Genomic DNA, 105,373 nt, shown 5'->3' with positions numbered 1-105,373 from the left:
CGTCGCCACTGTCACTCGCCTCGTCACAGCGGGCTTTCACTAAACCATCTTTTTCCCTTCTGAGAAAACAGTCAAACATCTACAAATCTCTGTGGTCGTCTCACGGCGAATTTTCACTGACTTTACTCCATCGGACAGTGGAATCAGGAGTTTATTCTTTTGTTTCTTCAAATGCTTTTCGACCGGTCGTCGTTTGCTCTTGGCACCACACGGACATGTCCCGCTCTCTGACGTCAAACTCTGTTGACGTCACAATAACCATTCAAAACCTCAATTTGACGTCATGCACACACATTTGTTCCAATACAGTTGCTGCTATAAATAGTAGTGTACATCTGCACATATGTGCGTGGAGTTTATGTGTAAACACTTTAAACCTCGTGAGCTCCTTCATCAGGAGAAATTATGTGAGTATTAAAATTAATATTCAAAATAATGATGATTACAACCGGCTAATCAACTGTAGTTGTTATGCCATGCAGATGTTTGACCAGCGGTGTCACATGTCGGCCTCATACCAGGTATTGCCTGAACTACTTTACCAGGGTAGTGTGCCACGGGTATCTGAACATGTTGAACCAGTTTATCGTGCTCAAGGCTTTGTGCTACTCGAGACCTCAGTTCCTTTACCACCTTAGCCAGCTATGGCGACCTGCCAGCAGGATCAAGCTTTGCGTGCAGATTTTTCGACCATAAATCCTATTGCCTGTTGTTACAATATCTCAGATAGAACCGTATCATATGCACGGGTACCTGTGTGTGTATATATATTGCCCGACTGAAAGTACAAAAAAACCAGTGTTAGGCAAATCAACAAAGTCATACAAACGATACAGCGCCATTGTATACAAATGGGTGGATACGTCTTATACCTGGGTTCACGAGGTCATTCACCAAACGCCTGAGGGACTCTTACATCATACACGTCAGCAGCCAGTCCCTGCCCTGCATATAGAATACCCCGAACTTGCGTGTCACCCGGGACCTGACTGCACACCTTGTCTGGTGCAGCGTGGATTTTTACCTGGCTGACTACGAGTACAGCAACGATTTGTGCGACGAATTTCGCGTGCATACGCGTGCGTCTGTGTGAGCAAGTACGTTTGTCTCTTTGTTTGTACATTTGTGAGTGCGGTGTGTCTATGTGATACATGGTAGGGGGAGGAGGTAGACGGGCTCAAGAAGTTTGGAGAGAGAATGTGGGTATGTATGTGGGTATGTATGTGGGTATGTATGTGGGTATGTATGTGGGTATGATTGCCTGAGCGGACGCGCGTATGTGCGTGTCAGGTCAAATTGACTTCACCCACCTGTGACAGCTCCCTTGAAATATTATCATGTGGCGTTTTTCTGTCCTGACTCTGCAGACTGGAAACACACTACTGTTATGATCTGTCAGTCTACACACCTTTCGACAATGGAGAGAGAGTGACAGTGAGAGATCATAAAAGTTCACCCGCATAGCTGGTAACAGGTAATTTATCATGTTCCCTGTGTTCCTAGGCGCCCTTTGGGCTGCATGATAGTCATAAAGACATTTCTCTTCCCTTATGTATCCTCCACACACACACAACACACACGCACACAACAAACCCCTGGGTTAACTGTGAAGGGAAGAGTAGGGGAAAGCAGTGAGGTGAGGACATGTCCGACATGAGCACTTCGTGCCACAGTCTAATGCTGGCTGTCTGACAACACACCTATAGACATGAACACGCGATCACATGAACATGAACACGCGATCCTTACATCTGCCACGAGGATATGAACACCCATGTTGTATAACCGTCCTGAAATCTTACCCTTACCATGTACAACAATCCAAACACAGCCAGAGTGTGTGTGTGTGTGTGAGCCATAGGCGATATTTTAAAGTACTCGTCATAAGATCGTATCGTGCTGTTCGCAAGCAATAATTGTGGCTGTCTTCTGCAGGCTACACGAAGTCGACACGTCTACACTACCGTAGTCTGTAGTCGCCGTTAGATGCGGTTGAACGAAGTGGGCCGACAGGTCTCGTTCCCCTGAAACTGAATACCGAGCAACTAAAACAAACGTCAGAGGTAAGTGAACGACTCGTCTGGTAGTGGTGGCCTTCCACCTGTACTATTACCGTCCGCCTCAATACGACCCACGCATCGCAGCTGATAATCATAGGACTTGTTTATAGAACATCTCACTGTCTCCTCGTCCCTTGCCTTTTCTTCTGTATTTCTCTTGCCCCCTGACTTTTATTGCTGATTTTATGGCTGTTCCTCTCTCTGCTGGTGAAATAGCAATGTCTAACGAGGTGACTGTGTGATTGGTATTTTGCTTTACTGCCAGTCGAGCTAGTTTATCAGCCTCTTCATTCCTTTCATTCCAATATGGGAGGGAACCCAGAGAAATCTAATGTTTCCTATTTTTAAATTTTATTTATGAGACAGTATCTAGTGCAGACCTGGGCAAACGCCGGTCCGCGGGCCGGATCCGGCCCGCCTCCTGTCTCTGACCGGCCCGCCCGCGGCCGCCCACAATAAATATACTATATATACAGTATTGGGTAAACTGAGTTAACTACATTAGTCCGGCCCTCTAGAACCATCCCAGTTTCTCATCCGGCCCTCTAGAACATCCAGTTTCTCATCCGGCCCTCTAGAACCATCCCAGTTTCTCATCCGGCCCCTTGGGAAAATTAATTTCCAACCCCTGATCTAGTGTATACTTTGTCTATTCTATTGGATGATTTGGGTTTTTTTAAGCGCCTGGAGTGCTGGCAGTGAGTCTGAAATTCCAGGTATTGTCCTTGTGTTATATTCTTCATTTTAGTTTGTACTGTATTAAGGGTTGTGTACATGGCAGTCAGCTCGGCTGTAAAGATTGAGGTTGTCAGGAGTCTGATGGAGATTATGAGATCCGTCAATATATATTTATATATGAGTATAGTCTTTGTACATGTTTGAGCCTTGTTTCTGAAGTGGCTTAGCTTCTGTGTTCTTCTTTTACTGTATTTAGTAAGGTCAAAGTCTGTGGCTGTGGAAGTGTCCAGGGTGGTGTTGGCTTGTTGGTGTTGGATCATGCCGCCTACTGTCAGAAATCTCTCTGTATCGCAGCAAACAGGAGAGTTTGATATCGCCCACACAGCACGTGCACGTGTTAAACATAGCATAACTGTCATTTTATAAGTACTTTCTCAGTTTGACATTTTGTTGTTGTCTTGCCATCACCTGTTTATGATTTTGCGAGACAGCTTCAAAAGGCGCATACGTGCGATTTTCTCTTTAATCATTTCAAAAAGCCTTTCCTTCCATTTTTAGCTTGAAGGTTTGTATTAAATGTGCATACAGCCGCTCCGTTGACATCAAGCAGATGTCGCTGCTCGGGTATTCATTCACGCGTGACTGGCACACTAATCACACGCACTCGAGCAGCGAGATACCCATCTGTGTGCACAGATCTCTGACTCAGCGCAACAGTGGATCAGTAAGTAATTACAGAGCAAAAAACGACCAAGAAAAGCACGGTGATGGGGTTTAAAGAGCTTCATTTCCAAGGTTTTAAAAAACTCGAATTTACGGGTGTTTCAAGTCATGGTTCCTGGTCTCCTGGGACAAAAACAGACTGGTCAGTTACCTTCGTTACGACCTGATTTTGATGGACCTTAGCAAATGTTTCGTTAGAAAAGAACCACCCTGGGTCGGAGATCTAATGTTAAATAGCATCCTGTTCTTGATAAGAATGTTTATGACAGCACCAGTAGCACCACATAATACTGTGTCTTACCATGGTCAAAAGGGTCTTGCTAGTTTTATCCTCAACAATTGCAATCATTCTCTTCCTCGGATGGTTCTTTCTCTTAAGGGCCGAGAGGTTTATCTTGTAACATTTCTGTAAACCTGCAAACCCAGTGATGGTATTCCTTTCTTTTTGATGAAAATTATCTTTGTTCAGGAAGGGCCTGTACGAAGATAATACACCCGGTGCGGGGCTGACTTTGTTGATATTAAACTAACGAGCATTTTAAACACACTTTATTTTTTTTTTTTTGGAATGTCGTAGAACACTATTTATTAAAAAAAACTTTTGGCAGACAAATTTACTGACTTGATTTTTGACAATGATGACATTTGTTGTTTCTGCTGTTTGTTAAGCAGGTTGGTTCACCGGCGTTCTGGGTGGGCAAGCAGACTGAACCATTCCCCAATTGTTCAGGATTTGTGATCGTTGTATTGACGAGAGTTGCAGTGAAAGAATGTCCAACGCTTCCGGTGAGTCGTACGATGACCACACCAGGCCCCATCGCCACATCACCCCCGGGCAGTTGACCTTCTTTCTGGGGTGGGCTTTCTCTCTCTTCTGCTGGCTACTGTCGCTGGCGGCCAGACGAAGGGCAGTGCAGGCAGATGAAGGAGAAGATCAAGAAGGACGTACTATCATCGACATTGCTGACTCGAACTGTAACCACAACGCTGACGACGAACTCAAGGACAAGCGTCCCAACGAAGAAATCAGTGATGATGGCGCGGTCAAGACAGTCCAGAAAATGGCGTCCTCTGCTGGCGTTCCCGCCATCCCCAGCGTGGACCAAATATTGAAGAGCTGCGTGGTGTTTGGTGCCATCATGTTTTATTTCTTCTTGTGTGATTACATAAAGGTATGTTTACTTTACAGCAGCCAGAGAAATCTCCTAACACCTTTGTGAGGCTAGTCGCATACACTCATCATTGCTCTACTTGAAATATGCTTACCTGGTACCCTGGTCTGGGGCATCACTGTTTGCTGTATCTATACTGTCTGGTCTTACAGTTGCAGGAAGTGATCCGTACATAAATAGTTTATTTCTAGTCTTAAATAATATTTAATGTTTTTACCTAACGCTGTGTTATTTCAATAGTTTGTCATATTTTAAATGACCACCCTGAATAAAGAGAAAGTAAAAACATATTTACAGAAAGAAAGATATTTTAAAATGGCAATTACTTTTACAGAAATAATATTTCATCTGTTTTTAGATTTTTCCCATCCAGGAGCGACAATACAGTCGAGATGTCCTTCTCTTCCTGCTGTTCCTACTGTTTCTGACCGCCTCTGTCTTCACCTTGTCGTCCTCCTCCGACAAAATTCTCAACAGGTATTATCATTACATTTCTGGTGGTGGTCTCTCACACAGTCAGGTGACTCAATAATTATTGAACACTTTTATGAAACACGTTGTCCTTAATAAGAAAGATTTGTTGTGAAGATGTAGTGTAAACCGATGTAGAAGGAAACAAACATCCAACATGATTTATTTCATTCTAGAATATATTCTTCTATTTGTGGATGATATCGCACTCATTATCAAGATTAATAGAAGTTGTATAAATAAAATATTCAAGGGTAAGCTACAGTAACATAGACATATATGGTAAACATATTGTCACCATAGTAAGCTGCTTGTGAGAGGCATGGGAGACGTATGACAAGATTCCTAACTTTAAAAATGCGTTTTCTTCGGCTAAGCTTTACCTTCAAGGTTGAACAGAAAACAAATTTCTCTGATGTTCTCTAACCTTCTTTGCAGTTAAAGTACGGTTAACTGGTTATACACATATGGTCCAGGTATCAAACAGTTTCACAGAATTTTGCTTGTCCAGAGATCAGACAGAAGAGTGGAAAGGCTGGATGCAGGTGATGTTTGTGTGGTACCACTACTTCGCTGCCAAGGAGTGGTACAACTGGATCAGGGTCTACATTGCCTGCTATGTTTGGATGACGGGCTTTGGTGAGACAAGACTTATGTCAACTGTTTTTGTTTTGTTTTGTTTTTTCGTGTCACAAAATTACCTTGCTGTAAGAACAGGGAATTGAACGTAATACAAATGTGCTTTTTAAAGTTATACAGACAGTATTGCATTAGTAGATGTGTTGTTGCCATTTTTGTTGACTATGCCTTGTTTAATAATTTCGGTTCTTGTTTCTTTGTGCAGGAAACTTCTCATTCTTCTGGGTCAGAGGAGACTATTCTTTGTGGCGCATTCTGAAGATGTTGTTTCGTATGAATTTCCTGGTCATTTCCGTGGTCATAGTGACATCAAATGAATACATGTTGTATTACATTTGTGCCATGCACACTTACTGGTTCCTCAGTGTCTATATATTCATGAGGACCCTCAAAGGATGGAACACCCACAGATGGAAGATGGCCATAAAATTTTTTGCTTATTTTATATGCAATGCCCTGATTTTTGAAATTCCAGGTAACTGTTCTTCCCTGTTTCGCCCCCTTAAGATTGTGTTTCAGTTCCATGACAAAAGTCCCGATATAATGCATGAATGGGAATTTCGAGCCGGGCTAGACCGTTGGGCATGTTTCTTGGGGATGCTTTGTGCTTATAACTATCCACATTTTGAGGCATTAATGAAGTATTTAGAAAACGACTCTGGGGGGTCAGTAAGTGAAAACAGAAAAAAGTTCTGCTTAAGAGTGTTTTGATTGGTGCTGCTGTGTCAGCAGGTATCCTATGGTACCTGTTGGCGATGAGAAAAGAAAAGTATGACTACAACAAAACCCACTGCTACTCATCTCTTGTCGCTATACTTGTATACATTGTGCTCAGAAACTGTCTTCCTGTTTTGCGTCGCAACCATCTCGCGTTATTTGGACACCTGGGAAGGATAACGCTTGAAACATACCTGTCTCAGCTGCATGTCTACCTGCAGTCAAATGCAAAGCATCTAATTCAATATATTCCAGGGTACCCGTTGCTAAATTTTGCATTAGCAACTATTATATACCTGATCATTTCACAAACACTCTTCCAGTTGACTCTTGCTTTTAGTGCTTTCTTCATACGCAAGGACTGGAAAACTGGAGCCAAAATGGCCGGTGTGGCAGGGGCTGTATTCAGTGTGTCAGCTGGCCTGACTTTTGCTTTTCAGTTGATAGGGAGCATCATCAATTCTTAACATATATATATATATATATATTATTAAAGTTTATATAGAACTTTGCACCACCATCAAAGGACAGGCTTAAAGAGCTTTACACAAAAGAAAGAAAGAAAAATACACAGACATTAATAATGAACTTTGCTCTAAAACAATAAGCAATGTGGCCACTCATGTTAAATAACGCCATCAATACATATGCGGTCTGTATCCTTTCCATTGCATGAAATCTTCAGTAAGTCAATAAAGTTCTGCTTTTAAAATGTAGCTGATAATTAGTACGTTTTTTTTTAATCGAAGATCAACTGTCAATCTTTGGTGGAGTAGCTTACCTTTTACAGACAGAAATATGGTTCCATAATGACAACTCTTGTTAGAACATCACACTAACGGTCACAAACTAGTTTCAGCGAGAAGCACAAAGTAAATATAAAACTCATGCATGCTATCTCAACTGTTTGCTCATTTTTATTTTTATTAGCTAAGAGTGCGTCTGCTTGCATACAGTTTGAACAGATAGCTTGTTGTTACTCTCAATTGACAGAATATTTGAAATTGGTTGTTGAGAGATAAGGCGTATTAAGACCTATAGGCTATATACTTCTCTAGATTTAAACAAACTCTATCAGGCCTAACAAGGAGGGAGCGGTGCTGTCTATTGGAATGTGTTTGGGCAACATTTGAACACCAGGATTTACAATTTTACAACTTTGTATTGTTAGTGTCCCCAAGAGTCTCGCTCGTACCGCCCACCACGTGACGGAGACCAAATTCTCTCAAATGTTTAATTTTAATAAGCTATTCTTTGACACTTCTGGTCGTAAATTTGTAATGAGTTCTAGTGGGGCTTTTCTGCAATTTTCAGCAGCAACATGCAGTCAGTGCGGTTTTAGATCCACCACTAGCTGGTGTAACTTACCTTGTAGTGGTGAGGTGGCTTGCGCGCTTGTCGATCCACAGAGCTATGTCGGCGGGAGCCTTGTGCTCCTAGCAGGTCTAACCAAGCCGAACAGGTCTGTCAGCGGAGAGACCAGACTAAAGATGTTGCACCCTGGCCCTCCAGGTTGGGAGTTTTGCTTTGGGCTAACAACCCACTCATGTAAAAACAAAAGGTGTTACAGAAACCGCAACAGTACCACAACAAGGGCCTGGTCGGGAAGATTCCGCTCTAGAAGAGCTTATGACGCATGCTGGTGAAAGCCTTAGGGAAGCCAGCTTGCTGACTCATCTTTTGACGATCAATGCAAGAACCAGGATAGGGAACATCAGAACCCTTTATGAAAGAACAGTAGATAGGGAGGCAAAGGACGTCGGAACCACATGGGCCCAACTGAAGGGGTCTGCCGAAAACCGGGTACGCTGGCTAGGTGTTGTTGCGGCCCTGTGCTCTTCGAGGAGTAACAAAGACTAGTGCAATAGTAAACAATTACGTCAATCACTTAATAAAATAAAAACTTATAGCAATTCGTCTTGTAAATGTCTATATTCTATTTGTGATGTGCTCTGCACTTTGAAAAATGAAGATGACAATGACAGTAAGGGTGTACTATTGTCTAGTGATGGTGTGTGTGTATGATTTAGTTACCCTTTTCTCCTCCACCAACCCATCAATAAGCCAAATTCAGAGAAAAATGAATTCTTTATTTGAGCTCTACAGTCATCATATATGGCTGCTATGGCGCTTGAAAACGTGATGAAGGCTGATCACTTGTCCGCTGCAGACTTTGATGTGCTGGCCGTACTTCAACAATGCTGTCATTCATAACACCTGCTCTCTCAAGACTTGCATCATCGGGGATGAAGTTATTACGATGATACCACTGCTGCTGAGAAACTGGAATCTGCAGCTGTAGCACACAATGTATACCACTGTATATAGCAATGAAGTCCACAATCTTATTTTTCATTAAACTTACAACACATACTGCATGCACTATATTTCCTTTTAGTGATGGTTGTATATTATTTATCAACATTACAACTGTACTCCATCAGCAATTTCATGAGGTGCTAGCAACAATATTAATCTTCCACAGATTTAAGCACCTGTCTGACGAGTTCCTCCTTCAGCACACGAACTGGGACTGTTGGGTTTAAGTCCATGTCAAAGTGTGTCACCATCAGCCTTTTTGCCAGAACCAAGTGTATTGTGATAAAAACATTGTCCAATGCTGCCATATCAATGTACACATGTCTGTTGTTTAATGCTGTTGTCGTCAGATATGCTTGATTCCTGAAATACTTTAGAATCACAATTAATGATTGTGCTTACATTCATAAATAACAAGATGAAAAAAATATTATCTACCAAGATAGTATGCTCTCATATATTATCATAAATCCTTTACTTTTTAAAATAATAACAAAAAGACTATAAAAAGTTAAACCTTAATATAGCACATGTCAGTGTGCTCTATGGCGGAGGATGGCTCTGTTACATTACCGAGAAGAATAGGCCAGTAAACAACGTTAAGTATATATAGCCAGTCACTATACATCGATTGAAAAATAACTAAAACACATGTCAGACAAGCAGAACAACGGAATTAAGACTAAGTCTTTACCAGGTATGTAACAATGGCTGTTTCCCCGAAAAGAGCATTTTTAATTCTTCCTGCTCAGACGGCAGACCTATTACTTTACCATTACAAATCTCTTCCATTTGGTTCAGCTATCAACCGAACTACCAAGATGGGCTTAAATAATAAATTTTGTTTTGAATCATGTCCGATTTAAATTTAAGGGTTACAAAGGAATCGTCTACTTACAATCTGTCTAAAACACTGCTTTGGGTCAAGTCATTAATGCCGCCATGTTTGCGAACTCTTTAGTCAAAAAAACCCAAAACACAAATGCGTGATATATGCGGCCTCACTGGAGAAGGAAGATATTGAGTAATACTAGTGTAGAGGGAGTGCTTATTTGGGACAGCATGTCCCAAATGATATTGCTTGCAATATTTATTAAAACTGCTTATTCGTGCAACAAACTGCCGTATGAGGAGTGTTCTTGACGAGCAGACGACAACCCAGCACAAGGCGATGTTTGCAAATCTACATGGGTTCGAGATTAAGTCACGTGAGCCAGATGGCCAATCTGAAGGGTAAGGTCTTCAGGAATAACCATGAATTATACACGCTCGTGGTATAATAAACCTCCATCATTACTTCCAATACGTTGGCAACACAAAGTACAGTTTCTTCACTGAGTCTACCTTAAAATGGATTGCTTGGTAAAAAGAAATAACCACTACATATTTAAATTCTGATTAGAAACTCGAATTAAAAAGATTCAGGAAACCCTCAAGGATTCAAGCAATGGCCACTAAACTATATGCTGTATATACGCTCACCCGTGACACAAATATCCTTTCAATAACATCAAAATGACTTTTTAGCTGTCCAGGTCATGAAATATTCCTGGAAAGACGATTGGACAGAACAACATGAAACACGCTCTACTATGAGTATTCAACTTTCGTTTGCGTTCACAAAAACACAGTAGGGAAACGAACTTGTAACTGAACTGCTTGTAGACGGATTTTTTTCCAATTAATTACTAAAACGTGTGTAAGTCGTTGCTGTGGGGCAACGTAAAGAACTCAAGCGGTGTTCAGACAGATGAAGACTTGCCCCTGGAGACGTCGCTATGATGAGGTGGCCTGGGGTCAAGAAGCATGAAGTAGCGTCCGCAGGATTTCGACACTGTTTATTATAACTTCGGAAACAAGATGTTTTTCCTTGAGGTACTCATTTTGCCCCAAGGCAGCTACTTTTTTCTCACTTTAAAAAGGAGACCCCAGGCGGAAGGACGCAGGGTTCAGTGAATTCCCATTGTTAGCTAATATTTAAACTTTTACGAAGGGCGAACGAACAAATAATTACCCAAAGTTTTCTCACAAAAGCCACACAGTCACGATTAATTCTTATTTGTACATCTCTAGATAATATAGAAATACATAATCATGATTCTCATTCATCCATTTTTTACCTATAATACAAAAGGGTTGGCCTCGATCAGACGAAAATATCTCTGCTAGCCAGTCCTGAAATTTTCCCCGTTCCCACACATGGTGCCGAAACCACTTTAATTTGCTTTTATCCACACTGTCTTGATATAGCCTATTTATCTGGATGTGTTTGGTAATTATTAATGAAGTCTTGGTACGGAACACAAAGGATCCTTATTCTCTTTACCACCTGCATTTTCAAGTCCCTTGCATGTATAGGCAGTTAAGGACAGCATATAGCCTGATCTCAAACTTGTCTGTGGTCTGATTGTTGTGTAAAGAGAAATGTTATTGTCATTCCAAACAGTTTTCAGTTTCAGTTGTGAAGAATACCTCTGGTTTAGAGGCATAGGTTTTAGACAATCAGTTTCAAGTATCTGAAGGTACAAACTACTGTTGCTGGCCATGAGCTCTGACATGATCTGCATATAAAACTGATGCTCTGTATAGGCATTCAACAGTCAGCAAGCTAATTTGACGGTCATTGGCAAAGTGCAAGCTGCTGATTATCCTTCTCCTAGTGTATCTGCCAAGATTCTTTCCAAATGGCTACACATATACTAGGACACAAGACACAACACAGAGCCCAAACATTCTCATTTAAGGAGGAAGTGAAGAGAGGAAATGTTAAAAAATACCCTCCCCCTCACTAAACATGAGTAGTCTTGTCACAATAAAATGACTACCCCTAAACATAAACAGTCTTTGTCATGATAAAACAAAAACTCACTCACACCACTAAATATGAATAGTATTGTTACAATAAAAATGATATGACAAGAACCAAGTGATGAAAGGCTTTGTTAAAGTTTATTTTCTTGATCATATGGGTGATGAACAGAAATCTTATGTTAGTAACTAAAGACAAAATGCTGCAAAACAAATTCTTGCATGAAATAGTATTTTCAAACACATGCACACAAAGACAAAAAAATAACACTCCAAAACCAACAGCAGGCAATAGGGATCAAGAAGTATCAGTATCAGAACAAGCAAAGCAAAAGAAGGATTGAAAAAGATACTCAAAATATGCAGAAGAGAAAAAGATGCTAAGAGGAAAGCACAAGCAAACACAAGAATAACCTGTCAGGAAATGAGAGAAAAGTATTAAGACGGTAGTTAAAAATAAGAAAACTGCAAAACGATGCTTAGGCAAAAGCTGTCACACTTAAACCATTGCATAAAAAAATCAGATCCCTGTTACACCAATGTGATGCAGCTCATGTCAACAAGCACAACATTAAGAACATTCATAAACAAGTGCCTGTCTAAAGGAACCAAATGGCATTTCTGTCTGATTATTAGCCAGTTAACCCGATATTTCATGCAATGTGATCTCAGAAAATCAACCTAATCAAAAGAAAAAGAAAATGGTGACAAGAAGATTTACATGCCTCAAAGCTCAAATGCTAAGCATCAGCATACCAGATAAGACCCAGTGGTACATGCTGACAGTGATGTTAAGCAAGCTAATTTAGAGATATTTATGATGGTAACCAGTCAAACTTCACTAGTCACTTTCAAGTACTGGCCAATTTAATACAAGGAAAATGCAAAATCAATTACTAAATGTGAAACCCATTACAGACATGAAAGCAACTACAAATCCCCCTCCCCCACAAAAAAAAATCCCCGAACAACATGCAATGGACCTTTCCTTATTTTTGCTTGTCCACCCTGCATTGACGTTTGCAAAAAATATCCAAAACAAAATGAAAAGTTTATAGAGGCGAATGTTGTGAAAAAAAATTAAAGACAGAAAACTAACCTCTCCTTACAACCCCATGATTAAACAAACAAAACCAGAAAAAAATGTCACCAAGAAAAGCAAAACAAATCCAAACAACAATTAAGTCATCTACATGAGGTACTGTGGTCATTCCATCTTTTCCTTGCATTGTTCTGAGGCAATATTATGTACCTTACAAAATTATTTACCTTACTAAATCATACAAAGCCTTCGCATATTTCAAAAATCAAAATTTGAAAATGCTATCAGAAACATCTTAATGCAACACACTAGCTTTGACTGTGAGCACAAGACTAGTAAAACAAACATGCATAAGCCTCCTGAAACGTGTACAAAAGACCCCAACGCCCACCCATGTGATTTATTTGCAGCTCTTTCTATTTACAAATAGAAAATATAAAAATTGGTTAGAAAATCCTTTTAAGGGATGTAGCAGTTTATCACATCATATATCATTCATCTGTAGTAAAAAATTTGCAAAATTCATCAAAAGAATGTGTATGACCTCTGTTTCATCAAAAAGCATGTACAGTCGCCCAACACCCTCAACATCTGAAAAGCCAATAATTCAATCACAATACTTTAAGGAATAATGAGATGCACTATGAATCAGTGGAGCTTCACAAAGTATAAGATTGCAATTTATGACGAAAAACTCTTCTTTGCTAAGAGTATAAATTGCATGTATGCAGTAAGAATACAATAGTCATCCCTATCAGTTCATAATAAAGATAAAAAGTCTTTATTAAACACTCTCCCAAATACTTCTATAAAAACATGTTGTCAATGCATCTATTTTTAGCTATTTTCTTTCATCTATGTAAACGTCTACAGGAGAGTAATTTCATATTATAATGTCATGGCAAACTCAAGCTGTTCAAAAAATAAAATCATCATAAAAACTCTATTCAAAATGTTTTCTGCCAATGGTAATCGCAGCCTGATAGAAAATTCCAGCCAATATAGCAGTTCTCTTTCCTTCTGTACACCTGGAATTTAATATAACAGGCCATTTGAACTGCTTTCATTATCACAAGTTCCATATGAGTGCACATCTTTACACTGTCTTTTTAACCCTCTACATTTCCCAGTTTCTCTTCTCCATTTAACAGTTTCTCTTTTCCATTCAGTCAATGCAGCAGTGAACATTTACAGTGTTAAAGGCATCATAAAAGGAAACCTCCCCTTTTAATGGCTCTGGAACCAAACGTTTCTTCTGGACTGAAGCATGTGTAAAAATGAGACATGATCAAATTTAAGAGGCATGAGAGCTTTTCACAACAGTTTTTAAAAGGTTGCAACAAGACACAGCACAGCATATCCTTCACAAAAGATTTAATAAGCTCATGAGATCAGTGCTATAACAAACTCCTAACCTCTATGGCATCTTACCAGAAGTTAGGTGGTATCTATAACACACACACTATCATGCGCAGTCTCACAGTTCTACTGAAAAAATAACCTCTGATGCTTGTGTCAATAAACTTGGTTGATTTAACAATGGATGACAGTTTATGGGAAAATTGGGAAACCAGTGGAAACATGACGGCACTTATAAGTACATAATGAGTATTTAAGGGATTTTAGGCTTTTGCCAGAGTCTATGAATTTATTGGATACTGAATTATTGAAGTCACTTAAAATATGTGAAAAGAACGAAGATAGATGTCCACAGGACATAATTTAACATACCCTCTTATGCTGACTGTAAGATGGATTCTGTTTGACAGTGAGTTTGACTCGACACCCCTTCTTTATCTCAGTGCTATCAAACTCATAAATTGCAGAGCCAATAGACCATTTGATGTCAAATGTTTAAATGAAGATGTGTTAGTAAGTGAACAGTACACATGGTTGTGATGAAGATGTGCTGGCATGCATGATAATGAAATAAACAGTGGTCTATCACCAGACCAAGCTAATGCTAGGAGTAGGTGGCACCTGAGTTCAACCATTTGGTTGTTTATCCCATTATTGAACTCTGTGAAGGAGGAGTTGGGTTCAATGTCGTCAACAAAGCTGTCAATTATTTTGCTGGCTTCTCGTATGCCACTGATGTATGCTCCAGCCACAGACTGTGGAAACTGCCGACAGGTTGCCTGAAACGTCCACAAACATCCTCAATAAAAATAAAATTGACTGACATTAATGGAAAGGGTCATTAGATGGATACTGTATGTTGCAGTGATGTCCAAGGACATCTAGTTCGGTGCTATACAGGGATGTTTTGAAAAGACTGCAAATATAATGTTCCACAGGGTAGGTAGAATAATGAACACTTGACTAGTGAAAGCTCTATTTTCATCTCCTTTGTGGAGAAGTTCTTATGGCATTTGTAGACATGTATAAATGATCGAGTGATCATTCCAAATACTTGAGTTTGATCAACAAATTCTTATGCATTTTATATCTACTAATGTGTATTAATAATCTCAGCTTAATTTAAAATAAAGTATCATGTATCCAACAAATATAAAATCTGAAATAAAATTTAAAAATGGGTACAAGTTGGCAAAACAACATCTCTCCATTTCCAATGGTGTGCTGATAGTCACACACTTGGTGATAATGGTGATAAGTTCTAGGATAAAATGTTCAAGAATAAATTGATTTGGGAAAAAGAGTACACTGTCAACATTTTTGGTTCTTCACTCTCTGCAGCCAAAGCAGCATTCAACTTGCTGCTACTGTAATTTAAGACTCTTCCAGACAGAAACATACCTCTCCTGCAAAAAATAGTTTGTCTGCAACAGCCTCTGCCATTGTGTCTAGTGCTTGTCCATCAACTCCCACAGGGAGAAAAGTCTGGGCCATTTTAATGTCAGGATCCCTATGCCATGATGTTACTGCCCAGCTGACAGGGTTTGGCACCTGGAACATCAAAATGCATATGAAAATAAGATGCTTAAAACTGCACAGTCTCTCCACAACATTCTTGTCCTCTGTGGATCCTGGCCCAAGCGTCTTTTTTTGCAAATGAGTTAGCCTTCCTTTGACCAAAATGTTGATGTATTCTCAGCACATTAATTTCTTAGTTTGTGGTGGTCTACAACAGCGGTCAATTGTTTTGAAAATGTTGACAACTTGACAGTTATTTCAAAATGTGCTTATTGGCATTTTATAGTTTAAACACACAGTCAAGTCAGTTTGTTAATTATAGATTTATGTAATGTCAGCAACTATGGCTATCTCACAGCAAGTAAGTAAACATACAGTTGAATATGCTGTAAATTTGTATATTTGTGTCTGCATGGCTGTACATGAAATGCTAAATATATATATAAATATGAGCTGACCTTTCTGCGAAAAATTCTACAGAGTGTTTCAAGGCACATATCCTTGATCTCATCCTCAGATTTGCCACATATGACACCGAGTGCCTCACCAACAATGTGAGTGACAAGGATATGCACGTTTCTGGCACCTGACTGAAATAATAAAAAAGAAACATTCAGACATGTATTTCTGACAAGAGAATGTGAATGGACGAAATGAGTTAGCAGTTCTTTATACACTGATCTATTTTCAGTTCTTTATACAGTGTACATAGCTTCTACAATGCGATCTATATGTTCTATGTTCTTGTTTAGGCACAACAAGCTGTCATAATAATAACCCATTATCTTCTCAAACACCATGAGGATTCCAAATGCAAGAGATTCTTTAACAACTTTACAATACTGAAAAAGAAAACCATGTAGAAACACCCTGCTAAGTGATCAATGCTGTAATCATTAGGATATCATTACTAGGACTTTAACAGCGATCAAAGGGTCCCTTCAAATTTCAGCCCAAATTGAAGAAGGGGTCCCTATTCCAAAGAATTTACCTTCAGAACTTTACCTTTTTGGCAGGCACAGTGTAAAAGAGATTGAAGAGTCCTCGCTGAGATGCATCTTGAGGGACACGACCAAAAAAATCATCCCCTTTAACTTTACCCTGCCAGAAGTTCTCAGAAAACTGAAGAATGACCTGTAAACATAAATAAGTTTTTAAAAAATGCAGCATGTTAGTGATGCAGAACATACTTCACTACATGTTGAGTCCAAGATATACCATTCAGTGTTATCTAACAAACAAAAATTTTTATTTTAATTCTGCATTTAACTGTTGTTATTACCAGTGGTTCCAAATGAAAATCAAGACAGAAATGTGTTGGTAAAATTTTGACTTCGCAGACACCAAATTATTTTTTCATATAAATGATGTCATCAATGTCATTTCATAAAGCACACCATGTGTAAAAAGAGAATTTCGTGATCTGAGGTTGTTGGGGTACGTTTTCTTAAAAAGCAACCAGATAGCAACAGTACATCAAGCAAAGACACGCTGAATCAGAGTGATCATGCTAAGTAGGCTAAAACAGCAGAAGAAAGCCACAGGACTGGAACTGAACTTAAAAGACTATTCAAAATACTACACCTGCTCTCAACTTATCTAACCCACCCCACCTCTCACCACACTTTGTTACAAGCAGATTTCCCCCAAGGTTCCTCTTAAGGATCATATACCCTCTTGATATTGTTACCCTCCCTCACCCAACATTGGATGGATAGTAGCAAGATAATAAAGGAAGGGGGGAAGGGGAGAAGGGGAGAGAAAACTAAAACTATGGCTAAAAAACATGGCAGAGCGTCCTTGCTAGACAGGAAACATTTGCAAAATAGTGAACATGTCTTCTTCCCCAATGATGTCAGAGGACGGTCCAGTAGGGCAACAGTTAGACCCTGTCACCAAGACTAAGGGTTGACAGTACTAATCTCGTCAGGCAAGCTGTTCTTTCTCTGCATGTAGCATCTGTTTACAGGGCTGGTTGCCTTGCTGTGATATAGCCTTAGTTATGAAGGAAACATGGTGGCTGCAAAACCACTCAATAAAGACTGAGTACGACAGCAACTGCCCGCAGTCTATAAAAGTCTTGTTCCGTCACATGCCTTCAGTTCCTCTCAGGGTGGTGCTGACCGAACACAACAATTGCTTAGCTTTAGTTCCTGAAGATGGCATAAACATGGCGAAAGCTCTAGTGACAGCTACTTTGTATTTTAAGCGTAAAGGTTTAGTTTTCCCTCTACCATACTAGGAAAGAAGCTGTTCTTAAGACATATTACACAATGAATATTTATTCCTACCTTTTCTACTTTTCCCACTCCAAGCATGGCGATGGCCTTTTTTTTACTGTCAGGTAGTTGAGGTGTGAAAGTAATTCCCCCTGACTTCAAAACTGCCAATGGGACTGTAATAATTACCTAGTCACAGAGCAGTAATAAGACATTTTATCTCTCCATTAATTAACCAGAAAAGGAAATGCATTAAATAGGACCTCATCAATGCAAACTTTTTTTTTAATATTTCAAATAAGTTATTTTTGGTATAGATACTTAACAGATGATCTAACGAAAAGATCAGCTGGCCGACCTTGTCAGCAGTATGTGACTCTCCAGAGTCTGTTTTGACCATAATCTTATTCTTGCTGTAGTCCACAGTGCACACCTGAAATGACAAGGAAATTGTTTCTATAGCCTGTTTTTCTAAGGATATGGACTGAAAAAGTGTTTACAATTTTCCTTAACAGAACTGAGATGCAGATAACATCTGCCATTGAAACAGTCATTCACAAGCCATTAAATGTGACTTTATATCAATCATATCATATTTATAACTCTATTAAGTAAAGCACTTCAAGAAGATTCCATTGGAACAACTGCTTCTGTTATTGTAAGGTATTAAATGCCATAAAAGTAGTCTTTTGCAGACGAAAACAAACATAAATGAAAATGGCTTAAGCTATGCTGTGTGAGTGGGCATGTCAACAACTTTTTTTGAGGAACTAGAACTGATGAAGGGTCTAAACCAGTGGTTCTCAAAGAAGCAAGAAACCCCAACAGAAAAAGTTAATGCAAATAGAATATCTCCGAAATATTATTTGAAACTTACACGGGTGTTGAAAGAAATATCAATGTTGTTTGCCAAGCTATGTAGAAGGGGACTGAAACCTCCTGGCAGCAGCAGATGGGGTCACCGAACTGGGGCATGGCCTCATTCTGGTCCCAACTTCGGGCTGATAGTTTGTGAAGAGGGCAGCCCCCAGATATTCCAGTGATGCCAGGTGAAACTGAAGTATCTGCTGCTCCTCCTGGATAACAAGTGATGGGGGTCAAGAAAATGCCACAGGTCACATGTTCACATCCATTTACACAGAAGTGCTTTTTCTTGGTAAATGTTTTGACTTTGTGAAGACAGTTTTCACTTGTCAACAATTTGCACATATTAACAATTTAGTTTGCTAAGACAACTACGTTTACCTCTGTAAAGACCAATTGTGTTTCTTCCACAAATTCTTGATGGAGTTCAGTAAACATTCTGCAGTGGAGAAAGAACCCCTTTTAAAGTTAAGAGTCCTTCTTAATGTCATTAAGCACAAAAGTTATGTTGTGGTCAGAGACGAGATAAGTTTAAGTCAAACATCAATTGTATTGTCACACACTGCAAATTCTTTAAATGAGTAACTCTGAACATCTATGGTTCTGTTCAATTCTGCCAAATAATCCTGGTGAACAAACGATTCACTTGCTTGCGATACTTACCAAATGCAAGCTTTTCCAATTGTGTGTTTCAGCACCACTGCTTACATAAAAATACTTTAAATATCTGTTAACATGCAGATATCACCTTTTTCAGCATTTTTTTAAAAGATAGACATGCATCATAGTTGTTTCAAACTCTTTATTTGTAAACAATGCTAACAAGGTGACTGCATTCGGGCTTATTTTGTATACCACTTTGCCCAGTACCTTAAAACTACTTTTAGCACAACATCCTTTAAATCTGACAATACACAAGTGACTATACTTCGATATCTAATTACTAAATACAAGGAAATATTCTATCCTTTTTTCTGGGCATTATTTTTTTCTTCTCATTTGCTGGCAAGTGATGGGTAAAGAAACCATATTTTTACTTTACTGTCAATAATTGTTTTTCTGCAATAACCATGGATCCTTTTGGCATGCTTTCTTCTCTAAAACTTTTTGTTTTTTTCTTTCCAACCATATACACGACACACCATGCATTAACCAATAGAAAAGCAGGATAACACAACTGAAGTCAAGAATCACACTGAAGCAGTGTGCTGTTCTGGTTTTCCTCAAGTAGAACCAGCATTTACTCATGCTAAATAACCAGTCTAGCAGTCCTCATCCAGTTACAATAAATATTTTCCTGATATTATTGTGATTACATTAGTATTTGAGGTTGCAAAAGAATATAAAATATCATAAATGGATAGGGTAAAATGTTTAACATCAACTAAACTAGTCCTTGGTCAGCAGACAGTAGTCATATTTCAAACAAGCAGCAAGTGAATATTCAATAATAAGAATGTCCTGCCTTACCCAACAAACTCCTGTCTGGCTTGCCAAGCTCTCGCCACTGTGCTACAGCATCCAACATAGCATTGAAATGGAATTCCAGGCGCTTTTCTCTTACAGGATCAACTAGTCTTCCAGAGTCCAAAACAAGATGACATCGGTCAGTGACCTTATGGACTGGCTGGTCACTCTGATGATGCAAAATGAGATGAAAAGCACACCCCCCCAAAAAAATAAAGAAATACAGAAGAGAAAATAAACATATGCAGGACTCAATGATGTAACATATTTCTGCAAAACTCAGCAGCTAAGAATTATGGAACACACTGAGAGATCTTTTTTTAGTGTTTTAAGTTTTTTTCTAACTTTTGCATAATCTCTCTCACACAACTGTAAGAAATAGAAGAATGCCTTAGTGCTGACTGATCAACTATCAATGGTAGCAGTCAAAGCTTATAAAGATTTTGGGTGATGGATGGTCACTACATGACAACATACTAAGCTCTCAAAAGATTAGAGGGTAAAAAAAAAATTGTGGGCCTCTTTATGTAGCTTGGGACTATATTTTTGCACAATATCTTGGTCTCAGGTTTTAACAATTTATGAAAGTGTGCCACAGGTTTCATCTATTACATCTTGCAAATAAAAGGAGAACTGATATAAGCTCTTTCAAATTTTTATGGTAAGACTGGTACACAATTTTATAAGATACAGTTAACACGGACATATATTCAGAGCTTTAAGGGACATGGAAGTGAAGAGGAGAATTAGGGGTAATCGAAGAAAGCTTTTTCACCTGATATGCAATAAGAGCCATTGGGTTATTGACAGATCCTGCCAGCAGAGTGGCCCCATGGGCAAATGGGACTCCATTATGATCTTCATCCCACACACGACCTCCAATTCTACTTTTGCTTTCTAAAACTTTGACCTGCACAATGATGACAACAAACTACATCTACTACTTTCTTGTCAGTTCCTCAGCTTTCACATCAGCACATGTCCACACACTGAGCAAGAAGGAAAATGGAGAAATGGAGGATGTCAGCAAATTGCAGTGAGACAGTCTGAGACAATAAGACACAGAGACAGCCTGAGATATGGAACTTTCAATACCCTCAAAGACATCTCCAAAAATACTTAGCAGACCGACCAATGTTCAGCATTAAGAATTGTAGGTTAAACATTTGATCCAGAGCTGTACTCAAGCTTAATACTGCATCTGGGGTCAAAGGAAGTCATCACTCAATTTTCATTGAACTTAAAATTACTCCAAAAATGACAGAACATATCAGTAGTGCAGGGGTCAGATAGTTTCATGTTTTTAGTCATTCATTCAAACAACAAACAGATGAAATTTAATTGCATTTTGATGAGTGTGTGTGAGGTCGTAGGTGTGTCGTATCTTAACAATGGTTTTAGATGTAATATTGTAACTAGAACTTTTGTTCCATAACTAAGCACATTTCCCAAGCTATAAATGTTCTCTGTGATTATTAAGTTGTTCATTTGTCATTTCTTATATAAGACGCTGAGCCTAAGTTAATGCTGGGTTTAGCCATTTTACAGTAATGCTAGAGAATAATAGCAAGAACATTAAAACTATACTGCATCAAAGCTGGCATTTGAAACAGGATATCAAATTATTAAATTTATCTACTTGTGAGTCAAGCATGTTTAGCTCAGCATGGACCATTACTGTTCATAAGCTATACAGACTACCTTACCTTAAACCCAAAGTGAGAGAGTCTCTGTGCTGCTGCCAGCCCGCTAGCTCCTGCTCCAATGACCAGCACTTTGCACTGTTGAAAAGATGTACACACAAATGTGTTCACAAATTTCTAGAATTCACCAAAAGACCAATGCACAATTCTATGCCAATGCAAACAACACACAAAAAAAAAAACCTCTCGCACGCAAAACTACCATTCCCTTTTTTCTCTCCAGATTTCAAGGTGTTAATCCCTCATTAGAAGACATGTCATTGTAAAGTTGTTTGACATGTAGAGTTTTGCTGCAAGTGGAGGCAAGAAGGGTGAAGAAGTGGGGGTGGGGGATGTACAAGACTGGTTACTGTTTTATGCTGTGTCAGCAACTATATCACAGCAAGTGAAAAGGGCAAAATGCAAGCAGTAAAAAGTGTGCAGCCTCCTAGTGTCCACATTCTTGACAACTGAATGACACAACTATACCAGCATGCAAGTCAGCTAACACATATCTCATACACATTTAAAATAAATGTTTCTGCCAAATATGTGACTGGTCTGTTATAGAAATGTCTTCACTGCCACCACTGAAAATCATTTTTGAAAATCATACTTTGTAACAATGAAGAAACGAAAATCTGTACATAGTATATAATGCAAACTCTACTTAGCACCTGGACAGAACTTGGGATATGGAGGTATGTAGGAGGTGCCACAAGCCCAACATTAATGAGTCCCCTGGATGTAAGGTAGGCTAGAATAGGGTCCAGAAACAGGACGCAGCAGGCACGATTTAAACCTCTGCAGATAAGTTGGCGTGCACACTGTTCTCGTGTCACCCATTCCTGTATAATAAAAATACATGCATGCATCAATTCATTATTGGAAGGTCTAGCAACAAATACAAAAAGGATAAAGTATAACATGAGTTTTATAGCGAACTTGTATTACTGGACTGCTTGCAAACGATTTTTTCCAATTAACTACTAAAACAAGGCTAGTGTATGCAAAGCTTCTGGTTTAGCCATGTTTCAGCTTAACTACTAGAACAAGGCCCGTGTATACAAAGCTTCTGGTTTAGTCACATTCATTGTTTAGGCTTACTGAGATTAATAGTGGAGAACTTCGCAAGAGGCTAAGTGTTGGTCTTGGCAGACAGTCCACCGTACATGGTTTTATTTTACCAGAAAACCTTGTCATAAAAATTATTATGACTTCATATTTAATCAATAAATATATTATAAATTAAGACATGAAACGATCAGGAGCTCATAAATTTAAGTTTTTAATGTAACAATTTAGATTGAGAAAAGAAACAATTGGTTTTTTTGTGTTTTTTTTTAAAAAAGGCAAAATTTAAAAAGTAACTGAAGAATGCAGAGTTTGGAAATAGAAATCTGATATTAATATTGTTTTAATGAAATCAACCAGTAATCACATATTTTAAACAAAGATGAAATATTATAATAAAAATGAATAATCATTAAAAACTTAAAAAAGAAACATAATACAAGCACTCACAGAACTTGCACTGCATTTTATTGGATGCCTTACATACTTTTACTGAATTATCACACATACTTCAGCTCAAATGTAAACAAATGCAGGCCTGAACTAATGCACACGCATACACAAAACAGCCCCCCCTTACCTATGCATATACACATACAAATGAACAGTAGGTACATGTAAGTGTTGTGTACATGTATGAACAGTTACCTTAATATCAAGAGCCCAGATGGCCATAACCAGATTCCGTATGGCTAGGTACATGAAGGGCTGTTCCTGGGCCAGTAAAGGGAATGCAGAGATCTCACTCTCTGTCATCATGTCAGGGCGAACCATTCCAGCAAGTTCTCGGCGTTCCGAATGCAAAAATGGCCGAAGAAACTCACAACATGGATTAACTGTAAAAGATCAGAAATAATATTTGCCAACAGACTACATTTATCCAGTATACAGTGCCTGTGATTATATTTGTGACTATCTGTTTTGAAAATGAATGCCTTTCCTCAGCTGCAACACTTTGCAAATGAACTCCATGGCTAGTGGAGGCCACCATTTTCAAAAAAAAAATCTGTTAACAGAGAATACAGACATGCAACACAGAAAGACTCCATCTTTGACATGCTTTTATTTTTAAAAAGAGAAAAAAATATTAGGCCTGATACCGGTTGGCTTTGATTTCTTGGTCTGCATGACAGGATCTGTGGCACTGATCCCAACCCCGTCAGGATAGTATCCCATCAGCATGGGTGCTGCAGGGGAGTTTTTCAAATATGGAGGTATTGTTGCCTGCCGAAGCCATAGTTCCTCTTTGACATATTCTACACGCTGTTGCATAACAGATTTATTACCTTATGAAAATGAGTGATTTTTAAGAATTAAAGAACATACCCTTACATCTGCTACTAAAAATCAATAATTGCAAGTAGAATTGACATAATCTCATGGGTGCACCACTCTGATAAAGCAGACTATGTAAATGACGGTAATTATAGGCTCTTTATCAGCACATGAGCATCAAACTGCCAATGTATCTAGGCTGTAAAATACAAAAGAAACAATATAAAAGCCCAGTAACCAGGCACCTTTGCAACAGCATCAGCAGAACAAACATAGTAACTTTAATTCCAACAACATACTGTAAACATCCAGTAACGGAACTCTCTTCTGCAAGTCTCAGAATAATCTCTCTTGATATGAATATGAGAAACAGCACTTCAGCAAAATTTTGCAACATGTAGTTTGCTTATTTTAGACTGATAGGAAATGTTTCATTTTGTGATTTCATTCTCAGGCAGCCCAAGTTGAGGGAGGTCTTCTGTGGTCCCTAAATACCATGATGAAGACAATGAACAGGGTCAAGTTGCCATTGGTCTCTCATGCTCTCAGGGTGCATATAGATAGTGATGTTCCTTTGCAGAATTTTAGATTAATTATTGCTGTAATAATGTCACCGCCTAACTAGCTGGAGAGGGATGTCTTATCTGACATCTTCATGTTTGACTTGTTGGTGATGCAATTTTGATAAGCCTGTCATTGTGTACTGTGATTGTAGTGCACCTTCAATCAGTGTCAATGGTTTTGATTGCATTTCCACAGTTTATCTATAGCTTCTGTTTTGTTAGCCCTCTGATGCTCTGCGGACATTAGCATGTGTTGGGGCTCATTTTCTGCTCCAATGTTGGATGTGGTGCTTGGAGCTGCATCTAATATAGACGTGTCCTCCTGCTTGTTTGCTATATGGACTGTGAAATGTGGTTTATTCTGTATATACATGCTACCCTTTGGTGTGGAGTACAGTCTGCTACAACCTACATCGTTCTTTTGTCAGCTTAGTTTGACTGCACACTACCTACTGTAAAGTGTCTTAAGCTTGCCCATCAGGCAGGGATAGGGCACAATATAAAGCCAATTTTACTAAACTGTGATGTGGAAATCAGCATTTGTAGCTTCGCTTACAGTTCTTCAACTGGACTGAGCAAGCTGGGAGCAAATATAGACTACACATCTTTCATCCTGCCATGTGGGATTCCAAATAACATTTGCATTTGTTGTTGCATGCATCTATGTACGTGTTATGATTATTATTTTGTTTGTATTTTTTGTCAAGCGCTTTGAGCTAACCTTTGAAGATGGGATAAAGTGCTCTATAAATTAACCTTATTATTATTAATCCCACTTTCCTTTCACCCCAATTTATGCACAGATTTATCAGACATGAAAAAGACAAACAGAGGCTCACCTCATCCTCTGGATTATGGCAAGCATCTTTTTGGTTGCCTTTCTGGAAAAGATTATAGTAAGAAATGGCATTTCAGTTTTTTTATCTCTCAGCTTTCACAGTCCCTCTGGCACCTAATACAAATGAAAGAGATGATATTGTGAAAGATGGTGAAAGAAAACAGACACTTGCAGGTCCATAAAGTTAGCAGCTGAACAAAGCTTGCCACTTTGTTTCTATGCCTATACAAAAGCACAAAAAGTTTAGGAATAAGCCAAAAAAAAACCAAACTTGAATTAAATGAATTGTACATGAATTGACAAAGGTGACTGTTATCTCATTCATGAAAAAATATCAGAATGAGGAAAAAAACACAATTGTGCAATTTTAATGGAAATTTAAATGGATGTCAAGTATATATGGTGATCTGGTTGACAAAGATGACAACAAAGAAAAGAGGAAAGGGAAGAGAATGAAGGTGAAAATGTCAGAGATGATTTGTAGTAAAGGGTCACCTTCACACCAGCTCCAGTCATTCCACAAACATATTTGTCGATAAAAGATGGCTTTAAATCCAAGTCTTTTGATAGCTGCCGCCATTTCTTGCATTCTGGTACTGTGCATTGGACCCAGTATGGTACCAAACAGTCAGTCATGAATTTCTTTAAGCCAGCATCTGTGCACCCATAAGTTGACCACTCTCTCTTCCATTCTTCAAACACCTGATAGCCATGCTTATGACTGAAAAACATGGATACAAAGCCCATATTAATGAGAAAATATTTTAATAATACTAATTTTACCTAATGCAAAATGATTCAGCACATGGGCACTAAAACAAATCATGTTTAAAAAAAGAAAGCAAGCAAGCACTACAGGTAAGGTGACCTATTCAGCAGCAAATCAAATCATGCACATCAGCACAAACTAAGTTCTAGAAGTTTCTGCTGCACTTATTGCTAGTTATCAACACAGCTCACCATGAGATTTAAAACAGTGTCAGCTAGCATAACTGTGATGAGGTGGCAACAATTCTACTTCGTAATGAAGACTACGAAAGAAAAACAACAAAGAGAGAAGTTTTATAAAATGCTACTAAAGTTGGTGACACGTGCTAGTACCTTGCATAAAGAATGCAAACAGGCTGGGGAGAAAATAGGAGATTGTGATGTTATAAATGACAGCAGGAGTAATGCGTGATATCATAATTAAGAATATGCACTACTCACCTCCGATAGAAGTACTCAAAACATTCATTACAAAAATGTTCTGCTGCTGTGATATGGTACCATCGTGAAGTCCACTTGCTGCCTGCACACCTGTTGAAAAGAACCACCAATATTTTGAAAATATTATTAACTCACGGAGTTTTCAAAATTTCATCAAAAATAAATGCTATCACATCATCTTTCTTGTCCCTTTTAAATTTAGATGTCATGTATTGTGCAGAGAAAAAACAATTGTTAGTTGCTCTCCCTCTCTCACAAACACGTGTGTGTACCTCAACATCCCCACACTCTCACTGCACTTACACAGGAATGAGAACTGTGTGTGAATGAAAGCAAATTTCTTATGGTCTAACCAAGGACGTGTATAGGTGGATTGCTGTCTGACTGCCAAGACCAGCGCCTAGCCTCTTGCTAAGTGATCCAATGTTAGTCTCGGCAAGCCGTAACAAAGAATGTGACTAAACCAGAAGCTTTCATGCATCATGCCTCGTTTTAGTAGTTAATATGAGATGTGAATAAACCGGAAGTTTTCTTGTCTCATGCCTCATTTTAGCAGTTAACTGGAAAAAAATCGTCTGCCAGCAGTCCAGGGATATTAGTTCGTGGTCTAACATTACAAACCTGCCTGACTGGTCTGAATTATAAAAAGATTTTGGTAGGCAGATATAATATAAATATATTCTGTAAATTTCAGCTCCTGAGGCAGTATTTTAAAAAAATTATCTTGGCAATCCATACTTATAATCAGCAAGTCCTGCAAAATCCGACTAATCATGTGCAAATAATGCACATTGTCAGTGCCAGTGGCATCCACGAAGTCTTGGTAAGCATACAATAGGCAAAAGGTGAAGCAATACATCAGGTTCATCAGACAATCTTCATTTATCATTCATTTACATGTTTGAGCCTGAGGATTGTGAAGGTTCAAAACCCCAAACATAGGTTCAATCTTACCTTGGTTGTAGCCTTGAAGACGTTAACCTATCTATGTACACTTATAATTCTGACTGCAAATGATGATGCTCGAATCTCTAGAAGAGGGTTGTTCGCTCAAATTTTACAAAATATTATCCCACTATGATCTGAGCCCAATCACTTGCTGCGCTTAGATAGACCTTTAGAAACCCAGGCATATAAATAGGATTCTACTAATAACTTACTTGTCTGATACCCTGGCAAAACAGAGAGGCACTTCTGCAGGGCAGCTCTGTCTTTCACATCGTTTTCGAGGTAATTTTGCATCTTCACCTTCTCCAGCATTATCACAGTACCGCTTATTTATCTTGACTCCTCTCAATGACCTGCAAGCAGCCAAAAATCAGAAAAAAAAGACGAAGATATAACTGAGATGAGAATTAATATGAACGAGTACATTTTAAACAGCTACATAAATGTGAAAGAAAATAATAACGCTGATTAAATTAAATAGAAAGTATATATATATATGCAGTAAGCCTGAGTACTGTGTATATGGGGAGAGTAAAGAGATCACCACTGGAATAAAATAAAAATCTAGCGTCAAATGAAAAACCAATGCATTAAATTTCTTTCTGCATCTCCTTGGATGGCCTTATGGAAATTTAATGCAATGCCTCATGGTCATGGCAAATGTGTTTAGCGCAGGTTTTTGCACATTGAACTTCGAGGCTGGCTTTATTTACAAACTTTTAAAAAAGAGAAAGGTTTTAAACTTTTTGATATCTTTACTTTTTTCATCTTTTTTCATCTTTTGATCATTAATAATCCATCCCAAGACTGACTTCAAAGCATCCACTTTAATTTATGATTTGAGAGTATAACACCAAAGAATTAATTTTAAAAGAGTCAAACTATGGGGGACTAGTGGTGGAGAGTGGAAACCATAATGAACACTTGAAAACTGGTACTCTGACAACAGATTCCTTCTGCAATAATATGCTAATGCACTCACCAGGCCTTTTTATCTAATGTCTAAATGGATGGACTACAAAAGCACGTGTTATAAATTTATATTACTCTGATAAAGTACAGAAAACTTTGAAAAAAAAATGTCGAAAAACAAATTTCAATCTTACCTCTTCACTGCAGTCATGCTGGAACCGAGTTGTTTACTGAATGAAACTGAGGAGTCAATGATCCCGCAGCATGTCAATAATATGCACCAATCATTTCTGAAATGAAGACAACTTTTTTTAACAATAGGAAATTAAAGTTATTTTTGCTTAGAAGGGTAAAACATCAACACGTGTTTCGTAATTCTATATATCTAGCGCAATCCATACGCATGGGGAGGACAACTGCAACAAGAGTCCTGAATAATAAATACTTTATATCAATTAACATTTTTGTGGCAAAATCTTTTCCCTTTATTAAAAGTGCTTTTAAAATCGATTCATATTTCAATTTTAAATGGCAGCCTTGATCTAATTAGAGATCAACTGAAGTAAAACATTGAAAAACGAGTTAAACAATGTGCTTGTGGGCGGTACAAAACTCACCAAAATAAAATCAAGATATTTGGCTAATCTCTCGTTTTTAAACAGTTATAAATGGGAATAACATTTTTCTTGCATGGCTTATATATGAAATTGCTCCATGGACTTCACACTGGTCTGTGGTGTGGATTGAGTGAGGGCCGAGCTGTTGGTCTGCATCGGAAACAGCGGCTTGAGTTGCCGCCCCTAGCGGATGTTGTCCTTTCGATTTCGCCTTTCACTGCGTTGATGCTCACCCAGGGGTGGGCTGTGGGCACAGGTTTCTTTTTTTGCGGGCCAGTCTCAAAACTTTAAGCTATGCTGTGGGCCGGTGAAATACTAAAAACCCAGACCAGCTGACTACACAACAAACTTAGTGATAATGGAATGGACAATCAATGAGTACATAATGGCGTTCACTTACTGAATTTATTGTGTAAAGTGAAGCTGTTTGAATTCTCTCACAATGAAACTTTAAAACCATACTTTTTTTGGAAGATGTTTTCTAACGACTCCATCAGACATGTCAGCCGTGTTATTTGTTATCTTTGAACTTGTGTTAGAATGTTACGGACTGTTGTACTTAACAAATTAAATTTCAAGCGCATTAACCTAGGCTGAAAATATATTAAAATTAAAACAAGTGCACTTCACATTTTGGCAGACGGGCCAGTTCAAAGACGTCCGCGGTCTGCATCCGGACCCCGGGATCTAGTTTGCTCATCCTTGATGTAGATGCAGCTGTACATACCATGTTATTCAATAAAAAATGTTTTAACGATATATACTTACAGATGTATGTCTAGATAGATGGAAGTATAATGAAATACCTGTGTATAACATTAGTCATGCCCCATTGGTCTAATGACCATATACTTAGGCTCAAATTAAGTGAAAATAATGTACATTTTTCTATAGATTGCTGTTGAACATGCTGGGTTTTTTTTATATTATAAATATGTTTGTATCTTCGATCCCAGGTCATAATGACCATGATGTACAGCGGTGTGTTCCACTTGTTGTCGATCTGCTCTAGAATCTGTCGCAGAATGAAGATGTGTTCATAGCAGGATCGTCCAGGGCGAAATCCTGCTTGCTGGGGTCGGAGGTCTTTCTCAAGGGTTGCCGTCAGTCTTGACAAAACAATCTTGCTGAAGACCTTGCTGATGAGGGAAAGAAGTGTTATACCCCTCCACGCGCAGACTGTGCGATTGTTTAACGTGTGTGGTCACATTAATTTTCCAAGCAGTAATAATAGTCATACTATTACACATAATAACATACATAATAACACGTTAAACAATCGCACAGTCTGCGCGTGATGTCATGTGATGTGTAACAAAAGCTGCATGGGGTCAGCCGAGAGGGCACGTGACTGTCGCCACTTGGAACGTCCATCTTTTCACACCTGCCTCCATCCAAAATGCACCTGCAGCCTGGCCTTGCTGTCACAGCTTACTAACTAAATAACTTCGAATAAACAACTGACGTTTCTCGGTATTTTATTCTGCTCTTGTAGCAACAAACTGTTAGTGATGTGAAGATCATTATAATTGTTGGTTCAAGGGTTTCCAACCAAGTTCGATGATCCTCAGTAAGAGCTAGAGAATCAGAAAACAAACCATACACAGAGGGAGAAACAGGAAAAAAAAAACCCGGAGAGAGACAGAAAGAAGAAGAAACAGGAAAGAACTGACCAAAAACTAGACAAAAACGACAGAGATGATATTTCACAAATCGAGTTTTAGAAGTTCAATATTAGACCTAGAAAAAAAGACTATTTTTCAAGCATAAGTAGTAGTAATAATTAGTATTCAATTCATACATTATTTTTGCCTATTTTTCTGAGTATAACAGCTATCTCGAGGATAAACGCTTCCGTCATCTTGAGGAGACAACAGCACTAAAAGACCCTGCTGTTAACTTAAATAATGAGGAAGCCAGCTATTATATGATTCTCTTACTTTATATCAACACAGCTGACCAATATATCCAGAAGCTGTAGTATTGAGGAGCACCCAGGAGAGAAAATGTATGTGAAGACTGGGTTGGGAAAGAAGTTCATGTGAAGGAGAGAAAAGGGTATAAGGACTTGCTCGTCTGCTGACAAAAGTTAACTGAGCACCTGCGTTTGGTCAGACTTTCGATGAATTCCTTAAACCACAACAACGTGAAGACAAGAAAATTTATGTCATTATAAAATCATTATTATTAAATTCCACTGATTTATTTGCTTATTTATTTTTGTTTAAGAGATCCTGGATCTGGTCATGACACCAGGTGATGACACCTGTTGATAACATTTTATTCCCTGCTCAGGACCTCTGTAATGACATTTCCTTCCACGTATCACACTTCCTTTGCTAGTACATCGTGTTAGAAGGTCGTGGGCCTGTCATGAGCCTGACTTTTGGCCTCATTACTCTGGTCTGGTGTGTGAACAATCAGACTTTATGTGGCCATAGAGATTTTTTAGGTGACCTTGCCCAAGTGACCTGTGCTTCCTTTACTGTTCATACCCGGGACTGCAAGAGGGAATTGCCTCAGTTCATGAGCACGAGTGAACGAACAGGTGAAGAGCTTTGGTGTAGCGGTAAGGTTTCACTTGCCCCATGCCTAGCATTATTAAAAGATAAAAGTAATCCCCTGGTGTAGCCACGTATCCTCCCCAAAAGTCTACGGAGTCAGGCATTCATTCATCGACTGGGTTGATTAGAAGGGGGATACGGCGGGTATGGAACAGGCCCACCAGCGGATTCGCACGCCCGTGCTCTGTCCGTTTACCTGTCATTACATGAGTTTACACGAATGAATAAATCATAACTGGCCGTACAATCAACTGATAGATCAAATCCACTTTCATTCATTACGTGTGTGTATGCAAGAGCGGGAAGCTGTCTGTATCCATCTCTTTGTCTGTCTGACCCCATGTCCACTCCACTTCATGTACGTGTAGATGTGGACTGCTGTCTGTCTGCCAAGACCAACGTTTAGCCTCGTGCTAAGTGATCCGCTGTTAGTCTCGGCGAGCCTAAACAAAGAATGTGAATAAACCGAAAGCTATGTCGTCTAATGCCAGCAGTCCAGTAATACAAGTTAGTGCTCCTCTAAATCGCCCTCCAAGCAATAATGATCCGAAGCAACCACTAAGCAGAAATCTTGACAAAATCCATGACCCCTTTCTCATGCCAGAACCCAGAAGAGTCCAGAATCCATGAGTAAACTCGCCACCCAGCAACGAATACCAGCGCAGTAGAAGGTGCACACTGTCTCCAGACGAAAAGCAGAAGCAGCTGCAGTAACGACAGGAATTAAAAATTTTTCTCCAACTTCAGTGAAGAAAGACTGTACCCGACAAACCTCCCAGAGAGTGAATCATCACGTGCTGATTTCCTCGCTGATGCGCTGTCTGCTTTGGATGTACTTGCAGGGAGACCTTTAACGAGATATGTGTTGACTGTTGACCAGTGGGATGAAATGTCTTGCGAATCATTGACGCTACAACCACAGAAAAGAAAATCTGTGGGTCAAGATGAAGTGGAACAAAATCTGCAAAACTCTAAGCCCAGATTTAATAGCGGGTTTATATTTTTTTAGACAAATTTTGGCTGCAGACGTTTAATAAGGTAAATATAGATACAGTTAATGGAAATTGAAAAGTACGTAGTTATAGAAATTTCTAACCCATGATTACAGATCCAACTGTGCAACTTTACTTTCCCTGATTACTTCCACTTTTGGCACCTCCCACAAACTTCTCTCAACCCTTGACCCTCACGTACCAACACTCTTGCTTCACCTTCGCCCACAAAAGGTCGTACCATCGGAGAATGTCTTCTTAAAGGTCAGAGGGCGCTGCACTCGGCTTGACGTGACAATGATCGAATGGTTGTCACCTGGCAAGGGGCACGCTATCACCATAGAGGGAAATCACTTCGAAGGTACATTCTACCTACCCACCCTACTTGAACCCTGTCAGATTCATCAGCTCATTCAGGAGCAGCACGTGGAGAGGTGAATGGTAGACGAAGGGTTGTGTGTGTGTGCGCGCGCGGGTATTCGTGTGTGGAGAGGTGACTACTCAGGTAGAAAGTAAGAAGCAGACGAAGGACATGCGGGTAGAGGTGAGAAAGTCCAGGCACAACGGCTCCAATGTTAAGAAGGAAAAAAAAAATGTTCCGACAGTTTGATTTATGTGAGAACTTTTTTTTTTGAGAGTAAGCCGATAAGCTTGTGTGTGTTGTGGTGGTGGTGGAGGGGTGGGCGGGCAGTGAAGGAGGAAGAGTGGGTTAAAACTCAATTGTAGAGTCGAGGTGATTCGGTGCACAGTGGGAGAAAGATAAACTCGGGATAAACCTGTGGACCTGAGGTGCGGCGTGGAAAATTGGAAAATGCCATAATGTATAAACACAACCATAGACAGCTAGCGCCAAAGATAGGAAGAAATAATTAAGTGTGTTTGCAGGCCATTATATATTAAAGCAAAAAGACCTGACGGAAATAATGGCCGTAATAAGACAGCTGCTAGACAGCATGCAGCTCCTCCTGCCGCCATTCCGTCTGCTGACCAGTAAGGCAACAAGGACACGCGACAGCAAAGTGAAAACAGAAATTCGAAAGACCTTGAGTGAAGTCGCTATAGTAAACCTAGGTGGTAACGTCACATTCTTCTGTATAGGAATATACTTGTATATATACATATACTTTGACTTCACTATGTTCTTTGTCATCTGTAAATATTTTCTTGAGAAAATGACGAGAAAGTAAACTTTATTGAGAAGGAATTATAGGTTGTGCTAAATATATAGACTGGAAAAACAACTATTTTTGTCCTCTCATAATTTTTGAAACGTAGTTATCATTCTTTCATTCACTCCCTATAGACCTTATGTTCGAAGCTTTTATTTGCTTAAAAAAAAAGTTATTCTCTAATTTTATTTGTCTTTGTGTCGTCGTGAAAATAAGACCGAGTCTATATGTCTGTTAGAATGTTCAAATGATGTATTTGCTGTTCGATACACAAAAGCGCAAGCGTGCAGATAATTACGTTTGAACTGGCCACTCCCACTGCGACGTGGAGCTGCACAACACAGTGTTTACGGCGACCCGCCAGTGACGTACACCACTCGCGAGACGTACTCACTCAGCCATGACCTTGGTGACGCGAGATTCCTCTGGTACACCCTCGGTTTCTCGCTCGTCCTTTCCGACCGACTGAACAGCTGACAGTGGCCCCACATTCAGGCATACCACACTCTACGACATTTAATCTTGAAACTTCGAGTGTACCCGAGTGACTGAGTTTCTAACTACACCGCGAAGACTGCGAAATAGGCGGCTGCTAAGTTTTACTGAGTATTTTTAACAAAGACAGAGCGAGAAAGAGAGAGAAGGTAAAGGTGGAGGTAGGTTTGGCATATGGAAGGCCTATAGTCCGACCCACCCCTCCTTCCGCCCCGTTCACTGACGGGTGGACGGATCATGGTGGAGATGATTTGAGGATTAGTGTTTTGAGCCAAAGTCAGCACCCGAGGTTTGATGATGGCGAGCCCCACGAGATTACACGTGGCAGAGGCAGATCAGAACCCACGACACTCAGTGTCATGGCGACACATTGCTTGAGAGAGCCACCCGTCTGTGACATTGACCTCTAAAGCCGATCGTGCTAATCTCACAGGGAGAAGGAAGTAGATAAAGTTTATAATGCAAAAACCTCTTCTCCACTTGTCCAGGCTCGACCAAAAATATTGAGCTCGACATTGCTTCGCACGCTATATCTCTTCTAAAAGCTCTGCTTCTTCTCTTTCACTCACTATATATTCCTAGCAGGCATTTCCCTACTGCAGATGCTCCCTCCATTCCTTTCCCAGAATCAGGGAAAAAACCTTTAGGGAATGTTTGGATGTTTGCCCATTTGCCTCTAGTAAATGCATATTTGCCTGCTCCAAACTTGTTGGAGGTCTGTCCCTCACGTGAATCACCAGTAGACAATTGACCAACTCAAACCTGCCGTTAAAACATGCTTGTTCAAGATATATATCTGAAGCTTTAGACCACAAGTTTCAGTCTTAAATTTGTAGCTTTGACAATGTTCACTTGTTATATACAATGTCCACCGCTCATGTTCTTCACACGCTTGTTAGAATTCAGAACATATCCCTAATGTTATTGCACAGCTCTATACAAATATAAATGCATCATCATTATTATATTAAGAAGTATATAAAGTAGGCATAGCTGTCAACAGGGAAAAAGAACCTGCACAAAACTTCTTTATGTGCAAATAGAGATACGCTCAAGTAACCCACCCTAGGACTCACTCAGGTGTACCCATAAGTATATCGTATATCTGTCACTGACACCCGTGGTGTTATGGCTAAAACCCACCCCAGTCCTCTCTCCCAACCCCAACATCAGTGTGGAAATTCCCCCTTGTAGAAGCCATTCCATGGTGGACTACTTACAGTTAGTTTGGTGACACTAGAAAACATGTCTGTACAGACACTTCAACTCGAATTCTGTGTTCCTGCTAAAGTTAGGATGTTTTTTCTTGCTGTTACATGGCGAGTTTTATCTGGATGTTGTGGGGTGGTCACACTGTTGACCGTTTAGCTTTGTTGCTTATTCACCGAAAAAGTGTAGCAGTTAACTTTTTTTGTTTGTTTGAATTTGATATTGTGTCTTTTTTGCTGCTGCTTCGGTTCTTGTTGTTTGTTCCTAATCCTCACACTCCTCGCATTTTCATTATTTTTCTTCTTCGAATTTTTACATTTTTTTTTACCAGTCGTCTTAAGCGTATTGTTTGCTATTCTAATGTTTTTGAAAATTTCTTTTAAATTTTTCATGTATCTATCTGTCCATTCATCTTTCAGCCTGTCTGCATCTCTCGTCTGTCCTTGTCTGACTGTGTCATCGGTCAGTCTGTCTTTATCTCTCTTTTTCTTTCTGTCTGTCTGCCTCTGCCTGTTGTTTATGTTGTTGGCACCTGTTGATACTATTTGTTATTTAGTTTTACATCTCTATGTTCTTGCATTGTTCGCTTGTTTCTCACTCCTGTAGCCTGTTGGTGCCACCCCCCTCATTGTGTACCGACATACGCCACACCAGCTACACACTGCTCCACACACCCGGGGGGACATGGCAGGCGTCGACCGCATGATATACAGCAACATAAGGCCAGGAGATCGAGGGTTGGAGGGTGGGTGGAGGTGAGCAGGGGTGGATGGGGAAGGGAGGACGTGCGTGTGGTCACAATGGCTTGAGGTCTGATGCCGCTGGTTGTTTTTCCTTCGAAAATAAATTGTTCCCAGTCTTAGAATGTCTCTCCATAAAACTGAACTTAACAGAGTCCAGCTTGTGTGTGTAGCTGAGTAAATTTCAGTGTAAGGAATATAAATGTCATATTTCATATTCTGGTGGAAGAGACGATGAATAATGACATGCCTTAGAATATTGCTGAATGGCTTCTTTCTCCACAACTTTCTTTCCCTTGACGGTCAGTTGTTTTTTGTTCGTTTCTTGTTTGTTTTTATGAGTTATGTACATGTAAAGCATAAATAACCATCATCTGTAAAACATAGGACAAATATTTGTGGCACCTTCTTGCATTTTGATATTGTGCTGATGAGATTGTGCTTCTGCTTCAATAAAATTAACGTCCTTGAATTCCAATAGAATGTAGCGGCGTCTTCAGAAGGATGGACGTGTTCTTTGTCTCCGAATTCCACCCTGTCATCATACCCAGGTGTCGAAACAGTAACTGTCTTCTAAGACTAGAACACACCCTGAAAACAATCAGGAAGGGTACACAACTGGTGACCGGATGGTCGAGGGTGGGAGATAACGCCATAGTGGTAAGCGAAAGCTCGGGTGGGAGGAGGAAAAGCGTGAGGAGAAATCAGCGAGTAGGATAAAGGAACAGGAGCCTGAAGAGGAATGGCATCTGGAAGGTTCTTGTCACTGGATGCGGAGACTATGAACTGACTTCTCTAGTGAGAGTGGTGACTATACATTCTTTGGGTGCACACACACACACAGGTACCCGTGCCTGTGCTTACGTGATATGCAGCAGATGGGGTCTGAAGAGTGCGCACGTGCGCGTGTGCGTGTGCGGATTGAGTGACGTGAACCACACATCTTAGATGTCGCAGTTTATTGTTGACCAGTCTCGACAGTGGTTATTTATATCAGGAAATGCCCTAGCATATTTTCAGTGTTATATATTGTCTTCAAACTGTTTAAATGCAGGTCATGATCAAAACGTGAAGGAATTCAACACTAATAATTTTCTTAAAATAAATACCATTTCTTCAACTATGCCAAATATTTGTGGTCTTACGTGCATTATTCAGGTGTCTGAGGACTTGCACGTGAAAACGAGGGTAAGGTCAATGTCTGACGTCAGCGGAAGGTGTCGAATGTTGTCTACAACTGCTGCTGCATCAACTCAGCGATCCTTCCCAAGTTGAACAGACCGCGGCTCTTCCTCGAGGGTCACAAAAGGTCAAAGAATCAGCAGTCGCTGTGACGTACATTTACCGAAGAGTTGCTTCTGATTCACAACGTACATCTGTGAGGCTTATCTTGCCGTATGGCATCTTCAAACTGCTCAAGAAGAAAGAAAAAAAAAAAGGTGGAAAATTAATGTAGCGAGATCAGCTGGTTCAAGTGGAAACGAAGTTCAGATTCTGGCGTTGTTTCACTGCTTCCGTTACAGACAGGAACAACCGGAACACTATTTTCCATCTCACGTGTCGTCATCATGGTCGCCCCGGATAACAGACAAATGTCTCGCTGTTTCCCAAAACGTGTGACCTCGTGATACTTTGGGAGTCGGTGCAAAGGAGAGGGATGAAACTGGGGGCAATGTGCTGCAGACCGGATGTCAATCATCAAGAGAGAGAGGATAAAAGAGAGAGAGATTGAGAAGTTAGAGAGAGAGTTTAAGAAGAAATGTGAGGCACCAAGAGATGAGACTGACTCCCAGTGTTGGAGAGAAAGTCAATAATTTATCGTACCTTCGCTCCGGTCTTTTTACTAGCAAACACGCTCATCTAGAAATTACCCGAGAACAACTCAGAGTTCGCTTTGTTCAAACTGCTTGAGGAATTGAATCCCTTGCAACTCATATGGAGTAATCTTTATCTTATGGTAGCTTGTGTGTGGCGTGCACATGCAACAGAGTCTGCATACAAAACATTGCACACATTGTTCACACAGCTGCTCATATATTCCTAGCAGCATAGAATGCCAAAATATACATGGTAAAGCACGGGGTTATATATGTTTTGGGCATTCTGTACTGCTAGGGGTGTGACTATATCTGTACTGTCCTGCTAGGGATGTGACGTCTATATGTGTACTGCTAGGGATGTGACGTCTATATGTGTACTGCTAGGGATGTGACGTCTATATGTGTACTGCTAGGGATGTGACGTCTATACCTGTCGATGTATTTTTCCATTTATTGGTTGGAAAACGTGTTCAAGCATTGTGCTAATCGTTCTTGTACTGAAAAGCTCAGAGTTAAATTGTCAACAGAAACGAAACAGTGACATTTATCGCCTAGCAAGCTCCTTCGCTTCAGCACGACTTTCGTGCATTCCACACCCCCTTCCCCTTTCCCCCCCACACACACACACGATCCGTCGTTCCGTCCAGAACCCATCCTCTGTGCACTGACTGCACACTATCGCCCCTCCCTGACCCAGACGAATCTCCCCCATTCCAGTTTTTCCACTGGCGCGAACTTGGGAACTGCGGCTTCCTCTTTCCCGGACTACGCGGTCGGACAAGGGGATCGCCCGGAGGACGTGACACGCGACATGGTTCGAGGAGTCACGCATACGCGCTGACGTTCCGACACGCAGGTGCGCGCCTTTCGGGTCAAGCTAGCAAAGCTCGAACCGGATTGGCTGAGGCAGTGACGCAATGTTTGGGCTATCCAATCACAGTTGAGGATGACGAAAACCCGTGGTTTATAAATACCGCAAGCACATGGTGAGGAAAGCGGTCGGAACGACAAATTAAAGCTGATCGATGTGAAAGTGAGAGCATCACAACTGACATTTTACAAGTGAACACTTTCTTTTTAAGGAGAACAAAAAACAGACGCATCAACTGTATTAAGTATCTTTCAAAAGCGTTGTCATGACGAAACTGGAAAGTCTCAGGTATGTGAAATTTTTCTTTCACTTCATAGTCATCTGGAAATTATAAAAATTTGTTAGTCCATAATTTTATCCTACGAGAGCAGATTTATTTTGCCCGATCGAGTTCGTCACGGATCTCATGAAAAATGAATAAACAGTTGTTCTTTTGACCGGCTAGCACGCGCACACTTTCAATCATTTAAAATCTCTCACATATATATTTAATCTATGAAAGACATGCGCGAAGATATAGGAATGTATGTGCTCGTGAAGGTCAAATTAATTCACGCAAGCACTTTTTTTCTGCTGATTGTGTCACAAAAGAAGCAGGTCGATCTGTAGTCCTACTCCTCCACACAAGTCGACTGTCAAAGAACTATCTGGCCGATCGAGCCTTTGTCCGATTCCACGCACGCAATACACATTGTCGTCTGTAGGCAGAATTATTCCCCATGCTGTCCTACCTTTGACCTCTAGTTATACCCAAGCGGCTTATGCCCGACGCCATATGTCAAGATGAACAAGTTTTATTTTCATATTCATCTGCACCCCCGTGCGACTAATGGTTGTAGACGCCAACAGCTCGGCAATTGCAGTATCCCTCGATATAAGTTCATTGATATTACCTCATGCTAGTGTACACTGTGGCTCACCTGTTGACCTATGACTTGTGCTGACTAAGTAATACTTGAGGAGTCTTTCCGAGAAAAAGCAAATGTTTCTTACTGTAACTACTGGTTGTCGAGGAATGCACTGCTAATCGTTGGAAACATATTTGTCAGTCTCCAAGCGGGGCAGTCCCGACCCTAGACGCCGTAAGGTTATCTTCAGACGATTTAGTCTGCTCGAAAAGTAATTGGTCGTTTATTTTTTAAAAAATAAATGAGACTAGAAAAGATCTTGGTTGTTTGTTTTCTTAGTATTTGCTTTCTTTCTCTCTTTCCTTTTCCCGTTTCTCTTTAAACGATTTTAATGTGCACAAGAATAATGGGCTCTGTCCATTTTCTTTAAGTTATTTTTTAATTGATACAAATGTGGACTCCTAGTTAATTTACGTATTTATCGTTCCGTTATTTTACATATGTCATTGAACGTCATCTATAATAAGTTAATGTAAATCGGTGAATTATCTGATCAGAAATAAATCATTTTCTCCAGACAGCTTAATTTTGTCCTTAGGCAAGGACGTGATTCGTCCTCTAAGATGCGACAAATTCCACAGAGTACTTGTTCTGCTGTTTATGGGTTTCTGATGTTTATGGGTCTAGCTACAATTTACTGAACACGAGGGCTAGCTAGTGTCCTTCTTAATTTTGTCTCCCATCTGAATTAGGTTAAAGATCATTTTGTCTTTTGCCATATCCCATTGTACACTTAAGACTGCCTCTAAAAAGCTGAGGTTACTAATGACAATGACAATTTATCACAAGATTAATAAAAGATTTTTGTTCTTTTAGAGACAGGGAAAGAGAGGGAGAACTGTTTTACTTTAAATTTCAAAGAAGTCTATTTTTTTCTGTTTTCAGAGTGACTCAATTTCAGTATTTTGCCGTGGTAGTGATCACTCTTTTCACTAGTTTCCTACTCTTCCCTGGAAGAAGGCGAATGGACTCGTCCTCGACGATCATCGCCATGATTCACTTGGGTAGTTTCACTGCACAGTATGGGGCACAGCTCTGGGTCACCCTCGTTGCCGGTAAGAATCTTATTCTCTGAGCATGAGAGAAAGAAGAGACTGATGTCAGAATGAATGAGAGACAAAGTGTGTGGGGAGGTGGGGTTGGAAGCCTGGGAGGTGTGAGAGAAGATTCGAGATAGAACCAGATCGAGTGATGAAGGAGAGAGCGCTAAAGTGACAAGAGAGAAAGAGAAAATAGATATGCTACTGATTTACTGCGTAAATTTATTTGTTGTTTCCGTACATTTGACTTTCAATAGTCAAACCCGAGAACAACTATAACTTAATCGCTCTGAGAATAAACAGACGACTTACTGTCACATGCCTAATTCTTCTCCAGGTCTAACGATGTTCTACAACCTGCCACGCCACATGTTCGGACAGGTTCAAAGTCGACTGTTCCCAATGTTCTTTTTATGGAGCTTAGTGACTTCAGCTGTTACGATGGCAACGTTTGTGACTCTACGCCCTTTGGATCTTTGGGAAGCAGCCCATATTGCACAGGTAAGAGTTAACAGAAATAACAACAGCTTAAGTATCCCATAAAGTAGTAGTCTTAGTAGTTTTTCTATTTCTATAAATATATATTTCAAACAATATATGGAGAGAAAATTGTAAATCGTCTTTACAATAACTTCCTGTTAGTTGGCGATGTAGAGGTATAATAAATGCTAACGAGCAATACTTGCGCTTCGGTCAAAAGATGACTTCTAACATCTGACAACCGGCACACGATTATTTCCATCGTCTGCAAGCTTCGCATATATTCATACACAATTCTACAGACACAGTTATTTCAAGCTGTACACGTGTTCACAAGGCCCTTGACGTGTTGCAGGGTATATGCATGTTGGTGGGCTTCCTGTGCGCAGCAGTCAACTCCCTCGTCATCGCTCCTCTCATCGTGCGCAACATGGTCGCGGCCTTTAGCATGGAGGTCGCTGCCGGCCTCGGCGATGTCATCGGCTACGCTGACATGTCGGAGATGAAGAAGACGAACCCAGCCTACAGTGCTTGCTACAAGAAGTTCCGACGATGTCACGGACTCAGCGCGCTCTTGACGGTTCTGTCCCTTGTGGCCAACACTGTTCAACTGTATTATCTGGCATCGCATTGTGTCCCTTTGTGATGTCTCCAAATCACACAACCTGGTGACAATTGTGCCAATGACAAATGTGATATTCATGTTTTCACACGAACGAGAGAGAGAGAGAGCGAGACAGAGACTTGTAACAGTTTATCAATAAATACGTCCGCATGATATGATTTTGTTTTCTCCGACATACTCGAGGGCAGACTCGAATCCTGTGCCTCAAAGCGGGATCTCATCAGAGTGAGCCGAACCAGTGGCATCGGTTTGTTTGAAGAATGAATTCTACATTTCCTTGTATGAAAGCTTTGTATATAAATAAATTGTATCTTTATTTATGGTGGTGTTTGGATGAGATCGACACTAGCATAAAGTCGAGGAATAAACAATGTGACGATTAACTAAAGATTTTTAGCAGTCTTGTTTGAGTTTGCTAATTAAGGTTGATTTAACTGATTAAAATATTAGCTAATTAGCGAGCTCGTTGTAAAAAAAGGAATATCAGAGGCGGATTACATAGAATTTCAAACTGCAGTTAACAAACTGGATTGTGTACGGATTTCATTACTCAGTAATACATAATGTTCAGAACAGGGTATTTAAAGTGTAACATTTACGGTCTAGATGCCAGAATCAAGTAAACACGTTTCAAAAAGAAAACATCTGCATTCAACAACATATTTTGCTTACAACTTCAGTGTCAGCAGCTTTGCTGGCCTATTTTTAATCTCGCGCACAATGCAAGACTGCCAGAGGCTAGCGAGCATCACATTTCAAACACGAAAATCAGGTTACTGCGAACTAGCAACACCTGACTGACATCATTTCTCCTCGTGTTGGCAGTTAATCATGTCGGAATGTAGCATCCAGACAGGAACGTGAGGGATCGATATCCGATACATCGCCAACACGGCTTTCCTCCTGACGCCCCGAGTTCACTCAACTTGAAAGTGAATATTTTAAGGAAGCCATTAGAAACATAAGAAGATACTTTAGAGCTGCTGTGTATCGAGGGTTGGAAGATCCTTGGCCTGTATGTCTGCAAGGTTGATTCTCACAACCACTTATTTTCTTTTTCCTCATCGTTACAACCACGATCACCATCATCATCATCGATGACGACATCATTTTCGTATTTTCACTTACTGTCTTTTACCCTGCATCGCTCTCTCTCTCTCTCTTTCTATCTTTCATTTCTTGCTGTGTTCGTGGGGAACTGTCTCGCACAGTCTGCACACAGTGAAAACTGAATGACTACAAGCCTCACACCGGCATCACGTTGTTCTCTGGCAGCGACGTGAGTTTAAAAAATTCACCAGCGTTTATATAGACATCGTTTGTACTCTCTATTACTCTTTTCTCTCTATTTATCTACCCAGGACATGGTGAATCACGATTTTGACTTTTGTCTGGTAACTGGCGTGAAGCTGGAGTCATTCAGTCGTGTGTCAGCATTCACGTGAAAGGTATGTCAGGTAAGTCAAAACGTATCAACATAGTTAAGCTGACAAGTTGCCTTTGCTGAAAACGAGAACCCTAGAACACTGATGACGTAGACACACTGCTAGCAACAACATAAATTATAAAGCCGGTCTCGGTGTCAGCTATTGGCTCCATCTTTCGAAATGCACTGCGCACGCGCATGTTACAAAGGTCATTTCCGTCATGTGACATGTCAGATCCGTTTGGACCTTTCCGGTCATTAGCATGTACATAGAGGCTGGAGCGTGTTAAATACAATCTCTCAGAAACAGTACTAACAGGCTATTACATTTCTAAACAAACAGCAGTATCACAACAGGTCTACTACTCAGCAAAATTGTTTCCACAAATAAATAAATTATTAAGTACAAACGTGTGTGATCTTGCGTGTGTTTTGAAAGAAATCTCGTTTGGACTATCTCCTTACTCTGTCTCAGACAGGCTCATGTACGGAACTTCATTTACTGGATAAGTGTCTCTCATTCTCTGTCTTTACCGTCATTGAAGTCATAGACCTTCATTTAATGTAGGTCTGTGGGCTCATGTTTCTTGCTTATCTGGTAACTATTGAGGCCCGCGGTGCTCAGTGCATGTTTTCAAAAGTAGATGCAATGGAAAAGCTTACTTCTGCTCGCCGTGAGATTGTCCTGCAAGATGCAAACTCTGAGGCGAGGAAAACACACTCAAGCAGACGTTTGTCGTCCATCTCAGCCCTTAGTATCCAGGAAGGGACCTACCGATCAGAATTTAATATTTCAATTAAACCAAACCTGGGCAAAGGCCTGCCCGCTGCCCGCCCGCCATTATATATACTATGTATACAATATTGGGTAAAACTGAGTTAACTATATTAGTCCGGCCCTCTAAAACCATCCCAATTTCTCATGCGGGCCCTTGGGAAAATTAATTGCCCACCCATGAATTAAGCTATACTTTTCATGCTGAAAGTTTTCAACCGAAATGGTTTGGATTTTTTTTCTTCTGGTAAAGTAGTTGAAAATTCGTTTTAGTAGGGAAAAAGATGAGAAGATGTTGAGGGGAAAAGGAATTAAGGGTGAATAGAGGGAAAACTGAAAGGCGCATGGTGTTTCTAGCTCCCCGGGTGTTTTTAGAAGCAGTTTTTGTGTGACTTTGCCCTGTGCATGTCCTACACTCAAGCGGCCTCGGAGAAAGCGTTACTCTCAGCACGTCCACACCTAGCAGCACTCTTCCTGACACGAGCAATGGCATTATTTGTGTTCTTCTACCAAAAAATATTATCAGCAGGTTGCGAAACTGGCAAGGACGGTTCATAAATAGTTTTGTCATACTGATTCTGCATAATATTTTCCTGAACAATGGAGCTGCAGCTGGAAGAATGTTCATATGCATGGCAGTAGAAGGTGGGTTGTCACGTCCCACGTATACAAGTTTTATCTTCTACAAATACATTAGGAACAAAAGAGGTTCTTCGTCGAGTAATAGTCTTATATATACTCAGTCACCAAAAAAAAAAAAAGCTAAGGGTCAGAGAGATATATATGACGTACGGAAACCAATCGAAACAAGTGTGACTGTTTCTGTTTAGAACAATTTCACATGTAAACCAGTTGAATTCCCAGATATGGGCAGTCACAATCTCACCCTGAATCTTAAAAGTCACAGAAACTGCTAGTGCACATTGAACACTGTTAACCCTATCATCTGTCATGATCCCCATTTGGGGATCGGGTATTAAACCCATCTAGTAACGCCATCTGACAGTCGCGCAGAAAAACAGGAGACTGTCATTGAGGAGGGCCTTGCCGTTGAAAGACAACCTACAGTGATCACGTGCTTGTCGTGTGTTGTGTATGGGAGGACATTTTTCCGGACCAGTGTTCTTTGAAAGCAGAAACTGCGATAACTATACCCAAGCTAATTTTAGTGACAGTGAATTTATCTTGATTTTTTGGTGAATGTTGAATGCGTTAATAGCCCGTTCTTTGTGCCACTGTAATTTGGATGGATTTAATGGACCAAAATACCTCCCCACCACCTGCTAAAAAAAAAAAAAAAGAAGAAAAAAAAAAAAGAAAAAGAAAAAGAAAGAACGCTGGAAGAAGAAACACTCCAGTTATCCGAAAATGTATCCCAAATCTGATGATGTGGAGACAAAAAGGAATAAACGCTTCAGTCAATTCGAGGGGAAAAGCACTGTAGAGTGTTTTGAGAAGCTCCTTGATGACAACATTGTCTCACTCATTGTCCGACAGACAGTGAAACGTGTTACACAGAAAAATGTCCATCACTTTCGTCTTTCAAATGAGTGCATAGGAAATTTATTGAAATTCTTTTCCTGAATGGCTCTCATTTTCTTCCTCGAGAACAATTATATTGGTGTGAAGATGATATTGATGTCCAATGTGAGAGAAAATGGATGAGCCGAAACAGGTATGTGGAAATCAAGCGGTATCTTCATGTCAGCCACAACTCTGAGCTCGAAGGGATTCCATCAGAAGAACGGGATAAGCTCTTCAAGATCCGCCTGTTGAGCAACGAACTAAACGAAAACTTTCTGCAATTTGGCGTGTTCTCTGAAAATGTGAGCGTTGATGAAAAAATGGTTCAATACTATATCATTATCTCAAGCAGTTTATACAGGTGAGCCTGTAAGGTTAGGTTTCAAACAACAGACGATCTGCTGCTGACAAACTGGTTATTGTTATCAGATGCAGGCGTATGAAGGCAAATCAAAACGCATCGGAGGTGACTCCGTAGCCAGACTTGGAGCATCGGTTATTCTGAAGACGGTTTCAATTTTAGACACCAAATACTCAAAAGGCTTATTGTGACAATATTTCACTGGATTCTCTTTCATGAAACAATTGCAAGATATTGATGTCAGAGCAACATAAAATTATGCACTCAATAGAATGGAAAAGTTCTCTATTGCAACAGATAAGGAGATGAAAAAGAAAAAGAAAGAAAAAAAAAAAGAGGTGCATACGACTACAGATTAGATTCGCGGAAGGAAATTTTGGCTATCATCTGGAACGACAACAGCTGTAAGACTGCTATCCAACCAATAAACCATCAAGCCTCTCTCACACGTGAAGAGATGGAGCAGGACAGAGAAGAAAGATGTTCAACTCTCCCAACCCAGACTGCTCACAGAGTATAGCAAGCATATATATTTATATTATAATGTATTTTATACTTAATTTATAAGTTGACAGGTTAATTCTATGGTTTACTCAAAACTGAAAACCACTTGTTACTTCTATTTTCATTGTTCGAAAGAAAAAAAAAATTGCAATTTTCGTCGTATTGTGGCCATAAAATGTTTCAGGAACAACTCGACAAAATGACTGGTCAGGTCTTGAGACAAATAAGCAAATTCATCCGGACGTGAAAATACAAACAACTGCTGAGTGTCACCTGTCGCCCTCTTGCCTACAGGGTCACGTTACAAATGGAGCAGTGCTGTGACGTTGCCGTGTTTTACGGCTGCCGCTTACGTGAGAATGACGTTGCTGGCACCCTCTAGTTAGCCTCGACTAACGTCAGAGAATGTGTAAACACCGGTGTACACTGAGTGCAGTTATACACACTGACCATTTCGCCAGATAAGAAATGTCTACCTTATGTTCACATGGTAACGTTGTGATGAGTTCAATCACATTTAAGGGTTTGTTATACGATGGACAGCATCATGTTCATGTGATTTTTTGCCATACATGACGACATGCACACCTCGTTTTACAGATACCACGTGACTCATCCCATCATCTTAGTGCTTGTAATTTACTTGTAGACTGTTCGATGCACACTCGTGCATTAGATGAAAACATTGTGGTGGCTTCTGTGTGTAAAGCTCTGGACAAAGAGATGATGAATTGCGTACAAGACAAACACCCGTGTAAAGACCTGTCGAGGTCAAATCTGTGATGTCATATAGCACATCAGTGAACATGCTTGCATTACCTTGACACATGAAGTCTCCTTTTTGTGCACATCTTTGATGGTATCTTAGACACAAGATATGATCTGCTTTAAGAAATACTGCAATGAACTAAAATAAAAATAAATCCGAAAACAGTAATCTTGCATTTTAAAAGACTTCTTTGGATAGGCTCAATGAGTCAAACAGCCATTAGTTATAAAACTGTGTGATCAGGACTTAGTGCCAAGCGGCCAGTGCAAGAGACTACTTGCGAAGAACAGAAGCATCATCCAGTCAGTATGTAAACTACTTTTGTGACCTCATGGGATCAATTAACGAAGAAAGATGAACCAAATACATTGCCCAACAGACGATCCAGTTTCACTTGAAACAGTGCTTTAGGAATGCACAGTAATTAGGTTGTATGACATTTGAATGTCTTATTAGAACAGTTTGTTTGTTGGTGTTTTATGCCGGGCCAGCAACTAGGGCTATATCACGGCAATAAAAGTATTAGAACAGACTGACAAGAGTCACATTTAAGAGCTGAGACACAAACGTACTGTTTTTGTTGGTGTTACTCCATGACACATCTTTATCAGTCTTATCCTCTTAAGAAAAAGTGTGTTCAGCATGTTTCATAAATTATTTATCAATGCATACCTCTCATAATGACGCTAAAACAGTTTATAATAATAAGAAAACATGAAATTGCATTTTCACAATTTAGCAAACCGACACCATCAGAAGTGCAGTCGACCACATGCCTTCATTAATTTAATATGTACTCTTACTACTGCAACCAGGTTAAAGTATGGGTCTACTGAAGGCTGTCCTTTAAATCGTCCCAGCTCTCCAATTAATATATCTATGGCGTGTGTTTTTTATCCTTGTGTCAGCTCATAAGCTCTACTCCCACCACTGATTTGTACTTAATAATTTTCTATTTGCTTTAAAAACAAAATAAAAAACTAAGCATAAATTAAAAAACAAAGTCTAAAATAGATGCACATAAAGATGCCAAATTTCTTTAGCATGTTATCGATAAAACCAGAACTGTCTTGTTGTCAGTACTAAGCATGTTACATTTGCTGTCACCACCAGAAAGAGTAGTCAACTACCAAATATCCTTTTAAACATCTTTCAAGTAGTTGTGCACATGACACACTAAATTCTTTGAAACCAGGTGCGCTCAAAATCACATGGTCCTGCAAACACATAACAATACGAACAGCAAATGTCACATGATTTTTATTGTAGGAAATAAATTGGAGTTCTTGAATGTTGACACACCTAGTCAAACAGACCTGAAACAAATTAAAAAATACAGAATTCAACATTCATAAAAAATGCAACCAGACAATCATCCTAAAAGCGGAAATGCTGGTATTGGGTTTTAAAATGGTTTTGCGAATGTGAGGGAAGTTTGGAGTTTTAACTGGGTATTCATTGGAGACAACTAGTTGCTATGTGTACTATCATCTTCCCTATCTTGGGCGAAACCATTCTCTTCCTACAGTCTGAAAGAACTTCTGGCTTTAACACACTTAACATTGCATAAAAGTATAAGTACTACAAACACTGGCTATAACTTAAGATGACAGTGGGTGTTTTCTTAATTATTGCTGTTAACATTAGACCAAGAAACCAACATATATTTTAGCAAGGAGAAAGCTTGAGCTTTGCAATAAAAGTAATGAATACCACCTGCCCTGGCTAAAGTGGCGTTTTGTGCTCAAAGGGTTAAAACACATTTAAGGGTAAACATCCAATCATGTGTATACCCACAAACGTAATGTGAACAGAATGAAACCAAAAAATTACAAACACACCACAACAGGCAAAGTCATATACAGCTGTAAGAGTGTCAAAAGATAAAAGACCAGTACATACCAAAACCCATATCCTCATCAGATTCTTCAGACTCTGCTTTCTTTTTCTCTTCCTCTTTCTTGGCTTCAGCTGCAAATAAGCAACCACATCGTTCAAAAGATCATTTATACCCTTATTTCAAATGTAACTATGGGGAAGGAGAAGTTTATGATGGTAGAATAGGAAGAAAACAGCCACACATTTATGAACATGCTATGTCGCTATCAAAAATTCCAGCCACCAGGGTATGTATCTATGATGAGCAGGAACATTAGTACTCATAGCAAGCCAGCTGTAGACTATAAAATCTGAATCTCAAGATCACTGTTGACCCACAATACCAAGTTATAGAAAACCATGGATATCTTATGATCTTACCCACAGCTTTTTGACTACAAATGACGAACAAGACTCACCCTTAGGAGCTGGTGCTGCACCTCCAGCAGCAGGAGCAGGTGCAGCACCTACAGCCGCAGCTGGTGCAGCTCCAGCACCACTGCCCACATTGCTCACAAGATCCTTGATGTTGAGTCCATCCAAAGCACGTGCAAACAGTGCTAAAACCAAACAAAAACTCATTAATTTTAAGAGTACTGTACTTATCAAAAAGATTGCAAAAATCCACCACACTGCAACTATATACAGACTTCGTATACCCCAATAATAAACAAAGTATAAACACAACGCTAACAGACTGAGTCAGTGCTAAAAACCAATAACCTTTTCGTTTGTAGCTGTAAAATTATCAAGCAAACATTAAAAAGAATATATGCTTACTTGGCCAGAAAGGTTCAACGGTGACATTAGCTGCCTTCAAAATCGTGCTGATCTTTTCTGCCTAAAGAAAGAAAAAGGAGATTTAACTTTCAAATCCAAATAACGAATGTTACATGTATCACTCGTACCTAATTGACATACAATGCTAGCATTCTAAAATTCTACGCTTGTGTGACTACAAACGGCACGCGCTAGTTGTTTTATCTGCGTCTCTGTGTTTCGAGATGCAGTATTCAAGTGTATAACAGTGCCATGAGGGACAACCAAAATCCATTAACATCTTACCGTAACAGCAACTTGGTCATCTGCAAGAATCAGAGCAGCGTAAACACAAGCGAGTTCGTCTTTAGTTGCCATTATTTAAGATGGATGGTTGGTTTCAGCACAAGTCGCCGATTTGGCCTTAGCTCACAGATGAGAACAGTGTGCTTTACACAACACAATTGCAAGAGAAGGATGTGTACGGAAGTTAGTCGTCACTTCCGTCTTTGCGACATACCTTAATATATTGTTTGTTATAAGAAAATAATATTTTTCGAAGAATAATACTATAATATGCATTGATTTCATTTTTTAAACATAGAATGTTTTTGTTTGCGACATCCTTAAAAAAAAAGACCCATCCGCTCGGCGGGATTACTCGGCGTCAAAATGGCTCTCAGTTACTTCCACGTCGTCTGCCTCATGCTTAGCGTGTTGTCTTTCATACTGCCCGCTGAGAGTGATGACCATGGGGCAGATGTAGTGAACTATGACAGAGACACATTCCAATCAGCTATAACTGACCAGAAACATTTTGTCATGTTTTTTGCACCCTGGTTCGTGAGCTACATTTTCTAATTCTGTAGATTGACCCAGGCCATTAAGCCAACGATCGAAAGAGAAAATATAAACTGACAAGCAGCTTATTTTCTGCCTTTATCTTAGTTATTACATTTGTGAATAAAATAAAGTACGGTGAAGTTAACTACGCAGCAGAATTGCGAAAAAAATTAACTCAAAACGCTTTACTGAGTCGATCGGTACTAGAATAGTTGTTATAATAACTGTCGTATAAACATACTTTTATGATGTAAGGTGTGGCCATTGCAAACGTCTGGCACCAACATGGAATGAACTGGCCAAGATTTACAATAACGAGGAATCATCAGTCACTATTGCCAAGGTAAATAAGTCACCATGTCAAAATCATTTTATTTCGTTTTGCAATAAGTTTAATAAGTATGCTGAAAGCATTTTATGAAGCAAAAACAACAAAATCACACAGATATCATAATAATAATCATGGAAGCTGATAAAAACAAAGCTCATTTCATGCCTAGTGTAGCCACTATGTTGATGAGAAGGTGACTACCATGACCACAGATGTTGCCAGTAGCCTTTCATTTTATGGAATTTTCGATATGTCAGTAAAGTGTTCTGCTTTTTTAAGTAGCTGAAAGTTATTATGACGTTTGAAGCTCAATTACAATGTCTGGAACAGGGCCTAACTTTTGCAGAAAAAATACATTCACTTAGGACAGCTCTTATTAGAGCATCACACCGTCATTTAAAAATATATAGCATCCGTGAGCTTACATTGTCAGTTATATAAGACCCACTGTTACTGCACATGAAATGTGCTATGACAGCTCAGCATAAAAAAAATAATTCATGAAGCAGTTACATCAATTGTTGCACAGTTAAAAAAAAAGTTAAAGTAAAGGTCGTCCCATGACCTTTTTGAGGTCTTTTGAGAGTGAAATGTTACATCCTCACTTGTCTCAGGGCCATCTTTATATGTGAGGGCAGTGCCCATCTCCTCTCCCTCGCTGCCTTACCTTCCCTAATCCTCTCTGATACTCCAGCTGAGTTGACTGGGGAAAGTGAGCTGCACTACACTGGGATCAAACCAACGTGCCTCTCAGTTCAAATACCAGTTCTCTAACAAATTGGCTATTCACTCCCCTTCTACAGTAGAATCTTCTCACTGAGGCCTTCCTTATTGTGGCCCAAAAAAGAGATAGAAAAATCCTGACTGCTGAGAATTATTGTTATCAAATTTGCTATGCATGGTGGGAGACTGTCCTTGTAATTATGGTTTCTAAGATACAAAAAAAAAGGTTTTTGTTTGGTTTTTTTTTTTACTCATTCTTAATAGAAAGGGAAGGAGCTTTCACAAGCTGGAGCTAAAAAGGGTGTGAAGGTTTTTTGACTCGGGGATTAGAAATACAAAGATACTTTACTTGCTAGATTTAGGGGCCAAATGGTTTTGGAGCATGAAAGGTGGGGTGGGGTGGGGGGAAGGCAAGCAGATTTTTACAAGTTTTAATTGGGGGTTCTACTGTATCAAATAATAAAAATTCCATAGCAGAATTTTGTATATTGTGCAGTGTACAACTTCCTCTAGACTTCTTCCAGTCTCTTCCTTTGCTTTTATCTATCTTTTTTTTAAAACCAAAGGATAGTTTGTGGGTTGTGATACTACCTTCCACTACACCATACAAGCAGACCTAGAAGTTACTTAGTCATCAACTTATGAAGACCTGAAGTGTTGCTATCACTCATTCAACTATGGACTGACTAGATGTTGGTCCACAAATGTATATGACTAGCAAGGGTGATCTGTCAAGCTGTCCGTGGTCATTGCTCACTGCAGACCAGATCAATCAGCATTGGGAAAAACACTGTTGTTAGTGAAGGAGGATGTAAATACTGTAATGGTGTCACCCAGTGCATGCCTCTCTTGCTCGTTCTTTCAGCCTGTTTCATAAGAGACCCTCTCAAATGATGATGTCAAATGTGCTCTGCTTAGTATCTTTAAAAAACATAATAAAAACTCTTTGTGGCCCCCAGTAACATCTAGCAGTGTACCTGCACTAGCCGATAATCCCCAGTCTTCAGACAATATGTGAGCTAGAAATGCATTCATGGAGCAGATCAAAGGACAAAGTGGGGGAGGAAGAGTAACTCTTTCTCTGAAATTGTAATGTAAAAATTTGTATAGATTTTCTATTCGTTAGGAACCACTAGCAACACAGGGTAAAATAAATATCCTCTGGAGCAGTGTACACTTAGTCCACAACTTTTCATTTGAAAAATGGTTTTGCCCACATTGGTGAAGATCAGGCAGATGATGTAATTTTGCATGATAACCAACCAGAACTGGCTGTACTGTGCTTTATTTTTAAGATTAGTACCGTTGGCTTAAGAGAAAATGATATAAATGGGGAAAATTACACCTGTTTATACTTTTAGTATGACATTAGCATTGACTGTCATTAATTTCTTAATGAACTCAAGAACACTCTGAATGTTGATGGCATTTTAAAATGAAGGATATCTTCTGCAGGTGGACTGCACAATAGAAACAGCATTGTGTTCTGACCAGGATGTAACAGGTTACCCTACTCTTAAGTTTTACCATAAGAGCCTGGATGACTTTGTTCGCTACAAAGGAAATCGAGACTTGGATTCCTTGCAGAAATTTGTAGAGGAGCAAGTGGATCGGGTATGTTGTCACTAGTGCTGCATGGTATTGTTTACATGACATAAATGTATGCTGTGCTGCCTCGTTTTTAAGCTTGTTCTTATGAGAAAGACTTTCTAAATATAACCCATGTGCACAGAACCTGCTCATAATTTTATTCTCAAGAATTCTTTGAAATTTTAGCCTTTAAGGGTTTCCCCCTTTATGCTGTTTTATATATATATCATGGCTTGGAAAAAAACTACAGAAATAAATGGTTTATAAGTTTCAAAACATGTACCAAGCAAAAACGGGCCGTAACCTGGTGAAATCCACCTGCCAAAATGCACCTTTGACTCATCTTCCTTTGTCTCTATACTCACAATGTCCCAGAGGATTGGACTTCTTTCTCCTTCTAGTGTCATTATTGCTTGCATTAGCTGCTGTTAAAAATAGTGTTTGTTATTATTTATGCTTTCACTTAACTGTAGTAGGTTTTGCAACATATTATCTGCCAATATGGTGGTGCTGTTGTAGATATTTGGGAGGGGTTGTAATGCTTTCTTTTGCCATTCTCTCAGACTGTGAAGGACACAATTGTTCCTCCTGTACCTGAAGAAGATAAGGATCAGGGTCCAACAGAACTGACAGATGAAACATTTTCCAGTGTCATCAAGCAGGGAACCCATTTTGTCAAGTTCTTTGCACCTTGGTGTGGCCACTGTAAACACTTAGCTCCAACATGGGATGACTTGGCTAAATCATTTGCTGGCAGTAAGAAGGTCACTATTGCCAAGGTAGGCATTCTAAGTTCGCATGTGCTTGAATTCTTTTCTCCTTCTGAGACAATTATGTAGATCCTAAATTTTGATATCACAACATGAAAAAGGTTGTTTGTAATGCTATGATGAGATCATTTCCTTGCCTATATTAGGAAAATGATTGCCAGTGTTTGTATTAGGAAATTGTTGCCACCGTTTATGTTAGGAAAAGGATTGCCAATATTCAAGAATCAGTTGTTCAGTTTATCTGCTTCAAATAAAGCCAAAGAAAGTAAGATTAGTTTTGCTGATCTTAGTAACAAGAACATTTCATTGTCCTTTTTTGTGGATTGCAAAGTAATACCTCTAATAGCACATTAAATAAAATGATTTTTAAAGAAATTACTTTGTTTAGTAATGTCAGTCAGGCTCTTTCATATAGAGTGTGCTTGTGTGTTAACAACAGGTTGATTGCACAAGCTCAAAAACTGTCTGCACTGACATGGGGGTTAGTGGTTACCCAACTCTCACCTGGTTTCAGGATGGTGAAAAGGTAAAAATTACCTTTAAATTACATTCTGTTCTGTGCTAGTTTGAAGATTTTATTTCCCTGTTTTTAATTTTTAACATATCATTTTACATTGTCAGAAATTAAAATATTTTCATGCTTAATTTTATATATCTGTTGTCACTAAAAATCTAAACTTGCATCGCTTCCAATATGCAACATATATACCATACGTACAGTCAAAATATCAGTGTACATGTGATATATTCTTGGACATTTTCTGCATTCAGTTTTAAGTTCAGCATTTTCAAACTAATTAATTTTTTTTTAACTAATTTTTTTTAAAAACATTGCAATGTTTTGCTCTGCAGTATTGTTCCAGGACTGTTTTTGTAGAAATACATAACTCAGCAAAACTAACCCTAACCCAGCAAAATGGCCTAACTTATGTACTTTATCATAATGTTTAGATGTTTACATAGACAATAAGTAAAAAAAATGCATGCTGATCGCTAAAAACAAATTACTTATCATTATTCCAAATATATTTTGGTTCAAGTTGTTAGTATAATGACAAGCTTTTTGTGATTTTGTTGTTGTTTTATTATGTCAGATGTACTAGAACAGCTTTTCAGTTTATTTCTTTAATGGAACACTTTGAATATATAGAGTGTCAAAGCAAAACACTCAAACATGCCTTTTCATTTTCACTAAGAGTGATAAGAATGATAGTACCATGATGCCAGAACAACTTAAAAGCTGATCATTGGAGGCTTTCAGTTGATTTACCTGTCAAGCAACAGGTCATTGCTTTGTTTATAGGTCAGATCAATTTTACTGCCCTTCTGTTTTACAGGTTGAACAGTACACTGGTGGTCGTACCCATGAAGAGTTGAAGAACTTTGTAAATAACAAGCTAAAGGAATTAGGGGAAGCATCTTTTGGTCAAGAAGAGGAGAAGGTTCCAGAAAACCTTGTGGAGGTGACAAAGCCTTTCCTCTGGAGTAAATGAGTTTTTTTGGCTTGGGTAGTGGGAAAGCTAGTGATAAGGTTTTTTTTTTTTAATTGAATTGTCCATACCCTGAATGTTTATCTGAACAAAATAATACAATAAAATTCATTGCTTTAATGTTACGAATCTCACTTCTAATTAGTAGTTACTGTCTATGTTCTGTAGGAACCAGTTCGTGATCTGACTGATGAAAGCTTTGAGAGTGTAGTTGCTGAAGGACTCACATTTGTGAAATTCTTTGCTCCTTGGTAAGTGAGATTTTCTGCTCAGCATGTCTGTAATAATAAATGCAAAATTTATAAATCAGATACATTCCTAAGGACTATAAACGACTAAACAACAGTACTAATGAAGAATAAAGTCAACTACAGAAAACTTTAAGGGAACCAAATAACAAGAAACAAGAGCTGAGAGTAACATATTACAAAAGGAAGGGTGTGAAAAAGGATTAGCATTATGGGAAAGGGTGTTAGGAGTAATATATAAGGAAGAGGTGTGTTTTCAGTGCATGTTTAAAGGATTCAATAGTGGGTAGGTGGCGGATATGGAAAGGGAGAGAGTTCCATTGTTTCACTGCACAATAACTAAAAATACTATGGCCATATGTTGTCGTTCTGGTGACAGGAAGAGTAAGAAGACTGTAGTGAGTTGCGGTAGGTCTTATATTGTTTCATGTACGAATGGTGTCTTGCGTATAACGTCTTGTGTGCATCATTTATTCCACGTCACTTGAAGCAAAAAATAGTATATTAGAGGAAGCAGTTTCTCTCAAAATGGCCAAGTGAGAGGGAAAACAAAACAGTCTTCTCTGCCATCTTCTTTATAACTTTTTCAGTGACATTCCTCTGAATTTGTGGCTCTTCGCTTTGATTCGCTTGCAGATCTCTTCATCCTTATCGTCTTCTGAATGGGGCTTGTCAAGCATTTTGTTGTGTGTGTGTAATACATCTTACATATGCAAGGTAAATGTACGTCTGTTATATTACAAAGATGATCATCAGATGAGGAGTGGAGTTGTCTAGTTGTCTACGTAAGGGAAGAGCAGTTCAGAGAAATAGTCAGGGCAGGTGCCAGCAAAGAAATTAAAACACAGCACGGACAGTTTGTACAATGGACAATAATGTAATCCCACGCCATTTGCTGCACTGTGTCAGGTTGCCTTTTTTAGGGTACCTTTACTAGATAGCCAAGCTTCCAGTCTTTGGAACTTGCTCCTGTTCTCAAATTTTCTGCAGCAGGGGGTAAAGCATCTCCATTGTGGCTGTTGGGTCTGCCTTGAGTGCCTCTGCAGGAATGCCATCTGGGCCTGCCGCCTTGACAGAATTCAAGGACATGATGGCCTTGATGATTTCTGCCTTGGTTGGTGGGTTTAGCACTGGCACAGATCACTGATAGAGATGTTGCATCAGTTTAGAACAGCATACAATGATCAAAGGGTTAAGTCTAGGCTGTTCTCAGGTGCCCAGTTTAGTTAAAACATTCGCTTGTCACCACTGCAGTGAGAGGCTCTGGCCTCAGATGTGTCTTGGATGCTTTGTGTATGTAACAACCGTTTGCAGGGCTGGGCATCAGGTTTTTTTCCTCTGGGTACTCCAGTGGTACTGAAATGTTGTAAGCAGCAGCTGCCTTTTTTTCAGGTGTAGTCATTGTCAGCGACTGGCTCCAACCTGGGAGGAACTAGGAGCTGCATATTCTGAAAAACCTGTAACTATTGCCAAAGTGGACTGCACACAGCACAAGGCCGTTTGTGACTCTCAGAATGTGAGTTTGATGAATTTTATCACTGCCAATTTAGGAATGACTGTTGTATTACACTTAGCTACATTTTAGTGTGTGTGTGTTGGGGCAGGGGGTGTTAGTGTAAAATAATTTGGGATCAAATTTATTCAGGAAATCAGTCACAACACTAGACTTTCTGGATAAGCTGGAGCACATGTAGCATTGAGACCTGACCTTCATCTGCTTTTTGAATAGTTTGCTATTTATGACTTTGTTTTATAATTGAGTTTTTTAGGAAAAGATTATGCTTTTGTACAAAATTTTGAAAACAATATTTGTTCTAGTGTAAACAAATTCATGCTGGAAATTCTTGCATTTTTTTTAGATCCATGGTTATCCTTCACTGCTAATTTTCCAAAATGGAGTCCGCCTTGAAGAGTATAATGGTCCTCGTTCCCTTGAAGACCTGAAGAAGTTTGTGGATAAATTTTTAGCACATGTAGAGTTATAAATGGATGTAGTCTTTATGGTTTGAAAATGTTTAATTTGTGATTTTGTATGGTTTGCACAGTCATTTTAAGTCCTTTGTATATGATCACCCTTCTATCACAGGCAGACAAGGTTATGCATGCACACACATACATGTATGACTTTTGATTAATAATACAGTTTCTTTTGATATATAAAAACCAAATACTACAACTTTGCCTTTGACGTTTGCAACTCCAAAGCTGTGGTACGACCAGAACTGTACAGTATCTAGAAAACATTGATGTTTAATTCAGTTGTCCATATTTATTAGGTTTTTTTCCTCTAAAACATTTAAATTTGAAAAATAAAAATTCCAGCCATAGTTGTAATTATGTAAAAAAAATGCAGAAGTGTTGATGCGCTTTTTCGCATATACCCATACTTTTCAGAGGGTGAACATGGCTTAAGAGCACTTGAATGTATGAAAGTCTGACCAGCAATCTGTAGCTGTAGTTTGTAACTGTTTAGAATGATATGAGAAATTTGCACGAGTTATAGTGTGAATGTTTGGTAATATGCATATGGCAAGATATAGATATATGTATGGGTACACACGTATGCAGAGGCTGGCTTCAAAAACCGATGATGTGTGCATGTTAAATGATCATAATTGGTCGTATAATGTTTGTGCAAGTTATCAGCATAGAAAGCCCACGTACACATGTAAACTTTATTTTCTTATGGTTAGTTATCTGTTTATTGCTGTGTTGCTGCAGTTAAAAAAAACAACGCTGCTTTACTTGAACTGTGGTTTGTGAGCAGCATATGTTTGTGAACATGTCCACACCTCTGCATCAGATAGAAAGGATGGAGTCCATATGTTTCTGCATAAGTGTGCATGCATAAATTTGTACCTGAATTTCAAGAGGCTAGGGATAGAGCTCCTTTCTGGGGAAAGAAGAAAACTAATTTTTTTGTCTCACATTGTCTCTTATTTTAATAGGTTTAAGTCTTGTAACCTAACAACATGTTTAGCCATTCGTTTGTCTTCCAGGTTCTCAGTGTTATGGTCTGTTAACTGCAGCATCTCTTTTGAGTGTAAATGATGACATTGAAAACTGTATGGCAGTTATGGCAATATGATTTTTGCAGAAACTTTATTTTGAGTCTGTGACAAGAAGAACTTGAATCCCTTCACAACGATTGTAATTATTGTAAATGTCGAGAATTTTGTCATAGAATCTGCTCACTAAATGAATGCTGACATGAGAAAGATATGGTTAATACCTTACAAGATGGTTTTGGACAACTTTGTTGGGTTTTTACTTTGGTTTTTTTTTGGATTAAGTTTTGAATTTGCTGTCATGAAAGAGAATATTCAGGATGTGCATGATGAGTGAGAAAATTGTTAGTGTTCATTTGCAATGTTGCTTTCTAAAACCAGAGATGTCCTCATGCACTGTAAAGTTTAAATAACGTTCTGTGTAAAGTTCAACCAGTGTGCCTCAGCTGGTTATTTATCTGAAATATAGTTAAGGTTCAGTTTTTTTGAATTTCTTTTTTTCATTGCTGCAATATAGTCCAGTCGAAAGAAAATGTAAACTTTCAGTGCATGATGAGTTTGTTATATGCACCCAACATGTTTCAGGTTATGGTTTTGTATTAAAAGAATAAGTATTAAGGTTTTTTCCTGCTCTTGATAGTTTGGGTATGCACAGATTATTTGTTAGAAGTAATTTTATTAGCCTTTAGCATTTTTTAAAGTTGTCTTTTATTTACTTGCATGAGGAAGGGAGATAACTCGTGTTCCAGCTGTTAATCTACGAAGACTATTTTAATCAGTTATTTACCATGCCACCCTAAAATATTATAGCACTTTGTGTCAGCCTTTTGATTGGAAGACACCAGGTTATGATCAACTTAAGACATGCATTGCTTTTTATTTTGGCAACATGAAAGTAGTCCTGTGTTGTCATAGCAGTTTGGTCTTGTACATGCTTTGACCTGTATGTCCCTAGATTTCACAAGAGGGTAGGCTGATTACTGGGGTGCAAAGATTTGTAGTTTGCATGTATGTCCCTGTTATAGTAAATATTTGAATAAATTTGCACGTTCTGTTGCCTATGTGACAGTTTATTGGTGTGAAGTGAAAAAAAAAAAAGGTTTATCCCTACTTCTAAAACAGCAATAGAAGTATACAGCTTATAGAAGACCTGGATCTCACTGTCTGAATGACTAAGATTTGGCTAAAACTGGATAATATATTGTAAGCACTTTGGCTGACTGCTAGGTATAGTTAGCTATCCAACTAGCAATGTATAGTACATTTGGCCTCATATCCATGGAGCATGGATTATATAAGTCAATAAGATATGCAGCTGTGTTGCTGGGGAATTAAGCACTGGTGTTTGGTCTGTGAAATGGGGATTACAAAAACTATATTAGTAGTGTAACATACCTGCTTGGCATCAACTACAGGAGCTGTGCACCGAATGGGGCTGTCACTGGAATAGCTGGCTTGAACTCGAGAGGAAAGTAGCCAGAAGAGAGAAGCATTTATGATTAGAGTGATATGTGACAAGAACACAACAGGTAGAAAAGAAGGAATAGGATCAAACTCACATGATCTGGACCACTATGTAGATACATTTTTTTAACACACTGTTCTTGTAACTGGCTCAAAACCACATAACTCGGGACCATAAACTACATCTGGCACAGGAAAAGATGAAAAAGTTGGGGCTAACGGGATATATTTGCCCTTGCACAAGAATTTGTATGGACAAGCAAATGCAGCCACCAGTATTTGTATCAACATGCAGGTGCAAGCACAAGTATTTGTACAAATGTACACACTGAGCATAGTATCTCCACCATTAACTTGATGTGCCTAAAGTACAAGGGTTATTTGTCCCTAGAGACGATACATTTCATAAATTATTATTAAACAGCACTGTACTTTTTCAAGTCTACAAAGCTTGCTGCCAATTAAGAAAGTGTTCTATATAACTACTCTTTATGATAATTTATTTATGAACAAATATATAAAATGGAAGAATAGTGATGTGGTTGTTATATGGAGTGAAAGAGCAATGGATGCTCGGATTTGTCCATTCAGCCTAGTGTTTGATAATAAATACCTTTTTTAATGTTAGTTTTAAACAATAAGCACAAACAGATACACATATCTGAAATCCCCACCTTGCTTCATTTTAATTATGTCCAACATAAATAATGTCCAGACGGGAAATTCTAGCAGGTAAGAAAAGGTATTTGAAAGTTGCTGGAAAAAAATGTGACTCACACCCCACTGAAATCAGTGATCCATTGAGTTAACTCATTGAACAGGCAATTTACTGTGTGATTCTAACTCTTGTTGTGTTAGTGGAGTGACTGGAGGTCACAGGTCAATAATTTCATGCAGGGCTCATTGTGTTAAAAGGATACAATTAAGAACAGCTTCAGAAAATACAGGCAATAAGTATAGCGAAGTGCAATCTATCTTGGTTGTGACGCTGCGCATTATTATTATTATAAAACTCCAGAAAGAACAGTTTTCATAATTTCTTTATTGATTTCACCATAACATTGAACCTTTATAACTGCGGGATAAAATACATAAATGAGGATTAATTATTCGGAAGAACCTTTTCCTTCTATTTACATAGATTTTCCCTCGCATGACACTGAATGGCAATGCTATTTATTGATTTACATTAACAATGATATGTAAAATACTTATTATCAACATGCATAACAAGGCAAAATATTTTAATTAAGACAGCCATTAACCTATCCTAAACAATGTTAAGTTTTTTTAGCTTGCTCTGATTTATTGTAAAAATAATTTTTAAATAAGCACATGAAGAATAATAGTTTTCTTTTCCATTTTTGGGTAGGTGACAATGTTTCTCACTGAAAGCTGCAGCTTCCAAAGGTTGCAGTTCATTCTTTTTAATGCATATTTTCACTTCAGCTTTTGTGAAATAATTCCTTTAAATTTGCTGGAAATTCAGTTTTATTGTAACTGCCAAAAGTCACACTGCAGCAAAAGCAACATAAACATTTATGTGCTGTGACTCCAAAGTCCTTGTGACAGGAAGAGAGATCAGGATGCATGAAGAATGTCAGGTTGTGACAAGTGTAAACAAAGTGTTCAGCACTGTTGTCTCTACTCATTTACAAATGATGTGTGGACTAACTTCACTGCTGTCACCTGCTCTGGAATTTCAATTGAGGCTGAGTGCATCACACAGCTGCATGACAAAGTGGACAGGTTTTCCGTGTTCGGATTTCCCCTTGTAGTGCTCGATGTTTACACTGGCTGCACATCCAGAACTGATATTCCATGATGGGTCGTCCTGTCACAATGCATACTGGGAACTTGTTGTCACAGCTTGGACAAGCTGATGACCTAGATGAAGAAAGACAAAGACAATACAAAGTAACTCTTGATACATCAGTGCCTTAGGAACCAGGGGGGCAGCTTACCCCTAAAAAAAGATACAGATGAGGCAAGAATGTGAATGTCATTCACTGTCAGCATGGAGTGTCTCCAGCCCCCACCCCCCCCCCCATTGTGTACAATACTGTGTAAGGTAATTGAAGAAATGAAGCCTTTGCTTTAACAGGCCAAGATGCATAAGAGTTGAAGAAAAGACATTAGCAGCACCACTAAGCAGAGAAAATAAATTTAAACACACACATAAAAATAGTGATTAGCTCCCCTTAGCCTTTGCTATTTCCAATAAAATAATTTAAGATTGCTAAATTTTATATCAAAGAGTGGTCAGGCTGCATGATGAAAACCTACTCAAAGGTGAAAATTGGCCCTGATGGTGTACCTTTGTTGTTGCTGCATCTGAACATGTCCTCACAACAACTAGTACCGACAGTACCAGTCAAGAGAGTGATGATGATTATGAAATGTTCAAAAAGCATCAAGGCATAATAAAAACAAAATTGACAAAAAGAGACTCACCAGTCTGGAATGGCACATGAACAGCCTGTGCATTCCATTTTGTTGGTGCGTGCATCCTTTGGACTGTTCCTGTAGTAATAATTAAGATATAATAATGAATATTTATCTGATGCCTTTCCAAAATATATGCTCTCAGCATTTCAGATGTAGGAGAAACAACAATACAGACTTTATCTATATAAATAAACATACATTATATAAGCAAACTGGACATAGCTGGATGAGATCACTGATTTTGAAAAAAGTAAGTCTTAAGGAGGTCTTCTTTAACAAACTGTTCTGTGACAGGCAACTTCTGGCATATCAACATAACCATCTTTGTGAATAAATCAAGAAATTTAAAAAAGTTCATTTGTAGAAAATATTGTTTGGAGTGGAGTTACAGATCTGCCAAATAAAATACACTTTAACTAGGTTGGTTGGTTTATTTATATAGCAGGAAAGTGCTTCCACCTTGCCGTGATTTTGCACCACGGAGAGAGAGGGAGGGGGGAAGAAACTGAAGTACTCGGAGAAAACCACCAAAATCCAGCCCTACAAACAGGTGTTGCATACAGAGATCCGAACCCTGAGCCACTCAGTGCAGTGGTGACAAGCGAGTGTTTTAACCACTAAACTTTTGGGTGCCCCTTACTTAAGCTAGTGTGACTCGTGTTTTGTTATCCTCAGATGAGTTTATTTAGATATAGGTTTCTGAAGAAAGAGGGCAGAAATACATTCCATCTAGACCAGGGGTCTCAAACTCATATTAGCATGTGGGCCGCAGTGGAAAGTAACAGCCAGTCAGCGGCCGCACCACGAAAAGAAATGTTTTTTTCATTAAATTTTGAACACTACTTCCGTACTGCAGTAAATGCTAAAATAAAGTTTTTATAATTATTAATTACATTTAGAGTAGTTCAATTACATGCACAGGCAGTTTAGTTTATTAAATAAGTTGACGTGCTCTGTCACTAATACGGGGGTAATTTTCACTGCGGGAGTTAATCACCAAGCACAACATACATATACACCGCCGGACATGCCGAGGGCCGCACAAAAATGTTTCGCGGGCCGCATTCGGCCCGCGGGCCGCGTGTTTGAGACCCCTGATCTAGACTGATCTGTAGGTGATGGCATAAGAAACAGTGGATTTAAATAAAGATTTACAGGCAGTGATACTTAAAAAAAATTCTATAAAAACATTTAAAGTTTAAGAGTACAGCAGGAAGAGATGACTTGGAAGAACATTTAGCATTTGCTAAATAACTAAAGGGGTACATAATTCTGTGACTGTTTTGTTAAATCAACATGAATTTAAAATTTTTTAACATGAGAATTTGTACATACTGACAATTTATACTTTGGAATACAAAAACTGGAAAAATGTGTTGGGTCTTTAAATTATTTTCATTTTTGACTTTCCCAGATGACATAACCATAGAAGATAAAGCATTACATGAACTATTTAATCTCAAAAATTTGTCTCCCTCATATAGAAGGTCATGTGCCCTCTAGTAGAGTCTCTGCAAACCAGGCATGTGCTAGCTCACTATCAGGGAGACAACTTTTCGATGGTTAAAGAACTAGTGTAATCCTTTATCTCCTATGGTCATGTCATCATAACCTCAATGAATGAAAGTTTACTCTAAAAATTTTACTTTTTTAAATAAATGAATGCATGAATCTGGGCTTTAAATAGGCTATACATCACTGAACACAGCATATCAGTAAGTTACTGTGAGCAGATGCAGAGTCCCATATTAGAAAGTACATTAAATCACACATACTTGGTGAAAATCTCTAGTGCCAGCTCATCATACTGCTGCTTGTGTTCTGGTGTCAGGGTCTCCAGTGACTCAAGCTTGATAAAGGCCTTAGAGCATGTTCCAAAGGCGCGGTTTGCACATGCTGCCAGGGCTGGTGAATACACCAATTAGCAAATGTAAGTCCATTTTTTCTTAATTGGTCAGACTCCAGACAGTTATATGACATTCTGCCCCTATGCATCTGTTCATTATACAATTTGAGTGCCATACACCACACCTTGCTATCCTTCTTTTACATATACTCAATACTTGTGGTAAACAAGCAAACAATTTCCAGACTATACTTGCCTAATAAAGCATAACTATAGCAGATTATTGAATTCATCTAGTCTGTATTAAAAGCCGTTCTATCAGCATCACATAACCGTCAAAATAAAACAGATTCACAGATTCACCTCAAATATCCTTGGTAAAGGTATTCATAAATAATATGACCTGGCACAACTGGCACCCATCTAAAAGTCTGCTACAAAGTCCAAATCATTTTGAACATTCGTAGTTTTCCCCATACCATGGACAGTCATTGATTTATAACCTACTGTCAACTTTTCAACTTTTCACTGTTTCACACATGTACCCAATCATGCAAGCACACTCCCACATTGGGCTAGGAAAACATGTTGAAGCATAGAAGTTACCCTCATGAAGCTGTTCTGTCGAAATTAAAGTGGTATCTTCTTGCCCCTCTCCAGGCATTTCAATATCTTAGGTCAGCAGCTCTATATCCTCGCTAGAAAACCAGCCAAGGCTGATGAAGCTTGCTGCATAGCAAAGATGTTAAGTGTCTGTAAATGTTGTAAATGCTTTGCATGTGTTTAGCTTCTATACATCAGCTTTCTTGCTCCAGTCTTTCTTCTTTGACTTTACCAGATGGTATGATCATAGGAGATAAGGGGTTACACTAGCTCCTTAACCATTGAAAAGTTGTATCCCCTGACAGTGAGCTAGCAGGTGTGTTGGCCTTGTATTTGCCTTTTTACACTGTTAGAGGGCAGCTGGACCTAATGGAGGAGGTTTGTGCTTGCCAGGTCATCGGCTTTATTGCTGGGAGGACGCTTTTTAATGGGCAACCTCATGGCTATAACCTTTTTCTGTTTGTCCTTACCCCATGATGTTACGTTCACGGTTTCTTGAAAATGACTCCATAACATCAACTTGATGGTTTAATAATACTGTTTCTGCTTACCCTTGACCAGTGAGGTCAGCTTTATGTCACTGACCTGTTTCTGCTTGCCCTTCCCCCGTGACGTCAGCTTATGCTTCTGAATGCTCCCCAGAGACACCATAACATACGTTCTATACAAGGGGCCCTCCAAGAATTTTTCTGTTCTTCTGCTACCTATAGCATTAAATCATAATCAATAAGTATGGAAAATTGGCAAAAGATGGATTTTCTATAGGTTATATTTGACTTTGGATTTTTTCTTATCCTGTTTTAGTATTATCATTTAATACTGAGTATGCACAAAATATGACTGTTTATTATGTTTCATGCACATCTGTCAAAATGCTTGGAAGCAATTGTGAGATGCATTTGAAAACATTAAGGTAGGGCAAGCTGTGTCATCTGATCTGCACAAAATGATGCTAACTCAGTATCGTTTCAAACAGCCAATAAATGATTATAATTAAGTGTTAGGGCAGTTGGTTATAATCGAGGCTTGCCATTAAGTAGGTTTTGTTGTCAACCAAATAACACTAATAGGTTGATATATGGTCCATTGATAGCGATGCTAAAATTAGTTTAATCTTCAAAAACCAGATCTTTTTTCTCTAATCCAGCTATTGTTTAACAAGGAAAAGAAAAGCTGGTGTTATTATTGTAACCACATATACTCTAAGAAATATTTTGAACTCTGCAAGATGGCATCAAACTTATTAGCGACTGGAACCATGTTGACAATGACAGAAACTCACTTTAAAGAGAAGTTTGGCTGCCTCCATGAAGTTACCAGCTTTGCGAACAGTTCAATGGCAGAGAGAACTTAATTTTTTTCCAAAAGGTGTGCAGCATATTTGGCCAGTAGCAGATCAATCTCCCGTACATTGTGTGACTTTGCTAATTCTATGCCTTTGTCCCACTGATTTAGGTTGACACATGTGTCAATGGCAGTCTTAATACGATTACACTGCACATAAATATGAAAGATATATGCAAAGGCATAATGTAGTTGAGTAAGCATTTTCACATCTGACATTTCTGATTTAATAATGTACAACATGAAAAAACAGGCAGAAAAATACTTGTAATGACTTGGATATATGCTTTGTTTCGTACTCCTGCTACATAACATTCAAAATAGCCTAGTACAGCGATTTCTGCAGCAGAGACTTTGCTTCAAAAAAAGACTATAATCTGCAATCTGCCATATTCTTCTTAAATCATTTGTGGTACTATTGTTAATGAGTTTCACTTGGGTATATTGCATGGCAATTACTGTTGCTGAAAAGACATAAAAATATTTACACTTTAATGATTTGATTTTTAAGGCTGTCCTTTAACAAATGCAATGAAACGCAAATCTATCCATCTCCTAAGGTTTTTATTGATGCTATGTGCAAATCTACTCAGCTTGTAAGACTTTTATTAGACTATTATGCATTTCTGCCATAAATGATTAGTTTTGCTTTTCACCATTTGTAGAGTGATCATAAGTGTTGAAACTTTTAGCAAGAACATGAAGTAAAAAGAATAAATAATTAAATGATATTCAACATATAATTCATGGGGTATTCAATATGTTATACATTTCATACTTATTAAATAATTAATGAGGTATTTAATGCAATTTTTTTCCACATTAAAAAAAATAAGACAAATGGAAGACATGCAAACATGTCAATGTCTCAGCGTTATCTTCTCAAACACAGCATAACATACCTTAATGTAAGCTTCCACAGCCTGTTCACACATTCCCACGCTCTGAAACATACCTGCTATTTCCTGAAACACAACAGTGACACATGTATGCACAACAGTCTGCTGTTCTTCAAGACACTCTATAAAATCAATAAGACATTCCATTTCAGCAGCTGCATAGCAATGGCTTTGCATTATACTGGAGTATAATGTGATGGAATGTATTACTTGGGACTATACCCAATGCTTAATTTCATTGCATCACAAGTATGCGAAAGAAACCCCAAACACTGAAACATTATGAAAAAGAAAAGACACTGACAGCCAAGAGTTTGTGGTTTTCAGGAAGTGTGTTGACCAGCTTTTCAAGCCCTGGATAGTCCTCCAGCATGTAGTAGCACTCAGCTAGTCTTTCTTGGTTACGGCCTTGGATGTAATAGGTAACAGCCTGTTGCCTAAAATAAACACCAAATTGAGCCTGAAAAGTTCTTTTGCTATAAATACAATTGCCACATGACTATGATCATCACCGTGCAGGTGCCAATTCTGCCTTCACAGTAAATGACTTGGCAATATACTTTTGCAGTATCTTTCAGGTCTGCTCATTTACAGAAAAAGTTTATCATCTATTTACTTCAAGAAATGCCATGTAGCAAGGAATAAGGTCAGACAGCAGGACACACAGTACAAAATTTACACTAATTGGTTTCTTCCTGTCTCTTCTAAATACCAATGCCATGGAAATGCTTAATAACTTTTAGCTTTCTGCATAAAATGTAGGTAACAATGTGGTGATGACTGAGAGAGAGAAAAAAAGAGTAGAAGGTGTGATCTTTCCACAAACCATTTTTGTCGATCAGCATAATAATCTCCCACAGCATTCCAGGCTTCTCTAACTGTAGGTCATCTCCGCCCCCTCCATGCTTCAGGAGCTGAATGACCTTAAACCAGTCACCAAGCTTTTTCCGTAGTTGACTGCAAGATCTCTGTGAAGAAACCAAAACATCACTGAGGAGCAAGGTGTAAGTTTCAAAGCTAACTATAAATATAAAGCTCCAAAAGTAGCTATTGCATTCAATTTAAAACACCAAAGTTTTCTTATCAACATAGTAGCAGATGTCATCATGACTACCACAACCACAATCATCAAATTTAAAACTAAAATATACACTGCACATGAAGTCAAAGCGCCATTTATAATATTCCAACCTAACCATGTCCAACTTAAAACATAAAAATGCACTTCACCTTCTATCCATATCCAAGTAGATTTTTTCAGCATCTTCAAAGCGTCGGAAGTAAGCTGCAAACCTCAGCTGGCTTATTTGCTCGCTGTGATTAATGAAAAAAGTTTAAGGTCTGTGTTAACTAAACTAAAACTTAGAAAACTACTTAAAATATGAACAGCTTGTATGTAGGTTCTCCCTCTTTAAGATTAATCATATGACACAACAAGAGCAGCTAGTGTGGCAACTCCTGTCATGTCCTCGTGGGTAAATGCTGGAAGAACATAATAGGGCAGATATATTTATACTTTGTCAAATATAATCAATACATAATACAGTATAATGTATAACACATGATGAGGTACCTGCAGATTACCAAGCCTTTTAACAAACTCAATGCCCTGATAGTCTCGGCACTTGGCAAATGCTGTCTCTGCCACTTTTAAGTTCAGCTGTTCAAGGGCAGACTCAGCCAGCAATCTCCTGAAAAGGTGGATTAACTTTAACAATACAACTGTGCCCTAAAGTTTTTTTACACACTTCCAAACCAATTCACATAGCAGATCAGATTTGTCCCTCGCATTTAACCGTTCATAGTAATAACCATGTATAAATCTAAAAGTATATTCTTTATAACAGCAAATTCTTATAAAATTATAAAATCTTGTACTTACCACAGTCTTGGATGAGGATTGTCATCTATGAACTGCTGAGCCTCTGATAGTCCAACTTTGTCCAGAAGCTCACGAGTGTCCCGCAGTGACTACAAATTATAGTAATGATAGTTTAACTTACTGTTAATTTCAGTCGATTAAGTGCACCTTTATATAAACTGCACCCACTAAATAAAAAAAAACAAACTACTTTTTAATTTTATAAGATGCAACTCCAAAGCTGCATTGTAGCATTTCGTCTCATTTTCGGCTTGACTTGGGTGTGTGCTTCACTAACTGATCTGAATGCTTCAATTGTATGTGGCTTTGATTTTAAAATGTGAACAGTTAACACTGTAACAGCCTTCATAGTTAACACTTTAACATAAAGCTCACTGAAAAATTGAATCAAAATCTGAAAAATCTGGAAAAATCCGCATTGCTTTTTAAGGTGTAGGATTTAAAGCTGGTGAAAAAGTCCCGGCTTATAGACTGAAATTTATGGGTAGAATCAAACACACACAGAAAAAAAATATTAGTCTTCACAGCTGCTATTAGGCATTTTCTTTTGGACAATGCCTCCACAATATTTACATTCTGATTATCCCCCTTAGCAATAATTCAAGTCAAAATATTAAAGCTAACGCAGGAAAAGCATGAAATTATGCTCAGTCATCAAGTAGTATACAGAAAATAAAACTGTCACAATCATAAAAATACAAAAACATTTCGAAAAGAAAAGTGGCACAGGCACAAAATTAAATCCACGAATGTACGAAATTGCATTATAGATTCACAGATCAATATTGCACAAAATGCTTGAACTCAGATTAACAGGAAAAGACAAAAAGAGACAGAGCTAAACCCCTCTAGCCACATTATGCGAAGGGACATCACTATCAGGTATATGCATGCACTTACATAACCACCCCAACCCTAATCCTCCATTTACACACACAACCCTGCCCATCCCACCACAAATACTCTCACGAGACAAATATAGACAGACATCTAAATATTACTCCAACTTCATGACAAGTAATGGCAAACCTTGATTTCAAGCTCAATAATATCATCTTTAGATGGATTTTCTGGGTTCTTCAGGATTTCATCCAGCAGCACTGAGCGGATCTGCAGCTCACTGAACTGGCAGATGTAGCCACTGCTCAGAATAGGCTCCTGAAGCATCAGTTCAGTTCAGTTTAAGATCTACCAGCTAAACTTTAAAAGCTAAAATGGGTGAAATAATATGTTGTTAAGAATTTTTTCTATTACTGAATGAAATAGTTTTATCGTCTTGCAAATAAAAGAGTGCAGCTGTTTGATCTGTATAAGCTACTCTGGAGACATCTTTACAGCTTTTTTGTTTCCCCTTTTACCACAATGAGCGAGTAGAGTCTCTTGTCCACCCTCTTCCTTAGGTCTACTCTGTGCAAATGAATTGTATGCTGATGGTGATAATGATCAAAGTAAATCTATAGTAAACTGAAATAAACAGAACCACTGAAAAAACTGTAAAAGAGAGAGAGAAATTCAACCTCTGGATCCAGATTGCGGAAGATATACATCCTAGTTTTCTCCATCATAGCAAACAGCTCGGAGTTGTCCTGAATAAAACCACACAATGTTCAAATATAAGTTAATCCTCAAGTCACCAAACTATTTTCTATCACCTACGAACATAAATATTACAAGAATACAGCAAGCTATTTAACCATAATTTGCTAAACATAAATAATTTTTCTCTCTCTCTTTCTCTCATAATTGATCTTGACATTGCTCATTACTGGATTGTATTGTAAAGCAGTTTTAAGATGTGCACTTATTTTCTTAAATGCTCAAACCCTAGCTGAAGCTACACTCTTAAAGTAACAAAGAATCATCAATCTGGTTGGTTTATTTAGTAGGAAAATGCTTCCACCTTTTGAGGCGATTTTGTGCTATTGGGGGAGAGGAATGGGAAGGAAACTGGAGAGAAAACCCCAGCATCCAGCCCTGTGGACCAGGCAGCTAAAGAATCAATCCACTGATTACAACTCTTAGAGAGATATGGAATATGCTGGATTTCTTAAGCTACATTAATACAAAGCTTTTACAACAATGAAAGATTCACCGGTCAACTACTTCTTATGGGATCATCAGTTTTCTGACACTTTTATCTTAAATAGGAGTACAAACTATGCTCACCTCAGCCCACTTCATGTCCCACACATCCTTGCGCTCAAAGTTGAGATGCTCACCCACAACTTCTTTGCCATCAGGATCAGTCACTCTTGTGTCCAAGTCAAAAAATGTGAGGACGCCAGCAATATCAATAATAGCCAGTCGGCTGAAAAATTTGATAATCACATTCAGTTGTTTTCTTGAGGAGATAAAAAAAGATATTCTTTTTAAAATAAGAAAACTAAGCATGCAACCTACAACTATAAGGATTATATTTAAATAATATAGAAAAGAAGGTTGTATATAACCACATCAAAAAATACTAGAATGCACGGTTATCTTTTAAGAAGACCAAACTGCTATATCAGGAGTTAAAAATTGTTTGTTATGTTATTTGCAGTTCATTTTTCTCAACCATACTATGTTGTCTCTTGACATAGTGAAACAGCCAGGCAGATGTTGGTTACAAGAAAATGCCTTCAAAAATCGACTCTTTTCTTATCTACTGAATGACTACATGACTTGTTTTATGGAAAGCTAATTAAACCTAAGATCAAAAACCACAAACCTGGATGTGCAGTTAAGGCTAAGTTGATAGGGGCGACAGCCCAGCGAATACTTGTGGGTCAAGGCTAGAGATGGCATAGCATATCGTGCCAGGGCCCCAGACTCCCGTCCCTGAGATATTAGTAGATATTGTCATTATGGATGGATGCAGTCAAGACATACACATTAAAATACATGCACAGTTGTGAACAAGCACATATTTACAGAAATATTTACATAAACATAGACATATAACACATGCACACATACAACAAGTACAATCATAGATGCACATATAGATGATAACATAGAAATTCTCTACATTCTTGAACAGCATGCTGAACATATGCTAAAACAAACTAGTCATGTTTCCTACCTACAAAAAGCAAGTGCATACCTTCCATCAACATAGCACTGCTTAAGAGTCTCAATTTACTGTAACAAATATAGTATTATGTTAGTAAAAATGTACCATAATCAGCCCTTTTTCAGAAGCACACATGCAGCAAATTGGATCCCCGGTGGCCTGCAAGAAACAAAACACAACTAATCTTTAGAGATATACATTACATAGGTGCAAAGCTGATAATATACTGTATTTTATAAATGTAATACTCATCAAAATTATTGTAAATACTTCTACATAATCTGAACATTTCTGTATACACATCCCATGGAAATCCCCATCGTTCTGGTTACAGCAAGAACAGACTATGAGGGTTATACTTTCAGGTGTGTAACATTAACTTTATTAAGTCCATATCACTATACTATACTTACATAACAGAAGATATAAAGAGGACCACACTAATCTATACAACACAAAAATTGTGAAAGTATGATTCAGAAGACTGCTGAGTGAGACACCAGTCATGTCTACAACATACACTGCCTGTTTATTCACAGTGACAGTATTTGCCCTACACTTGGTGGCTCTCATTGTAACATTTTGAGGAACATGAAGACATTTATCAGTTTGAAAAGACTGAACAAATTTGAAAAAATACTGATGTATAAAAACTCTGGATATACCATTTTTGAAACATTAAGGGGTAATTGACACAAAGTTGAAAGCTGGAGTTGTAATTCTGAGAAAGTGAATGCAAAAAGATAATTATTTACACTCAGGCACTAAATTTCACATTTTATATTAGAGACGAACATTTTTAACATGCATGAAACCACAGTGAATTTGACATAAAAATTTTGATGCTTAACAAATGAAAAAGAAGAACACTGTCTTTGCATGAGATGAAGGAAGAAATGTGTAATTAGAAAGAGTGCCTCTTTGCTGTAAACTACAGCCAATAAACCCATGTTAAAGAAAAGATGTGAATTATATTATGATCATAGAGAACACGACTGCATGCAGATCAGCCTGTATACACGTACACATGTGCAAGAACATGAGCATATGTTCATCAAGTTTACATCATAGCTATAGCAAAACATTTCACATGAAGTAGTTGGTGCATCAGATGGTCTAACAGACATTCTTGAGAAAATGTTGAAACACGAGGCAAGACAGCCATTCCTTTCTCTCTCGTCCTATTGTCTGAGTTACAAGAATAAAAGCAAGAACTAAAATAAAATATCAAAATCAATAATGTTGTATGATTTCCATTTGTAATGGAAAAGAAATTGGTTCTAGAGCCCTGAGTCTAGAAAAAAAAAGAAAGGATCGAATGCCATTATTTCAGATATCTTGGTTGAATGGGAATTGCCAGTAAACAAAGCCTAATCCATTTTTTTTACCTTGTTCTTGTAGTTTTTCATACCTTTTTGTAATTTATTTAACTGAGTTCCCTTTCATTATTCCTGTCATTGACAACATGGCTACACTGTGTATACCTGAGGAATTCAGCAATAGCTCACCACAATGGACCAAAAGTACTTGCTATTCAATTTTGACCACTATTATTTAAAGACAGCTGAAGCCAGTGTGTTATATAGCAATGAGAAATGATCTAGTCTAAGAATTACTTGTCAAACAAATTATAAAAAGCTGACACAGTGCATCTTTGCAAGGCCAAATGAGTACTACTATTCAATATAATACTAAAGTATTGTGGCATAAGTGAGGATAATGCTTTCATGAAAATGAAAATTTTTAAAAGTACACTTACTGCACAAGCCTTGCTGAAGTCTATCTCCTCTTGTGCAGAAGTTCCTGATGGTATGTCATCAATGTGGAAAAGCCTGAAAGCAGAAGACAAAGCAAACAAATAGTCATAAATAAAGTATGTTTACCTGGCAGAGCCAAAAATAAATGAAGCAGAGTGAAAGAGAGCAAAAGCCAGACACAGTGAGAAAAGGAAGGGATGTTAGGAGAAGAGATTCCTTAGGGAATGTGGTCTTGAAAACAAGGTTATACAATTAAAAGTAAATATCAAGTGTTTCTAAATATGTAATCTTAACGAAAAAGGAGGAGGAGGAGAGAGAGGGGCTTTTTTTCCATTTTCCAAATTACTGCATAGTAGCACAATGTATCACTAGGAAAAAACATTGGCTAATTAGCGTGTGGTGTGTTGGTGAATTATTTTAGGGTTTAAGAATTACCGACTGACTTTTCAGACCCAGCTTTGCGCTTGGTGGCCATCTCAAGAGTAGCTATCTTCTTTGGATTTTTAAACTGCCAGCAGTAGAAGGCCTCCTTGCAGGCAGCGATGATGTGAGTCCTTGTCATTGTCAAGTATAAGGGGTCCATATCAACGTACTTAGAATCAAGTGGTGTTCCAATTGAGTTGCACAGTACCAGTACATACTGAAACAATAAAGCAGTAAAAAGTGCTTAGGGCACAAAAGGAAGCAAAGATCTGCACGTAAGTACTAATGATGATCTTTCCTGATGCCCTCAGAATTAACTCACAACACTCAATAGTTTAATACCTATCTTTTCCATTTTTTAAGAAATACATTTTAGACGATCATGATCATAATCTCTCACAATGCCAATGTCAAATTGATTATTATTGTCATTGTTTTCAACACCACAGTCAGTGACTATCAAAGGCTAGTTAAATAACACTTACTTGGCCCACAATTTCATCAGCTTTTGTTGCTAGGCAGCAATAATCCCCATAGGCAGTTATTGAAGTAAGATTTTTGACATGCTTGACATATTTCTGCAAAATGATATCTGATATCAGAATGCACATAATGACCATGGCCCCAGAAAATGATGATGAGCAATGTAAAGTTTTAACATGGTATGCAGATGAAAATTAACTAAAAACTTTCTTTAATGCTATAAAGCAAACATTCCAAATCCAAAATAAGAATAGCAGTAATATCCAGTTAAAGTCAAACTCTGCTACTAAATGCCATTGTGTCAGTGCGTGCATTACCTCATTGTTCTTGAAATCCCAAAATATGACACAGTGCTCTGTACGGTCTGGCTTTGTGAATGCATAAACGATTGTGTTGGTGCAATAACCCCACTGAAAAAAAAAGACTTTCGTGTTAGCAAATACCAAATACTTTTATATTATTTCATCATTCACATCTGATATGACAAGGCAATCTTACAAATAAAAAAGAAACAGAGTGTTGTGATATGTGCACACATGCATGCATGTCTGTCTAATCCACCAAATTTTGCATTTTGTAGGAATATCATGGCTAGGTCATGGAATATTGTGGGTTGGTGTCTTTGCTCCAGAGCATGTGTCTTGTTCATGTTTATTCTCTCCATTCTGAGATGTTACTCATGTTTGAAAAAAAAGCACTATATTAAAAAACCCACCTTCATCTGCCACACAGAACAAATGTGAACAATGTTGTAATTTGAAATAGTACATATTACAGAGGGGGAGGAGGGAGAGAAAGAAGAGACAAAGACATAGAAGTAAAAATAGAGTGGAAATAATAGCTAGCAAGCAAGTCACATAGCTGCTTGTGTACCTATAGCTGAATCAGATTAGGGAAGGGATTTCAAGAGTACAAGTGTTTCCCTATTTTACTAAAGTGATGTTGAGCATGAATAAGTTTGACTCAGATGAAGTGATAGAAAGTTCACAATAAACATACAGATTGAAGAGTTAGCAGCAGAAATAAACCTGGGGAGTATTTGCATAAAGGCCATAAGTTTTGAGAATTTCTCTTCAAGTGTTCTTTCACTTCTAAAAGGAGACTTTTAAAAGATATCATCCTTTCAGCTTTCATTTCTTACCTAAAGTTTTATGCAGAAACAAGTATTTTAAAAATAGATTTTCAGTTACTAGTAATGTTGGTGGATCTGGAGTCTCAGAATAATGAGGTTAAAGAGACAGGGATAGCACTACCCACAATAAACCAAAAACGTTAAGCACAGCTAAAATAGCTGTACAGATAAGTCACATTATCATCTGGACATATGTTTGCAAAGTAAAAAAAACAGATAAGGCACCTTATAGTCTGGACGTATGTTGGCAAAGTAAATAAAACTGTCAACAGCAAGAGCAATTCGAAGACTGCCACCTTCCCAGGAACAGGAACTCATACTCTTGCCAGGGACCTTCAATGTGCGCAGATGCTAAAATAAAGTTTATTTGTATTTCTCAGTATACAGAAGCAAGGTTAGACCAAATGCACAGAATGAAAATTCTTAGCTCTCAAGCTTGATGATATATAATTATCACATTTGGCAAAATGTGACTATAAAGTATGCTAGCTTGCATAATAAAAAGTCTTTTCTAAGTCCATAATCATAATTATTCAGAGAAGATCTGGCTTTTGTATCTCCTATGTCATACAAAAACTAAAGCAGGCACATCCATCAACATTATTACCTCATCATGTTACTTTCTAACTATTTACCTCCCCTAGTGGTGTGTAGAACTGTACAACATTGACCTCCTTCTCCTGCCCCAGAGCATGTTGGGAGCCAGCAACAGCTAAGATAGAACCTGTGTGATTCCATGAAATCTGCACCACCTGCATACCGGTGTCAATCAGGACCGGATCTGTAACATAATTAATTAAGATTAATTTTTTTAAAAATTAGAAGCAAATACTGGCCTGAGGATAATCAAATACACTTAACATGAAACCATCAAAAGTTAGGATAACTGAGGACTGTTCTAGATGAATACTGGTCTGGAGATATCGATCTCTTGGACCAATGCAAAACACTTTTAAACATCAATTTTAGTACTATTGTTTGTTGGAACTAATCAAAATAATCATAATAATAAGATTTGTACAGCATGTTTTCCCAGTTTAAAACAGGTTCAAAGCAAAACAAAAAAAATAAACACAAAGATTCCAAATGAACATAGCACGCTTACAGAGACAAAAACAACAACTATATTCAGGATCAAAGTAAAATGGGATTCAAACGATAACTTTTTTTTATTAAAGATTGCACATGTAGCATTATGCTTGGAATGTAGCATTGCAGTGCCCTCCTCCTCTCAAGTTGAAAAGCCCTCTTGTAGCTGGCATGCAAGATGACAACATAAGATCATCCATATAGATAGAATGTATTGTATTGACTATATGCAAATTGATGAAATTAAGAGGTGGGTGCTGCACCTGAGTGACTTGTCTTCATTGTGTTAGCCCCATCTTGCCCATCTGATGTATCTTTTAAAGGTTAAAAGCACTATCAATTATGCATTCATTTGACTCACTTTCATCGGTCTCTGTGCGCATAATTTGGCATCGACCATTGTCAAAACACAATGCAAGGCTTGGACAGTTGGGCTCAACATAGCCATGGGCACCATTGTACCACTCAAGGCCTGCGATATGTATGGCACCAGTAATGTTTGTCAGACAATACACCTGAAGCTTGCTCTGCAGAAATATACAATAATGTTTCCATGCACTTGGTTAACATCATTTAACAACCAATCAATATGCAGATTGACAATCACAGTTTTATATGGAGAAACATAAGCAAAGGCACACAACCACTGTCATGGGCAAAACAGAGATCTCATTGTAGGCACATCAACCACAATATTAGCAATTATTTAAATTTTAAAAAAATAAAAAACCCCGAAAGTTGTGCTTCAAAGTCCCACACTACAAACCAATGTGAATAACTGTTATCGAAAACATAAAAATCATCAAGTAATTTGGGTTCTTACAATGAAATTTCCCACATTGTCGAAGACCTGGACCTCTCCATTAGCAATACCAAATAAAATCTTTTTGCCATCTGGTGACCACTGGAAACATGCAATAATAATTCATCCATAAAACCACATTCTATGAGCTGAAGTAATCTGAGGTGACAAAGAATTAAGTGGCTAATGTAATTCTGTGTTCTGGATGCACATCTACTAGCAGAAAAACAATCTAACAAGGCAAATACTTCAAAATGAATATATTCAGCTAAGCCTTTCTAAGTTTTCAACATTAGAAACTGCTGTGTGAACTTATTAACATTTGGCATCCATTCTCAGGAAAATGGACATTTACAGTGCCCATCACCCCCATTTACATTGACATTGTGTCTTTTTCAGACTGTCCTCAAACTGTTAACATAATCCTCATCAAACTGATTATTACTTTTGTTCTATTACTTTGTTCTATCACATTTTTGCTACTGTACTAATGTACTTATCAGGACTCATAAAGTAACATATCTCAACATGCTCAGCATACCTCAACACATGCCAGCTGAACCTGACGCAGCTCCTTGCCCCATATACGGTTTCCATCTAAGGAACCCACAATGACAGCTCCTGAAAACATACCAACATTTTCTGATAAACTCCTGTAACATAAGCTATTCCATATTTTGATGATAAATAAACAATACAGGTAAAACCTGATTTTTATTCAAACTACATCAGCAGCTTTTACTCTTAAATCCTAGAATGCTATAAAAATATGAAGAACAAATGCAAACAGTATTTTATTAAAAAAAAATTCTAGACATGGCATAAAAATAAGTGAAAATATACTACAACTGCCAAAGCTATGCAGACTGATATACAGACACAAGAACACAAGTTAGCACATGCACACAGCCATCACTACCTACAAAAACTGAGCACACACATGCAGAGATGGGAGCAGGGAACTTTTATGGGACTGAAGATTTTCTGTGAGCCGTGTCACTGGAGCATATGCACATGTCACATATGCGTATCTCTCTTTTCTCATACACAACGACATCTATTACCAGTCATTAAACATCTTTATTCATTAATAGTTTAATAATATTGTGTTTTAGTTTAGATCATGCAATTGCTAACACTTTTAAAAAAAATCCAGCTATCCTCCAAACAATCAATGGTAAAGCATAAACATATAAGCATGCATATGCATACACACACATATATACAGACAATTTTTGTGAGCCTCACCATCTTCATAAACTATGCAGATTTTCTGTCCATCTGATGTCCATTTCATGCCCCGTACAACAGACTTGTTACGGTTGTTTATCATCTCTTCATACCACGATCCTGTTGCATAATTTTGTTAATATTCTTTGGTGTGAATAGGGCAAACAGATGCACATATTAATAATCAATGGTTTGATATTGTACCATCTAATAAAACTTCCCCACCTCATCCAAAAAAGTATTTAAATTATATATTATTCACCAGTGACTTTAAAAACGGAGGAAAGATATCTGACTGCTTTAGTAAATATGTCACCACAAATAGACCTCTTCAAATACTATAGATACATCTGTGGCTGTTTTAGAATTAGGGTTTTTTTTAATTGCTAGATTGTTTCCAACATGCAAAATATAAAAATGTTGTCTGCTGAATGTGCAAGAACTCTTATTTTCTTATTTAAAAAACTGCATCTTTCTACCTTTGTAGAGCATCCACACAATGATAAGACCATGCTGGTCACTGGTGGTCAGCTTCTGATGATGTTCATTCCAAGCCAAAACTTGAACTGCACCTATATTTGTAATCTAAAATGTATTAACATAAGCATCTTTTTGCTACACTTTGTCTTCAATCAGATTAAAAAAGGCAATGTGGATTTTTTAAATCAAACTTTAACAAACTATAGTGGACTGTACATTCTTTTAATGACTAAATAAAGTTCAGTACAATATACTCTTTCTAAAAAATTTCGGTGATTGGTTCATAACGCAGATATAACCCTTTAAACATCACCATGCACTGTAAGGTCAAATATCTGACAACATGTTTGTTCACAGAAATGCCTGATTAACTGACGGTTCTCACTGGCTGAGCCTTGATGTCGTAAATGTTCTCTTTCTGTGCATGGTGATGTTTGTAGGTATGTCCTTTACACAAGGGGTATTCAACCAGTTTGGAAAACTATCTCGACTTTTAAACACTAAATGCTGTAACATCATACCATTTTTATAAATTAATATGATTATCATAAATTTGTATTACAACATACCAGCATGTCCCTCAAGTGACTGATTCATAGAGAGATTACTAGGTGCTGCAAGTCCCTTCACTTTGGCATCCTTGCCTAAGTAAGAAAGAACAGCATGAAAAGCTGAAATCTTCATGTCACTGACTTATCTGATAAAAAAAGGATCAATCAAATAGTTAAATAATCAATTCTTTTAGACCATATATTTCAAGAAATCAGTTCTTTCAGACCAGACAGTTCCTGCAAGACAAATTAATACTTTAAGAACAAAGAGTTCCAATATGACAAATCAATACTCTAAATTGGACAGGTCTAGCAATACAAATCATACAGTACTTTTAGACTGCATTAGCCCAACAAGACAAATTAATACTTTAAGATCAAGACGAACAAATCATCTGATGACTATAACAACATGCTGCTATTTTATCAACCACCAGAAATGATGGTACCATGCTGTTTTGGAAAAGTATTTGGATTCAAAATTTCATCAGTTAAGGTCCTGAAATAAACTAGCCTAAACATGTATTATAAAAGCAAAATAGTCAGTTAGTCATCCCTAGACTGGTATCTGTCGTTGGTGGGAAGCACACAGATAGATGTGGTAGCTGACAGAGCCCACCACTCTTGCCTACTCTGGATGATAGTGAGCAGATACTGTATGAGGCATTCGTAAGTCAGTGCTCTCTTTGGCCCCAGTGGCATCAACTGCCCTCCAAGATGCCTTGGAGAATAGTTTTCAACAAAGTGTCATGCCAGGTCGTATGGCCAAAGAAGACAAACTTATGTCACTGGACAATTGAAAGTAGAGGTTTTCTGGTGTCCTATGAGTGTGGCAATCTTGTTTCATACAATGTTGTAGCAAAATAGCATGCTCTTTAAAACTAAAATTAAAATCAAAAGATTATCAAAATTACTGTAGCAGTATTACCAATATTACAACTAGATCAACCATTTACATGTGTATTTATTATTACAATATAGTAATATTGGTAATACTGTTGAGTTATACACACATATATATACATACACACACACACAAATATATACATTCTCCATTTTTTTTTCTCTCACTTATCCCTCATACTCTCTGAAAAAGATATTGATAGAGCAAAGGACAGATGAAAAGGTGATTGATGATTGTTAACAGATCAGTTTCTCTAACCCAGCTGGAATGAATAAATTTGCTAAAAAACAGAAAAAAACAGTCTGTGACAGCAATGGGTACCTATATGCCTTTAATGAAAGTCGGCATCCACACTAGAATATGCCATTAACAGTATACAAAATAAAGCTAAAGACTAAAGCAGAGGCAGCTACACATGTTTCCAATTTCTCTTATTCACCTTTTTCTCCACTAGGGACTTCTGCTGTAAAGATTAAGAGAAAAAAGTATTAATATCTAACAATTAGAATATAATTTACAGTAAAGGATTCCTTTCTTCTTCTTTATGTGAGAATGAAAAAAAGTATAAAAATGGATAGAAAAAAGTTACTATAATAGAAATACTTTTTACCTGCTTGTATCTCCAGTCTCAGCACTTTCAGAAGACCCTCCTCTCCTCCACAAGCTATATAGCCATGTTCTCGATTCCATGACACGCATCGCAACTTAGTGTTGCTGGGGATGGCAATCTAATGCATAAAAAACGTAGCTATAGATCTGTACACGTTTGTGAGCTTGTGCCTGCTGGTTAATTTAATTCTCTAAATCGCTGTTCTTTCAATAAACTACACACTCCTACACACCGAGTCTTAATTCCCAATAGCCACCAGTTAAACAGAAGTGCTTCGTCTTTAAATTGAGAAATTTCTTTAACAATACTAATATTTTCTAGTGTTTCAAATTTAACATCAAGATCTTTATTAGTGGGCATAGTACCTTTTTACTGAGATACACAAACATTCTTTGAGTTCTTCGGTATGTCGTCTGCAAAGTCTACATATAGCGTCTCACGTCGCCATGTTGTCTCCAAGCCGCCAATGGAATGTCTCGTCTGTGGGACGAGACGAGAATAGAGATCACTGAAGCATTCTGGGAACATTTCCTTTCTCGCACGAGTTTCCTGTCGACAGGTCAGGCTTAATTCATGGCTGCGTTAAATTGCTACGTGTAATATAAATAAATCTTTTTCAAGTATTGTTAGTTGCTGTTACAAAGTTTAAATCTGATCTCTTGTTGGTTCCAGAAGCTGGTTGGCAAAAACATTCGTGAAAATGGTAGTGCAAAAGAAATCGGTATGTACCATGACACGTGGTTTTTTACTCACTGTAATTTCATCATGATGATAGAATATATATTTCACTCAGTAGTATGATCTTAAGGGAAATAATGTTATTTGAACATTTGTGTTAACTGCTTTCAGTGGTCATATTACGTTCCTCATCGAGAAAATTTGTCAAATGTGTGGCAGTGATACAAAGATCTGTTCATAAACCGAACACTAAAGGGGTCTCGGTTGAAGCATGTCCTGTAGAGTGTAGACTGTAGAGTATGACTGTAAAATGCTAGCGCGGATAGGCTGCAAAACTTTTGATATTGAAATGCATGTTATTTGCTAGAAATCTACTGTAATATTTGCTGTTGCCAACTGTCGTGAGGTGAAAGTTTGAGGTAAAGGAATGAATCACATGGCATTAAATTATCTTTAACTAAATCAAATAAAAGTCATGTAACAAACGATAACCTTTGATTGTTGTTACTACCTATAATTTGTTGTTGGTTTTGCAGAAAAAGGCAGCAGAGAACATCAATGCCCGCCTGGCATTGGTTATGAAAAGTGGCAAATACTTTCTTGGCTACAAGCAGACACTGAAGACCTTAAGACAGGGGAAAGCCAAGCTAGTCATTATTGCAAACAACACTCCTCCTCTCAGGTGCGTGGCCTTTCTTACATGCCAGATCTTGTTGGCTGCCAAAATCATTCTACTAGAAGCTCTGTGCTTTAGCATAATTCATTTTTTAAAACCAGCTTTGTGTCCACTGGGTGGGCTTTTTGGTGAAGAAAGTATGGTTCAGTATCTGTTCTTAACTGTAAAACAAAATGACACGATTATTTTCAAATATAACATAAATGACAAATGTTAACCCTCATAGCATGACATGGAAATATTACAATGACTGGCTTATAACTGAAGACAGCAGTGGGTGAAGCTTGTTTTTTTTTTTATTATTGCTGCTCTGAGATAAACGTTAGACCAAGTAACTGATACATTTTTTGGAAAAGAGAAAACTTATACTTTACAATAAGGATAATGAAAATCGTATTTCCCGTGCTTCCTAGCAAAGACACTATCATGGCCCATCACATGATGGGTGCTAGTGAATTTGCATTGCTTAACTTTAGAGGAGCAGATTGTAAAGCATACCACAAAAAAGCAGCCTTATTCACCAAGTTACTTGGTGCATCTTTTTCCCAAACTATGGTCTTAAAATATTTATCTTTTCTATTAGTTTTACACAATTACAAGTTCATGTTTGTTGAAATGTTTCTTGAGTGGACTTCGGAGCTGATTTCAGCAAAGATGAAGTCACGTTATTGTAATACTTTATTTATCTGTAAGCAGTGAAGGATGATATGGGGTAAGTTCTGATGCTGGAGATGGCTTTGTTATCAAAACTCATGGCATTAAGTGATTTGGTCACCAATGTCTCTGCTCAAGGTAAAGATTGATGCAAACAGTGATTTAATGTTGATTAGTTTAAAACAGGGACCTGGTCTGTTTGGTGTCGCAGAGATACTTAATATCTTAATATTTTTTTTAATGTACTGGTAGATACTACCATTTACATTCATACTGATGCATAAATTTTTTTTCAGTTTTGGTTCAGGTTCTCCAAAACAATACCCAGTTTTTTTATCTGCATTCTGTGGGAAAGGTGTTACACATTTTGTTACTTAAACTGGTGCATCTTTGACCAGCTCTTGATTATGTAATTGTTCTGGTCTCAGTTGTCTTTACAAAATCTTTCATTGTCTACAGAAAAAGTGAGATTGAATACTACGCCATGCTTGCCAAAACTGGTGTTCACCACTACAACGGTAACAACATAGAACTTGGCACAGCATGTGGCAAGTACTTCCGTGTCTGCACCTTATCTATTACTGATCCAGGTAAAAAAATATTTGAAGCATATCAAAGCTTCAATAAATATACTGCCATGACAAGGTCCCAACTGGAAAGGGACGCCCAGAACCGGGTCCAATGGCAGGGTGTGGTTGCAGCCCTTTGCTCCACTGGGGGCAAATAGGACGAAGAAGAATTAAATATACATCCAATAATACTCTTCATCGAATCTTCCATTACTAACCTTATTTGCAGTTTTACTGCTCTTATTGTATAATTCATTTGTCATTTCTGAGTGCAACACAAATTCTGATAAGCATATCCATAGTGCTTTGTTTTTTTTTCCCCATGCTTATCACATGGCCTTTTTATTTCAGGTGACTCTGACATCATTCGCAACATGCCATCTGGAGATCAGCAACAACCGACAGCATAAATCGTTGACTTGGAGAATAAATGTCTGCTGTTAAAATTATCTTTTGTCTGGCAGTTGATTAATGGAGTGGATCTGCTTGTTGCTAAGCTATGTACAGGTCCAGTTTCTCTAAGTAGACTTGATTTTTAAATCATATTACATAAAGGGTTTAAGCAACCAGGAATCAGTTCAACCCATCGCAACATGCACTAATTTTTAATCCATTTCCTTATGTTGGCCAAATGGAAGAACAGGATGCTTGGTATTTGTAGCTCTAGAATGAGATGATTGTAAGGAGAAGATAATGAACTAAACAGATGGTTAAAATATTTGTGCACATCAAATTAAAATTACCCAGACAAAAATAAAGCTCTGTGCAGTTTTGCATTGAAACTTGAAAGTTAACGCAGTTCTAGTGGGCACAACTTGACACCAAGCGTTTCCAAATTTACCCTAGACTAACAATATGTTCCTATGGAGGATGCTCTTACAAAAGGAATGAAACATGGACAGCATACAAGGGTCACGAATAAACAGTGGTACTGGAGGCGAGTCTAAAAAAAAAAAAATACCAAGTAACGAGAACATTGTGATTATATATAGAAAGTAGGAAAGATCAAAAGGGGGAAAAGGTATAAGCATGGTGTGGCCTGTATTAGAGTAATGCATAAGGAAGAGGTGTGTTTCCAATGCAGATTAGAATGATCCAATGGTAGGTGGTGGAAAAAGGAAAGAGTTCGTTACCGCAGAGTAAACATCACGTGACCGATATGTTCCGGTGACGGGGAATAGGATACAGTTAAATGAATTAGACGTCCAAGTCTGGTCTGCATAGATATGCTGGTAGAGATGTTACACACTGCAGCATATCTAGGCTGCACATCCAAAGTCTAAAATGTGAAGTGCATTAGAAGATGAAAAAATAAAAATTACAAGGTAGAGAAGACGGCACAACAAAAATTTCAAATAGTAACTTTAAAGTGGTAGATGACTGCCATTTGAAAATAAAAAAGTTCATTGATGTGGACAATTATTTTTAATCTTCTGAGCAGTTTCTTAACAATCAGGTTGAGAGATCTAATGCTGTTTCTTGTTTTTCATTCCTGATTCATGGTAGGGATTATTCTTGAAGACGGTTTTAAATGTTGCTGCACACTTGTAGATGATAAAGGGCTGCAGATTACATGATGGGACATTTTTTCTGCAAGAAAATGCTATGCAGTTAAATACATTGTAAATGTAAATATGTTAATGTCTGTGTAAAGCTAGCAAAAGAATATCTAAGCTTAAAACTTAGAGAAATGTGTAGTCACATTGAGCTTTGTGCTGTGCCAGAGGTTTTATACTCACACTTTTCTTCTTACCTGCAAACACAGGAAGTTCATCTTTTGTCAGGTATACGTCAGACTGGCTGATTATTTAGCAAAGTCTGTGATACTTAACAAGTGGAATTTATTTTTTGAGCTATTAAACACAAAAATTAGAGAATATATGCCATTAGTATTTCTAATGCTTTGTGTTAAAGCACTAAATGAGTAAAAGGTTGATTCAGCTTTGCTGACATCTTTAATATAAATTGCTTCAGGTCGTGATATAGTGGTGACTGTTATAAAGTCCACTCTCAACAATTAAGAAAAAAGCAAGATGGTAAAATGAATATTGAGAAATAAGAGAAAAGAATCAAATGAAATTTGCCAAGAACACAGGTCCTTCTAAAATAATGTGAAACAGGAACCTGCAAGGAGCAGACTTACCATGTTCTTTCTTCATATCATGTCTGTAGGGAACAAGAAACTGTATAGCTACAACATGCATATATATATATAGGAATAGGTAATAAAAGATGTCTACAAGAAAACAGATCTCAAATTAATAATCTGAAAGGATGTTTTAATGTAAAAACAAATCGAACTGCATATCTGATACTGAAAATAACCACTAACAGTCATAATCTAGTTGCTACGTTGGTATTACAGTCTATGGAGTCTCTACCATTACTTGGGTGTCCAGATTGTAGCACTGACCTTGAAGTAAAATCTGTAGCGACAGAAGAACAAAATGGCAAGTGTTATAAAGCACGATCATGAATGCGAATGGACAGGCCATACAGCTGACACTGCCTGACAATGATGCTTACGTATTTAGAAAACAAACTGACGAAGAGATAGGACGAGAGCTGACATAATGGACGTAAGGAGCAATGAACTTTAAAAATACAACTGGTAGGAAACAAAAGTGAGTTTACTGACATGAGCACTACATGCAAACCATTCATTGCTCTAGCAGCCAACAATACCTATAGTATAGGTGAAAAATGACTTTAAAATTTTGAGCATTTATACACTAATGCAAATTCCTATAGCTCAAAATGCAAAACTGTTTATTTCTTATTGGCAGGAGGCCATATTGATTTTATTAATTATTAATCATCTGCTGTCCTTGTGGAATTTATAGATATGCTTTACTACTCTCCTTTCCAACATTACTCCTGTCCTGTCATTTTACTTTGGTTTTGTTTTTTCATTTTGATATCTGCGACCAAGCGACCTGACAGTTGTCTTCATGCAAGAACCAAGAATAAGATGCAAGCAGTGGACGAAATGCTGCGAAAAGTAGAGGCTGCTATACCAGGGGGTCTCGTGGATTTCTTTGACTTGCGGGCGTCGGTCATCCAGGGGTAGATGTCGGACTCCTCCCTCTCCCGGTTGGATTCCGGGGGAATGGCCATTTCTGATACCTGGTGTAAAAAACACGTTTTTGCTGCCGGCAAACAAATGCAAGGAGGGGTGAGAAGACGAGTGTTAGAATTATTTAGCAGGAAAGTGGTTCCACCTTGAGGTGATTGTGCACTATGGGGAAAGGGGAGATAGAGAAGGGGAAAGATTCGGCAATAGCTAGGGACTTCATGTTGTATTAGTTGCCAAATCCACCCGAGGGCAATGTTCCCTAAATGACCGACAACAGTAAAAAAGCAGCGATACCATCGCCTAATGACCGAGAACTGTTAGTGGTTCACCAGCAGGTAGAAGAGTCGCCCTTTGCTTGGCCCCATAAAGCAGAAATCACATTTTGCTGGGAGAGCAGGGAGAGTTCTAGCCATACTCCTGAGCGGACTGACGACCGTTGGTTGGGTGGCTGGTTAGTTGACAGGAAAGGTGATTTAGCTGGAGCCTCGAGGTAATTCGCACTAGGAGGAGAAAAGCGGGGTGGGGTAGAGAGGAAACCGGAGAAAAGAAAAGCCCGACGACCAGCACTGCGAATATTCCAAGACGAGATTTGAACCCAGGACCTCTCACTGCATATATGACAAGCGAGTGTTTTAACCGCTACATTATTGGGTCCCCATTCCCGCTGGTGACCGTCTGCCTCTTCTTCCATATATGTATATAAGGGTGAAATATATATATAAATATAAAAGAAGATAAAAATATGTATAGTAACAGTGAGAAACATCGAACAATGTTTTCTCTTTCTTGGAGACTACGTACCATCCGACAGATGATGTGGGCATGGACAAAGTAAGCAGCGGTTCTTCAACACATCAACTTTGAGATGAAAGACGCTTTAGTTCCTTTGGTGAATGCTAATCACGTTTACATAGCGTCTCTGCTCCCGACTCTTAGACTCTTACCCTTAGAAGTGCCGGCAGGTCAGCGATTACGGAACTTGAGGCGGAGGAGTGGTGTAGTCTGCTGTAGCTGCTTCCTAGCGCTCTGAAGCAACATCGAAATAATAATAATTATTTTTATTTTCATATCTTTGTATCACAACATTATTGTCATGCTCTGAGCGCTGATTCAAGCGCACAATATGAAAGGTAGAAAATATGACGTGCAACAAAGTGAAAGCTAGAGATATAGTGATGCCACATTTTTATATATATTTAAGGTGCTATAAACCCTTCTCACTCTCCTACAAACCCTCTCTTTTAACCTTTTCCACGCTCTTATAATCACTTCATATGCGTTTCCATTGTGTTCAGTACGTATTCATCTGCTGATGAAATAGTTACTGTATTTTATTTCGATTTAATATGTTTTTAATTTTTTAATTAACCTTCTTAAAATTGATTAACATTTTTTAGGCAAAAATAAAAATCATAAATATTATATAAATACATATATAACGCAAATCCCGCGATATAGTGAAAACTTCCGATAAATTTTTCGATATATTTAATAAAAATAAACCCGCGATACAGTGAAGCCGGAATAAGGAATAGCAAATTAGCGAGGGATTACTAATTATAAATCCACCAGGAGCTGTGAGACCTAGGCTTAGAGTATCCAAATAAACAGTTGAAAACAAATCTCCTCGAAGACTGCATTCACCGCAGCGATGGGGATTCATCATCATCATGGTCGTCGTCGTCGTCGTCGTCACTTCTAGTCGTCGGCAGGCACGTCAATGGAATGTAGCAGCGGCGAAGGTGCGCCATCGGAGTCGATCTTGAGAACCCTGGAGGTCTCCCATTGGGCAACCTGACCACTCCTTGAAGTTTGCCATGTGTTTTCCCCGACCTACCTCTGGGGGACCGCCTTTGGTAAGGTGTCATGATGATCAAGGGACACTGCCGAAGCTAATCAGTTGTCAACCTTTGACGGTAGCAAGCAAAGATTCCAGGTGACCCACCTGGGGCCTGTAGTTATGAAGCTAGAGTAAGACGTTTTTTACAGGGCAAGATGGAAAAGCGTCTTGTTTTCGAAGTTACAATGCTATGCCCTGACCCCGCGAGAATTACTTTACCCCAGGGATCTTTGTTGTTGCTTGATAACTATGGCTGTAAGGGTAAACCAACATATTAGGGGTTTAATACACTGGCTTGGCACCACTGCAGCGAAAAACTCAGGGTTCAGATCTCATCTCGGGACACTCTATACGTGACACCTGTCCGCAGGGCTGTTTTTTTTTTCATATCATCTATTCTGTCCTTGAATGGGAGTTCAAAAAATAGTTTTACTGCACTTTCACGCTATTGGTTGCCATGGAAACAATCCAAAATGGCGCCAAGCAACCATTTTAAAGAGCTCCGTCAATTTTGTGAGTAGACTCAAAAATTCTTTCTGAAATTGTTACCTAAAAGAAAGATCTACAATAGCATGAGGGGGAATTTGCAAAATCAACTTAGTTATTTTTATGAATTTTTTTTTTGGTGTAAAAAACTGTGTTAAAATTTAAGAAATTTTGATTTAAAACAGAAGAAAAGAAGAAAGAAAGCATATAGAGATTTCTACTCAAGCAGCAAAAACCAAAAAAGACTCACATGGAAGAGGACCTGTCGACAGCTGCAAAGGAACTGTCGGTATCTCTCCTTCCTTCAACACAGCCCCCTGCCTCGCATACCACAAGATGCTGACTTATAACAATGGCGAGCTTGGCAATGAGAAACTCTAGGCTCGTATTCATGGGCATCAGCAACTTACCCCAGGATAAAATAACCCGAACTTGATTAGTGAACCGACAGATTAATACAGATTCACGAGCCACTGAGTAGGAAACGTTAACTAACCGACTGGCACAACTAGAATTCCCGAAAAGCGGGGGAGACGGAGACTGCGTGGGCGGGGGAAAAATTATCGAATAAACGGCAGAGCGTCTAAAATTATTCACTCTGACCAACTGGTTTTTCTCGTGCAAATATTAGACAAAAACTGGTTTGTTATTCATTTAGAAATAATAGGAACAAAATTTTGAAGGCGCGATTGATATAATTCAAAGGGAAGCATGTCGCCTTAGACGTTCAGTTTTGTTTGGTGTCGAATTATGAAATCAACAAAGATGGTATTTATTGTTGTGTACCACCATATTTGGACATTTATATATAAACGGATTAGGCTGGTCGGGTAACAGATGGGGTGAACGTGCTGCATGAATACGAGCCACATCTAGTAAACACTTACAGCTCACGAGGTCACTGCCATCTAGAAGGTGCTCTAGCTTATGGAAGCTTTGGTCCCCGAGACGAGGACGTGCTCTTTGTACTTCTTATTGTGTGTTTAAGGGCTGCGATAAAGATCGAGGGCTTTGTTTACACTATCACACCCTAATCGGGGTGGTCACACATTTTGGAGAGCTGGGCTTCCAAGACGGCGTCCTATGACCTCATGACTTTCATAAAATATCATTCTGAGTGGTCTTTCCTACTGATCAAAACATCAATTTAAAATGCATATTTATTTGTTTACAAGGTCGAAGGAATAAATTTGTTTTTTGAACTTGTTCTCATAATCATTCAATCAGTGATCAATCACTGGAAGACTGACCCAGGCCCCTCCCCACTGTCACTGTGGTCAACAGGCTCATTGTCATGGCAGAAGGCGTCAGACTTTGCACACGACGCATAACGCCAGACGTGTCGCCATGGAAACCAACACAGACGTTGATGGACACGTGAACCGGGACAGGACCTTGACACACATGCAACTGAGGGTGGAAATCTGCGGACACATCCTCTTACCTGTCGGCATGGCGTCGACGGAGGTAGAACAGCGTTTGGGGAATTCAAAGGGTGTGGAGACGCAGAGCTGTCTAGCATGGTAATCATACACTCCCACCTCCCACCCCCCCACACATATACACACGCACACACACACGCACACACATACACACACACGCACAGGCACGCGCGCACACAGAGAGCTGATGTTAGGTGTAAGACAATGGCTGCTTCCATTAAATCTAAAAACTAGTTTGAGACGAGAGTATCTGTGGTTGAATGCTTAAGAAGCATCTAAATTGAAAAATATTTAAACAAAATTTTCCATATCTGTTTTAAAGGACAAGTGTCAAATCACGAAGGAGAACGACCTTTCATGCAAGAACACCGTTATGCTCTGCTCGGCAGGTTCCAAGAACCTCAGGTGTGGACTCCAGACCCAAGCTGTTTCACACGATTTGTGGTACGGTCCGAAAGTTGTTTGCTGACATTAGTACATGGTGCAATCACTTGGGAACACAGTGCAGTAAGATGTAGGGTAGTCGATGTTAGGGTAGCAATCAGCACACTAATAGTGCAATCACATGTTTGAGTAAACAGGTGCATGAGTACAATTAGCAGACAGGTGCGAAGTGCAGACATACCGCAAGGAAGGCCAGTGAACTCCTTCGAAGAAGACGTGAAGCATCACCTCCTCACAACCGTTCGCACCCAGTCTGTCAGACTCGTTACACAGCAGGCTGCACAGACAAGTGACACAATACGCAGGTAAAGAGAGTAAGAAAGAAAGCAAGGAAGAAAAGATGTTACTATGGATTCAGTTTGGGGCAGTTAGTGACTAGACTGATAGTGCTAGTTATAACACGTTGGGGCAATTAGTGCTGGTTACAACCCGTTAGGGACGGTAGTGACGAGACAGTTCCAGTTATAACTGCGTCATCAGAATAAATCAGAAAAAATAGGTGTGATAGCGCGAGCTCTTTTATTTTAAAGGCAAAAAGAAAAAAAAAAAGCAAATAAATAATTATTTATTACCTACTATTGATTTATATGAATGGAAATAAAATTAAATTGTGCGAACTAGATATTTTAAAAATTGCATAAACCATGAACAAATAAAAAAGTAAAATTATTATAAAATGCATAAAAATAAAAACAAATAGAAAATCGACAAAAAAATAAAGCGATGTTTATAAGCTACACTAAGAACCCAACACGACATGGATGGAAAAGACGGTAAAGCTTTTAAGAACCGTGATGTAGATAACGGACCTGAAAATGGATTCAAGTCCTCAGAGTAGGAACAGCCATTTGAAACAAAGAGTTCAGGGCTAAGACAGCAGCGCCGACAAAGAACAGAAGGGCTGACCTTTTCAAGACGTCCTTGACCTCGTCAGAAATGGGCTTGACGTTGGGGAAAATGAGGGTGGTTCGCCAATTTACAATCTGCGCCATCCTGTCCTCTTCGTTTCTCGCCGTGAACGGGAGGTGTCCTGAGAACATGAAGGAAAAACGAGTGGAAGGACGACCAAACGAGAGGCCTCACCCATCCCCACCCACAGATACACACCTCATGCCCCCTCTTCCTGACTCATTCAAGCAGTACCCCTGCCCACCCACCACCAGACTCGCAGACCCTTACTTTACTCACCAAAGAGCATCCGGTACATGCAGATGCCGAAGGACCAGAAGTCGCAGGCGAAGGTGTAGCTGGTGCAGCTGCTCAGCTTCTTGCTCGGCCTGTTACGGAAGATGTGCCAGCGGTCCAGTGAGGTGTCTCTGGATTCCCGCGTGGCACCCTCAACCACTCCAGTAAGCACTACCTCGGGGGCCTTGTAATCAAGTGTACCAACATTGCCTTGCGCCTTTGTGCAAAAAAAACATAAAATAAATTTAATTTAAAGGGGATGGAAGCAGCACTGACGCTTCATACAACAATTTGCCGTGATAGAACTGGGTGCAGCTTCAAGTTTATTAGCGAACTTTAAATTTTACAAAGCCTGGGCCTAATTTTGATGACGAAAAAAGAACCTCCCCAAACTAAACTATTCCTATCACTCGCATCATTAAAGGCACTTCATTAACGACGCTCAACTACACGCCACACTCCTCTCTGGTCAGCTCTGTTTCATGGGATCGAACCTCTAACGCCTACTTTCTCTGTGATTCTTTGTCAATACCCCACATAAATCACAGTCGGCTACTCTTAATTAACCAAGCAGTCACGAAGAATGTACCAAAGCAGCAAGAAAAAAATTAATGATGTCATCGCACTTTCATCCAAAATAAAGTCCAGACTTGTTTGTCAGCATTGTGCGAATACATTTGCCGGTATAATAGGACTTTGGTGGCCTTGTGGGGTTTGACGCTTCGACATTTTGTCGGGTTAAGAACAGCATTAACGTCCATTAATAGTCACATGATGACAGCAAAGTGATGTGCACACACACACACGTGCACCTACTCGCCGCTGATAGAGTTGCACCATGGCCCGTCGGTCCCGCGGAAGAATGGGAGCGCCATCTGAAAAGAAACAATGCAGCAAGTAGCTTCCATCCATAACAAGGATGTATATTCACAATGTCAAACATGTGGAGTGTGTATATTAACAATGACGAGCATGGAAGGGTTTTCAGTGTGAGCACAACCTAGTGGTGACACAGTTGACGGCGTACAGAATTCGCATAAAACCAGTCTGTCGATGACCATTGAAACACATTCTAGACACACAGACAATCGCGTACATCCAGAACATTCACCTTCATCAAAAGAGGGGTCATGAGCTAAGTACTTGCACAACTGCAGTGGAATAAACCGTACAGCCAGGCCAAAATCTCTCAGTTTGAGGTGACCCTGCGCAAAAGGGGGATTAATTTGTATTTTGCAGATTTGGAGCTTTTTGGAGACTTGTAGTCTTCTATAGCCATTACAACATGGAAGAGATCTTACAATTGCATCGCGGTTTCGATAGTTTTTTCTTCAAATAAATTTTAAATACTGAAGACCGCGACCAATGTTAAAGCTTCGAGTGAACATTTATGAGACGTTGCATCATAAAGAAAGCGACCTCTCCCAATGCTCAGGTGAGATTTGGATGTTTCAATGCATTGACTTCATGAGCTTTTTTGTCGCTCAGATGTCTGCAATAATTATCTGACAATAAATTAAACTGACACATTTTATATGAAAAAATGTTGTTCTCGGTTTCGATTTAACCTTTTAATGTTAAAAAAGTTTCTCAGCCTACTGTGATCGTTTGCTATGTCGGATTTCCCAACACCAGGGGTAACGTTCAACAATTGAATGACAGCCAGCCACCCATCTATCTCTCTCCCCTCCTCCACACACACGCACACACAAACACACACCACGTCACAAACACACAACACGTCACACTACACATGCAGACCGTGACGTCCACGAGGAAGACGTCCAGCTGGATGTTGCGGTGCATGTAGCCGTGTCGGTGCAGCACGTTGATGGCCATCAACATTTCGGCGCCGTAGAACTTGCTCTGGATCTCACTCAGAGTGCCCTCCTTCCTCAGCAGCGCGTCCAGGTTGCCTGTAAGTGTATTTGCGTACACAAAGACCACGAGAGTGTAATCAGCCCGAGGCAGCGACATTCCGATACCTCTGTCTATTTCGTTTGCATACTCCCCGAAGTTGCCGACAAACAGCGGATTGGGAGAGTATGTGTGTGATACGTTGGTATCGCTTCTACGTTAGACGTTGTTTGTATATTAGATGCAAATAACGTTTACAACTCACCCCCAGGCACGTATTCCAGGAGAACATTGTAGTTGGCTTCGTCGATGGCGCTGTGGTACATGTGCAGTATCCACTCACTGTTCACTTCACTCAGCACGTTGCGTTCGTTCACCACCATCTTGGCCTGCAAGTCATGGGAGGGTCATTGCGTCATGGCCTGGCGCCAACTGTTACACGTGGTGTGCGGACGGCCTGTCTCCCTCCGACATCACCCAGAGGGCGGCCTGTCACGCCATGTTTCCCCGTTCTAGTGTCTGTAGGGTTACCGGGCGAAACTGATTCGAACACGACCTCAAGTCACTTTGGCCACTGCCATGGCACCAAGTACAAAAGTTACTACTCAGTGTAATGACACTCGTTGCTTAACAAAAGGAAACGACATTTTCCCAAGTTACAAATTAGTCACGTGATGTACATATTTATATTGATTTGTATCCTCTCTCTCTCACACACACACACGCTCGCTTATAGAGAAGATGTAGGTGCGGCAACTAAGGACGAAATTCGCTGATATAGTGGCCCCTCCATTCCCTAATCTTGTTCTACACTTTAAGTGATAAATGGAAATCTCCCACAAAACAAAGTGCAAACTAAAGAGACGACAGTCAGAGAGCACTTGAGTAGCCAAAGAGGCCTTGTGTACAAGTTTTAGAGAGACAGACGGCCGTAAGTGGCCAAAGTGCTGTCAAACAAGAGGACAGGTATGAACGTCGGCTAGAGCATAGCTCGACATCAGGATCTACTGCGAGAGAAATAGTCCCCATCCCCACCCCACTTCGTGAATACAGGTGTTGGCGAGAGGGGAAAAAACTCATGTTTTAAATAAAAGCACAAAACATTAAAAGTGTGAAAACTCTTATTTATATGGACTTTGGATCCTCTCTCTCTCTCTCTCTCTCAGTACAATACAACTTTATTTGTCCAAACAGGGGCAATTCAAGATAATGCTCGTACTAGCAACAATTATATCTACATATACATCATATAAAAGAGATAATATAAATGTATTTGTTGAAATAGTTGGATCTCTCACACATTCTCTCTCCCCCCCCCCCAACACACACACACATGGGGACCGGACCCCCGTCTGTAGCTGTGTCATGTGGCCTGTTTCTTATCACAATGTTTGTCACTATGTCCTGTCTGTGTCCAGGCTGTAACCTATAAATCCAACCTCCGCTTCTTGTCCGAAGAGCTTGACACACTTCAGTGCGTAGAGATTTCTCGATTCCGGGTTCTTCACCAAGCAGATCTGCACAAACAGCATCCACTGTGTCCATTGCAGCCTCACGATTATTAAATACATTATCTATAATTCTATATTTCTACACATTTATCGAATCCGAATGGCAACCTTTCACTCGAGATCTTACAAGTGCATCCCCATGGACGATGTCTACAAAATCCAAATAATGGAGGACAATTCCTACATACAGGAATGATAGACCAGGACACGCAGTGTCTTGTCGTCGCTGTGCTGTTCGTGTAATTATTTGTAAAGAAATCCATAAAAATATATGTTTAGTGAGGATACGATATTCTTGTATATGTGTGAAAATGTAAATTTTTAAATTCAGGTTAGCCTGGAATAAGAATACGGCATCAGGTACGTGGGACTCACACACTCACAGAGCTCTCTCTCTCTCACTCCACGAAATGTGAGAGAAATGTTTTGGCTACGGGGAAGCTAACCTCTCCGTATTTGCCGACGCCGAGGAGTTTGATGAAGACGAAGGAGTTGGAGTACAGTGTCGTGCTCTTGTCCCACTCACTGGCGGTCTTCTCATCCTGCTCACGCCATTGCCTCTAGCGACACCACGTGGGGTTAAGGGCCGAACACACGAACAAACAAGTCGTAATATCTCATCTCACAGCAGGTTAGCAAATGGAGCAGCTGATAGCTTTGTCTTTTTTTTTAAAAATAAAATGTGTGATAGCTGCTGTGCTTACTTTACATTACAGATGCCTGTTCCTGCAAGACACAGCTTTGCATGTTTATTGTAGCTGTTGCATTACATGCTTTACATGCTTTACATGCACTTTACGCACCGCCACATCCATGAAAAGCAATAAGACGAGTAGTGGTGGTAATGATGATGTCATGCTCTCACAACAATCAACTTTTTGACATTATTACATAATCGTCGGAGAAAGTGCTTCACTTACAGTTATGTCTGGTGTTGGCTCTTTGAGGCTGTAGAGAAATAAAGGAAAAGTGTTGAAATTTATATGAAAGCTCAGTTATTCTCAGTTTGGAAACAGATGCTACATCACGACAAGACAGCCCTGGATACAGATGCTACATCACGACAAGACAGCCATCTAGTGTTGGATGTTTGAACTACTGACCTCAGTCTCGGGAGTAGAAAGTCCGCCAAATGCGAATACAGCCTGGGAGGGTTCGATGTTGATTGTTTTGGTTTTCGCATTTTCCGTAGAAAGTGAGTCATGGTTTCTCCGGACAGAGACACGGGACGTGGCTGCTTCCACTCCACCGTGCGACCTCACGACCTTCACTCTCACAGCAGCAGACGGACTGGCCACACTTTTGACGTCAGAGTGACGTCATTGCTGTCGCGTCACTGTTATTACGTGTCAACACGTCAATGGCTTTGTGCTGTTGTTACCACAGAGCTTCATCGCAGAGGATGAAAACTTTTCTTCTATTGCCTCTGTTAGAAATGATTGTTTACGTTGTGTACATGTCTGTTGTGTTGTTGTTTCCACACAGCTTCATTTGATGACAGAATTTTCTTCTATACTCTCTGTTTCATCCCCATCATTGTTTGTCAAGTCGTTAATCATCATCTGATGTAAGTTCCAGACAAACAAAATATTGGATAAATTAAGAATTTCCTTCTTATTAGATAAATAAACACCTCGTTTCAGATTCAAAATAACTTCAGAAATGCCTCGGTTAAAGACATACGTTAGCTCATCCTCAAAAGATCAGTAAACAATTTCACCCAGACAAGGTGCCGGTCATAAAACGAATTTATTGCACTTAAGTTGTGTACAGGTAGGTCCTAGGACATCCACAAACATCTAGGGTATTATATATCAAACACAGTCTTGACGGTTTTGTGTGGCGAACAATAACAAACGAAGATGACAGCCATGACACTCTGTCTCCATCTCCAGTTCCTGCAAACAGGAAGAGCAGCGTATCTCCAAGAAAGAAAACAGAGTTTGGTCTATTTTTGTTGTTTTTCTTTTCGTGATTCGAAATACATAGATGTGTGAGTTGTTGCAGTCCTGTTGTAAGTTCAGACTAGTGTCGGGTTGTGCCGACGTGTGTGTCGCGACATAAACACAAATGCAATTTAAACCAGTTTTCTCCCCTTACCCCTGTGGGGGGATGTAGAGGGGATGTAGAGGGACGACTGGTGCTACACTACAGGGTGGAGGGACGAGACGGATTGTCATCACACACGGGCTGCCACCCAGCGGGGTGAGTGAGGTCAATACCGGGGTGTAGTTAGAATGTGGGAAAGTGGGGTTATGTTCTAGAACCTTCAGCTGACAGCGGATAAGCAGGGTGAGCTTGAAATGTGAGGGGACTGATGGAGGTAGAGAGGGAGGGGAAAACAATATGGACGAGAGTGGGCAGACGTGAATTAGAAATGATTGTGTGGTTTGTGTAACTGCTAGGAGAAGCAACCTGCTGGGTGCAAGACTGTGGTATTTTTCTCCAACTCTGAATTGCTGTGTGGACTTGACCTTCTTCAACAAAAAGTAACCTGCTGTGTGTTATCATTTTATCAGTCTATTGTACTTGGAGGAACTCTGTGGTTGGTCATCCGCAAACTCTTAATCTGCGGTGTGGAATTTATCTTTTACTCAACTGCAGTGTAAAGCGACTGTGTGGATTCCATTGGATACCAAATTTCTGTTATTTTAATTCTCTTACAATATATCCAAGGTTTATGTGAGGACCTTGACAGATTTTCTTTAACTTTATAGTGAATGTGTGTGTGAGAGATAATATTCTTGATCTGAGAAATTTTATCTTTGTGTGGACACCCTACAGGTAATTGTTTGTGCTTTGTGATCAGAACGCACAAGTGTCTGTGTATGTGTACGGAACCATCAGAGTTCCTAACAGGCGCTGTCATTGTACTTGTCCTGGCAGTGATGCTTGTTATATATATAATTATATATTGTGTGTGGATACCTTAATGGCGTTTCCCGTTGTAACAAATACGTTTTGTCAAACTTAAAGACAACAATCAAACAGCGATGATTGGCCGAACAACCCGGATGTAATCTGCACCATTCAATTGCCTTGAGGTCTGACATTAAGTTGTCTGTCCTAAATATAGTTTGGTATTTAGGTGTACTTGTATGTTGTTTACTTGGCCGCTTGACGAGGCCGCCGGTTGTGTCATCAAGTCGCAACTCACCCACAGTACATTAATGCTCACCTCGACTAAAGCAGCACAGGTGGTGTAGAGGTGTGTAGACGTGGTGTTGTGATGTAGAGGTGGTGTGGAGGTTGTGTGGAGTGGTGTAGAGGTGGTGTGGAGATAGTGTTGAGCAATGAGATGGTGAACGTGTGCAAGGCTTGCTGAACTGTTCTGGGTGACGGGAATTATCACATTCGGAAGGTGCGACCACGTGCCTTAGATAACGCAGGTGAGCGCAGGTGTCTGTATGTGGTCTGGAGTGAAGAAAAGAGTAGGTTTTTCCCTTTCTGACAGTTAAAAATTGAGATTATTAAACCCATCCTCTATTAGCAGTCCCTGTGTCAATGACAGGCCCACATAAATGGTCTTTTCCCAACTGAGTGTTTCGATTTCTACTTTATAAGTTATTTCCATTATAGACTATGGACGTGACGATGAACTTGTCTGTATTTAAGTCTCTTGTTGTGTTACATTTGTTAGCTGTTGCTCTGGGACTGTCCTCTGACCTAAGATGTTAGGCAGTTGTTGGATAGTTCAGCATTTCACAAGTGTCGAGACTTGTCACAAATGTAATACGAAACCACTGTAAGTTAACGGCAACTAGAGTCACCTGTCTCTTCATACAAATATCATGTTACAGGTCACGCTCAGTTCCACCCGACACTCACATACACAGCGCATTCAATGGCCACTTGTCTACCTCAAGTACATGACTTTTAAAAAGCAAGACTGAACACCTGTTGACATTGACGACAAACCAAATAAAAAGTACATTACATACATGTAAGTACACAGCGACATACACGTAGGCCACGAAACACAACACCAGGCTTGAACAAATGAATAGACTCTGACACACTGTATCCGGTACATTTCTTAACTCACACCTGTTCCTGTCCTCGTTTGTGATGCGTGACAATCCAGACCGACAGCAGAAAGCATAAAGGTCAGTCAGTATTCTAAAGACTGCACAGGTCTACATTCTTAGCATAATGCTTCCTTCTTCCTTCATGTTGACTGAAAGCTTCACACTTGTTTTACTTCCTGAAGTGACGACCGCTCCCACCGTCGCCCACATCAGGTATTTTTTACAGATTTTGTTTGAAAGACGGATGGAGTAATCAGTTATTCATTGTAGGTCACCTCAGAGATCATAGAAGTAGTGAGAGACGGATGTACTGTCGATACCCAGCACTCCACACCCTCCCCCTCCGTGCTGTGAACCAATGAGATTCTGCGAAGTAATGTTTAATCAGGCCACCCCTTAGTCCTCTGAGGTGGGTACAAGTATTTGTGAGCTGTTCATGACACACCTTTGTCACTTCACTTCCAGTCTCGACTTCGGATAATAATTGAACATTACCTCTTTCGTCAGGTAGACGGTGGCGACGCGATTCTCGAAGGAACTTCCACAAGCGGCTGAAGTGATGCATCGGAAACAGGTTGGAGAAATTGCACGTGGACGTTTTCAGTAAAGAAATCATTACCGATTCTCAGGCCTCTTGCTGTTACATTCATGAAAACGACAACAAGCTCTGGCAGCAGCAAAATTGAAGCTTGATTGCTTGAAGGTTGATTACCTCTTCCACAACGACCAGCTCCTCGTGGAAGATGGAGCGAGTGGCGAGTTTACGCTCTGTCAAGGATGCTGACCTGGTGGAGCGAGCCCCGTACACCTTCAAATGCATCGTGCTTGGAGACGCCAACGTCGGCAAAACATCCCTCGTTAACCGATTTCATAAAAACATATTCAAGTCCACGTCGAACGTTACCATGGGGACGGACAAAGTCAGTCTGTCTGAGCGTCTTGTCGGCGGGAGGACCGCGACACTGGAACTGTGGGACACGGCGGGGCAGGAGCGCTTCCGCAGCCTCACCTCCTCCTACTACAGAAATGTCGACGGAATTTTATTCGTCTATGATGTGACGAACCACGTGTCGTTGGCACATATAGTGGACTGGCAGAAGGAAGTGGACTGCAACATCAAGGACTCCAGCAAAACTGTGAAATTTTTGGTGGGGACGAAGACGGATCTGAAAAACAATCAGTCCATCGAGCCGCAGCACGTGAGAGTTGTATTCCAGGATTCCATAGACGGTTTTTATCAGGTTAGCTGCAAGTCAGGTGAAAACGTGACAGAAACACGTGCAGCGTTCTGTGAGGTGTTGATCAAGAGTCGACAGGACAGTCCGTTACCCCGCACGGCCAGCACCATTTGCTTGAGTGCCACAGAGCGACCTCCGCCGGACAACGGGAAGAAAGACTGTGGATGCTGACCACTCCCATCACTGGCGAGTCTAGGTGTGGTGTGTCTTACCTGTGTGTGGAGTGTCTTACCTGTGTGTGGCGTGTCTAACCTGTGTGTGGCGTGATGTCTCACCTGTGTCACACACCTGTATCCATGTCAGCAGCAAGCGGCAGTGCCTGACAGAGCCTGCGACAGGTGCAACGGTTGATGCTGTGAGATTGCATATTCAACGCTTCTTCCGGAAGACGGATAGCGATTCCACCACCTGTAAAATGGTGGCACTTTTCCATCAACATAAGCAGAGGAAGTATAGATACACTTTATTTACACGAGAAGCTTAACTAATTGTTTTAGGTATTGTGGTAGTTTGTGAAGGATCACGACTTCATTTTATTGGCATTCTATTATTAAGGTCAGTATGAAGAATGGTCAGCTCAGAAAAAAATACATGTTTTGTCTTATGCTAGTTTCCTTTGTAAAACTAGTCGCAAAAGCAGCAAGAGATAATGCTGACACGTGTTTCTATATGTCTGAAGTCTTCCCTAATGTGATTCTGTAATGAGTGATGAGTTCTTATTGTCGGTGAAAAAAATGAAGCCGCTTCATGCAAGCATTTAAATTGAGAGTTCATTTGTGATCGTGTCTTCAGATGTTGTTACCTCGTGAAACACTCGAATGAAAGACTTATATAAGGCAGCCTGCCTCGTGATACAGGGTGGACCTGACTCATGATACAGGGTGGACCTGTCTTGTCCGAGTGCATTACAGGCAACGAACTACTTTTCAGTGGTGCACCTTGTATTTAGCTTTTGATATCTTGTATCACCACATCATCACAAGTAAAGCAGAGAATACCTTGCCAATGAGTCTATGTGTGTATAATATATGGATATGGATATATGGATAATATATGGATGCATGCCTATTTCATGTGTGTATGTTTAATTAGTTAATAAATGAGCGCATTAATTAACGAACTTTTACTAGGTTATATAACAAGCATAATAATTCAGACATCAACAGATAATTATTCGTTTTAATTAAGTGATATTTTAATAAATTATTTTATTCTTCAAAAAGTTTGATTGATTTAATCATTAATAAACTGAAAATTTGTTTTTAGTTTTAATTAAAAATATACAATCCCAAAGAATTAAAAATTATTTTTCTTTGTGGTTAATTTTTTCCAATCAATGATTTCATTAATACAGATATTTTAAATATCTTGCAAACTGTCAACACCTCCAAAGCAACATGACCACTCGACAGTCACGTTCTGACGGCACTGGGGAATCACTTGGTGGAGAGAGCATCCACTTACTTCTCCTCTCCATCCTGGGAAAACTAATGGGGGAAAATTATTTAAAAAATAAACACCCTGATGAATCAGTCTATCGAACCCACATGGTCTGCTTTTGACGAAATACTGAAGTCCGGGTGGAAGTGGGACATCCTTCGTATTCCTTTTAACAGGAAGACATCCAGTAGTAAAAGTGTGAAGAACATTGGGAGAAAAATGGATGACAAGAAGACAGAGATAACTGGAAGAAAAAAGAAACGATTTAAATGGAAGTAGAAGAATGAAACATCATGACAAGACCAAATACCAGTCAGTGCAGACAGTTCTGGTCAGCCAACCATTTTATTTCAGTATTTGATTTTGTGAGTGTTAAAACTAAAAACCAAACCGAAATAAACATCTCATAAGTCAATCAACGCAATCGTGATGGAGAAGGCAATCTCATGGCATCCTGTCGTTGTCGGCCGGACAGACCCTGAAGTCGCAGGGACCAAAGTGAACAAGTGGAACACAAGGCTCAGTGGTTCCTGGGACTATAGCCGCAGGTTCCAGCCAGGGGGAAGTAGGTTGTGTAGTGGCAGGACAGACCGTGGCAGCAGTAGCGTGTGGAGGAGCAATCCTCCCCCAGTGAGAAGCACGACAATGTGTAGCGCTTCACCCTCGGGACCGGCAGCAGACGACCAAACCTGCCAATGACGTCACATCATCGCTAGTACACTCTGTAACGGACTAACGACGACATACACTTAAGTTAACATAAAGCTAATGAGATTTCAAAATGTAGATAAAGTTTTAGAATTAATGCAAGCTCAGTATTAAGAGCAAGGAAAATCCACTTTTAACAAAAAATTACACATAATAACAAAACAAACACGAGTCTTAGAAATTTGTAACCAGACACGAAGACACAACGTTTACTAAATAATACAATATAAGCAACAAGTTTTCACAAGGGTTGAGGAATTATCTCATTAAGTATACACCTGGTCTTTAATGTTACCTGTTGTTGTCTGGCCCGTCAGCACCGCCAGGTAGTTCTGAAATAAAGGTAACGAAACCATTGAAGTGAGGAATTGTGATACTGGATAGAAAAACATTCAGAGGGTAGAGTAGCATCAAGCTGGCTTACCTGTAAGTAAAGTTGGCACCAGCTTTATTATTATTATTATTCTTGATAAAGAAATATTTTTTCCATGACATACACCCAGCTTTATTCCCCAACATGTTCCATGCCGCTTGCAAAATCTATCTTGAGACATCATTAGACATTATTCCATCATTAGTTTTTTACTTGCATGTCAATCTTTTCAAAGTGAACGTACAAACAAATAACTGAAGAATTTACAGAAGATCTTCGTAAGGATGTTTTCTAAATCCTAAAAATTAAAGTCTTTTTACGGGTAAGACTTTCCGACTCCGATAGCCTCTGTGTTTATTTTCTGTCTGACTGTGAGTATTTTTACTGTTAATGTTATTTGCGTCGCCATGATATACTTTAATGTGAAATCTGTATGAAAGACCCCTACAGTCATTCAAACGTTAAACAACGCTCCGACTATGAAATATTTCTCAACGTGCAAGAGACATAAACTGAACCTGCAATGCCAACAACAACACTGAAATCATTAAATTCCACACACTCCTCTATATCAACATCATTAAATGCCACACAGTTTTCTATGCAGCAAGAAAGCTTTGTGACTCCTTTTAAAACAAAAATAAAATCACTCAAGTAGAATTTGACAGAAGGTAAGTAAATTCTGCTCCATAACGACAGGTGTTACTGGTCTCGGCCATCTCACACACAAAGAAACCCTCCATGCTTATCATCACTTGGAAGGCAACAGGTGGTCAAAATGTGTTGCTGGGTGCACGAAACGTATCCTCCTCCTCCTCCTCCTCCTCCTCCTCCTCATCATCATCATCATCATCATCATCATCATCATGTAGAGGAGGTCACTTCTCCATTGTTCCTTCTCTTGAGTCCCTAACGGAATCGAAAGACGAATTCCTGCTTGGATCCCCCCTCCATGAGCACGTGACATTGTAAAATCGGGGATGACTTCCTTTTTCTGTCGTTTTGAGGTTAAAGGAAAAAACTTGTCCAACGTCTGTTCCTTCTGCCTTTTTTTTTGTGAAACTCTTCGTAATACGACAT

General features: G+C 39.1%; 9 protein-coding genes and 1 long non-coding RNA gene across 16 annotated transcripts in view; 5 read left to right on the top strand and 5 right to left on the bottom strand.

Moving 5' to 3' along the window:
* The window catches only part of LOC112561411 (protein REDUCED WALL ACETYLATION 4-like), a 7,805-nt gene extending 629 nt beyond the window's left edge, over positions 1–7,176 (top strand). Inside the window, 7 exon segments of the mRNA XM_025233901.1 lie at positions 1,368–1,474; positions 1,936–2,063; positions 4,134–4,633; positions 4,992–5,110; positions 5,616–5,743; positions 5,949–6,434; positions 6,437–7,176. Of these exon segments, the coding sequence (XP_025089686.1) occupies positions 4,232–4,633; positions 4,992–5,110; positions 5,616–5,743; positions 5,949–6,434; positions 6,437–6,927 (1,626 nt within the window). The 5' untranslated portion in view covers positions 1,368–1,474; positions 1,936–2,063; positions 4,134–4,231 and the 3' untranslated portion in view covers positions 6,928–7,176.
* Positions 7,177–8,529: 1,353 nt separating this feature from the next.
* On the bottom strand, positions 8,530–9,802 carry LOC112561420. The gene is made up of 3 exons (XR_003098680.1): positions 9,678–9,802; positions 8,956–9,150; positions 8,530–8,756 (listed from the first exon to the last, which is right to left on the bottom strand). It is a non-coding gene; the product is annotated as an uncharacterized LOC112561420 (long non-coding RNA).
* A 1,907-nt stretch (positions 9,803–11,709) lies between these two features.
* On the bottom strand, positions 11,710–29,378 carry LOC112561650 (lysine-specific histone demethylase 1B-like). Its single transcript, XM_025234240.1, is given in 22 exon segments — positions 11,710–14,767; positions 15,390–15,539; positions 15,965–16,096; positions 16,512–16,640; positions 17,798–17,914; positions 18,084–18,158; positions 18,605–18,753; positions 18,756–18,801; positions 18,971–19,028; positions 19,460–19,493; positions 20,060–20,225; positions 20,832–20,966; positions 21,763–21,837; positions 22,416–22,586; positions 23,461–23,648; positions 23,913–24,075; positions 25,490–25,531; positions 25,984–26,209; positions 26,698–26,787; positions 27,858–27,998; positions 28,752–28,847; positions 29,175–29,378. Coding segments are annotated over 21 exon segments (2,649 nt in total). The 5' UTR covers positions 28,769–28,847; positions 29,175–29,378; the 3' UTR covers positions 11,710–14,422.
* Positions 29,379–39,136: 9,758 nt separating this feature from the next.
* Positions 39,137–42,477, top strand: LOC112563156 (transmembrane protein 205-like). Its single transcript, XM_025236918.1, has 4 exons — positions 39,137–39,322; positions 40,828–40,997; positions 41,320–41,483; positions 41,818–42,477. Exons 1-4 carry the CDS (start codon positions 39,300–39,302, stop codon positions 42,106–42,108), a joined length of 648 nt encoding a protein of 215 aa, XP_025092703.1. The 5' UTR covers positions 39,137–39,299; the 3' UTR covers positions 42,109–42,477.
* Positions 42,478–48,690: 6,213 nt separating this feature from the next.
* LOC112561712 (60S acidic ribosomal protein P1-like) lies at positions 48,691–50,575 on the bottom strand. Its single transcript, XM_025234336.1, has 5 exons — positions 50,390–50,575; positions 50,105–50,165; positions 49,744–49,884; positions 49,349–49,417; positions 48,691–48,762 (listed from the first exon to the last, which is right to left on the bottom strand). The coding sequence occupies exons 1-5, from the start codon at positions 50,459–50,461 to the stop codon at positions 48,749–48,751; spliced, it is 357 nt and encodes a 118-aa protein (XP_025090121.1). The 5' UTR covers positions 50,462–50,575; the 3' UTR covers positions 48,691–48,748.
* A 134-nt stretch (positions 50,576–50,709) lies between these two features.
* Positions 50,710–60,147, top strand: LOC112561711 (thioredoxin domain-containing protein 5-like). Its single transcript, XM_025234335.1, has 9 exons — positions 50,710–50,922; positions 51,182–51,269; positions 53,436–53,594; positions 54,134–54,349; positions 54,780–54,866; positions 55,678–55,803; positions 55,999–56,081; positions 57,471–57,594; positions 57,938–60,147. Exons 1-9 carry the CDS (start codon positions 50,756–50,758, stop codon positions 58,061–58,063), a joined length of 1,176 nt encoding a protein of 391 aa, XP_025090120.1. The 5' UTR covers positions 50,710–50,755; the 3' UTR covers positions 58,064–60,147.
* Positions 60,148–61,572: 1,425 nt separating this feature from the next.
* On the bottom strand, positions 61,573–82,605 carry LOC112561649 (WD repeat-containing protein 35-like). Its single transcript, XM_025234239.1, is given in 34 exon segments — positions 61,573–62,437; positions 63,005–63,073; positions 64,774–64,903; positions 65,101–65,114; positions 66,096–66,151; positions 66,730–66,776; positions 66,779–66,941; positions 67,694–67,756; positions 67,995–68,127; positions 68,517–68,565; positions 68,568–68,642; positions 68,645–68,658; positions 68,921–69,010; positions 69,268–69,381; positions 69,573–69,661; positions 70,602–70,730; positions 71,090–71,158; positions 71,739–71,880; positions 72,283–72,392; positions 72,733–72,786; positions 74,387–74,459; positions 74,828–75,024; positions 75,293–75,385; positions 75,608–75,700; positions 76,648–76,773; positions 77,058–77,203; positions 77,873–78,038; positions 78,335–78,415; positions 78,855–78,934; positions 79,562–79,663; positions 80,023–80,115; positions 80,593–80,667; positions 82,089–82,206; positions 82,454–82,605. Coding segments are annotated over 34 exon segments (3,243 nt in total). The 5' UTR covers positions 82,478–82,605; the 3' UTR covers positions 61,573–62,271.
* Positions 82,582–85,114, top strand: LOC112561713 (60S ribosomal protein L30-like). The gene is made up of 5 exons (XM_025234337.1): positions 82,582–82,647; positions 82,761–82,809; positions 83,303–83,448; positions 84,556–84,686; positions 85,017–85,114. Exons 2-5 carry the CDS (start codon positions 82,789–82,791, stop codon positions 85,073–85,075), a joined length of 357 nt encoding a protein of 118 aa, XP_025090122.1. The 5' UTR covers positions 82,582–82,647; positions 82,761–82,788; the 3' UTR covers positions 85,076–85,114.
* Positions 85,115–86,061: 947 nt separating this feature from the next.
* On the bottom strand, positions 86,062–97,823 carry LOC112561709 (serine/threonine-protein kinase 38-like). Of its 5 annotated transcripts, XM_025234334.1 has the most exons (19): positions 97,610–97,822; positions 97,427–97,454; positions 96,953–97,066; positions 96,435–96,512; positions 95,261–95,384; positions 94,900–95,054; positions 94,250–94,343; positions 93,955–94,013; positions 93,142–93,355; positions 92,860–92,983; positions 92,135–92,230; positions 91,512–91,608; positions 90,318–90,388; positions 88,686–88,767; positions 87,683–87,791; positions 87,079–87,091; positions 86,809–86,831; positions 86,405–86,418; positions 86,062–86,255 (listed from the first exon to the last, which is right to left on the bottom strand). In XM_025234334.1, the coding sequence occupies exons 1-19, from the start codon at positions 97,708–97,710 to the stop codon at positions 86,235–86,237; spliced, it is 1,617 nt and encodes a 538-aa protein (XP_025090119.1). In that variant the 5' UTR covers positions 97,711–97,822; the 3' UTR covers positions 86,062–86,234. The 5 variants fall into 5 exon arrangements, 4 of the variants coding, with proteins under 4 accessions (XP_025090119.1, XP_025090116.1, XP_025090117.1 ...); XM_025234331.1 differs by lacking the exon at positions 86,405–86,418 and having other exon boundaries at positions 86,072–86,255; positions 97,610–97,823; XM_025234332.1 differs by lacking the exon at positions 86,405–86,418 and having other exon boundaries at positions 86,072–86,255; positions 90,318–90,384; positions 91,512–91,582; positions 97,610–97,823.
* A 1,132-nt stretch (positions 97,824–98,955) lies between these two features.
* Positions 98,956–102,774, top strand: LOC112562616 (GTP-binding protein YPTM1-like). Of its 3 annotated transcripts, none has more exons than XM_025235962.1 (2): positions 98,956–99,895; positions 101,046–102,774. In XM_025235962.1, exon 2 carries the CDS (start codon positions 101,278–101,280, stop codon positions 101,941–101,943), a length of 666 nt encoding a protein of 221 aa, XP_025091747.1. In that variant the 5' UTR covers positions 98,956–99,895; positions 101,046–101,277; the 3' UTR covers positions 101,944–102,774. The 3 variants fall into 3 exon arrangements, with proteins under 3 accessions (XP_025091747.1, XP_025091746.1, XP_025091748.1); XM_025235961.1 differs by having other exon boundaries at positions 101,042–102,774; XM_025235963.1 differs by lacking the exon at positions 98,956–99,895 and adding an exon at positions 100,523–100,612 and having other exon boundaries at positions 101,042–102,774.
* The last annotated feature ends 2,599 nt before the right edge of the window (positions 102,775–105,373 follow it).

The sequence above is a fragment of the Pomacea canaliculata genome, linkage group LG4 (assembly GCF_003073045.1).
Source record: "Pomacea canaliculata isolate SZHN2017 linkage group LG4, ASM307304v1, whole genome shotgun sequence".
In the NCBI taxonomy this organism is placed as follows: Eukaryota; Metazoa; Mollusca; class Gastropoda; order Architaenioglossa; family Ampullariidae; genus Pomacea; species Pomacea canaliculata.
Note: the sequence above shows the minus strand (reverse complement) of the source record. Positions and strands in the feature narration are given on the sequence as shown.

Coding starts and splice junctions, on each gene's coding strand:
- LOC112563156 (XM_025236918.1), top strand. CDS start 39,300: ATGACGAAACTGGAAAGTCTCAG. Junction 39,323..40,827: donor ACGAAACTGGAAAGTCTCAG/GTATGTGAAATT, acceptor TTCTGTTTTCAG/AGTGACTCAATTTCAGTATT. Junction 41,484..41,817: donor AAGCAGCCCATATTGCACAG/GTAAGAGTTAAC, acceptor GACGTGTTGCAG/GGTATATGCATGTTGGTGGG.
- LOC112561712 (XM_025234336.1), bottom strand. CDS start 50,461: ATGGCAACTAAAGACGAACTCGCTTGTGTTTACGCTGCTCTGATTCTT. Junction 50,166..50,389: donor ATGACCAAGTTGCTGTTACG/GTAAGATGTTAA, acceptor TTCTTTCTTTAG/GCAGAAAAGATCAGCACGAT. Junction 49,885..50,104: donor CGTTGAACCTTTCTGGCCAA/GTAAGCATATAT, acceptor GTTTGGTTTTAG/CACTGTTTGCACGTGCTTTG.
- LOC112561711 (XM_025234335.1), top strand. CDS start 50,756: ATGGCTCTCAGTTACTTCCACGTCGTCTGCCTCATGCTTAGCGTGTTG. Junction 51,270..53,435: donor CATCAGTCACTATTGCCAAG/GTAAATAAGTCA, acceptor TATCTTCTGCAG/GTGGACTGCACAATAGAAAC. Junction 54,350..54,779: donor AGAAGGTCACTATTGCCAAG/GTAGGCATTCTA, acceptor TGTTAACAACAG/GTTGATTGCACAAGCTCAAA.
- LOC112561713 (XM_025234337.1), top strand. CDS start 82,789: ATGGTAGTGCAAAAGAAATCG. Junction 82,810..83,302: donor TGGTAGTGCAAAAGAAATCG/GTATGTACCATG, acceptor TTGGTTTTGCAG/AAAAAGGCAGCAGAGAACAT. Junction 84,687..85,016: donor CTTATCTATTACTGATCCAG/GTAAAAAAATAT, acceptor TTTTTATTTCAG/GTGACTCTGACATCATTCGC.
- LOC112561709 (XM_025234331.1), bottom strand. CDS start 97,710: ATGACTCACTTTCTACGGAAAATGCGAAAACCAAAACAATCAACATCG. Junction 92,984..93,141: donor CATGTACCGGATGCTCTTTG/GTGAGTAAAGTA, acceptor TCATGTTCTCAG/GACACCTCCCGTTCACGGCG. Junction 92,231..92,859: donor GTCAAGGACGTCTTGAAAAG/GTCAGCCCTTCT, acceptor TTGTCTGTGCAG/CCTGCTGTGTAACGAGTCTG.
- LOC112562616 (XM_025235962.1), top strand. CDS start 101,278: ATGGAGCGAGTGGCGAGTTTACGCTCTGTCAAGGATGCTGACCTGGTG.